Source organism: Plectropomus leopardus, chromosome 24, assembly GCF_008729295.1.
Source record: "Plectropomus leopardus isolate mb chromosome 24, YSFRI_Pleo_2.0, whole genome shotgun sequence".
Classification (NCBI taxonomy): domain Eukaryota; kingdom Metazoa; phylum Chordata; class Actinopteri; order Perciformes; family Serranidae; genus Plectropomus; species Plectropomus leopardus.
In genome coordinates, this window is record NC_056486.1 from 3,620,037 (window position 1) to 3,737,699 (window position 117,663).

Here is a 117,663-nt window from a genome sequence, read left to right on the forward strand (position 1 = left end):
TACTTGACATGAAGACACAATTGCAAAACGTGTCATTTTGATGTAGATGTATTCATGCCAAGTTGAATTAATTCATAAAAACACTAACAAATTCATCGAAATCAGCACATTATGAGAAATTATCCGAAGAAAACAAAATCACCATATTTGCAGTGACAACTGATAATATGTCAAATTGTTTTACAACATCTGTTTCACAAGAGACCATTTTCCTTTATTCAGAGGCTTGTGTTATTGTCCCAAAATGCTGTACAGACAGTATGCGCAAAATGTCAGAAAAATTATATTTTCTCAATGGAGTTTAGTATTAAAAACCTCTACAAATTTCAGGCAAAAGTAACCCCTTCAAATACAGTGCAAGTGTGTTATATCCTTTATAAGTAGTATAATAATAAGTAATAATAAGTATTCATATATACATATACAACTTAAAATCATTCAGAAAAAAACTAAAAATCACCCATATCAACATTTAAGCATTTTTGTCCTATTATGAGCACTGAACATCACATTTTACACAGCATTAGGTCCAAATAAATTGTACATGGTGTAGAAAATTCCCAGTTACATAAACTGATAAGTCCCACCTCAGCTCTGCCAAAATACCTTATGAAACAGTATATCTGAGAGGAGCTGGCGACGGAGTATTTTCAGTAGGAGACGTGACAATGTGACATCATGCTGAGGGGAAATGAGCACGAGCACAGATATATTCCAGAAAAAAAAAAAAAATCTACCGGCTCTATCCCTGAGCTTCACTGACAAAAATGTCTTTAGGTGGTGAGGATTATGGATTAATCTATAATAACTAGTGAAGGAAAAGAGAAAGGAAGAAAAAAAAACAGTCTCCCGAGCCCTGAGTCTACCACAGAAATACTGCCTCATCATCTAATGTTCCCGCTAATATTCCCAAATTATATCGTTTAGACCTGTATCAGCGCCGGAGAATTAATCATCGTTTCTCTGACACTGCCCGTCCCCAGAGTTCATTAAATAAACTATATCTCCCCTTCTAATTTCTACAACTTTTTTTTTCTTTTTTGGTCCCCTTCACCCAAACCCCACCCCTCCGTTCCTTGATAATCTGTTTATCCGTAAGTGTCACATTACATTTGCAAAGCAGCTGGGGGGACCACTGCCATCTTGTATGGAGGGGCTTGAGTGTGATTACCCGGCCTCATATTTGGCGCGCACTCAGACTTGTCAAATCCTTTGATCTGAACTGTCTTCATAATCACTTCAAAAAGTCTTCCAGAGAGCGTGAGGGCTTTACAAATGGGCTTCCCACTATCACAGAGCTACACTCTTATTCTCACTCAGTGTGTGTATGTGTGTGTGCGTGTGTGCGTGTGTTTTCTGTCTCTATAGTTTCGACTTTTGAACATGTGTGTGATTGTCTCTTTTCAAGTCTTTTTTCTGTGTTCATGTTCTTCATTTCTCAGAGTGTCGCTGTGTATTTTTTTTACTTTTGCAGGTAAATGTGCAAAACATATGATCACCTACTATATTATTAATATTATGAAAGGGACATTGTGCAGCTTAATCGTTATGGACTGTTTGAGGCATTATACAAGCTCTTCATTCTTCATTTTTTTGGATAATTAAATAAAGAGTGTTAATGCATATGGCATATATTTTAGCATTACATTTTTTAAACATAAGTTTTAAATACACTGTGCAAACAAAAATGTTACTTTCATACTGTTAAGGCCAAAAAATGTGCCACCAGACTCCACTGACAAAAACAGTCATTTTACTTGCAGAATACTAGAGTTGCTTGTCTGCCACAGGTTAGTGTGTTAGATAAAGCAGAGCATATACAACAAATATAGCTTATAGTTACACTCATATTTATTTTTCTAAGTGGCCGAAAAATGTTTTGTCTACAGTAGAACATTATTTAGTTTCCATGCTAAAAGATTTGGTTAATCAAAGATGCAGGCAAAGCACCACAGTACATAAATTAAGCACAGCAGAAATGTCAGATAGGACCACTGTGTTGAGCTTTTAAATGTTACTGTTGTGGATGAAAATGGCATCAGAAATGAACAAGTTTGCTGAGTTTACTGATCTCTGCAGTTTGCATTAGTTGCCATTTGTTAGCACGATGTCACGGTGATTCAGTCTATAAAGTAGCCACAAATACTTATACATATATAATACATATGTATATAATAGCAAGAGGCCATTCTACATGAGTACTTTTTACTTTCAACTTCTGGTGTTCAAAGCGGCAAAAATACATTTAAAAAAACTCAACACCAATGTCTCTTTCCAGAAATTAAGACCAGGTTACTGAAGGTAATCCACAGAGCCTGTTGTGAGCAGTTTCGTTTTAAAACTATTTTCTACTGAAGAAGCGTGCATCGACTGCTATCTCACCTGGCACCCCTGAGCTCAGCTAAAGAGGAGGACCTCGTTAATGTTTGCATCTAACGCCGTCACGAGCGTCGAGTCCATGAGCAGATGCATGTTTCCTCCTGCCGAAACGGTATGTGGGTGTAGTTGGGTAGAAAGAAAATAGTTCCCACATGAAACTGCTCACAACAGAGTCTGTGGATTATCTTGAGTTACTGGGTTATTATTTCTGATAAGAGACATTGCTGTTGAGGTTTTCAAAATGTATTTTTTGGCGATTTGAGCACCACAAGCCGAGTGCCATTTAGCTCCATTATAATAGAGAGAAGGCAGACATCTCTACGACTGATATCTCCAACACTCAGCAACTCACACCAAAACTATCTAAAATGATAAATACACTACAGGTAAAAGAGAAAATATGTATTCTTGATTTTGGAGTTAACTGTCCCTTTAAATTATATTTTTTTGCTGATGATGCGCTTCTATTCTTTTACATAACTTTTCCTTGAAATTGAGTATTTTGTTGTTTGTCCTCTTTTTTACTCATGTGTGTATCATTTCAATTCAAATAAGATTTGCTGTTGAGACTCCTAACATGTAATGCAGTCAGCGCAGTGTGTTTAGTCACAAGCATACATTATAATGTACAGTATCCACTACATGATAAAGGGATCTGCCTCTCTCTCCGTCTCTCAGGGACATTTGTAGGTCTGGCCTTGTGGGTTGTGTGATGGATTTCATTATCTCAATAGCTGCATGTCTGTGTGTGTGTGTGTGTGTGTGTGTGTACAATTGGGTCCAGAGAAAAAGGCCTGAACTGAAACAGACAATAGTGGCCTTTCAGCATATTTTTCAATATCCTGCCGTGTTGTCTCTCGCTCTCTCAGACCTGAAGCCCCCCCCTCATCCTCTCTTCATGTAGTGGATGGATGGATGGATGGATGGATGGATGGATGGATGGATGGATGGATGGATGGAGGCGGAAGCAGCACCGGTGGCAGCGGCGGCAGCAGGGAGGTGAGGGGGTGTAAAAGAAGCGCCCCCCTCTCTCTCTTCGTTCTGTGCTTCAACAATAGCATTTGCATATTTTTATACTCTCTCTCCCTCTGTCTCTCTCTCTGTCTCTCTCTCAAAGAAAACAGCCTGAAGCGTGAATACTCCAGCAGCGGGCGTGCAGAGGAAAACGGAAGCTGGGGAGACGGCGTGTCCGCTTCTGCTGGGGGAGAGAGAGAGAGACGGTACACACACTCACACACACACACACACACACAGGCTCAGGCCCTTACCTCCAGAGGTTGTGCGTCAGGGGGAGGATGGGGGACAAGGAGGGGAGTCATGGGAGGACAAAAGTTTGGTGTGTGTGTGTGTGTGTGTGTGTGTGTGTGTGTGTGTGTGTGTGTGTGTGTGTGTGTGTGTGTGTGTGTGTTGCCAGGGGACTCTCCTGAAAGAGGAAGAGACAAAGAGAAAAAAACATTAGAATCAGATGCGTGCACTTAAAAACAAAACAGTCACACTAAATTAAATATTACGTTACGACAGAACAAAACCAGTGGAGGACAACAAGTACAAGTACATAAAAGTAATATTTTGAGGTACTTGTGCTTGATTTTAGTGTTTCCATCTCACGCTACGTTATATATCAGCACCACTTCAGTTCAAAGGCCAATGTTGTACTTGTTACTTCACTACATTTGATTGATAAAAGTTAAATGCTACTTGGACAATGATGCATCAGTTATGGTAACATCTATACATTTTCAGACAGCACATTACCTATAAAACATCATACAAAATATACATTATGTACTCTCAGACAGTTGTTTCTACTCAAAGGTTTCGATCAGTGATCACATGAATGGTTTGTCTTGCGGCATGTTTTAAGTGTTGCTTTAAAATGCTGAAACTCGTGACATCTCTGAAGTGTTTGGGAACTGAGCTCCATTTATTCAGCGCTCTGACGAAATACTGATTGTGTGAAAGTCTGTGTTTGTCTGCGTCGAGATCATTTGCTTTTCACGCTTTTAGAGCATTTTGCTACTGCTTCTTTAGTACCTGGGTTTTCAACAGGGGGCGCTCAGAGGTACCGTGAGGGGGCCCACAAATGAGTGCTTGATAAGGGTGTTGTAGGGTGATGAGGGGAGCCAACGCCTTTTTTTTCTTTTACCTCTTTAGTTATTTATTCAATTTACTTTTTCTGTCTTTTCTTTTCTCTCTCTTCTTTCTCAGTTGCAGACACACCTAAACACATATGCACAAGTAACCTCAATAACCAGCCATAGCAAAGTAAAATAACCACTTTGTCCTGCCCTTTTGCATTCACTTATAATAATTAAGATATGTCTGAAAACACACATTAAACATATTAATGGTGAAGATAAATTGTCCTTTTTATAAAAGCCATTTAATATACAGTACACAACATTAATGACAGGCTTAGTGTTACCCATAAATCCTTGAGTAATCATGTAAGCCAGGAAGGTGTGGCACCTTTTATTCACATATTGGCCAGTTAGCTGCATTATTATTCAAAGTAATCAGACGTTCTTGTGAGCCACAGTAGATGGTTTCATAACCTTTCAAGCAAGATACATACTGTCCACGTCATAAACCATAAGTAAAAAGTGCAAACGGGGACTGCTGCTGAGTTACCAGCTCCAGGTCAGTGCAAACAAGATGATTCCCTAAAATTATCCGAGAATTATCGCAAGTGCGATTCAATTTTATATCGTATATATAGTAGGGGACCCCTGTGCTCAGAGGGCCTCGGTCTGAAAAACTACCTCTGCTTTAGTGCTGACGTAATATTTTGAATGCATGACTTTTACTTGTAATGGAGCATTTTAATAGCGTGATATTATGAATGTAACACAAATACAGGGTCTGAATACTTCTGCTACGACTTTGTTTCTTCATAGTTTTGCTCCACCAGACTTTTGAAGTCTGAAATATTGTACTTTTGGCTCCTTATCTGCTGGCTCTAGTGACTAATTATTGACAGTAAATGTTTTCTGTTGGATCAATTGTGTGCCTTGGCATCCATTTTCCTTTTGTAGTAAATTCAACATGCTTTTGTATGTTGACGCACGTTGACCTCAGACAGAGTATCAGAGTATCCAGCTCTGCTCTGATTGTTTCATTCAGAGAGCAGATTGATTCTTAATCAGGCCGACTGCAAACACGGTGAGTGTGTTTGTGTCTGCTCTGCTGCTTAGTCGACGGTATCTGATGAAGATCATTTCTTTGATAGAAACTTTGCTCTGTTGCGTCTCATTTATTGGGCGCTATCGGCAGAGTGTGTAGCTCTGACTGTTCTTCTTGTAACTTTGCAACAGTATAAACAGTGACTTAAATCAGCTCTACATTGACCACTTTGACATGTAACAGTCTAATACTGTGTTTTCATCGCTGTCAAGTTAAAACCATGTTTCTCCACTTTTGCTGATTTTTAGTTTAGACCAGCAGCTGTAAAGCTTGCTCTGTCAGTTGGTTGGCCGGCCCACAAAAAAATTCTGCTACCCTTGTTCTGCCCTGGGAGGCTGAAATTTGGTGTAGAGTTAAACTGTGTGTGTGTGTGTGTGTGTGTGTGTGTGTGTGTGTGTGTGTGTGTGTGTGCTTGAACTTGCTACATAATGAGGATCAAGAATCATATTTTAGCAACAAAGTGAGGACATTTTGGCCGGTCCACTTCAAAGGCCTGCTCGAGGGTTGAGACTTGGTTTTAAGGTGCAGGTTAGAATTTAAGTTTGGCGTTTAGTTGTGATGGTTAAGGTTGGGGTACGGGGTTAGGGAATGGACTGAGGGTCCTCACAAAGATATTTAAGTACATGAATGTGTGTTTGTGTGAGTTTGCGTTCATGGCAATTTTGCGAAAAGGGGGAGTAAGAATGGGATCAGTCCATCGCAAAAAGACACAAATTCCTAATTGGATTCACAAACTTGTGCAATATTTGGTGAAAAGTGAAAAAAAAGAGCAACGCTTGGATGCATGCGCGCTTGTGGTTGCAGCTTCTGTGAATTAGTGCTTGTTGTAGATAAACGAATTGTAATAGTCTTAAGTCACCAAGCTAAAACAATTTTTCTTAGCTCATTGAAAGTTGTAATTTTACAGGTATAATAGTTTACAATATATAAAAATATCACTCCTCATGAGTGCATGTACTTGTATGTAAGATAATTTGAAATATAATTATATTAATTATATATATAATTAATGAGCTAAGAAAAATTGTTTTAGCTTGGTGACTTAAGACTATTACAATTCGTTTATCTACAACAAGCACTAATTCACAGAAGCTGCAACCATAAGCGCGCATGCATTATCCCCATTTTTTTTTTCCCAAAGAAATTTTTGCCAATTTTCTCAGGTTTCAGAGCTTAAGTGCTTGTGAAAGGCATCTAAATACATCACAACAAAACTGCTGTCGATCCAGGCGTTAAAGGGTTAATGCTCTATAGTGTGTTGATAATACTTCTCTACTTTTGTCCAAGTAAAATTCTGAATGCGGGACTTTTACCTGTATCTATTTTACTAAAGTGAAAGTACAAAACAAGATAAAAACATTCACTGAGACTTTAACTCATCATCTGTGACATTTTCATGAGCCTCAGTTTGTCCTGAAATATATTTGTGCAAATATTTGTTGCCGTCCACCGCCTGCCTGCCTGACTTCCTGCAGTCCGGCCTTATAGCAAGTTCATGAAAGCTTTCCCATTCGCCGCTCCGAACACTCTGTGTCTGGCAACTCTTTCCTGGGAACATGATGTGTTTTCAGTTTGTTTGGAGTAAGCAGAAGAAGAAGAACAGCACAGTTAGCATAAGCGGCGATGGCCCTGCTAACTGAGAAAACATACAGCTAAAGAGACTCAGAACGTCAACAACAGAGGATGTATGTAAAGGGACAAAACAGTGCCGCCTACACGGCCTGATGACAGGTGGTTTCTTGGAAAGTGCAGTGCAGGAATACAATAACAAAGCAGTGAGCCAGGAGGGATGTGATAAATGTTTACAATGAATAGATTATTATTTTTTCTAGTTTTCACCAGAGCTGCTTTGTTTTCAGAGCTTAAGAAATTATATTTTCCTGATTCGAATCTTGTTTTTTTGAAGCTTTCGTAGAGAAGTTTCTGTCGTTTTCAGTAAAATAAGAACTGAGCATAAGATTAAGTTATTACTGAGGCTGTTAAATACAAAAATCTGAGTGCACAAAGCCTCACAGAAGCAAAGAGTTACTCTCTAACCTTGAGATCAGCTATTTCTTCAAACATTTTGCGTATAAACAGACATTTAAACATCAGAATATGGATCACAGCTCTGACACAGACTCTTGTGGGTGCAGCTCTTTCAAACACGTACAGTCAGATTACTGGGAGAACAGAGCGGCGTTACGTAACAGCGTCATTCAGAGTTTTAGCTGCAGGAGAACACACAGGTTTGATAAATGTAGGCTAAACAGAGTGTCTGTGAAGACGTGCGTTACTTATTGTTGGGAGGATTTTGTGTTTGTGTGGACTGCTAATCCGAGAGGTCTACGACAAACACAAGCACGCACACCGGGGGAGGGTTGAATTTGAAGCACACAGTCGCCAACCAGAGGCGTAACCGCCGAGAATTGGCCATGCTTTGCTAAGCTTTCGTTTCACACCTACAATATGAAGGTTACAGTCCTGAGAACAAGACGCTGTGCAGAGGAGAGAACAGCGAGCTGCGTGTAATTTCATTTTACATGACACCCTGCATTATCTCAAGTTCAGCCATACAAAGGAGGCGTCCCTGTGGAAGACCTTGATTTGGAGGTTGTGGGGACATAATACACGCACTCTTTTCTCCTATTTTGACAATGAAGACGTCTACATGAATAGTGATACTGTTTTACGTCATCGATGTATTACAGAACAGACCAACAGGGCAAAGGGGTGCCTTGGCCCTCCCTTGCAAAATGTTACTCATATTAAGGATTACTCATTAGGAAGAGATTCAAAATGACTGCAAAGAGATGCAAAAACTGCAAAGAGAAACAAAATAGCTTTAAAGAGGGCAGAGCAACCTCAAAGAGAAACAAAATTATCCCCAAAAGACACAAAATTACCACAAAGAGACACAAAATTACCTCAAATAAACACAAATAACTACAGACAAAAAAGACACAAAATACCCAAAAGACACACAAAATAGCTACAAAAAGGGACAAAGCAATCACAAAAAGACACAAAATGACAAAAAAGACACAGAATCACGCCAGAGACACAAAATTACCTCAAAAGGACACAAAACCCTCAAACACAAAAAGACCACAAAAAAGATACCAAATTACATAGACACAGAATTTCCAAAATAAGTCATTAAATGATCTCAAAGATAAGCAACATTACCTCAGGACACAAGAAGACACTAAATTGCCCCAAAGAGACACAAAATGACCTAAAAAGACACTAAATTACCCCAAAGAGTCACAACATTACCTCAACGAAGCACAAAATGACCGCAAAGAGACACAAAATTACCTCAGACACAAATGACTCCAAAAGACACTAAATTGTCCCAAAGAAGCCGACAAAAATGACAAAAACATACCCCAAAAATACAGAATTACCCCCAGAAATGCACCAAATTAAAAAAGCCCACTGAATTACCCCAGAGAGTCACAACATTACTTCAAAGAGGCACAAAATGTCCTCAAAGAGACACAAAATTACCTGAAAGAGACACTAAATAACTACAAAAGGTGCTTATCAACCCCGAAGTGACATAAAACGACGACAAAGAGATGCCAAACAACAACACAAAATTAGGTCAAACAATTATAAAGTGGGTGTGTCTTCCTATTTAGGAAAGATGGGAGTCTTTCCCATATCTTTGCCCAGGGGCCCGTTGTCTGATAATCTATCCCTCTTCCAAAATATATTAATACCAGTATGCACTGTGCCAGATGTTGCTTTGAAAAGTAACAAAAATGTGATTTGTCCCAAACTGACGATACATGACACGTTGACTGCGACATCACCTTTCCAGCAGTGTGAGAAATACTCCAAAGTCATTTAACTCAAGAGAGAAAAAACCTGTTTGAATCCTCTGATGGACAGATTTAATGTGATCCTGCTCGGCTGAAAACAAAATCCTGCTTTTTGAAGAAAACGCTCGCCAAAAACAGGCAACAAATGGAGACACAGTCAGCATCACTTCCTGGAATGACGAACTGACAGTGCACGACCAAAAAGCCAAAAGCTGGGAGGGATATTTGACTTGACAGTCCATGCTGAGGCAATTTCCCAACACGGTTGAATAACAAAGTTCTATTGTGCTCGATTCTGTGCTGCATTGTTAAATTCCCCTCTCATCATTTATACAAGCTAAAGATTCCCCTTCAAAGTCAAAGAAAAACGCTCTGAAGCGAAAACAGAGGAAAGAGGTTAGTAGTATGACTGAGTCCCCCCTCCAGCCCTGTGTGACATACACTATTTCCTAGCCTGGCTTGCAGTCTGCACCGAGGCCTGCTGGTGAGTAATGTGTGGTGGGTGTGAGCTCAGAGGGTCGGCGGCCAGCATGCAATCCCCTCAAAGCCGCTTTTGTGATGCTGCTGGCTTGAGCGCTCACGCCAGGCCTGGACGGAGAAGGAGGGAGGAGATAGGAGGGGGGAGAAAGGGGCGAGCAGCAGCTCTGTGAAGCAGGGAAGAGAGAGTGGGCCTGTAAGTGTGGCCAATCATACTGCTGTAGAGGCTTTGCAGTTGTCACACATCCAGAAATCACGTCTGGTGTCTCTACTCGAGACTGTAAAGTTAAAGAGTTCAAAGGTCAGGAAGACTTTTATCGACTTCTGTGAGTGCAAAGGGAGTGCAATAGCATATATTATACTTTTGAAATGTAATTAATTCACAAATTAACCAGAAAGTCTGGTTGTATGTCTGCAGAAAGTCCTGCAAGAACTGAAGTTTGAGATAATATATCACAAGTATTTGTAGGTAATAACTTAGCAGGCTAATTTAGCAAAGTAGCGTTAGTGATAGCATGATATTGTTTTCCATAAAATAATGATAATAAAAACAGCAACTCTTATTTGTATAGAACTTTTTAAAACTAACACACTAAAACTGAGGGTGTAAATTTGTTTCAAATTGGGGGGAGCAGCACATACAAAAGAGGGGTTTGGGGTCCTCCGTGAGATCATTTTGAGCATCAAAAACTACATTTTTTGCATTCTGATGAGTGTTCAAAATGATAAATGTCTTTAATTTTGTCAAAAATAAAAGTTAAGTAGTTTCATCTTCTGTTATTCTTGTGATAAACATGCATCCCAGATTAATGTAAGCAGGTCCGTAGGTTGCATGTCAGCATTGTGGATAGGGCAGATATATAATGGTGGAGTCCACTAGAAAAATTTGAGCATCAAATACTTGATTTCCTGCATTCTGGTGATGTTTTTATGTCCAAATCTGTGCATTATCTATATCTATTAATGATGTTATTTGTGCTTTTTTGCATTAGTACTCGTAACAAAGTAGGCAGCAATCCAAGTAATACTTACAAAAAAGTTTCATATTGAAAAACTAATTCAATGTGTCAAAAGTCACATACTGTGCACCACATACTCAATATTTGTGTGATCATTCGGCATGCTCTCAGAAAAACAGAGCCGTTTTGCACCTCCTGGTTGGAGATGCAAAACCATGGTAATACGTGCCAACCTGAACTCTATTGGTAATTTTTAAATAGTTTTAAACAGAAAAAGCATCAAAATAGAGCTTGTTTATCAAAAAAGTGCCAGTGGAGGATTCCCTGCACCCCCCAACAGATGTCCTAGGTAAGCCCCTAATGTCTTAAAATCCTAGAAAGGTCTTAATAACCTAGAAATATTCTAAAATCCCAGAAATATCTTAAAATCTGAGTAATGTCCCAAATTCCTAGAAACGTCATAAAATCCAAGAAGCATCCTAAAATCCTTTAATCCTTAACATGTCAGAAAATCCAAGAATGTCCTAGAAATTTAACACACATGCCAAAATCTTAAATAAATAACCTAGAATTCTTGAAATGTCCAAAAATCTTTTAAAATGTCCTAAAATCCTAGAAAATTGTATGGGACTACTGCAACTGGTCCCTGGCCTCCTGTCATTGTGCAAAAGTGTCCCCCTGCTATGATGCTCTTTTAGCTCAAAAAGCAAATCCAAACGCATAAAAATGAAATACAAAATTAACCCACCCTCACTGATGGAAGCATAACGAGCTGTTCATAGCCACCATACAACTGCAACACGGCCCACAAAGGATGACTTGCATCACCTAAATGCCCTCTGTTGCAGTTCATAGCCGCATGTTTGTAGCTTCTAGTTTACCCATTCTGCGTGTGTGCGGGAGCAGTAAGCTCAGGGAGGGGAAGAGGGAGAGTCATTTGGAAGAAGATGTATGTAAACCCATTTCCAAACAAATGGGCCTGACTGCACGGCAACAGGGAGAGGTGCCATAAGCGTCCGGCGTGCATAATGCCCGCATGAATCAAGACTTCCCCTGCTGCCGAACGTGACCACACAAGCTTGCGTATGAATAGCACATGTCACCCGCGGCCGCATATCATCAACAACAGTCGCCGACCCCAACAGCAAGGCCCCATTCTGAAGTTGGGAGTCAGTGATCATTATTATGGACGCCTTGAAGCTGCAGCTAGCTCCCCACGTTCAGCCAGTCATACATGTTTACTCTGTGGGTGTGATGGAGATATAATACATGCAAAGCCTGCGTTGCCTAATGCAGGGGGCTCAAAGTGTGGCCTGGGTACACACGGCGGCCTTGTGGGGGCTTTATAGGGCCATGCATGTGCAAATTTTAGCTCTTTTTACAACTGCATGTATATTTGTGCAGTAAATATTTTCTAATGCATGTTGTGCAGTTCGAGTTTTGGATTTATTTTTCAAGCTGTTGCAAGCAGCCATTGATTTCCATTATTTTCTATATAATATGAAAGTCAATCACGATACCTTTGACACAAATATTCTGCAAATCGTTTTGATGTGTTTTAGGATGCTGGTAGCATGTACCCAACTTTCCCGGGCAGCCATTGTTATCCATTCATTTCTCTGCAGTCTGAAAATGGAGACTCTTCCAGCTTAGTTTATTTTTTTCTCATAGCGAACATTACTCTGCATAGATTTTTTATGTAGCAGATTGATATGAAAGTCTAATCTGCTCTTGTTTTAAGACTATGCTGATAGGTTTGGAAATCAGTTAAAATCAATGGCTGCTGCGACAGATGAAAAAAACTATAGTCAAATTTGTAGAATCCTGCAGCATGCTTAAAAATGGCAAGCAAAGCTCTAAAGTATACCAGATTTGCAGCAGTAATGTACGATGTACTTTTTCATATCGTATAGAAATGACTGGAAGCCAATGGTTCTCTGGGATTGTTTGAAAAATTATGTTCAAATTTATAAAATTTTGCAGCATGCTTTTTAAAATGACCAGCAAGGATTTAAAATGGTCAGAAAAGCTCTAAATTATTCTGGAATTGCAGTGATAATATACAAAGTGGTATTTCATATCACATAGAAATGACTGAAAAACCAATGGCTGCCTGGAATGGTTGGAGGAATACATCAGGACTCTAAAACACACCATGATAATTACCGCCGCAAACGTAATCTTTTAAGGGTATAATAGCAATGTAAACAGTCAGCCTACATCTGCACAGTAACACCATCTTATCACAAGCGCTGATTTCGGAGTTTACAGCACATGCTTTACTTCCCCCTCCATCCAACCTGCACTGGTCCCATTAGAGCTGTAGATTTTCTGCTCATTTGCTAAGCATCGTGGATCATCACACGGTGTGTGATGGCGAACAGTAGGCGCTGTCTGTCTCTGCATCACACCTGCATCTCGACACATGTATATAATGTACTGTACGAACGCACACACACACACAGGCTGGGTAAACTTGGCAGCTTTGTATACAGAAGTACTGCACTCACACATACACTATAGAGACCAAATGTGCAGCTCTACAAGAGGAATATTCCAATACAACGCTTGTGCACACACTTAGTCCATGTATGCATGCATGCAGGCAGGCTGTCTTTGCCCCGAGAGGCCTGGCTCTGAGTCAGGGCCCTGCTGGTGACTCCAGCTACCCTGCGTGCCCTTAGCATACATGACAGCAGCAGTATGTGTGTGCAAGCATGTCTTCAAACATACATTTGAGCCCCTGTGTGTGCTCAGGGTGGCAGGGTTGCCTCCAGTTGCAATGAGGCCATCATTTATCCCTGATTGGGACGAAGGCAGCCGCGTTGAATTGGCGCTACAATGCCCATAAAGACCGACATTTCCTCCCCATTTCCCTTATGAATATCAAAGCCACCGCCGCTGCAACACATAAGGAAAAATTACAGCCTATTATTTTATTTGCATTACCTGTAATAGGAAGCATATTGGATGCTGTATTTATTGCCTTATCAGCACCGGCTTGGCTGTAAGCATTTGTTGATTTATTAGCTGGCATTGGCCAAACATCACACGTAATTACTTAGCAAATAGCGTAAAGACGGTATCAGGATTTTTTTGTTGTTTTTACTACTTTGTGGGGTTTTGCGATGGATTGACCAGACTTAGTGGAGAGAGAGAGAGCCACTTTTGGTGTTAGAGGTTGACGCTTCTATTACACATGGGGGGTCTTAGAGGCTCGATTTTTTCTGCTGCTGCTGGCTGGGACCCAGACATGCCTACAGCCTGCACTGTAAAATCTGACAAGCTGATTTTACTTAAAAAGAAAATCCAGAAAACCGATTGCCTTGAAAAATGTGAGTTAATGTAACTTTTATTCTTACTTTATGCGTACATTTATTCAAATTGTTAAGTTTACTTTAAATTTAGTCATATTTGCTTAATTTTGTGAAGTTTTTGCAACTTAAAAATGACAGTTTTTAGCAACATTATTAAACTAATTTAACTGTGCTCTTTATTCCACTGGTTGTAAACTAGTGACTCATATTTGTGTTTTCTTAAACTTGTGAACAAATCAGAACCTGCAGATCTCATAACTTCATGGTTGGGACATTTTCTGTCATGATTAAGTTAAGTCAGACTAACTTGGTTTATTGAAGTTGCAACAACTTCACAAAATTAAGTAAATACGGCTACATTTTAAGTAATGTTAACTATAACAATAACAATTTGTTATAGTGTAAAGATAAATCAATATTGATAGTTCTTTTTACTCTCATTTTTCAAAGCAATCAGGTTCCAAAATGATTTTGAGTAAGATCAACTTGTCAGGTTTTACAGTGCGGACGGGGAATCAGAGAAAGGCTGTTTTTTGTTCAGATCCAGAGTCACTCCTATCGGGGATGTGGTTAGTGTTGTTTTTTTCTCTACCTGAGCGCCCGCTTCCATCCAATTATGTTGTTTGTCTTCTCAAAGGCCTCAATACCTCTAGCTTTGCTCCCCTTCGCTAACACACACTGTTCCACAAAGTTAGATAGAACTAGATCCATTAAGTTGGTGAAATGAGCAAAAAAAAAAAAGAGAGCGAGAGAGAGGGTTACCCTAGATGCGCCCGTTCTTCTGTTATCCAATTTTACTGGGATTTGGAGTGATTTGCGCCTGGCTCCCCGAGGGAAATAAATACTTTGATTAATGTAATCCTGGGCAGGGAGGTGCCACAAACCCCCCCGCTCTGTATCCTCAGGGAACGCCACTGTTTAACAAACAAAAACAAAAAGCAGCGACTATGGAGAGACATGCACAGTGGCTACAAACCAGGCTGCTGAGGACTTCTATAGATTTGATTTCCTGCGGATTTAGTTTATTTATTAATTACTCAGCTTAATAACACAATATCATTCTTGATTAGCATGTGTAATACAGTCTAATAGAATAGAAAAATACCAGCGTGTCCGTCCTCTGATTTGCATACACAATAACGGCGTGGTTTGTTTTGATGCTGCTGCTGGAGGTGGGGGTGTTCAGGCATGTGTGTCCATGCTGATGTGGTTTACATCTGTATGTGTGTGAGGAGGGATGAAGGTGGGGGTGGGGTGAAGCTGGAGACTGACAGACAAAGTCCCCCACCACCACCCCTTCCTCACCCCAAACACACACACACACACACACACACACACCTCTTTCCTCTCTCTCTCCTCCGCCACTCTGACTCAGAAAGCTGCACTTCATCTTATCTCTGCCGATCTGTCCCCCGTCACTCACCTCCTCACCAGCCGGCACTCGTGGCTTTTTTTTTTCTGTGTGCGTGTGCAGTACAAGCACCTGCATTTAGATCCGTCCATACAGATGAATCTTTTTTTTTTCCCCTATACATCTTTTTTTTTTCACCAAAAACTAAATCCACTGCAACTTTTGACCTTTATTCTAAAATTAATTCACGCCTCAAATTTATTTCTAAAGCCACAATGTGACTCGTTTTAGTCTGTTGCTCATTCTCTTTGCCCCCAAAACAAAAACTTCATTAATTTTGTCTAATTGAAATACTGTGCCTATGCTGGAAATTTTAATTTTATTGGTAGAGAGACAATTTTATTAATTTAATTTAATGCCAGAATGGGGGCTTAAGTTTTGTTTTGAGATTGGGGGGGAACACAGGGTGGTTTCTGGGGTTGCATCTAACACTTAAAACATGACAAACATGAAATGCACATGCTCTAAATGTTGAACGACACGTGTCACCGGCTCATGTCCCCTGTGCCACCCCCACCCCCCGAAATCTACACCTATGTGCCAAAACACACAGACACAACATATGTAATGGGTGTGTTTTGCCTTTTTTTGCATCAATTTATGATGGAAATGTCTTAATATCGTCAACATAAGAGGGCGGCATGTTTCATGTTTTTACTGAGGAGACAAATGCACGTGTTCTAAATATTGACGGGGCACGTGTCCCCTGTGTCCCCCCTGAAATGTACACCTATGTGCCAAATCACACATAATAGACACAACGTATGTAACAGGCATGTTTTACCTTTTTGCATCAATTTATGATGGAAGTTTCATAATATCAACAAAATAAACGTCTGCCAGTTGTTATTGTGAGGAAAAAATGCACGTTTTAAATATTGAGGGACACGTGTCCCCTATGTCCCGCTGAAATTTGTGCCAAAACACACATAAAGGACAAGTACTTTAAACTGCACACCAGACAAGTATTTCAAGCCCAAATTATGACATCCACATTGATTTCCAATCTCAAATCAATACTGTTCTGATCCGTGCCTCCGTGAGCCATGACTCCTGGTGAAATGAGCACCACTGGAGAGTCCTCTGATGACACTAAACATACAATCTTTACCTGCATGTTAGCCTATTTACAAGCAGTGTGCCCACAGTGTCGCGTGGCTAATGCAGGGCAATTACTAACTCCACGTGGAGGAATCAGAGGTGTATATAACTCTATACTGGCCTTTATTAATAGAATATTAATAAAAAGCCTTTGTCTCGTTTGAATGGCTTGAGAAGAAAAAAAAATCCCATTCATGTCTGAAATTGAAGGCATGTTTAATGCTTACACTGATATTCAGTGTAGCCCATTTAATTAACGGTATAGTAGCTACATTATCATTTAAGTGCTCCAAGTTGGATTCGGCTTTAAATCAACGTTTGGCCTGACGTGAGACACACTCAACGTATGTCGTCTCGGATTAGTGACTGGACCAAGGGGGAGAAAATAAATTATGTAGCCCATAGGCAACTTAAATAGGCCGTAATTAAAACGGCGGGAATTGCATCAATTTAATCTGAATATTGTAACCAGGAAAAGTGGAAGCTACAGGCACCCACAGCCGGGTTTACCCACCTTTGGAGGACTGACATAAATCTGCATGTCAGGTGTCATAAATTAATGGCGACTGTGGAATCAAAGTGATGAGCCTATGAGGATGTTTTACGACGGAGAGGGAGATTAATGTTGTGGGTGAATTGATTTTAGTGGTGTTTTTGTCCCGGACTGCATGTTTATATTACATTTTTTATTAAATCATATTTTCTAAAACTAGATCTGTGCACGATTTTGGAAGCATGCATGCAGCTTTTGCAAGTTAATGCACTGTAAAATCTGACAAGTTGATTTTAAATATAGGAAACCAATTGCCTTGAAAAATATAAGTATATATAGTTATTAATCTTCATGTATCTTTACTTTATAATTTTTAAGTTCAACAAAAAAGCAGTTATATTAACTTGATTTATGAAACTAGAAACTTAAAAAATGACAAGTTTAATCAAATCAATCTTTCTAAGTTTTAGCAACTTCAGTTCACCAAGATTACTGTACTATATATCTGTTTACTTAAAATGTAGTTACCAATACTTTATTTGTTGAGTTGTTGCAGATTAAACATGAAAAGCTCAATAACATCAATCTAAGTTTTAGCAACTTCAGTAAACCAAATTTAATGTGCTATATATCTGTTTACTTAACATTTAGAATTCTTTATTAGATTTTGTGTTAGTTGCTGTTGCAGCTGAAAAATGACAAGTTTAATTAGAACAATTTTAAAGTTTTAGCAAAGTCCAGGTTAACTGTGTTATATATCTGTATTCTGCTGGTTGCAGACTAGTCAGTCATATTTTAATCATAATGGTCTTTGTCATGATCAAGTGAAGTCCGACTAACTTGATTTACTGAAGTTGTAAACACTTAAAAAGCACAAGGCAATTCCTCTAGTCATTTTAAGTTGCAACAACTCCACAAAATTATATAAATACAGCTACATTTTGACTCAACTTAACAATTAGACAAAGTGAACATCAATTAAGATTAATGGTTCTATTTACTTTACTTTTTCAGTCGGTTTCCAAGATTATTTTATGTAAAATCAACCAGATTTTACAGTGTGCAACCATCTTGATGCATTAGACAATCTGCTCCTGCAGGAATAAATAAATGGCCTCCTGCTACCAATAATCATTGTACAGCATGACAGAATGGGTGCATAACGCAGAGTAATAACGCACAGTGCTGCTTTGATGCTTTGTTGCTGCTGCTGGTTGTGGTGGTGCTGCTGATGATGACGATGATGAAGAATAACAGTAACACACTAAATAGCCGGTCAAGCATGCGGAGAAATTGCAATGCACTAATTCCCGGGATGATTCATGAGTCCTGCCCAGCCCCTCGTTTGCTAATAATTCTTAAAGTCGCCGGTTCGTCATACGTTTTCCACACAGACCTGCTGGCTGAGACTTATGGCTTATAGGCGACTGCAGATGGCGACTGGCTTAAAACAGCGCGCGGGGCCTATCTAATCACAGACTATTTGCATATCAACTAGGGCTGTCACTGATAGCACGCTTGCACTGATCAATACGAGCAGTTTTCAGCTCTTGATGCTGATTCCTGCAGAAATATGTGAAAAATAACAACACGTGCGGGTCTTGCCTGCAATGAAATTGGGTGGGATATCTTTTAAAAATTGGATAATTAAATTAAGGTGATTTAATTGCCTCTGGGATTGAGGGATGAACCAGAATATAGTCGGAGCCCTCGTTTGTGTATGTTGCATTTGGCCTTTTTTTCCAGGAATATGCAAGATGCATCATATTTATTAAGCAGTGCATGTGCTGCCTCGGTGTGTGTGTGTGTGTGTGTGTGTGTGTGTGTGTGTGAGAGAGACATTGTTTCTCGACAGTGACCCTTTCAGTCATTTTCCTGCTGCAGCCCAGTGATATCTTAATTGCCAATCGTGTCATCCAACCATCAGTTCATGTCTGTTCTGGATGGCCATAAAATAACACAACCTATACACTGCAAAAAAATAATAATAATATAATTAAAAAATTTTTATATGTGTATTTAAAAGTGATATGCATTTGAATGAGTTTCATTCAGTATTTCAGCCTTAAAATGTCACTTTTAAATTGTAAAATAAAATGTGCACAGTGCAAAAATGCTATTTTCGCTTGGAAATGAAATTAAAATAAATTACCCAAAAATGTTATTGAATTAAAATAAAGATTTAATTCTGCAGTGGGAGCACGTGCAGTCAGCTCATCGTTTTTGAAAATGAATAGTTAAATATTATTAAAACGTTAATTTATTTAAAATGTGCCATAAATTGTGCATGTTTTGCAGTGTAAGCTATATGATGTTTGCATCATGCGTGAGCGCGACACCTGGTGGCAGTTATGATTTTTTTATTATCTATGAGCCAACAAGACTCCCAAAATCTGTCACCTCAACCCATGACTCGAGCAACAGCTGCCTGCAGGAGGGTCACGTAGGAGATAAATCCAGTTTGTCTTCTACATTAAAATCACAATAATTTGTGAGTTTATTCAAAGTAATGCGTTACATTACTTTTCCGTTACGCAGCACAAAATTATTGATTATGATGTGACTTTAAACATCGCGATAGCTTGGTTGCCTCAGCAATCAAGTCATGTTTTGGCTCAAAGATCCCAAAACTATCTGCTATGCTAAATACGATTTTCACACATTAAATGGCGATGAAAACAGACATAATGACAATTGTTGGATAATTTAACGTAAAGTTACAACTAGAATAATGAATTGTTGTTTCTTGGTGCTACAAATGGAGTAATTTCGTTACTGTAACGCGTTACCGCCCAGCACCGAAATGCTGCTGGCCTGGGACACCGAGTCCCTTTTCATCTCGACTCCAGTGCACAAACATACAGCTTAATGCGACTAGTGTTTCCCCCTTTTATTGGGCTCACCATGGCTACCAAGTGCTGGGCTCAGAAATGCACTCCCCATCAATGAAGGAGAAAAAGGAGTTAACCCGTGAGAAAAAAAAACCCGAAAAAGTGCACCGAACACCAAACGACTTCTTCTCCCCTCTGCACAAATTCGGGTTAATGTGTGATAGATCCTCAGTGCCGGACCGAAAGTTGTGACAGACACCGGAATGATTATCGTCTGCCACTAAATAATTACTTGTGAGCAGATCTCTTTTGCATCTGCGCTTCCTTTAAAAAAAAAAAAAAATCTGTCCTTTTAGTTTGAGTTTCCGTGACATTTTCTTTCTCCTCGAGCTGTTCCGAACCCCCCCACCCAAAAAAAACAGCAAATGAACAAAACCGGTCAGCATCCATTAACATCTCGGGCTATTTATAATCTGTGTCTGTCTTGATGGGAGCACATAAACTTTAAACAAACTTTGCAGCGGCCAGATCGATTTATATTAAACGATTTCGTATTGCACTTGCCTACGCGATCTCTCTGGAGGATTCAACCGAGGGGTCTCTCTCTCTTTCACTCCCTCTCTCTCTCCCTCTCTCTCTCTCTCTCTCCCTGCTTAAAATGTGATTGATTGCACTTTTCTCCGGTGGACATTCACTACAAAACAGCACAGCTTATCCATCTGCCCGCGATTTATAGAAAAAGCGAAAAAAGGGGGAGCCGGGGCGCTAAAGCAAACAACGGGCGCGCACGTATTGATTTTTTACGCATTCTAGGTAAAATACGAAAAAAAAGGACTCGCATTTGCTATTTTTTGAATATAAAAGACTGCGCAAGAGTGAAATAAAGCAGCGAGGAGACTATAAGGAAGCCACAGTGGAGCAATGCGCGATAAACTCCAACGTTCCTCATGCGTAAAAAAGAAATCCGCATAGATAATTGTTGACTTACCTTGTGTCCAAGCAAAGGGGAAATAGCTTCACATTGTTCACACGCAGCCTGTAAATGGTTATCTCCCTTTCCTACGACTCGGTGCGCCCTAAGATTTTCTTTCCTCTGCCTCAACTGAGCAGGAGCACTCCTCGGCTCCCGCTATTATTTTCACTAAAATATATGAAAATTTATGCAAATGAAAATCAGCACTAACTGTTCGTCTCTTGTTATACTTGGGGATGATTTTTTTTCCTCTCCCCCCTTTTCTTTCTTTTTTTTCCGCATACAAAATAAATGAACTCCCCCAGCAGGGAACTTGGGGACCTTTTATAATAAGCAAATAAATAATAAACATATATCAGAGAGGTTGTTTTTTTTTTTTTATCGCTGCGCGGTGATTTTCGGGAGCATTTCTGCAACGCTTTTGACTCCTCTTTTATATATATTACATTATTATTTTCATTTTAAGGGGTTATCTTGGAGCCCTCTTCTCTACACTTGGTGTCACGTTTCTGCTGGCCGCCTGAGACGCCCTTTCAAAGCGTGCAGTGTGGATTGAACAGCAGTAATTTAGACAGAAATCCTCACTGTATATTAATGAATAGAGGGCCCCATGGTTCTGGCCCCTAGCCTGCCTATTCAATGTAAACAAATCCACGAGGCTCCCTCGGTTTTGAGCCCAGTCCAAATTAAATCTACTGGGATGAGAAGGAGGAGGAGGGGGGTGCTGGCATGGCTGCACAAGTCTTCCTCTGCCTTATATTTGCCCTTAAATCCCTTTTGCAATAAAATCCATGCGTCATGTTTGATTTGGGGAGCTTATGAGGTGGCATTTGGGGGGTTACACATGACACAGAGGTCTAACCTTTATACAAAATACAGTTAATCCTGTTAGAGAATCACCTGCCACAGGCCTGGTCAGGTGGACTCAACAGGCAACCAGTGGGAGCCATATCTGGCACTTACTGCCAAACATGGTCCAAAGGCGCACAAACAAAGGCCCCATTCATATCTGGGGTCATCTTAAAGGATGCATTTTAAGGGATATCTTTGGATATTTTTCCTATCCTTAAGGAGACGTTTCCAGCACACGCACAAATCCCCCAAGGACTGCTCAATTTGCCCTTGTTTTGGTTGCCACTTTCTCTTTCTCTGTGCTTCACTGAGGTTGCCTGTGCGCGACGTTTCTGCATGGAAGCATCCCCGCAACCTTTGTGCGTTAACTCCTGAGGAGCCGGGGCTGCACTGGCTCATGGCTGCAGTGACTCTATTGCACTGTGTTATGTTTTGGTTGTGTGTGTCACTGTGTTGTTTTTTTTTTTACTTTTTATCTGCCTATAAACAATTAACCTGAGATAGTAAATTACAGTGTATAGCAAGATAAGAATGTACCATATAGTGAGCCATTTTTTTAAATTCTAAGGCTCTCCTGTATTTTTCCTGGGTGGCCCAGAGGGAATTAAACCCCTAACCGTGGTAGTATGGATGCATTATTCTGTTACACAATCAGGTCAGGCTACCAGATAATTATAATTGTTACTAATAGATCTTGAAATGTCAGCTGCAGATTTGAACAGCCTTGTACTCACAGGTGTAGATTTCAGGAGGGGACACAGGTGAAGCCCCCCTGAATATTTAGAACATAAAGTGGCAAAGGACTTTTATGTTTAAAGTTTAAGACATTTACACCATACATCAATGCAGAAAAGCCACAAATTGATGCTAAAAATGCCAGAATTCAGGGAATTTAGTGTTTGATGCTTAAAATTAAAAGATAAAACTACTTAAATGCAAATATATAAAAGGTATTCGAAACTTTCTGGTGGACCTCACAGTTTCATACATGACCCCCCCCCCCCAAAGTTTAAATGTATCCTACACCCCCACTTGTATTATTCCTGGATGCAGTGTTTGTTACGAGAATGCATTATATAAAAGGCACAAAATGGTGACTAATAAAATCAGCAGATCTCAGGAAATTTAGTGTTTGATGCTCAAACACTGAATTTGAATCTGCCATTTTCTATGTGTCCCCTTAAATGTTCAAACAAAACCTACATCCATATGCGGTATTAGTCCTGGATGTGTGTTTGTTGCAAGGATAACAGTATAAATCAATGCAATTATGCAAAGGCACAAATTTGTGCATTAAACTTCCAAAGATGCAGGAAATTATGTATGATAAGCTTGAAAATGTTATGGCGGACTCCGCCACTTCACATATTTCCCCCCAGTATTGAAATTAAACTTGCGCCCCTGCTTGTTAGTTAGAAGAATAAAAGGCACACATTTGTGTATAAATCTGGGCAGAATGCACAAAAGTATGTGTAGTACTGCGTTAAAAATCACCAAAATGCAGGAAATTATGTGTTTGATGCTCGACATTTTCTGGCGGACCACACCAATTCATATTTTTGTCCCCTAATGTTGATGCGTGACCTATGGTCCTGCTTGCATGCATTTTTATTATAAGAATAACAGCAGGTCAAACAACCTAAATATAATCACTAAATAGAGTTTATCCATGTATTTGAGCTGACACATCTTTTTAACATGTTTTTATAATAAAATATATGCTCATGAATAAATAAAAGGGAAAGCATATAGTGAAGCTTTTCAAAATAAAAGATCACGATTTGATGCTCACAACCTAGAGGTCACAGTTTATCGCCCCACTGTTTGTGTACTAATACCTCAGTACTATTTACTACCAAGTTGTGTGCCCCGTTTTTGTTTGGACTGCAATTAAAAATCAACCAATCGGAACAGCCGGAAGGAGGGCTCGTGCGCCCTGGAGCAAGGGCTGGCGAGGGCTGCCAATCACACGACGGGTAGCCAATGAGCGGGGACGCACGGGGTAAACATCCGTGCGTCGTCGGACTGGGAGGGGGGCGGGACTCGACTTGCCTGTCAGGGGGAGAGAGAGAGCGAGAGAGAGAGAAAGAGAGATATAGAGAGAGAGGTGGAGAGAGAGAACAAGCGAATGAGAGAAGAGGCTCGCGAGCAGCGCCGTACACTGTTATACTGGATTGTACTTCATCGGGAGTTTGCGGTTTGGCAGGTTTATATACATCAAAACAGAACAAAGAGATAGGCTCTACAGTGCTATAAAAGAAGAGAGAGAAAAGAATAAAGCGAAGGAGAAATCTCGGCGACTGAATTACAAAAGAACTGAGGACACTCTGCTAATGTTTTTCTCATCCAAAGGGGACATAAACTGGGACTTTGTACATTGTGGAGAATTTGCAAGGCTTTTTGTCTTTTGCGAGCATCAAAAGTTTGTATGGGACAACGCTTTTTTGCAAATATTTGAATTTTAATGCTCGCAATTTCAGTGCAAAACTTTCTGCACATGGTTTCAAAGGGCTTTTGAAAATTCTGGATTTTTTTTTTATTCGCCGATAGAATGTTGTAAATACATGCGGATTTTATTCAGTTTTTTTGCCAGCGTGTTTCCAGGCTTTTTTGCGTTTTTACGCATGGTATCGCCAAAAACCTACTCGTACTTTTAAAGTTTGAATAATTCATGAGATACAATTTGCCTGCTCGAAAGAAGTGACTGTAAAAAAGGGAGGGGGGTTATCCACAAACATATTCATAAGGGTTGACGGAATGGCCACCGCGGCTTCCAATCCTTATCTGCCCAGCAATAGCATCTTATCGTCCGGCTCAATCGTGCACTCTGACTCCGGAGGTGGTGGCATGCAGCCGGGCAGTGCTGCGGTTACCTCCGGGTCTGGGGTCTACAGGGGGGACCCCTCAGTCAAGATGGTACAGAGTGACTTTATGCAAGGCGCGATGGCAGCGAGCAACGGGGGACACATGCTGAGCCATGCCCACCAGTGGGTGACATCCCTCCCGCACGCCGCAGCGGCCGCAGCTGCAGCCGCGGTCGCTGCAGCTGAAGCCGGATCGCCGTGGTCGTCGAGCCCGGTCGGGATGACGGGCAGCCCGCAGCAGCAGGATGTGAAAAACTCCGGCAGAGACGATCTGCACACGGGCACCGCGCTGCACCACAGGCCCCCTCACTTAGCGCCACATCAGACTCACGCCGGGGCTTGGGGGAGTACGACTGCGGCGCACATTAACTCCATATCTGGGGGGCAGCAGCAGCAGCAGTCGCTCATCTACTCCCAACCGGGGGGGTTCACTGTGAACGGGATGCTGAGCCCCGGCAGCCAGAGCTTGGTGCACCCGGGTTTGGTGCGAGGGGACACCCCAGATCTGGACCACGGCAGCCACCACCACCACCATCACCACCAGCACCCGCATCACCAGCACCACGGCGGCGTTAACAGCCACGACCCGCACTCGGATGACGACACGCCGACCTCGGACGACCTGGAGCAGTTCGCCAAGCAGTTCAAGCAGCGGAGGATCAAGCTTGGTTTTACGCAGGCGGACGTCGGCTTGGCTTTGGGCACCCTGTACGGGAACGTTTTCTCTCAGACCACCATCTGCAGATTCGAGGCTCTGCAGCTCAGCTTCAAGAACATGTGCAAGCTCAAGCCTTTGTTAAACAAGTGGCTCGAGGAGGCCGACTCGTCCACCGGCAGCCCTACCAGCATCGACAAGATCGCGGCGCAGGGTAGGAAGCGAAAGAAGCGCACGTCCATCGAAGTGAGCGTCAAGGGGGCTTTGGAGAGCCACTTCCTAAAATGCCCCAAACCCTCGGCGCAGGAGATCAGCAGCCTGGCGGACAACTTGCAGCTGGAGAAAGAGGTGGTTAGAGTGTGGTTTTGCAATAGGAGACAGAAGGAAAAACGGATGACGCCCCCAGGAGTGGCACAGACGCCGGAGGATGTGTACTCTCAGGTCGGCAATGTGAGTGCAGAAACACCGCCCCCCTCCATGGACTGCAAAAGAATGTTCAGTGAAACATAGAAACAGCACAGAATATTTTATATGAAATTGATAAAAAAAAAAAAACTATCGCCCAAGATAGAATTTTTTGATACTGTGATTGTGAGGGAATATGAATGAGACTGCAAATGTGTTATCTATTTTTCATCAGAAAAAAACAAAAATCCCCTTTTTCTTCCCAATTTTCCCCACTTCAAAAAAACGCACCTTCTTCCAGGCCCTGAAATGTCTAAAAGGTTCCTTCTGCTTTTTTCTTTCAGGGGCATTTTTTAGTAGATTACTTAAAAGATGCAAGTGAAGCGAGCGACCAGAGGGTGACAACTACAAGTTCATTCCACCAGGTAATTTTGGCGCATTAAGAAGAGGAAGTATTGTTTTTATTTCTCTTTCCCCTCCTTACTCCAAAAAATATCCCCCCTCATTATCCTGTGTTTGATTGAAGAAACAAAGGAGCAGGCATTTTGTATATTTAGAGGACTGAACCGCCTTCCCTCTATAACAATAACAAGAAAAAGGGGGGGAAACTGCAACAATATGAACAAGAGTGACATCCACGAAGCTTCCATCATGATTTACAGCTTTTGATTTCTGACATGGACTGCATGGAGGATAAGGGATTTTTTTTTATTGAGGCCCAGAAGGACTGTCCCCGCCTGATCTCACCATTTTTGGGTTTTTTATTATTATTTAAAGGACACCGTGAGTGGATTTTCCCTCTTTCTTTCCCCCCAAAAAGACATTTGAAAAAGACTTCAAACTGCACTTATTTGAGGAAAAAAAATCTGTTGCCAAGTGTGACTGAGTGGGTGCTGTGGATATTATTGCTGCCCTTTCTAAGCAGTATTCTTTGGTAGGTTTTAATAAACAAAACTCTGTAAAGCCGGCAATATAGATCACTAGATCAGATACTGATCTGAGTTATTTACTTTATATTTTTCATCAGAATGACTTGTTTTAATATTTTATTCGGAATACATATGAATTATTCCAAACGGTAATTTATTTCCCCTCCTTCCAGGAACTTGTGTAAAATGCTTTCCCCTTTTTTCTTAATTTCCTCTTATATTTTTTTTTCTTGTTGCCCTTATTTGTTTTTAATTTTTTTTGTATTATCGTTTTTAAAGGAGCACAAATCATCATAAGCTGACCGTTGTTAGGTAATAAGGGTATATTTTGATGTGATAATTTGATTGTAATTTAATTTCCAGTAGTGGTTCCGTACGAGCTGATTGAGACACAATAAATTTGTTAGAATGAAATGCAATCATGTTGTGTTTTGAGATTCATATTCTTACCGTATTTGGGGCTTTTATTTTAAAAGGGGTGTTATCGTTTGCATGCAGAATGAAGAAAATGGTGCGTGCTTATAATTACCTCTATTAAAATAATGCACAACAAGGAAAGAATCTATGTATAAAAATTACGTTTTGTATTTACTAGAATATTAAAAAATTCGCATTATTGTGGCATTTACGGTATTAAAATCGTATGAATTATTCCCTGAGCTTAAATAAATGTCCACCAGCGCTCTTATCTCCATCCCATAACTGTGTATTACCATTTAAATGAAACATCGCGGTCAGTTGAAGGCCCTGCACAATGCCTCGTCTGTTTGTTTACATCTGCTGCCTCTTGAGGCCTTGGGCAAAACGCACGAGCCCTAACCCCAGCCCGCAAAACATGCATGCACCAGTTTCTGTGTGCGTAAAAATATTCGAGAGAAATTAAAACGGCTAACGTGGGTTGAGCCTGACTGCATGTTATGTAATATTTAGCTTACAGATCCTGCATCTCTTAATACTGATAATTAATAGATTCGTGCGCTCGTCAGTGCAACAAAAGCTGCAAAATAATTGATTTGCACTCGAAATTGAATTTGCAGCTGCAAGATTACGCACGCAAAGCTCCAATGCGATGCGATGCTCCCTAAAAACACTCCAGGTAGAGAGCTCCATAACTCGGTGAGCTGACATGTTGTGTTAGGATGCGGGGCACTGGGTCAGAGAGCTTATTGATTCTGTCTGTCCAGAGCTGAGCAGCCCCACAGGCTCAGCCTCCAACTGCAGTTTACTGAGGATGAAACGGTGAAGTGCTGTTTGACATGTCGGAGTGGTGCAGATTAATATCTGGGTTGTTGTTTCAGGACTTTTGACAGGCTTAGTGCCGGGTAGTTTGCAGGACAGGTGGGGGGGAATAATATTCCCTCTAACGCGCTTGTGCAGTTTGTTATTTTTTTCCATATAATAACTCTAAATGATAGTCAATACTTTTACTTTATTTTTTTAACAGGACTATTTTTCGTCACGGCTGCAAGAGGCAAATGTCTTCAAACTTTATTTTTTTCTTTTTTTTCTCGCTCGCCTATTCAGCAAAACTCACAAAACGTGTCCTCTCGCTGCAGGATTTGAATTTCGCGGATGATTTCCCATACTAGTTGCTTAGCAACTGAATTCAATGATATAGAGAAGTGGGCATCATTTTTCTTTGTCTCCATTAGTAAAAGTGGCAGCAAAAGACACGCTATGTGTGCAGTGCAAAACTTTATATTTTAGGATATAGATGCAAATGTGTTGATGGCTTGACAGAACGTTTTAGACTAAAGAGAAAAAATTATTATGAAGCTGTTTAAAAATTTTAAAAAGCGGGAGGTTGGACTGTTTTTGGATATACACTGTTTATTGATGACCCCCTCCCTGCAGTGCTCTAAAACTTTGTATTTTAGAATTTAGACGCAAATGTGCTGATGGCATTTGAAAGAACGTTTTAGACTAAGAAGAAAAATAATTTGGAAGCTATTAAAAAATTAAAAAATAAAAGCATAAGGTTGGACTGTTTATGGAAATCCACTGTGTGTGGATTACCCCCTCCCTGCAGACCTCCAAAACTTTATATTTTAGATTATAGATGCAAATGTGTTGATGGCATTGAGGGGGCGTTTTAGTCTAAAAAGAAAATCAATTATGAGGCTGTTTAAAACAACATAAGGTTAGACTGTTTGTTTGTGGGTGCTTACAATTGTGGATAACCCCCCTCCCTGCAGCGCTCCAAAACTTTATGTTTGGAACTGAAATACAAATGTGTTAATAGTGTTTGAAAAGGCGTTTTAGTCGAAAAACAAAATTAATGATGAAGCTTTTTGATCTTTTTTTTTTTTTTTTTTTAAAAAAAAAGCCTAATGTTGGACTGTTTGTGGATATGCACTTTTTGTTAATAGTGTCCCTCCCTGCAGTGCTCCAAAAGTTCATATTTTAGTATTTAGGCACAAATATGTTAATGGTGTCTGCAGTAATGTTTTCGTCAAAAGATAAATAAATAAATAAATAAATAAATAAATCTTATGAAAGTATTTTAATCAACCTCAGGCTAGACTGTGGGTATCCACTGTTTGTTGGTATCCAGTGTGGATAAACCCCTCCCTGCAGTGCTCCAAAATGTCATATTTTAGAATTTAGACACAAATATGTTTAAGGCGTTTAAAGGATGTAGTAGTCTGAAAAGAAAATTATTTATGAGGCCAGTTAAAGGAAATAAGCTTGGACTGTTTGTGGATTTTTACTGTGGATTACCCCCTCCCTACAATGCTGCAAAACTGTATATTTTAGAATATAGACGCTACTGTGTTGATGGCGTTTTAAAGGACGTTTACGCCTAAATAGAATTTTAATAGACTTTTTTAATCGGAAATAAGCTTGGATTGTTTTTTATATCCAGTGTTTACGGATACCCCCCCCCCATGTTGTACTCAGAAACTTTATATTTTAGAATTTTGACACAAACGTGTTTATGTTGCTTGCAGGGGACGTTTTCGTCCAAAATAATAATAATTATGGGTTGGATTGTTTGTGGATAACCACATTTTGTGGATTCCCCCTTTCTTCAGTGCTCCAAAACTTCATATTTTAAATAATTGTATTTAAATGTGTTGATGGTGTTTGCAAGGACGTTTCTGCCTGTAATGCTATTTGGGGTGTTCATTATATTATGCTACAATAATTAGCACATTTGCTTTTTAAAAATAAAAGCATGTGTGCAGTGAGGCTCCACTTTGGCCTCACCTTTGCTCATTAACATGCACTTCCTGTACTCCTCTGCATAAAATCCAATGCAAAGTCACATGACGTGCTGAGATAAGCCCCAACGCGCAAGAGAGGAAGAGGTTCTTCGCTGCTCTCTTAAGTTGCCCCAAAAATCCCATGCAGCGAACCTTTGCGTTTTTACGCACAAAATACCTCTCAGAGCAGCCAGCTCTTGTGCACGGCTTTTGCAGAAATATCACAATCTAGTGAGAGATTTTTTTTAGGCGACACAAAAAGAGTTTCAAATCTCATAATGGGTTTTGGTGCGCCTATTCTCCAACAGCTTTGCCTTTTTCATGGGTCTTCAAAACCATGTTGGCAGCAGTATGGGTGTGCGTGCGTGTGTGCGCGCGCCGTGCGTTCAGGCCCTAGGAGAACTCCGCTTTCCCCCCTTGCTATTGATTTAGGACGCCAGTGGCCCAACAGGCTCGTCGCGCCCATTCGCGCTAATTAAAGCTGCTCGTTGTCACACCACTCTGCTCTTTAAAACAAGACTTGAGCAGGATAGAGAGGGGATTTGTCCCTTAAAAGGCAAACTTTTAATGCACAATAATTATTAATAATATTTCACGTGTGGCTGTGAGCAGCCAGTGCCCTTCAATCACTCACTGACATGTTAAACATCTAATAATCTCTAGCCTATATATCGACATAAACAAATAATAGCGTAATAAAAAAATACACGTCTGTTTTGTTGTAAATGAATATAGATTTAGGCCTAAATTAAACGTAAAAAATATTGAACTTTTATACTTTGTTTTATCATTTTACTCTTGTAAACATCATAATAAGTCTCATTATAAGGCTACAACTTCAGAGTTGTGTTTGCACATTTAACACACACTTTACATCACTTTTAATTCTATGTACACACAAGGGCGTTAGTATTGTTTCAACATTTAGGGGACACACACACATGAAACGGGTTGGTTTTGGGACCTTTTGCCAGAAATTTTTAAGCATCAAGCACTCAATTTCCTGTATTTTGGTGATGCACAAATTTGTGCATTTTCTGCACCAGTTTACGTTTTAAAAAAAATTTAATCGAAACAAAAGTCCTCTTTAAATTTTGTGTTTTTATTTTGGGGAAAAATGTTTTTAATATAAAGGGGGAGGTGTCCCCTGCGTCCCCCTTGAAATGTACGCCTGTGTACACGCGTTTAATTATACTTATTATCTTTGGTATATCGCTTTTTATACGCTGCTTGAATCCAGGCTGTTTATTCTCTTATATAATAGATGCTTCTGCTTCACAACACACTCAGCTTTTACTTGCAGTCGTAATGTACTTCCACTATAAAAATCTAAATGCATAGGTCGGTGTCTAACCTGGTGCAAATGTGCACGCACACAATGCTTTCCCCCCTCTCTCATACTGTATTTACTCCACGTGTCGAGCCCATGAATATGGATTATTCTGAGCTGCTCTCCGCAGGGAGCCTTCCTCTTCCACGTCCACATGGATTTATCTCTGCTGCAGAAAAGACGCGCAGGAAAAATATCCCTCTGTCTGCTTGTGACTGCTGACTTTTGATCATTATTATTACTGTTGTTTTTTGCAGTAAGTACGGTGGCTTTATTTCTTTGATGCGCCCCCTTGTTTGTGGTGTCGTCATGCGGGGTGACTGCAGACGCCTGCAAAAAATATTATTATTATTATTATTATTATTATTATTATTATTATTATTATTATTATTATTAAAACCATAAACTGCAGGAAAAAAACACGTTTTTAGATTGTATTTAATTTATTTAGATTTAATTAAAATAATTTATTGCTGTCAGCAAATTCACTTGTGACACCTTGGAGTCAATGTATGAATACATATAAATACATTTTAAAAAACTACATGCAATTTTTAATTTATTATGACTATTATTATTATTATTATTCAAGTTTTATATACATTAAAAATACGTCATGGCAATGCATTTACCATACACATTTTCTCTCTTTCGACATTAAAATACCAAATAACAAATAAAAAATAAAATATAAAAATAAATGAAAATAAAAAAGTAAAACGCAGTATCATAATAGGCCTACATGTAAATACAGCTTATCAGGTCGTTTTTGTGGCAGCAGCAGCAGAAAGAAGAGCAGAGGAGAGAAAGAAGAGGAGGACGTTTTAAAATATGACGTGACTCTCGGGGGTTCCTCTCTATAAATTGTGAAGGTCATGGTTTTGTGAGCAGGCAGGATGGATAGGTAGAGGAGGGAGGGGGTGGTGAAACGGAGTGTTAGGCAGCTCAGCCACACAGAGGTAATGTGCTTTAGCATCTCATCTGCCTGTCTGCATTTCAAACGCACATAAAGCTGCTGGAGTTTTTTTTTTCTTTTCTTCTTCCCCTCTTTTCTCTATTATTTTGTTTTTAAAAATGCGGATTTCACGCGTTTAATTCAACAACTTGACGGATTCTGGTAGATCGCATTTCAGCATGTTTTTTAACCGGCAGTCTTTTATAAATCATTAATTTGTTTTATTTAGATATTTAAAGTAAAGTGAGAATAAACCTTACTGCAAAACGCCTTTAAAATGCGCATGTGCGCAGGCACAAAAAGACGCAGAAACACAAAATATTACGATATGTTCGTGTTGTTCTCATAATGTTCTAGTTTTAATCTATTTCCAAAAGGTGTTATGTTCTACTTTTTAATGAGGTTTCGCCTGTTTATGCCTGTAATAATCCTATCATATTAACATTATTCTTCTAATTTATCCATTATATTCCATGCGTTTCTGTAAACTTGAAATTACTTAAACCATAAACTACAGCATATTAATAATAATATTCCTATAATATTACTTTTTGGAACTTTCTAAGTTTATTTTGTCTTAATACCGTCTTATCCCCACTCTCTATATATTATTTACCATGGAATTAATTACTATTGATTTTTAAATTTTTTTTCAAGCACACTTTTGTATTATAAGTTGTCCTTTCTGAGGGAAGTTATTTCTGCGGCCAAAAAACTTCCCTGAAAAGCGTCGTCCTGCACGGATAAATAAAAAATTGAATAAAATAAATCCTATTTGTCAGTGTGAGGGGTTCAGCAGCTTGTGTGCGCCTCTGCTTGGTCACTTATTTGTCTCAGTCGTGTTTGAATTTATCTTTTAGGGAAGATTTGGAGGAAAAGTTGCAGCAGGAGATGAAAAACATTCATGCATCGCTACAGAGCATGCATATTCAGTGTGATCGATATTTTCATCATTTACTTTTTGCAAAAAAACTTCTCTTTGACCTCAATGAGCAGGAAATAGTTTGTTTGTTGCAGTGCGTGACAAAAGCAGCATAAATTATTTAATTAGAAAAACATTTAAAAACGTTTTATTTACACTTTATTCACCATCAAAAACCGAAATATTAAAACATTAATCCCTTCACTATTTTATAAATAGTATTTGCACAATCAAACACTGCTAAAATCCAAATCTATTCACTGTGCTTCTTGTTGAATCGCTCAGGAGTGACTCTGTCCTCTGCAGTTTCTCTGACCTTACAGCGCCACCCAGTGGCCGTTTGTGCCAAAGCCTCAATTCAAACGCCGCTGTCATTATCTGCAGCAGAATCAACAGCTTTAATCAAAGGTGATTAATAAAGATGACATTTAATGTAGTTTGGATTGTGAAGAGTGAGATTGTGCACAAGTTTGAGCCCATTTTACAGTTATTTAAGGCTTTTTTGTAAGCGCTTGTGTGCAGAGAAGTACAGGAAGTCTGAACAAAATTCTGTCCTGTATGCAATTAGTAAAGTCTGTTTATCATTTATTATTATTTAAAAGTGCATTTTTACATTGTTTGCATACAGTTCCGTCTTTAGTGGGATGAATAGCACCTTTATGTAATTGTATTCCACTTGTTGCTCAGTTTCTTATGTGTGTGCACTCTTTTCAGCTTTGTGACAATTTCCAATCATCAATTTTTCCCCTCAGCCTATTTCTGTCTTGGATTTTGCACCAGAATTCATAAAATATGCATTTGGCAAAAGTGTTAACAGTGTATTGTGGTTACCAATGAGTTTTTTTTAATGGGTTCTTCATCCAAAGAAGTGGGAGAAAACTTTCAACCCACTTAATCCAGCCACATATGTGAAAAATTCCAAATCTCCAAATTTGGTAATACGTAGTTTTCACTGGACAGCGAGGAAATGCTGCTATGTCTGTGAAAATCATTTTGTCCTCTAACCCAGGGAAACTCAACTAACTTTAGCTGGGGGGCACTTGTGCAAAATGACAGGAGGCCAGGGGCCACATAATTGAACATACATTGATAACATTTATATATTATTATATAACTGAAGAATTGCCTTCTTGTTTTCAACCTTTCTATGTTTGCTGTTCTATCGCATCTTGAACAAGTGGCAAATCCTGTCGCCCAGCAGGACAGGTGTGCATAGGACAGGGGTGTTTCTAGGATTTGAGAACATTTGGGGCTTCTCACAGGATCCCCTGACACCCCGGCACTTTTTTTTCAATAAACAAGCTCTATTTTGATTTATTAAATGTACTCTGGCACCTTATTTACATTCAAAGTGCAAAAAAATCTCTGTGTGAATTGGTTTATTTTCATTGCAAATTAGACGGTGTTTGTCTGGTCACCTAACATCCTGCCGCAAATGATATTTGGCTGTAACTCGAGTGTCACTACTCGAGTCTTTGGCTCAGACTAAGTTTTAAGGATAACTCTGGCGGCGACTTGCTGACTTTTGCTGCTGTGATATAAGACAGACAAATCAGATTTTTGTGCTCAAATCACATGCATCATAGGAACTTTATGACAGGAAAAATATTAAACTTTTCTGTCTATCTGTGTTGTAGAAAACCACACATTTGAAGACAAACAGGTGTTTTCCTTATTTACTGTCCTGGTTTGTTGCTGTAAGTGAGGTCAAATCTCAGCAAGGTGTTCTTGTTCATGTTGGTATAGATAGAAAGTTTATTATTTCCCTTCAAGTAGGAAATTATTTTTTACACTAGGGGCACAAATAGGTAACAGATACAGAGTTGTGCAAAAATTAGCCAATAAGGATTAAAACTGGCATTCTACACACGACAGATTGGATTTCTTGTAAAGTCAAGAGGCACTTACTTATTTACTTTTTATTCTTTTTTTTTAATTTAGTTTATTTCCCTTTTCCTTATTTTTGTATGTGCAGTGACCAGAGGATGGTTGCATTAAAAGATGGTGTCTTTTAAGTTCTAATCCCATGTGAGTGTGCAAAGGCTTGACACCAAAATAAATTAAGATAAAATGAAAATATATGCGCTTTGGGGAGCCTCCATATCCCATAGCATGAAAGTAGCACTTTTAAAGATATTTGCACCATGAATTGATGCAGGAAAGTCACAAATTGGTGCATAAACATTTACCAGAATGCAGAAAATTAAGGGTTTGATGCTCAGAAGTTTTTGGCGGTGGACCACCAAACCCCTCGAGTCCCCACCAAAACATACAGCCTTGCCTCCATTACATTAGTTTTTCTGCACAAAGTCAGTGTGGCTGCACAGTAAAAAACATGCAACTCAAAATCCACTTTATAAGCTAAATAAATTTAGGACTAACATGGTTTTCCAAGGCGGCAGCATGCTAAGGGGCTTGCCTAATTTTCCAAAGTCACAAATCTCATCCACACTATTTCTGAAGTCGTGCTTCCACCTTAATTGGTTTCCTGCAGAACTCTGTTGTGCAGCCTGTTTTATTCAGCCTCTCTCTCTCACTGTATCTTGTTTCAGCCAGTCAATCTGCCGGGTTGAACACGTGCTCCACCCGTGCTGATGATCCCCCATAAAAGACAGCCCGACCCTGCTTTATTGGTTGCCATGGGAACCAGGAAGCTAGTTAGTGATCTTTCACATCTTCCCCTGTTGTTAATGTGTGTGACATGTAGAGACGGCTTTTCAGTCAGAGCACACGTGTTTGGAAGAGCATTGTAGCAAAGACGTGATAATATTTGAGGATTATTGGGTGTAAAGGCGACTTTGTTGATGCTGATGGTATTCAGAATCACCCCGAGGCTGGTATTGTGAGTGAGTGTGTTGTGCAAATCTTTCATCAGGGACGCTCAACTTGCTTTGCGTGGGGGCCACTTTTGCAAAGTGACACGAGGGCAGGGGGCAGCAGCAGCCCCATACATGTTTCTCAGATTTTTGGACATTTCTTGGATTAATGGACAGTTTGAGGATTTTAGGACGTTTCTAGGATTTTAGGATATATCTCAGATTTCAGAACTTTTCATGGATTTTAGGACATTTCTAAGATTTTAGGACATTTCTTAGATTTGAGGACATTTCTAGGATTTTAAAGACAATTAGGGGCTTGGCTCAAACATAAGAAAACGGTTGTGAGTCAGATTTGGCCAGTGGGCCATAAGTTGAGTATCACTGTCTTACATGCTGTAGAAGAAGAAATGATATCATACAGTGAAATAAAATTCTTCAAAGAAAAGCAAAAATATGTCAAAAGAGGCATCATATTCTTAAACTTCTATCTGAGTAGTTGGTTCACTTGTAGATTGAACATCTACGTCTGTCTTCAAGCTGGCATTTTTAGATATATTTCATAATGAAAACTTTCTGAAAAAGATGCATTCAGTGGACAAACACCCCCTTTCTCAGGACCTTGTGACTTGTGTCCATAAAGTTATCTTTGAACAAATTGCCTTGTGATGTAACACTTCTTGGTCGCTACCCATAATTCCCCTCCACCGAGAACTGAACCCAGCCTCACCCCGCACACAGCCGAGCCTGAGTCTTACAGCGAGAGGCTTCCAAAGTCTCGTGTCAAAAAGCTGGTCAGCATTTCAAAGGACTCCCGAATATTCGTGGAGACTGACGCCCACAGCCGCCGACGGGCCGCTGCCAACAATCGCTGTTTATGTTGGCTTCGAGAAGGATCATACAGAGAGAGGAATTCAGAAGTTGCCAAGTAATGACTCTGTAACCTCGAAAAGTAGAAAAGAAGAAGCAATTCTCCGAAGAAGTGCCAGGACTTTTCTGCTTACGAGCACAAGCATCACATGGAGGAGGACTTCTGTCTGAAACAGAGATGCATTTTGAGGCTGACAGGATTTTGAGAGTTATGCTTTTGAGGACATTTTCGGTCTCATTTTGATGTAACTGAGAACAATAACACCAGAATCTATTTTGGCTTTCTGGAAAAGTCCATACATCACATTCATGTGCAGTGGTGGAAGAAGTATTCAGATCCTTTACATAAGTAAAAGTACAGCTTGTGAAAATAATCTGTTACAAGTAAAAGTCATTGAAAATGTTACTTAAGTAAAAGTGTAATCAGAGAAATGTACTTCTAAAAAATAAAATAACATCACACAATGCAGAAAAATCTTCCAAAAGATCAAAAAAGAACACACACCGCCAAAAAATTAGCTATTAAAAAAAAATTCCCCCAAAAAAAAACCCCCCCCCAAAAAAACTCAATATTGTTTCAAGGAAGAATAACAAAAAAAATTCATAAAAATCTAAATTCGAAACAACATTGAAAATAATACCCCCAAAACTCAAACGTATTTCAAAAATATAGAAAAAGACTTAAATGTTCATCAGAATGGTTGGCAATTCATTTTCTGTGATTCAGCTGATTGATTAATCAACTTACAGTTGCATTTGTACTTGTACAAACTGTTAAGTAGTTCAGTTTATAACAGATATCATATTGTATAAACCTTTCTTATGTTTTGAGCCAAAAATCTTAATCTGTAAACTAACTAAAGCTGTCAGATAAATGTAGTGAAGTCAAAAGTACAATACTTTCCTCTGATATACTGTGGAGTCAAAGTATAAAATGGCATGAAAATACAATACTCAAGTAAAGTACAAGTACCTAGATTTCATACTTAGGTGTAGTACTTGAGTAAATGTACTTAGGTATGTTCCACCACTGTTCATGTGTGAGCGCTGGTGATTTTATGTGTCTGTGTGAGCGTCCCGGGTGGTGACGGATCTCAGCAGCAGACGGATCGATGGCCGGGGACACATTCAGGGGTCGGCCGGTCCTCAGGGGTCCGCCGGTGACATCTCCTGCTGCAGCTCGCCGTCCGGCCAGCAGCTCGGGTCAGCTATCCCAGCAGGGCCGTTCGCTCTGGCAGCAGTTACCAAGGTGACAGCATGTCAGCACAGCCCTGCAGCGCCGCTGAGGGCGAGGGGGGGAGGCAGAGGGGGGCGAGCTGGGAGCCCGATGCATCACCAGCTCTGATGGGTTTGTCAATACTGCTTAGATCCAGGGGGAGCCGGCCCGGCGTGACACACACTGCTGGGCCCCTCCAGAGAGCTAGCGCACACACATACCTGCAAACACACACAAGAAATATATGAAAAAAACATTTGCTTTCAGTCATAAAGAGACACATCCACACAAACAAATACACTGTTTTTTTGTCATGTAGGTGGACATTTTTGTGATGTTTTGTCCCTAAATGTGCAATTAGTCCCCAATATGTGACCTTGTGAGAACAGATTTTAGTCCCTATAGATAATACAAGTACCCCTGCAAAAGGCATACTGCACAATACATGCACATAAACATTCGCAGAGGCATACTGGATGAGGAACATATAAATTTCAGCTTAAAAACAATCTCCACATACCTGCACGTGCATACCCAGGGCGCAAGATATGCGCAAATATTACATGCATTCACTAAAACATTTATTGGTTGACCTTATGGGGACCTTTTGTCCACAAATAGACAGTCAGTGTCCGCAATGTAGTGTGTTGACAATTGTCCCCACAAAGTCATCTATAGGTACACACGCAAACACACATTAGCATGCACATAAAAATTCCCATAGGTGTCCTGCATGTGCATATTTAGTTGTGGTTTTCTTTGCACATTGAGATTTGAGCAAAAGAAACATGAAAAACAAGTCCCTCATTAGCATGAACACACACACACACACACACAGAGCCATACACATCTGACAGACTGATTGTTTGAGGAGACTGCATGGATGCGTGGATTAAGCTGTTGGTGCAGGAGTCGAGAGCGAGCCGGCAGATAAAAAATGACTGTGGCGTGTGCTGCAGGACCGGAGAGGAAAAGAAAGGGAAAAAGAGCGAGGTGAAGGGAGAGAGAGCACGCTCGGGCCGTCTGACTCTGTATCTCATTAACCAAAGCGAGAGGAGGATTGGAAAAGCAACATCAGCCGCGTTTGGCTCAGAGGGGCTGGCAGTGTAACCATTTCTAGGCCGTGGATTTAATAGATTACTAATGATCGGCCACAGGTATTTCCAAGTTAGACATTAGTCGCGGATGCCCAAAATGAGATCATTTGCTAATCCGTACATTTTCACCTCTGTGATTCTTAAAAACCTGCTTTGATATGTGAATAAGAGCACTGTATACATGTTTTTAGAGTTCACATGGTTTAATCTCGTGCTGCTATCTTGGCATGGTGCAGTGTAAGTACAGGAGTTGAAGGTGTGAGGATATACAGAGAGCTCATGATTCCTTTTAGGCTCTATATCCAATCTGACCAATCCTCTTAGCGAGAGAGTTGAGCTCTGCCTCCCCAGAGAAGTCTCTTTTTCATTCAACCTATTATGTCAATGTTTAATGCCTAAGGAGGGAGAAGAGAGAGGTAAAAACAGAGCTTGTTTGCAGCTAATGCTAGGCTGTCACTTTCTCTCATGGTTGTTTTGAAACTACAACAACGTCTGCATCTGCTGCAATCTCCTCTGATTTAAACAATTTCACTTGTGGCAACGGATGGATTACTGAAGTGGTCCACCGGGTACAGGCCCAGGGGCCCAAAGCGTCAGGGGCCTTGCTTTGCCTTCACCTGCAAAATGTCACTCAAATTAACACATACCGACCAGGAAGAGGCACAAAAAGACGTCAAACAGATGCAAAACCAAAAAGAGACACAGAGTAATTGCAATAGCGACGAAACGACCACAACGAAACACAAAATAACTATAAAAAAGGGGCAAAACAACTAAAAATAGACAAAAAATGACTACAAATAGACACAAAATAACTAAAAAAAAGGGTAAAACATCCAAAAACAGACTTAGAATGACTACACAGACACACAAAACAACCAAAAAGATGCAAAATTGCTTCAAAGAAACCCAGCATAAATACCAATATTACTAAATAGAGACTCAAAACAACTGGAAAAAGCCCAAATCACCTAAAAGAGTCAGAATGCAACCATAAAGACACACAGAAGACAAAGAGACACAAAGTATAAACAGAGACACAAAATGACTAAAAAGAGACACTTAACAACCCAAAAGGCACAAAATGAAGTCAAAGACACCAAAAAACACAAGAAGGGGTAAAAAAAAACCCCCAAAACAATAAAGTGGAATAAAATGACTAGAATAAAGATACAAAATGGCCACAGAGGACATAAAATTACCCAAAAGAGACACAAAATGACTAAAATGAGAAACTAAATGCCCCTTGTGTGAATCTCAGACACACGAAATGACCAAAAAAGACAAAAAAATATCTCAAAGAGATACAAAATAACTTAAAAGAGACACTAAACAATTAAATAAAGACAACAAATGCCATTAAAGAGACACAAAATAACTACAAAAAGCAGCACAACAACCAAAAAGACACACAAAACAAATAAAAGAGACACGAAATGAGAAAAACACCACATTCATCTCATTTACCAAAAGAGACAAAAAAACAAATGACAACATAACTACACAAACAAATCACCACAAAATGTGTGTGTGTGTGTGTGTGAGTTTTCAGTCCTATGACGGAGAGGTGGTGGGGCCTTTTACATGTCTCTGCCTGGGGACTCATTGTCTCACAATCCGCCCGTGCACTAGACGCGTAAATGCTCGTCTCTGCAGCAGCAGAACACGACTCTTACACATTAGCAAACACAGAGGTTGCTTGCACTCAAACACGGGCGCCATCCGAATGGCTTCCGCTGCCGTTTAAAAGCTTTGCTCGCTGAAATAAAAGTAATTAATTGGTGTTATACACCAAGGACATAATTATCTTTTCCAGTAACTGGCACATATTTAATTACCAGTAATTGTTCCCCGAGCCTTGTTCAAAAGTGTTGCGCGCCAGACAGTTCTGATATATTATACACTAATCCTGCACTTGATACTCAGTCAATTAGGAAATGTGTGTCAAAGAGCAATCATGTAAACAGCACAGTGGTGCACACACACATCCTTCTGAGACATGACGCTGATGTGGGCCTTTGTCAGTGTCCACACACACACACACACACACACACACACACACACACACACACACGTGTCTCGCTGCTCTGCACTTCCTCCTCAGGGTACAAATCCCTACCTATCCCATTCCTTCCCAAGGTGTTAATGCCTGCCAGATTGGAGGAAAGTAATTTGAGATCATTTCGCAACAAAAGGCCGCAGATACTGATTAACACGGGGGGCTACTTTCTAGCCAAGTGGCGCGGTCCCATTTAAAGAGCGTCAGGAGCTAAATTTACTCCCCTGTGCCTTGGGGTGTGTGGGGCCAGAAGCTGCAGTGGGGCCCTTGAACATGAGAACAGGGTTTAATAAGTAAACAGAAGAGGCAGAGAACAGTGCTTCTGATCAGGGCTTATTTGCCCAGCCGAGCCCCTGGTACGCGCTACTAGCTGATTAGCCCTGCCGATTGTACCTTGTAATTGCAGTGCCTTGACCCCCTCTAGGCAAATATTAGATTTTAGTGGTTTAACCTTTCCAGTCGTCAGAGCGGGGTAAATTGCCCAGCCAGATGTTAAGGAGCCCAGCGGTAGTCTGCAGCCCTTCTGATCAGCGGGGGAAGGAAAAGAAAAAAAAGCTTGCAGATTGAACCTTTTCTTTTTAATATTGTCTCAATTTCCGCCGGCCTTTCAAGCTGATTTCTCGCAGTGGTTTCCTTCCCAGAGAAATACTCCACTCCTCATCCCCTCCTCTGATGTCAGGTTACAAGCGAGACATATTTAAAATCAGTCCAGTCACAGTCATTAGTGGGGGACAAATGATCAATGAAAAGATCAATGGTAGATATTAACCAAGCAACTAGTCCCTCAGTTCAATCACTCCAGCAATTTGTCACCTGGAGAGGTGCAGCACATCCACTTTCTCGTAATGGTACTGGAGTAAATGCTACTTATTTACATGTAAAGAATCTGACCCACTAAAATGCACCCAATGTTATGCAGAAAAAATAGAAGAAAATGTTGCAACTGTTCTGTTCTGTTTAAGACTATTAAATTTCAAGAAAAGTCATTTGCAACCAACTGGCTAATATAAGTATTATTATAGATGACTTTCCTTGTTTAAATTACTACATTCAGGCAAAGTTTTTTGCAACCGACTGCCAACACTTGTGTGGTTAGATTGTGAACACACCCATTTTCTCCAAATTATCATGGAGAAAATGCCACTTATTTACAATCACAGAATCCACAAAAAGTTGTGTCGTTCTTCAAAACAACAGAATGTAATGATTTGCAAGTGCTTTTGGACCTAAATTTAACTGGATGCAGTCCAAAGACAAGATATTTAATGTTAAAACTCATGAACTTTGTTGTTTTTTTCTAAATATATTCTCATTTTGTATTTGATGCCTGCAACAGGTTCCAAAAACATTGGGGCAGGGACATGTTTACCACTATAATACATCACCTTTTCTCTTAGAAACACTCAGTAAGCATTTGGGAACTAACAACGCTAATTGCTGAAGTTTTCAGCAATGAAATTCTTGTTCATTCTTGCTTGATATGCGACTTTGGTTGCTCTACAGTCCAGGGTCTCCGTTGCTTCCTCTTGATGGCAGCATTTGTTGCTCCAAAACTGGTATATACCTTTAAGCATTCATGGTCCCTTCACAGATGTGCCAGTAACCCATGATGCCATGGGCACTAACATACCCCCCTACCATCACAGATGCTGGTTTTTGAGCTTTGAGCTGCTAACAATCTGAATGTACCTTTTTTCCTCTTTAGCCCGGAAGACACGACATCCCTGATTTCCAAAAACAATTTGAAACATGGACTAGTCAGACCACAGCACACTTTCCCACTTTTGTCTGTCCATCGCAGATGAGCTCGGGCCTTGAGAAGTTGAGGACAGTTGTGGATGTTGTTAATATCTGGCTTTCACTTTGCACAGTAGTCTGTATTTGCATTTGTAGATGCAGTGATGATGCAGTGCAGCCTGAGGGTTCAAAGGTCATGGGAATCCAATATTAGTTTTCAGCTTTGTTCCTTTCTGTTCAGAGATTACTCCAGATTCGCTGAATCTTTTCATGGTATTATGGATTGTAGATGCTCAAATCTCAATTTTTTTTTTTTTGGAATTATGCTTTGAAAAACATTTTTCTTAAACTATTGGACTATTCGCCCACCCAGTTTTTCACAAAGTGACCATCCTTCCTCATAAACAACTGAGCCTTTCAGGGATTCTCCTGTCATACAGACACAATAATGATATTGAACCTGTTACCAATCAATCTCTTAACCCATGAAATGTTCCAAATAGGTGTTTTTAAACATTTAATAACTTTCTCAATCTTTTGTTGCCCCTGTCCCAATGTTTTTGCAGACATACAATTCAGAATAAGTGTATATTTTACAAAAAAACAAAACAAAGTAGGCTACTTTGTACTGTATTCAATAGAATATACGTCAGATTTGAAATTTGAAAATCATTGCATTCTGTTTTTATTTATGTTTTACACAACGTCCCAACTGTTTGGGAATTAGGATGTAGAAGATATTGCCAGTACACCCAATATTTATGCAGTTTGTCACTGTGCAAAAATAGAAGAAAATAGCAACTGTCTCTGTTATTATTAGACTCATTTCCTCATCTAAATTATTACATTTTAAGCAAAGTTGTTTGCTTGCCAGGACTTGTGAGGTTAGATTTTCAATGCTCCCACTTTCTCCACAAGCCAGTGAACTTTATTTTTTCCTTTAGTCGTCCAGCACAGAGGGAAGATTCCCTTCGAAGTACACTGCAGAGGATAGAGAACAACAAATTGCAGACAAAGCAGCAGGGTGTAGATGTCGTCAAAACCGCCTCGCATTCCAGCTCCAAGCCCGATGTGAGGTCAAACGAGCAGCAATTATGCAATCCCATTCCTCGTATAAAAAGCATTATTTTCCGCCAAATCCCCCCTCTGTAATAAGGCAGTGATTGATGTGCGACTGCATGCGAGAGCTCGCTCGAAGCGTCAGTCCAGATGAAAATGGAAACAATATGAAAACGCTCTCTGAAGGATGGAATTTCCCTGACTTTTTAGATCCAGACCGGCATTTAAAAAATTCACCCAGATATGTAAATCTGCCTCCACCGCAAGACGAACAGCTGTGCCTGGTTTCTGTCGTTCATTGCAAACCTGGAGGTGTCGGAGCAGCCAAAACAGAACTTGGAGGAGGTCATAGACACAGCAGGGCATACTAACATAACCTTCAGTCCTGTTTTACAGTAAAGTTTACAGCTAGGATACTCAGCTTGCTTTGCTTGGGGGCCACTTTAGGAAAATTACAGGAGGCCAAGGGTCAGTCACAGCTGCTCAATACTTGTGCTCGGATTTTAGGATATTTCTAGGATTTTAGGACAATTCTATAATTTTAACACTTTTCTAGGACTTTAGGATGTTTCTCAAATTAGGATATTTTTCTGATTTAAGGCTGTTTCTAGGATTTTAGCACTTTTCTAGGATTTTTGGACATTCCTCATATTTTAGGATGTGTCCTGGACTTTTGGACTTTTCTTATTTTTGAGATGTTTCTATTATTTTAGGACTTTACTACAATTTTAAGACATCGCTAAGATTTTATGACATTTCTAGGATTTAAGAACATTGCTTTTAGTATTTTAGCACATTAGGATTTTTGAACATACAGCACGTTTCTGGGATTTTAGGACATTTTTCAGATTTTAGGACATTTCTCCCACTTTTGAACATTTAAAGGATTTCAGAACATTTCTAAGATTTTCAGACTTTTTTCTTTAAGGATTTCACCTTTTTTTTTATTGCGAATTAGAAAATGGTAGGGGGCCACCTGGCACCCTATCGGGGGCCAAATTTTGCCCACTGGTTTATCGTCTTATGTGTGGTATAACCTCAGACTACAGTGACATGTAGTATATGTGCCTGTTCCCATGGTGTGCGTTCATGTTTTCACACATGCTCGTTTGAGTCTTTGGGCCTTTAGGGAACCCCCGCCGCCTCTGCAAACTGAGACCATTATGGGAAACACTTTCGGACAGCACAGGACGAGACGAGGATGGTGGAGGGGCGGCGGAAGTTTTTCTTGGGTCATTCCCAGCCGTTTCCAGAGATCTCAGGTTTCTCCCCGTCCAGTGTCGGATCCTGATCCTCTTCCTCCCCGACAGGCCGGGGCAGGGCTGGCAGCTGCGTCTCCAGGCCCCGGCTCACCCCGTGTGTAATAGTTTCCTTCCTCCCCGAGCCTCTCACCTGAAAAAAGAGTCACATGGAAGAAGGGGAGGCAAATAGTCATCTTTTCATCCCAGAGATGGACCGAAGTAACCCTTTCAGCTGGAGAGGAAACCCAATACTGCCTCCAGCTCGCTGTCTGAGAGGACAGAAAGGAGAGGGCAAGGGGAGAAGGGGGGCAAGCAAAGTGGTTCCATGTGAGGGATGGAAGTGGAGTCTGGGAAAGACAGGGATCAACACCCTGAATACCCCTCCCTTTTACTCCCCCTCCTTCCCTACTCAAAAACCACCTTACTGAGTCCCATCACTCTGATCACCAGCATCGCTCCGAAGACGTCTGTTTTATTCTGGTTAATGCTTTCCAGAACTATTCTGTAGACGTTTCTTGTCACTCCATTTTGTTCCATTCATATGCTTGAGAAGTATAAACCTATTAAGTCCCTTCAGTTTCATTTCTTCTGCACGGTTTGACTCGACTTAACTCCGTTTTGGTACCAGGTGGTAGCCTTTCTCTGTTTCGTTTTCCGATGCAGATAGCACCCCTTCAGTGTGGACGAGATTCTTAGCTGATTGTCGTAACAGTGCAGCGTGAAAATGCTGTGACATCATCTTCATTACGTGACACGCACTAAACCCTTTCATCAGCAACCAAACAGAAGAATTTGCTCTTCGTCAACTGTATAGTTTAGATTTGCAGCCTTCCTTTTTTGAAAGCTTGGTCGAGCACTCTTGGAACTCATCGACTATCAGTCTGATGATGATAAGCCTCTGGGCCAATATTTCGGGCAAATCCAGTGTAGCCATTGGATATCCAAGCCAAGACCTTTTTCATGCACCAATCATCTCAACTAATCTCCATAAACAGATATCGGCACGAGAATGCAGAGAAATTTAAGCTAATTTGTCATCAGATGACAGTTGACAGGTTCTGAGATTGCATTTTGTCTAATGCATCCTGCCTCTACACACAGACTGTTTACTTGGAGTTCAAATGTGATTGTTAAATACAATTCAGAGCACAAACAGACTACAAATGGCAACCAGAGCACTAACAAAATCTTGTCCTGTTGTCTCCAGATTTTGCATAAATACGAGATTATCAGTCGTGCAAATAAAAAAATTGTGGTCGTTATTGGTAGCCATTTAAAAATGGGAGATTTGTGCAGGATGTCCCATGTTGCATACAATGATGGTCCTCTCTGACCAACTGGTGGTCTGCAATAAAGTGTTTTAACTCCACCTTCCAGTTTCAATTCAGCTCTCTTGTAACCTCGATCAAAGTGGTTAATAAAAAAGTTACCAGGTCCTGTACACAACTTTAGCTAATGGAAAACCAAAAAAGAGCAGTCAAGTTGAGTAGAGCCATGCCGCACCATGCAGTGAAGATGCAGCATCACATCTCAAGGAAACAGCCATCTAGCACTGCTTTGAATCAGAATTTACCCAAAGTTCAGCCACCTTTATATTTAAATTTAACACTTCTTAAATCTCAACTTTTCTTTTAAATATCTACAATTCCTGGAGAAATGCACAAATCTGCTGAAGAAGATTGTGCAAGATTATCAAGAGCTCCAGAAAAACGACTAAACCCTTGTTTTGTCAGCCACTTTGCAGGTATAAGAGTGACAGCTGTCAAAAGCCAACATGGTCAACACAAGAAAAATGGGCAAACACAGCTACTTAACTGGACCTTGTGGTGAGAACGTGTGTCTATTTATATTTTATTTTTGATTTATTTTGACCGAAATGTGTTTTATTTTCATTTGCACTGTTTTGTTAAATTCTGTGTTTTGTCTGCTTTGTGTCATTCTATTTTATTTTATTCCACCATGTTCTATTCACGTTTGTTCTTTGGTGATCTATGCGGTTTTCTTTTATACTTTGCACCTTGCTTCCTTTCCCAATTCTATTAAATTTTCACACATCCTGTTCTATTCTGCTTTATTTTTTCCTTTCCTTGTTTTCCCTCTGCACATAAGAGATTATGTGATCTTTCTTTAGTATCGTCTTTGTGTAGCCTACTGTTTCTGTTATGCTTTCTGTTCTATTTTCCTCTAATGCTGTGCTCCTATTTATGCTATTTAAGATTGTGCAATTGTATTAGCTTCAGTCACAGTCATCTCTGCTCTAATCTACCTGACTGGTGTCTGTTTTAGTATGAAACCCTCTCAGACTGCCTCCTCCTGAACCTGCTGGTGCAACAGAAGCAGCAGCAGCAGCTCCAGTCTGTTCAGGTAGCTCTCTCCCCTGTGGAGCCGCTCTGAGGAGGAGGCCTAATATCTGCAGACATCTATGGCCACCGCCCAATCTGTTGCACGCTCCGTTCATTTCACGCACTGCCAGAAGTGCTTTGTAATTATCCTGATATTGATGAAGGCTGATTCCAGCAGGTAATCGCTGGCAGTTCAGCTGTTTTTACGCATCTCAGCAAAATGTCTCTATCCATTACCAGTGGCAAATTAATTTCCACTCAATGACCATACTTGTTGATAATCTACGAATTGGCGTGTGTGCTTCAGTGTGTGTACGTGTGTGTGTGTGTGTGTGTGTGTGTGTGAAGGGGGAATGAGTAATCCCTGACAGAGCTGTGAACCATGACATATACTGCAACTTGGTTTACCTCACACAAAGATAACTGTGGGTGTTAGCTTGACATTACACAGTGGAGCGTAACACACTGCTGCAAGTGCTTCAGTATTACTGTATATGCATGTTCTGTTTTTACAGTAATAGTAGCAGTGGCAGCACTCAAAATTACAGAAACGGTAACGGGAATAACAAGGGGAATGGGACTATGAATGGAAAAAGGAATAGAAATCAGAATAGAGGTGGTATAGGCAAAAAAAGGAAAAACAAATTGGAAAGGGATATGATTTGGCAAAGGAGCAGGAAAAGAAATGGGAATAGTCATGGAGATAGAAATTGGAATAGAATGACTATATGTGACTTAAAAAAGGAATAGAAATAGTAGTGCAAATGAGAGAGGGAATGGGATAGGAAAGGTAATAAAAATTTGAATGGGGATATGAATTGTCCTAAAATGGGAGAAATTGTTGTACTGTTCTAAGATGTTGAATAGGAGAAACAGTAGAAATGAGAATAGTAATGGGGACGATTTGAAATATAAAGATTGGACATAAGATAAGAATAGAGACGGAAATAAGAAGAGGAATAGGACTAAGAATGGAAATTGAAATTGTAGTAGGAAGTAGCATTGGAGAAAAGAAACAGGAATAGTAATAGGGAAACATATGGGAATGTAAAGGGGAAAAGAAAGGGAATGGGGCTAGGAATAAAAAATAGAAATCAGAATAGAGATGGGAACAGGAATAGGGAAAGAAACAGAAATAGAAACTGTTATAGCATAGGAGTGGCAAATGTAACAGTAACAGTTGGGTAACATGCACATCATTCACACATTTTATGAAATCTGAGAAATGTACATCCAGAATGACATGAAATTAGTTTTGAATTTGCACTTTTCACAAACTTATGAAGGCACAAACGTTATAAACTATTCAGTGGATGTTGTGTTTTACAGTATTGCAGCAGTGGCATTTGCAGAATGGGTGGCACCAGTAGAAAATTGACCTGCAGAGGGAATGGATCCCCTAAAACTGACCGAGGTAGGGCTGCACTTAATCACTGACTGAGCTGAGCCACACAGGAACAAAACTATTACCTTTGGGAAATTCAGCAGAGAAATGGTGTAACACATGCATCACAGACTAAATACGTTACAAATAAATTAAAAGCCCATTTTCTCTTATGTTGATGCATCGTTAGACCTTCGTTTTCAGGATACTTATCAATGAAAATATGATTATTAATCTTTAAATTATGACTTCTCGTCTTTCTTTTTGCAGATTGATGCCTGCACATCTGTTTATGCTGCGTACTGCAAGATCAACATGTGCCCTCCGAAGATATGCAGCTAAGTATACTTAAGATGTGTGATTCATGGCATAAATGACCACTTATGATTAAATACACCATTCCTACATCCCGCTGTGATGCATTGTGGAGTATTGGAGATCCCTTCCACCACGGCACTAAGGGTAAATAAATACGCTTTAAAAGAGTAAATGAGCTTGAGCAAAGTGGCCCTTTGAGTCCCCATGTTTGTGGAGCAGCCATAATGGATTCTTTAGAGCCGTGAACGGTTTATAGGCATGACAGCCATGTTTCGGCACGATGGGCTTATCCCTACGCAAGGCGCTAAGGATATTAGGGAATCAGCGTAAAGCAGCATGGAAATGATGACTGGAGCAAAGCCTCAGCTCGCTGGTATTATAAGCCCTCAATTCTCCTGCACTCCATCCTTGGGAGAGAGGGGGAAGGAGCGGACTTGGCTCAGCTCCACGGTGTGATATCCTCCATTATTTCGTACTCCATCTCTGTTTTGGGCATACAATTAAAAGGATGTCAGTCAATCTGGGGACGGGGCAAATTGAGAGGAGGTCAGTGTCGCCTATTGTGGTGTTTCCTTTTCAAGATTCGTGTTGTCCATATGGGGATCTGTTGGAACAGTTGGATGAGAGCCAGCGCTCCTAATGCCTGGCACTGAGCTACAATTGAAGCATTAATGGCACATGCTGAACATAAAAACAAACGCCCATAAGGTTTCCTAAGTGAAATCCTTTTACTTTCACGTCATAACACAGTGCAAAGTCATTATTTTCACAACAAATGTCAATGCTTGGTTCTCATTAAAGGGTTAGTTCAAATTTATAAAGTGGGGTTGTGTGGGGTACTTATCCATAGACGGTACATTACATACAGTAGATGTCAGTCAGCACACCTTCAGTTTGGAGAAGCAGGTGTGAGTCTGACACAGAGCCAAAAAATGTACTGCTGTGGATGGGGGCGAGCAGCAGATTTTAGCCACCTAAAAAATTGGTTTGATTTCTTTTAAAAACATGGGTGGAATAGGTAATAAGCAAACTGAAAAGATGTCACACAAATTGCAAGAAATTAGCTGAAAATTATTTTTCTACAAAAGCTAGGGAAAAATTTACAGAGAATTATAATAACTGTATATTTAAAATTAGTTATTTTCAGGTCATTTTCATGTTGTTGTGGTTGTTGTTTTTGTTTTAACTGTTTAACTGTTTTTGTGGTTGTTAGTTTGGGGGTTTTTGTGCTAATTGTATTTTTTTTACTCATTTCTAGCTAAGTGTTTTTTTCTTAATTTGCTCATGGCCTGCTTCCCATGTTTTTTAAAGAAAATGCAGTCATTATATTGCTCTCTTTAAAGCCAGACTTTGTGAAAATAGTGATTTAACATCACTGAACACAGGAGCTGCTGGTCCACTGCTGCATTGATGACTTAATTTGTTTGTGTTATTGTGTGACTTTGGCATTTAAAAGCATTTCTTCGTATCCAGCAAAGTCACACAAGCACACAAAAATAATTAAAGCATTGGCAGACCAGCAGCTGCTGGGCTCAGCGAGTCTACGACGAAAGCAAAAATCTGAAAACTGAAGTCGTTAACAGCTTTCAAGTCATCCCGGTGTTTGCTGCCATGTGCTTTTGTTGCCGAAACATAACCACATGCAGCATAATCCCACTGTGTGTCTTTTTTCTTTTACATCACAGTAGCGCCATCCCAGATCATCAACAGCAGATGCAGAAGGATGCCTAGAGTGTAACACGTAGACGCAGAAGTCCACAGAAAGCGGCGATATGTCTGAACTATTTCTTTAACAAGATGTATCCTTTCATTAACTTGAAAAATGACCAAATTGCACTCATCACAGTGTCAGGTTGTGAGTTCCAGGGTTTACCCGAGTCTGCAGTGAGCTCACCAAACGAATATCTCCACCCAGTCCACCCACGGTGGCTCGGCTGTCAGAGACGGGCCACAGCAGAAGGATGATTAATGTCCCACCTCTCACCCCCCACTGTAAATTAGAGACCATGGGTCGAAACTATTTTTCTTGGTGAGCACCACGCTTGTGGCTAAAAAACGGGGCAAACACTGTTTATCATCTGCCTGACGACAACCCTCCTCGGGGCAAATTAACCACGCGGCCATATCGACTGGCACGGGCCGGGAGTCAGTGCCCCTTCACTTTGATTAATCTCCCCGTGTTCCTGTTCCAACTCTATCAAAGTAATCTAAGTGAAGACACACTGCATTGATCTGTAAACACAGCATAGGTGCTGTGCCGAAAACGCACACACACACACACACACACACACACACACACACTGAGGGAGAAAGAAGTCACAATTACTGGAGCTTCTCCTCCAGTTATAATTAACCAAATGGAGTCCTATTTGCATGTGTTGTAATTGGCAAACATATCTTTTTAATTGGAGATGATGAACTAAAACTCAAAATGACTAATCTGAGATACAGCGGCAGCTTTTAACTTGAAATTCAGTTTATAACTGAAAACTTTACAACCCTAACCTCACAATAACTCAGTTTCATAGAGACCAAAGATACATTTGCAAGAAAGAGGGTGGTTTTTTGGCATTGTTTGTACTAAATGATTCAAACATGATTAAAAAGTCATATAGTTTGTACAGATCCCATTCAAAATTACATTAATTCTGCAGGCATGTTGTTCTATTTAACTCACTTGAATAACTTTTCTCATACCTTAAAAAGTGCAGAGCACATAAACATATCTTAAGACACAGGACAAAATAACACTGGTGTTTTAAAAAAAAAAAATCTAGAGGGAGAAAATGAAACATGAACATTAAAATTAAATATTTTCCTATTTCATGCAAGCAGCATTAACTCAGAGGTCAGAAAAAAACAAAATGTACTGAGGCCCTGGGAGGCAAGTGTGAAAAAAATGGTGATCTATTTTCTAAATGTGATCTTAATTGTAAATTAATTGTAATTGTATTTTTTTCTCCTGTGTTTATGACTTACGGCCAGGTGAAAAAAAGGGTTTTGTCAGGATGATTTTTCTAATTTCCTTTTTTTTTTTTTTTACATCTATGAAAATATGCTAAAAGAAAGGTTTTGCAATGTAAAAAAGTAGTTTTCCATCAAGTATTGTTGTTGTTGTAATACCTAATTTGGCCACAAGAGGCAGAAATGCAATATTTTGTGATAGCACAATATGTACCTACGGCTGCTGCTGGCAATTTGGGTGCTCTAAGAGTAATGACCCCCAACTCAAGACAATATTTGGTTAATTGCATTTATCATTATTATTATTAGTAGTAGTAGTAGTAGTTGTTGTTGTACTAAATTTATATTCAAATTAAATTGCCATATCGTAGTTTTACATATAACAGACACTTGACATGCAGACAGAGACTAAACCTGAGCACTCTCCTGTGTGTATGTGTGTGTGTGTGTGTGTGTGTGTGTGTGTGTGAGAGAGAGAGAGAGAGAAAGAGACAGCAGAGGGTAAGAGAAGGTGGAATGTGGAGTATTGCATGCAATGCTTTCGTAAGTTATTAATAACTTACCACCAAACCCCCGTCCCTGTACCGAATGACGCAGAGGAGAGACAGACATAACACGTCACTGTGGTTCAGCCTTTCTTGCTTTCTGTGGTTGTAATATAACTTTTGACCTGTATTCTATTTTTGTCCTCGTAGCAATCCACAGAATGACGACAGAGAAGTGAAATTTTAGTCAGCAAGCGAGAGAGAGATAGAGACAGGAGGGACAATGTATAACTATAATTCAGCTTTTAGTCCTATTAAGAGCATGAGATAATGATGCATTTCAACCTCTGGTGGCTAAATGGGTATTACAACAACAAACACTTAAAAAAAACAGTACAAACAAAACTTTTTTTTCAAGTAGGCAACTTTTTTAACCTGGTCATAAGTCCAAAAATTTAAATCCGACTTAGAAAATGCACCAGAATTGTATTTCTCACTGGCCTCTCTGGGCTTCTGCAATAATGGCATGAAGGAACAAATACACATGCTCTTCAAGGAATCCACACAAAATGTTGGGTTAATCCATCTCTGCGCTGCCCAGCACTGACTGCACCACATATGCAAAAAAATAATCTGTTTTATGTGTAGCCTTGCCATCGTGTTTGGCAGACGGTGACTGAGCATTTTTTGTTGTGTTATTTCTGATAACTCATGTGGAGCCGCTGCTTTAAATCCTGTGGCGTGACATTTACAGTACCCCTCTTATTGTCAGTGACTCTGCATGCAAGACAGATGGTGCTCACATGCAGTTCGCATTAAATCGGACAGGGCATCAGAGCCTTACAAGTGTAATATTGTTGGGTCTTTTAGGTCAAAGTGGTTCCAGATAGTTCTGTGATTGTGAGAAATTGCTTGTATCCAAAAAATGGCCTCTGATGTAGTGATTATGTGGTGTTGAAGTCTGAAACTTTGGGAGAAATAAGGATCTTTTTTCTGCAAATTTCTGATGGTAACATAGTGAAACTGACAGGTGAATTTAGTTATTTTTTAACCTGTTCACCAGTCAACTTACGGCCAGATGAGGCCCCAACTGTTTTCAAATTCAAAGTAAGAATAAAGTTATTGACACTGGGAATTGATTTGTTTTCTTGGTATACATAAGGTGCCAGAGTGCATAAAATAGTATCAAAATAGAACTTCTTTATTTAAAAAAAGTGCCATTGGAGGATCCCCTGCATCCCCAGAGATCATAGCTAAGACCATGATGTCCTAAAATCCTAGAAACATCCCAAATCTGACAAATGTCCTTAATATCCTTAAAAAAACAAAATTCTAGATATGTCCAAAATCCAAGAAATATGCTTAAGTCCTCAAACATCCTAAAATCCAAGAAATGTCTCAAAATCCAAGAAAGGTCTTAAACGTCTTAAAGTCTGAGAAATATCCTAAGATCTTAGAAATGTCTTAAAACTCCACAAATGTCCTAAAATCCCGGAAACATGTATGGGGCTGCTGCGACTGGCCCCTTGCCTTCTGTTGTTTTTCAATAGTGGCCCCCAAGCAAAGCAAGTTGAGTGTCCCTGCTCTACACAAGCAAGTCTGAAGTATTTCTGTATTTAAGATTCGGGCGATGGCTGTTGTTAATTTATAACCTAAAAAAAAAAGGCCATGAGGAACAGTTTTCGTGTGCAGGATCACTGCAGATTTAGCTTTTAGCTTCGTCATGTGGCCAGCATGTTTTAAATTTCCACAATGATGCTGAACAACACATGATTTCAATGAGCTGTGACATTGTGAGTTGATGTGGACTGATGGCTGCGAGAAAAAAAAGACGCTGTGTAATCGAAGCAGTCGCTACACTCAATTGTTTTAAAATGTTGTGTCCTTGTTGGAATTTACACTTTTTTATTTGACTCATTTGTCATTTCAGGCAGATTATGCAACGTTGCGGTTTGCTGGCGTGTGGTTTGGATTATCCAGTTCATTCTCTTCTTTTTCTTTCTTTCCTTTTTTTCCCTGTTTGTGTGCTTTGATCATTCTTTTTTGGCCATAATAATTATTTTTTTACACTCTGAAAACATACATTTCTACATCCCCTTTCCATTTTTTGGTATTTTTTTAAGTGTAATATTTTACTACAGTTTTTATTAGTGACTTTGATGAATTTTTACTGTCTATATGCATGATAAATTTTATTTTAAACATAGGCTACTGTTATGATACGAGGATCTTTGCCATATAGTGACATACAGGAAGTGGCTGTGTAAAATGCAGTTGTTTATGATGGCTCAGGGTTTGGCATTTTCTTTACTCATCAATTCAATGCAACTCAACTTTATTTTTATAGTACCATTCATACAAACATGCAACTCAAAGTGCTTCACATAGCAAAAGTAAAAGAACACAGGCACATTTTGAAGGATAACATAAACAATAAAGTTTTGCAATACGAGTAAATTACAATGATAAAACAATAAATACGTTTAAAAATAATTTAAAAAAAAACAGACAACTAAAGGTCTATAAAATTAAATTAAATTAAAGAGAAATAAACAGATGGGATAAAATAAGAAAAAGAAACAATGATTAAAACATTAAATGAAGACTTAAATGTTTCTCAAAATTTTAAAGTTAATGAACAAACATTTATATTTGTGCTGCCTTTCCAGGGAATAGGCTAAATGAATAAATAAAGCTGCAAAAACATTTTATTTTAGTGTAATTTTATTTAAATCTCTGACATAAAGGGCTAATGACATTTCGGATAAAATGATTAAAAAGAAGAAATTAGGTTATAATTGTTGATTTGTATTCTGTGTCACGTGTCTGTGACGTGTATCAACATCCGCCGTGACGTCACCGCTGCCAGCCATCATGGCGGCGTCCTGTGTGCGAACCGTGGGATCGATTTTCGTAAAATGTGGGAATTGCAGCTCGAGAATAAACACAGTCACGTCGCAGTTAAGCCGACAGGTGAAGTGCGATTTTGTCTTTAATAAACTAACAATCAGTATTTTTTAAACAAACTCGAACGGATGAAAGTGATCTAGTTTTCACGCACAGCGACGTCCTTGAGTTAGCATCCTGTAGCAGCTTCTGTTAGCCGAAACCTCCTTACCGGATATATGAAATTAAACTTAACCAACGTTGCGTTTATTTTTATCGTGATTTGATCGAGTTTGAGATATTCACTTTAACTAAATGAGTCGTTAGCTAGAGTTCGGCTGTGTGCACTTTAAGATATTGAGCATATTTTTTGTTACATATCTCATAATAGCATCACCCTGTCTCCTTAGGTCCTGAGCAGGCAGATATGTGTGAGCTCTGTCCTGAACAGAAAGAACCTGGCGGCTGCAGGTCCGGAAAAGTTCACTATGGAGTTTATCGAGAAGCAGGTGGAGGAGTTTAACATCGGGAAAAGACACCTGGCAAACATGATGGGAGAAGACCCCGAAAACTTCACCCAGGAGGACATAGATGTGAGTTTAAATGTCTTTCATTGAGCTGTTCTGTCTTCAGTTTGAGTGAGTGCTCATGAAACGTTTCTGAAGTCAACAGAAGACCTAAAAAGGCAAGTTTGATGTGAAAGTGGTGACGTTTGTGAAACATTGATATTTGGGTCAGGATGCATGTTTTGGGTGAGGGTATTTTGCAGAGGGCAGCATACCAACAGTACATCTGCGAAGGGTATTTGAGAGCATTTAAATATAATTAATAACTATATTGTGAAAAGCAAGACTCGTTTTGGGGAATAGACGGAGAAGCATGTGGTTTATTTTCATATATGTCAGGCAAATATGAATAACTCTACTGAAATTGTAGGATTTGTTCTGCATTCATAGTGCCGTCCTTCATTTTCATGTACTGGCTGCACGAAAAAAAATCTGAGATGTATTAGTTCAAACAGCCTCAGATCATTTAATCATCCGTCAGTCAATTCCAACTTCTCTGACTAATATTTTAATGTAGTAAAGTCCTCATTGATTCTAAGTGTTAAAATTCGCTAATTGAATATGATTTTAATAGCACACACAGGATCAAATTTTTCTCACTTTCCAGAATTACCAGCCCTACCTTTAAAGACAAAATCTAAACACATAAAAAACATAGTGCAAAACAAAATTCAGTTTCATAGATAAAATCACCAAAATGCAGTTCTGAAAAGATGAGACTTTTAAAGTGATTTAACAGATGAGACAGGTTTGCAGTCAGTCACTTCATGCAGGTTTCTCCAAAATCCAGCAGCTCTGACTGCAAACACATTTTAGACTAAATCCAGACTTTGGAAAAGCAAAGCACCTGAGGCATTAGGGTGCAGTATGGGATAAAGGGTAATAAGAGGTGTGATAAACACCTTGATGTGAGGCCTTCGCACAACAGGTAGCCGAATAACAGTCAAAATCCTGGCAGATTGAGATGAGCTGGAGGCAGGAGAAGGATTGTTTTATTACTGATGCCATTTAAAAAAGAGCCTGTAACAAACCTACGTAACCACTGCTCTCTGAAATCTATTAAAACACACCGTTGAGCTTCACTGTTAACCTTGAACGCAGACCCTGCCAGGCCTGCTACTGGAAATGCTCACCAAAAGTGTATCAATCCACCACTGAAAACAGTCCCACACAAACTGTTTACACCCCTTTGAGTCATATTTGCTAAAAGCTACAGTGACCGGCCGATTTAGGAAATTCCTGAGTCTTTTAATGCCATCTGTCTGTCCGTCATTAATGCAAAATCTCCCGCGGGCGTCGTGTCGATGGAGTTTCCTCAGACTCGGCTCAGACATCCATCCGCACTCAAGAATGAACTAATTAAAGTTTGCTGGTTGAAGGTCGAAGTCAATTCTAGTTTTAAAAGTGAAATTAAATATTTGTGGATTTGTGGACTGTTTTAAAAATGAACATGAACCAATTGGGATTCGTTGACAATAAGAAATGTTCCAGTTTTCTGGTCATATTATGTTACTGTGAGAGATTTGCTCACGTTATCGCTGCATTAGAAATCTGACAGAGGCCGTCTATGAAACATGGATAGAAAATGATATTATTTACTTTCCTTATTGCACATTAGAGGACTTTGTTCCACATTCAGTCTCAGACAAACATGATTATTCAACATTTATCCTCCTCTGGCGAGTTTAAAAGCCACACGCAGTTTAAGCATTTCAAACACCGATTGGGTCGCATGTTTCAGGCTTTTAAAGCTCTTATGGTCTCTTCACATCATCATCATCATCATCATCATCATCATGATTAACATCGCTGCTCCACCAGCGGCAGCCAGGTGGGGCCACCTCTGGCTAATCCGCTGCATCAGGGATATTAGCAACGCCCGCAAACACACACACCCACATGCTTATTCCACATTTTGGCAATACATTAGCTCTCACTGCTCCGACCATTTAGCTTGATTTCCCGCTCCCCCTTTCGCGGTCCCCAGTGTCCCTCACGAATAATGAAGAGAGCTGTTGGCGCCGGGCTGTGAAAGCCAAAGCGACGGCGAGCAGCCCGAACTTAGATGTGTGGAGGGAAAGGGGAAAATTTGGGAGGACTGGAGAGGTGCGGAGAGAGGCACCTGATAAATCCCACCGCCCTGGTTTGGAGTCCAGACTCCTCAGGTGTGACGGTGATAAAGACTCGGGAAAAATCAGGAGGATTTTTACAGGCAGGGGGAGAAATTACCGCTGATCACAGACTCCTAAAGGCCCGGAAACATTTGTTACGACTGATAAATATTTTAATTTTTTTTTTGTAACTATACCGGGCTGTCAGTTCTAATTTCCCTTTAAGCTTTTAAAATATTTCTCAAAAAATTCCTTTTTTTTAAGGGACTAATAATACCCGACTATTAGTTTGAGCCGAGGTTGTTGTTGATGTGACAAAACAAGACTTTTTAAGACTTTTGCTGAAGATTGTGATGATATTTTGTAAAGTAAGTGAGCAGATTTCTTCATATTTGGCACAAAAGTCCGCTTGGACTCAGTGATGGACTGAGAAGGTTTTGGTGGTCGAAGGTCAAACTCACTGTGACCTTTTTTGTCTGATTTATTTTGGATGCTTCAGCTGAAAAATGCTTTGAGGGAATTTCTTCAAATATGGCACAAACTTGTCGTTTTTTGCCCTTAACTCTAGAATTCATGCACCAATTATGACAAAATTTTACTCAAATGTCTGACACGATGAAGTGATGAAGTGATGACATTTTATACCCAAAAGGTCAAAGGTCAGCTCCACTGAGACATCATATTGCTCTGCAAAAACAAAAGAAAGGGAGACTTTGTTTCGGATACTGAATTGGTGAAACTGAGCTGTTTTAAAGAGCTCCTGTGCCGCCGGGTTAAAGACGTGTGTGAAGCATCATGATTTTGGGCGACTGTCATGGCTGCGTGTGAGTCTGGACAGACATGGATGTGCACTCTCGCTGCAGCTTCGTTAATTCTAGTTTTCCGTGTCTGCTGGCTTTTTGAAGCTTTGAATCCGACCTCATTTCCTCACGAGAGCCAGTTTTGATTTTTGTCACCGGGCTCGTTTAAAATTTATCACGATTGATTTCACCGTGTCGATGAAATTTGTAAAATTGGACGCCCTCCTGCGACGTGACGCTGCTTGACGGTTGGACTCTTTCTTCCTCTGTCACTCCGTCTTCGCCCCTCGGGGATCTCTGCCATACCGCGCTGAGGCTCAGGGGACACGCAGGTGTGTCTTCATCTGTTCCCTGCCTGTCTTTCCCCTTTTCCTCTTTTCTTCTTACCCTTTAACTTCTCTTCCTGTCTCTCACACCTTCACACACACACACACACACTTCTCTCGACCAGCCTTTTTCTTCCTGCTTTCCGTCGTTTTGACAACCTTAAAGGCAGCAACCTGCTCCCTCCGCGCTGCACCTGCTGCCTCACTAATTGAACCGACAGAGAGGAGGGAAGAGAGGAAGAGGAGAGATGGTGGGATGGAGGAAGAGAGAGATGAACAGACTGTCTTGATGAGTGTGGCGGGGCCAACACACTTTCTGTCTCTTCTCTCACACACACATTTACAGTGCCATCTGTAGCCCTGCTAATAACACGGACACACACACACACACACACACACACACACACACACACACACACGGAGAAGACGATGAACTTGGAGTGAACTGTTGGACGTCCACAGTGTCCTCTGCTCACTGTCAGCCCGGCCAGAAACTTGTGCCTTTTTCTGCTTGTTTTCTCCTCTAACTCGAACACACACACACACACACACACACACACACACACACACACACACACACACGCACACACTCATCACGCTCGCCTTTCCTTGAACCCGCAAGCAGCTTGCGCCTCTTCTTCTGTCACTTTCACTGTCGTCCGTTGGTGTGACCTCCGTTGTTCGGACATGTCAGCGTTGTCATGATGTGCCACTTCTCTCAAACTGCCATTTTTCTTCCTGTTATTAATTAATTTATTTATTTTTTGTCTTTTCTCATCAACAGAGGAGTATCGCCTACCTCTTCCCCTCCAGTCTGTTTGAGAAGAAAGCCCGGCCCCTCATGAAGGTACGTCCGTGTGGGTTAGACTCGTACAAACCTAATTTTTCAGTCACGTTTATGGCTGTACATTTTTAGTTTTTATGAGATATTTCACTTTTTATCGTTTGGTGTAACTGCCGTGACATTTGGTGAGTTTCTTCCCTGTCGCTTTTCATTTTCACTCACTTCTATAATAAAACAAGAAAATGATATCGAACAGCACGCTGATAAAATGGTTAAATAATGAGAAAAACATTATATTACACACATTAGTATTTATCGACTTTTCTCTTTTTGTTGCCTTTTTCTCGTGTGAACCGACTACTTTTACCAGATTATCGGCCGATATTTGGCATTTTGCTGATTATCTGTTTGACCAATATATTTTAATGATTACCGATAAAATGAATTAATTAAAAAGTGCAAGAAAATGTCAGCATAGGCGGGACTTTTATTTGTAAAACCACAGGGAGCTATTTTTATTTCATTTTTCAATTGACTTAATAAAAAAAAGTTCCTTGAAAATTGCTCTGTATGATAAAAGTCTCAGTTTTGATTAAACATTTGCTTAACGCATTTAAACAAAGTTTTGCATCAGAGTTTGTTATATCCCAAATTCTAAATATTAATAGAAAGATTTTCATTTTAATGGTGAAAGCATATCGGTTCCAAAAATCAGTTATCGGTCTCATTAACTACTAATATTTGGTATCGGCCCTGAAAAAACAATACTGGTCCACCCCGAGTGAAAATCCTGCTATCAGGTAAAAATCACACCTTGATTGACGTTAAATCCACATTTATAGTACACCGTATCCAACAATGAGGTGGTAATGCTTCATTTAAATACTTTTAAATACATTGTCTGCATATGAGCCCCTCTCTCTAAAATGCTAGATATCTTAAATATTGGAAAGCATTTTTTCCTCCTCGTATTCTCTGAGTTGAAAGATGTCTGTGGCCTCGCAGGCAGCAAGTTGACAATTAGTGGTTTAAAAGAAGAGCTTGAAAAAGTAGCTTGATAAGTTCAATTACAGCCTAAATTTATAATTTTATTTACTCTGCAAATATAAAAATTACAATAAATTAAAGCCCGTAAATGCTGGGCGTTAAATAGGTCACAGATTGTTAAATATTGGGAGCTGCTGACCTGAGAAATGAGCCTGTAAGTGATTTCAGTCACATAAGTTTCACTCTTTACTCGTTCACTGTTTAACGGGAGATGATGGTTTTGATTTCATGATCAAACAAAGAGAGTGATTTTTTTTTTCTCTGATTTCACCTAAAATTTGTTTCATCTGCAGCATCCAGAGGAAGTATTTCCACGGCAGAGAGGTGTGTAATCTGTGAGCGTCGTGATGTTTTTTAATTGTTATTATTATAAATATTTCAATGCTCCTGAGTAATAAGTGATTGCGTGTCCCGTCCTCACAGCGGTCCAGTGGGGAGCGGACGGGCGGCCGTTCCACTTCCTGTTCTACACGGGCAAACAGTCCTTCTACTCCATGATGTTTGTAAGTACTGCAGACCTGAAGGAAGCAGCACTGTCAGGTTTTAATGTCAGTGAGGTGGAGGTAAATCTTCATCCTCCTCCTCCTCCTCCCTTCCTCTCCTCCTCCTGCCCCCTCGGGTCATATCCTATTCAGACAGAGTGAGTTGAGAGAAGGCTGCCGCGTCCCTGAGGGGCGCCAACGTCAGATCCTCTTCTTCACACGGAGAGCTGCGGCTGAATAGAGTCGGGGTGAAAGAGAGGTGGGAGATTAGAGGGAGGGAGGCGTCAAAGGTAGTCCGGTTTAAAGGGGGATTCACTGAGGAGTACCTGCGTCTACGTGCGCTCCAGAGACGGGAACAGTGAGCTGAAAATGTAAATTTAATAATAAGGCATGACCAATAATTTTAGACCAATTTAAGAAGACCTCAAACCTCGCTAAACTACCTGCATTGCTTGATATAATTGCTAGAATTTTTTTATTTTATTTTAATTTTTTTTTAAATCTCTACTTTTGCCTGACTCATACTGAAATTTTTAGGATGATACTTATATTTAAGAAATTAAAAATCCAGTAAGAAACTGTGCACTGATAGTAAACTAATATAAACATATAACACAAATAAATCTTGAATTTTTCTTTTGCTTTCAAGGTGCTAATAAAGCAAGATATTTTATGGTTGAGGCCCAAATGCACTGAGAGCGTTTTTGATTTTTGAGCGTGAAATCAGGACCCGGCGACTGAAGTCAGTGGCCCCTTTTTTGACACAAAATTTGCGCTTTAGGGTCACTAGAAAGTCCCTTCTTTTTAACTAAACACGGGCAGCATCATGCGTGTGCCTGATGATGCATGTGTGATTTTAGACAGCATGCCGGCATCATGGAAGCAAAAGAAGCGTTTAATACAACACTGCAGCCTCTAGTGTGACATTAAACATACGTCGGCAGTGCCTTCTAAAAAAAAACAAAAAAAGAAAAAACGGCAAAACATGGCAATAATCAGTTACAGTCTTTATATGGCAGCTGATCTCGTCTCAAGTTTCGATGACCGTTGAAAACCAAACGAGTATGTTTTTCGCCTCGCCGTATTTACAATTTTGCAGCACGATGTGTTTTTCCAAATTCCTCTTGCATTTGTGCTGCTTGCGATCTGGCACCTCGTTACGACCGTTTATAAATTCCCAACCTCACCTGAGTGATGCGTCCATAAATGTCCCGAACACAACAAAATAAAAAGTCAAGAAAATACAGGCAGAGTCTCTGAAGATTAATAATCCCACCGCACACTTCTCGAGGGTCATATGAGATGATTGGGAGAGATTATTTTATATGAGTCTAAATATTGTGTTTTTATTTAGCAAAATCTTGTTTATTATATCTTTAAAACAAAAAGAACCAACAGGGGGCACCAAAATTGGCTTTTTACTATGATGATGATGATGAGAAGGACATTTAAGTAAACATGTAAATGATAAATAAGGAAACATAAGAAATAAAAAATAAATTAAAGCTCCCATATAGATACAAAATAAGCCTGTTTTTATGTACTGACAGAGACGGGTTCAAAATCGCGTTTGAGGTGTGGCACGTCTGGCTTGTCAGGCTTTGTCCCGCCACAGGGAGCGACTCCTCCGTGGGGATTTGGGGAGGAGGCGGGGTGGGGGCAGAGCAGGAGGAGGAGGAGGAGGAGGAGGAAAAGGAGGAGGAGGGAGGTGCAACACCATCCACCTCTGAGCAGACCTCCTCCTTTTTCTCCCTCTTCCTCCACCTTTTGTTGCTTTCACACACTCAACTCTTCCCTTCCTGTCTGCCGCTGACCTTGCTCAAAGACGTTTCGCAGATAAGAGGCGTGCGTCTGTATCGAAAACACACCCAGAGAGGTGTGATCTGTGAATATTGGGCCACAATTCACACACACACACACACACACACACACACACACACACACACACCGCATTGTGCCCTGCAGCCGCAATCTGCACCCCCTGCTGTTGGTTTAAATAGGTATGTCAGACATGTCTGAGGGCTCGTGCTGCCTGTCTGCATGATTGCAGGCTCAATCACTCCCTTTTACCCTTGTGTTTTTCGTCTCCTGTTCCTCCTTGTGTCCGTTTCACACACACACACACACACAAACACACATTAGGGGTGTTACCAGGAGGGGGCAGTGGCGTGTAAAGCAGCCTCGCCGCTCGGCTGCTCTCCTCTGGCTGTTGTTGGGCGCAGCCAGCGTGGCACATTAACCTGCTCACTGCTCCACTGAGCCCTTTATATCCGGCACCCCGGGGAGCCGGAAACACACCTTCATTTTAACCCCGTCTATATCTGCATAGAAAATAAATACAGGGTACGTACAGTCATGAAACCATGAAACCAAAAGTTTTTGAATTTGCAAATAGCAAGTTCCAGGCTTGGAAGAGTTTTGGAAAAGTAACTATACCCTGAAAATTTTGGAAAAGTCAAAAAATTGTTTAAAGATGAAAAAAATGCCCTTTTGTCCTTTAAAAATCACTTTTTTTTTTTTACAGAAAATAAAATTACCAATTGTTTATCTTTAGAAACTGTCAAAAATTCTATAGAAATAAAAAACATCAAAAAGTTTGAAAAAAATCACAGAAAAAAAACTGCCTTTTTTTAAGAAAAAAGAATGGCTGGATTTTTTCCTTTAAAAATGAACTTTTTTTTTTTATCTTAAAAAAAACGCAAAAAAATGACACTACGCCTCCCTTAAACCAAAATAAAACAACATATGTCCTTCCCCAGAGCTTAAAATGTTATTTTACATACATATTGCACCAGCCCCTTTTTTTGTCATAAATAAAAAACAGTCCCTAAGTTATATTTAAATATTCAGGTCTAATCCTGTTCTGAATCCGTTATTATTTAAAATAATATTTATTTTAAAAGCTACTGTAAAGTAATTAAAAAGAACTGATAAGTCGTGTCAGTGGCGGTTTCAGATTATGTGTGATCTTTATTTTTGCCTCAAAATCATGAACGCTGAAACACACAGTGCTCCGTCCTCTCGGAGCTGAAGCCTTGAGCTTGTTGTACATGTGAAGACGTCTCACTCACAGAAAGCCGTCCGTCTCCGTATCAACCTCGACTTAAACCTATCCAGATACCGACACCTCCATGTCAATTATTCCTCGCCATTGTGGCTCCCAGTGTTTGCAAACCCCCTCCTCTTCTTCTGCTTCTTTTTTCTGATTTTCTATTACACTTTTTTTTTTTTTTACATAGAAAAAATTGGTTTTGCTTGATGTTTGCTTTTTTTGTATGCCCCCCTCCTTCCTCCGTACCCGAGTGTCGCTGGTCGGAGTGGCAGCGGATTAGGCACACTCTATCAAGAAGGAATTAAACAAACATCTGGTGAATAATTGACGGGGAAATGAGTTCTCACCCCGGCACTGGGGGGGTTGAGGTAGGGGTGTCTGCCTCCGGGACGTGACCGGCATGCCCACCCCCCTCTCCCTCCGTCCGTCATCTGTCTCTCTGCGCCCATCGCCGTGACACGCTCCCCCTCGGGTTATTCCCAACGCGAGAGTGATCTAATGACGAGAGAGCCCCGAAACGCTGCTGTCATTTATTTCGTTTGGTGCTTTTGCTTCCAGCTTCGCTTCAGGCCAAATGCAGAAACAGGTGTTTGGGTCAATTTAGTCCAGAAACTGTGAAGTGTGAATGAATGAACTTTTTATTATTGTGTCACGGGTGCACAAGACGCCACAAATTCATAGAAGCCAGATCCGGATAATGCCCTGTATTCCAGCAACACTATAAAAGTGTAAAAATGAAATAAAATTCATTATTCGCCAGCTGTAGAATACAAAAAAAAAAAACAGATTATATAGTTCATCTTACCCTTTTCATGCTTCAAGGCCCAGACGCACCAAACTGACATCAAAGAACTCGTGGTGACAAAGACGACCGTTGCGTCGCTTCATGTTGCGTATGTCTCGGCCAAAATGTAGCACAATGAACACACCGCAGGAACTACAAACAATGATCAACTGGCAAATGCATTCATTATAAGAGGAAGTAACTCTCCATACAAGCAGCCGGCGGCAGTCTGTAACCATCAAAATTCAAAAACGCAAACCGGAAGACTGTCTTTTTGCTTATTTGCCAAATGCAAGGAACCTTATTTTAGCCATCTAACTAAAAACCCACTGACTTTGCAGCAAGGCGACTAAAAGTGCAAATATGCAAACTCATATCCCGGTTTTTGGAGTCACGGTGGGACCACGTTCATTTCAGTGACGTATGAAGCAAAAAAAAAAGTCTGACTCTTCAGACGTAGATTCACCTGGAGCTTCTGCACTCTGGGGCCCACAGAGCAAGCAGCGACTGACTTCCTGTTCAGCCTTCTGCTTTTCCAGACTTTCCAAATGTCATCGGACTGAATGGTTCAAATCCTGTCAAGTCATTTTGCGTTGGTCTAAAAAATGTATCCACTGCAGACGTCTCTTTCCACGTAAGGCCAGGTTTAGATGAGAGCTACTAAAAACAGAGGTGCGTTCTGTTGCGTTTAAAAAAAAAACATTCCTATAACATCGTGAGAATGACGCTTGTGTGCACAGATCTGCAAAAACAACCAGAAATGCTGTCTTATGCATGCCCGGCGGCGTCATTTTGTAATGACGCACCGTAGAAAAACACCACGTGCATGAATTCAGCCGTGACGTCATCATTCGTCGCGTTTTCAAAAGATTACACTCTGGAACCCGCTTTCAAAAGTTTACGTTGTCAGGCTCCCGAAACACTGATGTCTTGTGAACGAAAGGCCAAACTACAACGAAGTTGTAATTCCACGCATTTGACGACTTTGTCTTATCAGTTTCAAAGCCTGCCGTTGTTTCTGGCGGCTTTTAGAAAGGACCTGCTCCCCATGTGGAGTTAAGCGGCTCGTTCTAAGCTTATATATAATAAAAACATGAATTTTATATTCAGTGCCTGCTAATATATCCCCTTAAATCCCGCACACTGGTCCTGTTAAACATAATTTGTTTAGGCATATTCCAGTAGGTCTGATTTCTCGTTTGTTTAAATCGATCCAACAAACTGCCGTCGCTCTCAGCGCCTCATCCCGTCGTCCCAAATCTAACTGCGACGCGCCACAAAGAGCCACACTTGAGGGCTTTCCACCAGGCACGATGCCAATTTAGACAAGGCCATCGCCGGCCCCATGGATGGCTAACTCGCTCTGCATGGCGGCTCCTGCTGTGTGCAGAGAGGGAGCTTGAGGACAAGGAAAACTGTCCCGGTGTTTCACCCCCAATTCAGTTTTTCTACCAACCGGGAATCTGTAATGCGTCATCCTGAATGTATGTTTTTCCTGCATTTTTCAGGAATTGTACGGCAAAATCCAGAAAATATCCAGGTTCCAAGATCGTCTGAGAGTCAAGGGACTCTTTTCCCAGGACGTCAAGCCGATGTAAGTAGAGGACAGGTTGACATTTTTGACAGGTACAATGTTTTTATTCAGTATTTTCAGGATGTTTCAGTGACTCTTGAGCCAATTATGATGAAAGATCAATTATCAGGAGACATATAGACACAGTTTTAAGGTCTGATCCCAGTGAAACCTCTGTATCGACTGTAAACAGCTCTGACTCGTTCAGCATTGACATAATTGATTTTGGACTCTCCAGAAAGTGAAAATGTCTCCGTGTCTGTCTCCATCAGGTCTCTCAGCACAAGCAGGTGGCTCACAAAGGAGGAGCTGGAAACGCTGCTGGTCGAGACGATCTCCACTCACGATGTAAGAACTTTTCTATCATCCTCCTCTCCTCCGTCTCCTTGCTTTTTTTTTTAAATGATGATTTTCCACCGTACACTCAGGGTTCATACGGTCATAAAAAAAAAACATGGAAAAGTTGCTGAATTTGAAAATAACAATTTACAGGCCTTGAAAAGTTTTAGAAAACTAAATATACCCCTAAAAAATTTTGAAAAAATTAGTTTAGTTTTTTAGTTCTGTTGTCACAGTTATGGTGTTATTTTTGGTGATTTTAAAAAATAAATATATCACCAAACTTTCTAAGAAAAACCAATCGCCCATACATTTAAAGAAATTAAAAATAATAAATTTATAAATAAAAAAAACATACATACATAAATAAAAAAAAATATATAAACTAAAAATAAAATAATAATAATAAAGAAAAAAAATGTTAAAAACTTTTAAAGAGAAGAAAAATGCAAAAAATATTTTATATATATAAAATATAGTTTTAAAAAATTCAAATTACAAAAAATATTTTTTTTTTAAATCACCAAAAAGTGTTAAAGATATGAAAGTGTCCAAAAAAAATCACCCCAGAATTTTAAAGAAAACATGTTTTCTTCATAAATTGTCGAAAATTTTTAAAGCCAAAAAAAAAGGCCGTGTTCTTTTAAAGAAAACATGCCTGCTGGTTTGGGAAGAAAATAATCTGCATTTATAGATGCTGTAATATAGTTATGAAAAAGCACTGAGTGTTGATGGTCGTTTCACAGAATGTACGGCCTTTAAAATTTGCCTAAAGGTCACGCACGCCTGTATGTTGTTTCCTTCAGTACAATCGCTTCCTCCAGCTGATGGGGCGCCTGCTGTCCATGCCCTACGCCCATACAGAGGAGGCGTTTGTCATGGGTTACCGACGGGAACTGGAAGCCCAGACCACGAAGCAAATGGTGCCGACGCTGGAGCGAGATGACAGGGGCGTGGCCTTTAGCACTGCAGAAGGTAGATTAATTTAACACTGAATTTGGTAGCATTTTCTGGAGAGAAGAGCTGGATGCAAACACATTCTCCTTTTGTATTATTTCATTGCTTTGAGGTGCACATGAAACAAATCAGCTGTTACTTTGGGAGCTGCGGCCGTCATTTCTGGCAGTTATACTAACAGTTTTTCACCGTTTTATTCCTGAGGTCTGCAACGTGGCAACCTAAAACTACATGTTTTGAACAAACTGCATGTTAAAATCTGCTCTCAACATGGTGTCAAGCCAAAATAAATCAAGTCTAAAGAGCACAGAGTAAATCGAGGTTATTCTGTTTTTTAAGCTGCGACCTCCTGACCTCCTCAAACTTATCACTGCCAAACCCCACTGACAAAAATAGTGATTTTAGCTCACTGAACATTGGAGCTGCCGGTCTACTGCTGCCTCCATCAGTTACTTTGTTTGTGTTATTGTGTGATTTCTGTGAATCCAAACTAACTTTTTAAAATTTTTAAGTCACGCAGTAAACACAAACAAACTTACTGATCGAGGCAGCGGTAGACCAGCAGCTCCCGTAAAATGACTGTTTTTCTCAATGGAGTCTGGTGCATTTGAAGGGAGCAAAATAAATCATGTTGTTTAAGCGAAAATGCATGTTTGTGAAGTACAGAGCATATGACTGGATAAATGAGACCTGGATTGTATTGCACAAGTTGTGTGAGAATTTGTAAACATATTTTATATAATTTCTGTTTTTAAATGTGGACCCCATGAGTTCAATTTAATACAAATTTTCTCCGGTTTTGGGATTCTTCGTTCACCTTGAAGGCATCCAAGAAAAACAAGCTTTTCTTTACAAATTCAACATAAAACAGACTGAGAAACTACTATACAAATGATTATTTTTGTGGCAAAGTAAAAATAAAGGTGTTTTCCCCTCAGGTCGAAGGAAGTCGGCGAAGTCCTCTGTGGTTCTCCGAGACTGCGGCTCTGGCCGCGTCACCGTCAACAACAGGACTACCTGTACTACTTCCCCATACTACAAGACAGGTAAGAGAGCAGCGTGAACGAAAAAAAAACGTTTTTTTCCACATGGCAGGCTGCTTCATTCACAGATACCACTTTCCTTAAAATGCAAGACGTGATGTGTTTTACCCCCCTCACTCAAAAAAAAAAAATTAAAAAGCAGCTTTTTCACTCTTCACAGCATCGCCTCGTTTTTTTTTTTATCTCCTTGTAGTAAGTTAATTACACAGTTGAGTGATTGTGTGTCAGTGTGTGTGTGTGTGTCAGTGTGTGTGTGTGTGTGTGTGTGTGTGTGTGTGTGTGTGTGTGTGTGTGTGTGTGTGTGAATGTCCAGAGCTGGTGTTGTCATGCAGTGTGAGGACGGGCTGTAATTGGAGCAGAGAGGTGACAATTGACTTTGTCAGCAGCCATAGGCCATTCAGGCTGAGACGCCATCCAGAACACAGACACTTTCTTTTCTCACACACACACACGCACACACACACACACACACACACACACACACACACACACACAGCATTATCCTTTTCCTGCTGAGTCAGAAGTTACTCTGTAATATGTGGTGGGGAGATTGTAAAAGAAAGCTTTTCACAGTGCCGGATCCTCTCTGCTTGTCTGGAAAGTCACCCAACCGGACATTAAATTAGCTAAGCCTCCGCCGTTGATACCGCTATCTGTTAAATAGCACACACTCCCGCTCTGCCCATTCAACCGCCGTCATTCTCTTTTTTTTTATTATCTCCTGGTCATTTTCTTCTTCCCGCTTTTTACTCGGGCTCTCAGAGAGCAGCTGATGTTCCCGCTTCAGTTCATGGGCATGCTGGGACGCTTCGACCTGGAGTGCACTGTGAGCGGCAGCGGGCGGTCCGGCCAGGCGGGGGCGCTGCGGCTCGCCATCTCTCGCGCTCTGCTCAGCTTCCTGTCTGAGGGACAGATGGAGACCATGAGACAAGGTGGGTGGTCACTTTTTACAGCGTTTCACGTGTTTGCGCAGAAGTGACTCCTTTAACCCTTTCACACCTGGATCGGTTTTCTTGTGCTGCAGTGAGATGCCTAAAATTAGCATTTGATCCTCTCAGACCTAATAAAATTGTTTTGATTTTGTTCAAAAATATGAGAAATGATCAGTAACTTTGCAAGGCATGTCACGCAACCTGCAATAAGTTAGTAAAAAGTGACAAGATGGATATTATCAGAAAAAAAGGAAAAGATTTCCATATTTATATGATTCTTTTAATTATATATTTCAAATTATTTTACAGGGAAAAATTTTTTTTAGCACTTTCTTGAGGTCATTTTCAAATTTAATGTATTTATTGATTGATTTTTTTTCCCCGGGTAATTTTCTTGTGACTCCTGTCTAATTTCTTGCTGATTTTTTGGCTAATGTTTGCGACGCGTTTGTCGCATTCTTCCCATGTTTTTGCAGGTCTGAAAGGGTTAAAAGGTTGCTCACTTCCTAAAGATTATTTTAAATGTGTGCCTTTGTGCAAGTTAAATATATTTCTTTTTGAACTATTTCGCCAATTTGTTTTTTTTTTTTTTGTCTCTGTTTTGTTTTTTCATTTTTGCGTTTTGATTGTTTTTTTAATAGCGACTTTGTAAATTAAGTCCTACTTAAATTATTTTATTATAATTACAGATTTCCATGAATGAAGGCTTCATTGCAAGTATTCAGGGTTCCCATGGTCATGAAAACATGAAAAAAAATATTGGAATTTCACAATTAAAAATTTCCAGGCCTCGAAAAGTAATGAAAAAAGTCAAATCCTTGAACATACTGGAAAAAGTTGAAATTCTAACAAAAATCTTCCGTGGATTACCTTTAATGCATTAAAACAAATTCATCTTCTGTAGCTAGTGTCAGTGCAGCGCAGCTCTAATATTGATCTATGCGTGGTAATGTTTTATTTCTCTCCTCCTGTTTGCCTGCGAGCTGAAATTATGTGTGAAAAGAGTTTGAATTTGTTTGAAAAATGCCAGACAAGAAATTAATTTCTTTATTATTGGCCCTTGAAAAGTCATGAAAAAATCTTTTTATTTCCAGCTGGTCTGCTGACCCCCGACCCGAGAGTGAGGGAGAGGAAGAAGCCGGGTCAGGAGGGAGCGCGCAGAAAATTCACCTGGAAGAAACGCTGAGGAGGAGACTCACCTGAACTCCAACTCCAAACGTTCAGACTGACTTCTGGTGTTTTGTTTTTTGTTGAACCGACTCCTCGTCCTGTTTCCCGGAGCTCGTGTCATTGTGTCGTTTATTTAAGCTCTTGGTGCATCCTCACACACGCAGCCATGTTTCAAGATGCAGCTCAGACTGAAGAAGCTGTAGTGACACTTTTCAGCCACCAGATGGGAGTGTGTATCAAAGAATAAATGAGAGATGAATCTGTTTATCGATATATCAAACAATAAATACATTTTTTCATGTAAAAATGCACAGTCTCTTTGTATTATTTACCAGTATTTATTTCCTCACGATCACTCACAAATGTAACCATTTTAAATGTTTTCTTCACATTTTCTTGTCAGCATTTCAGTTTTAAATTTTTATTTCATTAATGAGTAAATTGTCTGTTAAATTTACCGTTAAAGTCCTGTCTTTTCGGTGCTAAACTTTCCTAACGTGTTGATAACACAAATTATATTTGATTATTTGATTCAGGGTGTTTGCATGCCCGTAAAGCTTGAAAGTTACTAAACTTTAATTCTGTAAATTTTAGGCCTTAAAAGCAATTAAACAGTCTTTACTGCCACAAACATTTTATTTCATTTCAAAAGGTCAAAATGAGTAAAGTGTGAATGTAAATGTTTCTGATGTGACCCCTGAACCTAAAGCTTTGTTTTTTTTTATACTTACCTGCAGGCAAATGTTGATAAACTTAACTCACTTTAATATATATTTTTTGAAACACTTAAATTGAACTGCCGTGATACGTTAACCTGACAACGAAAGCAACACACAAAATGTAAAAATAAAAATAAATAAATAAAAGTGGCTTTTTTAAAAATATTTTTTGCCATGTTTCCTTTTTCCTTTAGCCAGATTTCGGCCCTGCTTAGTTTGGACTCTGATATTGATCTAATGTTAACTTTAAATGCAAATGAAACACCAAAACCCATTTTAATGAAATGTTTCATGTTGTAAGATTTATGAGTAATTTTTTCTCTCTTTTTTCTTTTTTTTACGTAGAGTTTGTGTACTTGGTGACCACAGTAATAGTTGTGACAGGAGAGTCCCGTGGGATCTAAGATAAGAAGAAATCAAGGTACATTTTTGTTGACCTAAATATTTTTATATCATACTTTTTTACTACATTACTTTTTGTGTGTATTTGATGGTAATGCAAAAAAAATAAAAAATAGCAAGCCAACATATTAGTTTTTTTTAATGTAAAACTAATATAATTTCTATCAGTCATTTCCATCTCTTTGTTTATTTTTGTGATGAAAAAGACGTGATAATGCAAATAACAATCACATTGTTATTTTACTGAAACTATTGTATCAAAAAGATTCAATATTTGTTCAATTTTCTGAAAAATTCCAACCAAATCGGACTGTAGTTAAAAAATAACCCATATATACTAAACATTATATTACCTGTAATGTTTGAAGAAAAAATAAGTTTTGTCCAAAAATCAGTCTCACATTTGGGTAAAAATTATTTTTTGTAAATTTGGTTTAAAATCGTTGAATTTCAGTGGCGTCATGTTACAAAGCAATAAACCTTTACATATCCTTAATAAAAATCGTTTTCCTTCACTACTTTTCCCCAAAAAATTTTAGTCACGTACTTGGTACAAGATAGGAAAGAAAGGAAAGAAAGAAGGGAAGAGGGAGAGAACTTTACTACATCTACTATGACAAAATTACTCTCGATACTTCAGTACAGTAAATATCAGTTACTTTAAGACTTTTATATTACAGAATATATAGTAACATTATGATATTTGACTTTAACTTCTTCCAAAATCAAGTCTGGCTTTCAGGTACTCCATCTATCGCTGAAAATACATATAATAATGGAAATGACAATGCCAGTGTTTAATCACTAAAAATATTGTATCAATACATTTTTCTAAATATTCATTAGAATTTCTAAAAAAAAAATTAAAAAAATAAACAGTTAAAGAATGACCCGTATATTCTCAACTTACTCAAATTTACCTGTAATACTTGAATTAAAAACAAGATTATTTGTCCAGAAATTGTCGTAAATTTACTTTTATTTTATTTTTGTTTGAATAAGTCTTGAAAACCATTAAATTTCAGATACCTGTAGACACCCTGTAATGTCATGACCAGTTTCAGCCACTCGATGTCGCCAATTACGCATAAATGAGGAGCAGGTGCGCCTCTGCCGATCCCAGAATAATCAGAACAATTCAGTCATCAGCTGAATGAATATTGATTGATAAGTAAACGACAGTTGGTGCAGTGCATTTGTTCGAGATAAAAGCATATATTTTTAAATAATCTGTCTTAAAATGTAGGTTAAATGTTGGATTTTGGCTGATTATTTTTGTGCGACAGGTGCAGCGTGTACCTGGAGTCAGCTGTGTGGGTGCTGGAGGCGGAGGCTCGGTGTGTGTGTGTGTGTGTGTGTGTGTGTGTGTGTGTGTGCGTGTGTGCGTGCGTGCGTGCAGGAGGGGTGGAGTCATGCAGTCTCCCATTGGGTGAGCGTCCAGACAGGCTTACCCGCCGCCGGAATACGGGAAGCAGCGTGAGGGCTTCGGGTGAGCCGCAGCAGCTTGGCCCTACCTGTCCTCCATTTCTCAACCACGTTGGAGCCTCAGACAGCCTCGTTTTTACGTGTTCTGCTCCAATGGAGGCGGCGGTGCTGAACCACGCGATAATGACGGAGGTGGACTGCAACAGCAACACCCTGAACGCAGAGCTGGAGGTGAAGAAGCTGCAGGAGCTGGTCCGGAAGCTGGAGCGGCAGAACGAGCAGCTGCGCACCCGGGCGACGAGCTGCTCCGGCGGCCCGCTTGTGCTGCCTGTGTCCCCGGCGTGCGTGATCAGCGGCGCCGGCGGGTACTGCCTGCCCAGCCCGCTGCCCACCCTGCTCTGCCAGACGTCCTTGGGGTCATTGGAGGAGCCTTTCGACTATTTCCAGCCGCACTCCGGCGGGGGTGGAGCGGCTGCGGGGGAGGCGGAGGACGGTTCCGAGCCGTCGGTTCTGGATGAGCTGGAACTTTTGGATTTTGATTCTCTGTGCTGCTCGGACGACTCTGATGAAACATGGTAACTATTTTAATTTTCAACCATTTGTTGCTTTTGTGCAGAAGCTGTAAGTCATGACTCCTGCATGCACATTTAGATGCTTAATTCAGATTTCTTTTTCATTGTGTCTGGATGTGTCCAGCCTCCTGCAGGACAAAGACACACAGACACACACACCCACACACACACACACACACACTTTGGAAGTGAATTAGCAGAGATGAGATGCCACATGTTTTTAGGCCTGTCAGCAATGCTGCACCAAGCTGCCATTCTTCCTCTGTGCATGAGACACATCTAAAAATGCTATTTTGCTGCATGCTTTTGCCTTATTGCCTTGATCTACCTATCTCTAAGTTTAACCCCCAAAATGCCCCAAAACATCAATTTGAAAGAGGTAGTGTGGCTTCTTTCCTTAAATGTATTCCAAAAGCCTGCAGAAAAACTCTCTAAATTGTCATTTATTGCCTTCTTCCTCTTAAAAAGCGCAATGTTGTTGCTAAATAACCAAAATAAGGAACTGAAATGTTGCCAAATATGCTGCAACTTGCAGGCTGAAGTGACAATGTCATGCGAATAACAGGGAGATGCTTAGTGTGAATAGTATCAGTTTTCTCTGTATAATAGGACTACAGGTGTTTTCATTAGTCGTCTATTGATTCAGCTTTTCAGGCATTAAGGTTTCACTATAGGTCACAGTTCGGTATTCACGTTGCTAATTTTTTCGGTTAATGATGGGAAAACTCTAACGTATAGAGTCAGTGTTGATGTTGACAATGATAAACATTTGAAATAGAAAAGAGCACAGGTGGATTTTGATGCAATGGGCCCCTGGGCACAGCTATGCAAAGGGCCCCACCACCTGTACTACACAGGAGCAACACACAGCGCTGTGGTTTGTTGTGTCTCTTGATGATTGTGACATAATTTAGTCATCTTATGTCTCTTGTCAATTGTTGTCAAGTGGTTGTTTTGTGTCTTCATTTAGTTGTCTTGTGTCTCCTTGTAGTGGTTTTGTGAGTCTTTGTAGTCGTTTTGCGCATCTTTGTGGTTATTCATTGTCCCTTTGTGGTTGTTTTTGTCTCGTTTTAGTTTTTTTGTCTCTCCTTGGGTTGTTTTGTGTCTTCTTTGTTGCTACTTTTTGACATTTGACATTTTGCCCTGGGGCCCGTGACACTTTGGTCCTGTGTCTGTTCAGTCAGAATTTACTGATTAGTTTTGTAATTTTTTGTATATTATAAATATACAGGAAATAACATGAATGTTTATGTGCTGAGATTTACAGATTCAGAGTCCAGTTTCCCGTTTATTGTCTAAATATGTAGCAACAGTCCTGCAGTAAAGTCCTGCATTTATACAGTCACAATGTCATTCTGTTTTCGACGTTTTCAACTTCATGGTCATTTTGAACACTCTAGTTTGTCGTACTCTTAAAAATATATTGCATAACACTGAGAGGTGTTTCTAATATTTTGTCCACCCCATATATATCGGTGATGATAGACTACATGGTAGAACGAGAGGAGATCAAAGTTATCTTTGAGGAGTAAAGATGCGGCTGATTCTGCACTGCAGCACATTTGCATTCATCTTTTATTTGGCGTCTTCACGTCTCAGGCGTGTCCCCTCCTCGCGTCTAGGAATAGTCGCCGAGGTGTGTTTGTGTGTCCCCTTCAGGTCTCACCTGATGTCTGCGACAGTTTTAATCTATAATTCAGCTCCCTCCCTGCGTGTTGCCTGCAGAGCAAAATCGCGTAGGAGTTCAGGGCTGTCAGAATAATCAGATCCACTCTGTTTGAACGGCGTCGCTCCTCTTCCTCATACCTGAAAAGCTCAGCATCACCTCGAAGCCGGAGGAGAGATGTTGTGACTCAGGAGGAGATGAGTCGGTAGAAATAACATGTGCTGTATAATGCAAAACAAAAAATCACAGTGATACTGCATCGAAAAACTGCATAGAAATGGCACCTGTTACTTAGCGACGACTTTCCGTTTTTGGTAAGTTTCCTGTGATTGTGTGAAACAGAAGACTTTATGTTCAGTGATGCGTTATTTTAAACAATAAGATATTAAAGCTGAAATCTTTCAAATATTAGACACACTTGTTCAGTATCTCTTTGTAGTAGTTTTGTGTCTTTTGTTTTTTGTGTCTCGTGGGTTTTTTTTTTGCATCACTTTGTGTCTCATTTTGTGTGTGTGTCTCCTTATGGTTCTTTGTTGTCTTTATACTCATGATGTGTCTCTCTGGCGTCATTTTGTGTGTCCCTGTAGTTGTTTGGTGTCTCTTTGTGGCTATTTTGTGTCTACTTTTGGTTGTTTTGTGTCCTGTGTAGTTGTCTCATGTCTCCTTATGGCGGTTTTGTGTCTCTGTGTCGTCATTTTGTGTCTCCTTGATGATGTTTTGTTCTTTTTTTGGTTGTTTTGTGTCTCCTTGTGTTTTTTGTGTGTGTTATTGTAGTCATTTCATGTCACCTTGTGGATTTTGTGTAGTGTTTTTGTCTCCTTGTGATTGTTTTGTGGTTTTTTTTGACTGTCCCGTGGCAGTTTAGACATCTGTCTCCTGTGTCTCTTTCCAGGTTGTATGTGCCGTCCAAGTCCAGAGAGACAGACACCTCCGTCTCACCGCTGCAGTGGTGCCGGCAGGCTCTGGACTCTCCCAAATCAGAGGTGGAGGCCGCCAGGAGATCACTGTCCCTCCGACTGGAACAAGGTACAGACTGTTTGTGTGGAAAGAAAATGAGCGTGATTGTCCCCCGAGGGTGAGGCTGTGCTGAACTCAGAAGAGCCGACTGTGCAAGTGAAGAATCTGTCGTCAGAAAGTGTTAAATTACAAGTTACTGTGCATCGTCACGTCTGAGTCAAGCTAAAAGAGTGAAATCACACCTTTTGATTTGTTACCAAACGGCTCAGAGCGCTGCTGCAGCTGAAGCAGCGCTCTGAGCACAGATGCTTTTTCGATCTTTAGCTGAAGCGTTTCTGGACGGGTTCTGTCTCTTTTTAGGGAGCTTTCGAAAGTGCAAACAAAAACAAGTGATGCTTAGTTCCATTTTCTCCTGGTTGCACGTTTCTCACTGTGAGATGCCAAATACAGTCAGTGTGAAACAGCACTGAGCTCACTGAGGTTCGCTTCAGAGTGCTTAATAACTAACATTAGTGGAGAACTTTTTTTTGGTGTCAGCAGTTTGATTTAAAGAGCACAAATTTCCTTCTCGGTTTAGCAGCATCGGCAGATCATGAGCTTGTTGTCGTTTTGCTCTCTATGGTCGTTATTCATCTCTATTGTCGTGTTTGTCTCTGTGGTCATTATGTGCGTCTTTTAAGTTGTTTTTTGTCATTTTGAGTGTATTTGTAGTTGCCTTGTGTAGTTGTTTACGTCTCTTTATCGTGGTTATTTGTCCTTTTGGTCATTTTTTAGTGTCTTTACAGTCATTTTAGTCTTTTTGGTAGTTGCTATGCATCTCCTAAGCTATTTCGAGTGTCTTCGTATTTGTTTACGTCCTTTTGGTCGTCTTTTTATGTCCCTTTGTGGTAGTTCGCTCATTTTTGCAGTCATTTTGAGTCTATTGTCTCTGCAGTTGTTTTGCATCTCTTTCTCGTTGTTTTCTGTCTCTTAGTGGTAATTTTGAGTCCATCTGTTGTTGTTTATGTCTCTTTCTCATGATTTTGTATCATTTTGTGGTCGTTTTGCCCCTTTTTGTAGTCATTTTGTGTCTCTTTCCAGCTGTTTTGCATGTTTGTAGGTGTTTTTCATCTCTTGCTTGTAGTTTTTTTATCTTCGTCTTCATTTTGTATTTGCTTTGCTTTTAGTTATTTTGTGTCTCTTTGTGGTTGTTTTGCTTCTTTTTGTAGTTGTTATGGGTCTCTTTGTGTACCTTTGCAGCTGTTTTGCATCTCTTTATAGTCGTTTAGTGTCTCTTTGTGGCACCGTTGGCTGCTGAGCCTGTGCCTGATTGGTGGGTTTAGGAATCTGTCAACGTTTAGCACACGCTGATATCACCGTGGACCCGCCACGAGAATGCATCTGAATTGCATTCTCGAGAATCTTTTTGGCTTTAAGGAGTACAGTTAAATTTCTGTGTTTAAGTGTGTGTGTGTGTGTGTGTGTGTGTGTGTGTGTGTGTGTGGTGATTGGGTGGGGGGGGGGGGGGGGGAAGGAGTCCCTCGCTGTCTAGTGAACGATGCTGGAAACGTCTCCCTGGAGTTCAGCTGGAGTTCAGTCTCGGGGTGTTTCTAATTTCAGATTTGTCACTTTTCCTGCATTACAGAGTATTTCATGTTTGAAAATCTCTTTCACATTTTATCTTAATGATTTTAGGCCTCATCTAGTCTCTAGAAGTGGCTGTTTAAAGGTTGTTTTTCTGTAATTTCCCTTTTTTATTGCTGCTCTTCAGTCTTGTGTTTCTTCTTTTGTTTTCGTAAGAAGCCTGTTCCTCAGCGGCCGTGCTGAAGCCAGGGCTGAGACAGCAGATTAGTTTGCAGGATGCTTCTCTCCTTCAGGCTATTTTAAACTGATGTACACACAGCTTTAACACATTTCGCTCCCTGACTCACGCACAACACAAATCTTTGCCAGGAAGAACTGTTGAATTGTTTCCCGTCGAGACTTTATAGCTCGATGCCCTCGCTGACGTGAGTGGGAGGCCGTCTGGCGCCAAAGTCATCAATTAAGAGTTTCAGAGAGATGTGATCAAATAAAGTGAGACTGGAAGAAAATGAAAAGTGTCAAGATTGCTAGTGTTTATTTATATTTATATTTATTCATGTTGGTTGGCTTGTTGGTCCATGTTGAGCCTGTCTCAATGTTGTCAAACTTAGATTAGTCCTTTTTTTGGAGGTTTTTTTGCCATCATTTGAACACAGAAAAACAGTGTTGGAAGTAGTTTTTAGGTGTTCAACATGATAACAGGATGCAAAACGCCCATAAATGTCAGAGGCAGTGTCAGATACTTACTCGCCATTATCACAACATTGATTTCGGGGTCCAGTATACGCTGTGTGATTTTGGGCTGTCCCAGATGAAAGATGACCATCGTGACAGAGATGTGGCACAGTGAGAGAGGCTCAAGAATGGCAGTGCCTTCTTCTCGCTTCAGCTGTTTTCAGAAATTATTCTGTTAGTTTTTTCGACAGAATAACAAAATTGTCATGAGAGAGCAGATACAACTGGCAGCGTATTTATCCGCTCAGGTGCGTTTCAAGATTGGTCCAGGAGAGTCAGAGCGACTTTTTCAGCAGTTACAGTGGTTATACTGGAACACATACATACGCATACATATACGCGTAAGCATACACATATATGTAATTAATTAAAGCAATAAAAAAGAGTTCTCATTAAAGCCAGGAACTGAGGAAACTAAATAAATAAAATACTAGTAAAATAGTAGTTGATAAAATGGTAACTAAAAGGATAACAGGACAAAATAATAGATAAAAATGTTAAAAAATAATTCAGTAGTATAGCATATAGTAAAACAAACTAAAATGTGTACAGTAGTCAAAAGATTAATAGGTAAGGTTCAATTAAAAGCCAGACTAAAATGACTACATATAAATAAATAAATGCGCTCATATTCCCATGGATGTATGAAGAGAACCGGTTTGTTTGTCTCCATACTTTAGGGCTGCCACTTACAAACACTTATATTGTTATTAATACTTTAATCTGACCATTTTGATTTTTTCTTGAGTATTCAATAAAACTTTTGATGCAGAAACTTTCAGAAAATAGTCAAAAGTTTATTAAACTTGTGAAAAGTGGCCAATGTAAATGTAACTGTCCTCAGGTTAAAGTTAGATCACCTTCACTTCTCTGTCACTAATAGGACTCAGCAGGACACTGGACCTTACAGACGATAATCCGTCCGCGCCTTGTAGCATTAAGCAGATCAGGCCGCGGTCACCTGACCCGCATGTCTGACGTGATTAATTACATCATGCACCACTGAAGAAGAGGACAACATTTGAGCAGGAAGTACCCCTGCTGAGCTGTCATGGTTACATCAACAGTGATGTCGAGTCTGTCTCTTGGTGTGTGTTCATGGTTGTCATGGTTACTGCATGGAGCGACTTTTTAAAAATAGATTTTCACGTCTTGAGCTAATCGACAGCTGACCAGGAAAAAAAAGAGTTTGCTTTTTTTTTTTTTTAACAATCTGGATGTCGGTCTGTTAGAGAAGTCCTCGTTGAATATATGAGTTCCTTTTGTAGGTTGCAGTGTGTGTGTGTGTGTGTGTGTGTGTGTGTGCCACAGCTCCCACGGTCTCAGCTGAACAGGCAGCTTAGCACCCAGAGGCCTCTAATGAGAGGAGACTCACCTGCGTGGGCGCCTCTGTGCGAGGACGCTTTAGCACTCTGTGAAAATAAAACCATTATCTGGAGACTTTTCAAGGAAATGCAGTTTTTTCTTGGACTTCTCTTTTGTAGGCGACCTCTTTATAAAAGCTTCTACATTTACTGCTGTCACTGTGTCGTCTGGGGTCGTGAAAACGTGTATTACACACACTCGTATCACACTGCGCACCAAATGCACTTTTCAAAATATTTTATATGAAGTCTCGACAGATTTTCCATATCGTTTAAATTAGCTAAACATTCTGATATGATATTGTGAATTTGTAAAATCATAATAAGCTGTCTGTGCTCTAACACAGCAAAGTCTTTCTGGCGCTCCTCTCCCCAGCTCACACTACGTTTTTTTCCCTTAATATTCCTGCAACAAATCACTTCCCACGAAATAACTGAACAAGACGTCTCCTCGAGCGAGATTTGCTCACAATAACAAACTGCACAAATACTGGACCAAATTTTAAAATGCTTGTCCCTTAGTATAATTTTTTTCTGCAGCTTTAACAGCCTCTTTTCAGTTTCTCCCACAGAGTTCGGATGGGTTATTTCACACCAAACAGCCAAAACCATGCTTGTATGGACCTAATATTATACATAGTGGCATGCAAAACATTGCAGGGTGTCCACATACTTGTGGCCAGCTTTGACCTGGATATCTGGGTCTCAGTGTTGACCACAATCCTGCGAAGTTGCAGCCGCTGTGCAGCGTGTTGCATCAGAGGCGCTGCACTCCTGCGCATCAGAGTGAGCGTCGGGCGGAGGAATCCTCCCACCAGCTCGGCCCCTGTTGCCTGTCTCCGCCTCTGGTTCTGAGTACAGCGAGAAATGGAGAGCTGTTGCCATGGAAACGGTTTACATGAAAGCGAAGCGCCCCTTCCTTTTGTCCGTAGCTTCTTGTGGCTCATATTCACACTGAAAGGTAATAAAGAGAAATCCTCTGTCTGAATCTTTATCCCCAAGATATTCACATCAGCGCTGCTTCAGCCACAACTTTCTCCTCTACAGCTATGAATAGTAACCCAAGTGTGTGTGTATGTGTGTCTGTCTGTGCATCTCTGTGCGTCTCTGTGCGTCTCTGTGCGTCTCTGTGCATCTCTGTGTGTCTGGGCACCAGGTACAGCTGCAGTGTGTGGGCAGCTCTGTTGTGTTGAATGCAGCTTTGTCCCTTTGTGCTGAGCGCGTGTGGAGCTGTTGAATAGAGCCGTACGTGACAGTCACAGAGCGGTGAGGTAACGGCTGCACAGTGCCGGCTCTCTCTGCAGAGACGCCCGTTTGTTTTTGTATTTGCATTTTGGTTGTGTTTGTAAGAGCCAGTTTTGACTTTCAATCAGTCAAACCACAAGCGATTTACCAAAGATGCTAAAATTACTAGAATCTCAATCAAACAGAATAAACTGAATTGGTTTGTTTTATTATTTTTCTGTATTTAACCAGGTTTGAGATTAAAAATCTTTTTTCCAGAGAGACCTGGCCAAGACAAAACAATGCTTTTGTCTTATTGATTGCTATGTGATATACACTACTGATTTTCATGATACGTTTTGTTATTGATCTCCTCTTTACTTGTTTCTCCTCCCACTCCTCAGTCTCCAGGTGGCGCAGCTCCCTGTCCAGCCCCTCTCCCACCTCCTCCCCCGGCCCTCCTCTGAGTCGAGTGGCCGGTGTGTCACCTATAAGTGCTTCCCCTTCAGCCAAACCCTGCTCCCCGTCATCTGACAGACACGGTAACTCCAGACTACAACGTTGAACTTTTTATCTCGACAGCAGCTCTGAAAAACTCAAATCTCTCTCTCTACCCTCCCTCCTTTAGCTCCATCCCTGTCCTCCCCGCTCCACCCGGTCCTCCATCGGACGTTGAGTCCTGTAGGGAAGGATCTCTCCCCCCTAGCTGAGAGGACTCCCACGTTCCTCCCTGCGAGCCGCAGTAAGCCTAACCGCAGCTTCTTCCTCCCTGCTGCCTCGTACAGAACAGAACATCAAACTGAATACGTACAGTAATCAGAATAATAATATGCAGGTGCTCGGTATAGAACTGGGTCAACCACAAGCTCTTAAGATATCATGGAGGTTGAGGGAGTAAGAGAATATATTTCCGCTGCAGCTTTGAGCTACGGTTCAAAAATCAAACTGTGCTGCAGCCTTTTTGTGCATTATTCGTGATGGAAAGAAATAATGTTCCAGACTCGGCAGAGGGGGAAGCTGCAGGGAACGAGAGAGGCTCAGTGTTTGTGTAGGGACTGCCACAGGGGCGCACTGTGGCTTCTTACCCTAGGGCTCAATTCCATGACGATGATAGTTCAAACAGCATTAAAAAGCCATGGCCTGCTCTTTAGCTTTCTCTTATTAGATATGCTGTTCCAAATCTAAAACTCACTTTAATCTGTCTGCCCCATTTGTGTGTCACTGAAGTGATATAATGTTTTCAAGGCCATGGCCAGAAATATAAAAATACTGAGTCCAAATTTCAACAACAAAACTCTGTGCAAAAGGCAATAAGCTGCTTGGCAAGAGATGCCCTGCAAACTGCAAGAGAGGTGGCAAAAAAAAATACCTAAAAGTTATTTTTTAATTAAAAAAAAAAGAGTGAGAGAAAAATAGGGGCAAAAACACTATAATATTTATAATTTGTTTTTATTATTGAAAAGGTTGTTGTGCTAATTTTTTGGTCATTTTCTTGTATTTTATTCTTTGCCCCATTATTATTATTATTTATTTATTCTCTATGTTTTTATTGTATTTTTAATTGTAATTTTCAGGTTTCAGACTGTGTGTTTCAGGTACTGAAACTCTTAGATTGGTGGCTTTTCTTGATGCTGAAACAGTGTAGTTGATATCACTGGTGCTGGTCTCTGTTCCTGGTGTGGAAACATTTTGTGTGGTCGCTATCTTTGGTGCTGAAAAATTAATCTGGTAGCTGTTCTTAGTGTTAAAACAATTATTCTTGTTGCTATTCGTGGTATAACACTGAGTCTGAGAGCTGTCCTTGGTGCTAAGACACGTAGTCTTGTTGCTGTCCGTGGTGCTGAAACACTTGGTGTGGTCACTGTTCTCAGTGCTGGACCACCAAGTCTGGATTCTGTTCTTGGTGCTGAAACACTTAGACTGGTAGCTTCTCGATGCTGGAAGCAGTTAGTCTCGTCTCTGTTTTTGGTGCTGTTGCTTTAACGCGAACTGTGGTCAGTGTTGTAGGTGCTGAAATGTTAGATCTGGGTGCTGTTCTTGGTGCTGAAACACTGAGTCCGGTCCCTGTTCTCAGTGCTGGACCGTTTAGTCTGGACACTGTTGTTTGTGCTGAAACATGAACTGTGGTTGATGTTCTTGTTGCTGGAACATTTATTCTGGTCGCTGTTCTTGGTGCTGTGACACTTATTCTTGTTGCTGTCCATGGTGCTGTAAGACTTAATCTTGTGGCTGTTCTCGGAGCTGAAACACTTAGTCCAGTCAGTTTCCTTGGCGCTAAAACAGTCTGGTCACTGTTTTGGTGCTGAAACACAGTGTAGTCGATATTGCTGATGCTGGAGCCTTTTCTTGGTGTGGAAACATTTAGTCCGGTAGCTTTCCGTGGTGCTGAAACACTGTTCTCAGCGCCGTCTGCTGGCTGTTCTTGGTGCTGAAAAACTTGTTGCTGCTTTTAGTGCAAATTATCAAAGTTGTGAATAGCATCATGTGAAGCTCATTGCTCATCGTGTGCTGTCTTTATTTGTAAAATGGGCCACAGTTTTTTGAAAAATTGAAAAATTTCAAGAAGTTCAGGCGCAACATGTCTTTTGAGAAAGGAAGATAACGCTACTGAGAATAATCCAAAAACCTCACTGTAAACGGTTTCAATACATTCAAGAGGATTTCAGTATTTCAAGTGAACAGCCATTAGTGATAAGTGAGAAAATATGTAAAATGTGGGTAAAATATTCCAAAAAGGCAAATAAAAGTTTGCAGAAAACTTGTCCTCAGACGCCACATGAGAACAAAATGTGACCAAAGTAATTAGAATAACAACAGTGATGATGGGCCGGATTATTCGAGAGAGCAGGAATATCATTAACCGAGAAGAGGTTGGTGTAACCTCTCTGATAATATTTCTGCCTCACTGCTGCTTAACAGACTCTAGTTCTCTGAGCCTCCATCAGTTTGGATCCTTCATCTTTATGCAGAGGACACTCAGAAGACTCAAGGGCTTCTCTCATTACCGAGCTGAGCTCCAGTGACTGTCTCATTTGTTTAACTCTGTCAGAAATGAGCAGGAAAGTGAAGATGATGAGAACCAAGGTTTTATTTTTGTTTGAAGGCCGCAGCCTCCGGCGCTCCACCCTCAGCCCCCAGTCCTCCATGGACAGCGACCTCGGTGCTTCAGAGGTGGAGGATGACTCCATCACTCTGGGATACAAACTGCAGGACCTCACCGACGTCCAGGTTATGGCCCGACTGCAGGAGGAGAGTGAGTTATTGATTCAAACAGACACACAACACAAAGCTAGAATAATTGCTAAACCAAGCCATTGTTAATAGTTATTAGTTGCACGTGTATGACAATTGATACGATGGAAAAAGCTTTTAATGCAAGATGCAAAATATCATTATGACATAATACAAATTACATAATAAATAAAATAAAATGATGATACAATAAAATAAGAAAACAGACACTCAGAATAACAGTCTGACCCTGGCAGTGGAAAAAATAAACACTTCAAGTGAACGTGAATAGACAGCGTGACATAGTTGCTCAATACTGAACCAACTTCAAAAACTGTTCCCATTAGACACAAACATGGGAAGTTTTTCAAAGTGACCCTTTAAACTGTTTCAAGTCAATTGAGTCAATATAATTTAAAAAACATTTTGGGAAAAATGGATTGTATATTTTTTTTTGGTTTTTTTTTTGTCGTTTCTCTGTCGTTGTCTGCCGATTGACTTCTGCTGCTGTCCATCTGTCTCTGTTGTTCCCTCCTTTCTAATATTTTAACATATGACACCAGATCTCAGAGCCCATCGCTACTTCAGCTTCATTAACCCCAGGAGGTGATGATTGTGTCTGTGTGTGTTTGTCCTGGCCTTTGTGTGTGTGTCTGTGTCTGTGTCTGTGTGTGTGTGTGTGTGTGTGTGTGTCTGTCTTGCACGCTGGTCCTCATATTTTGCTCCCCCAGGTCTAAGACAGGACTACGCCAGCACGTCCTCCGTCCTGGCCAACCGCCGCAGCCAGAGCTTCACCTTCCAGCTCAGCCAGCTCAGCGCCGGCCCCGACCTGGAGGAGGAAGACGAGGAGGACGACGAAGACTACGGCCTCCTGCCCCCGCCGCAGCCGCGCCTCACCCGCCTGCCACACTCCCACACCTTCTCCAGCATCCGAGACTGGCGAAGAAGCACCACTTCCCTGTCCACCCCACCTTCCACCCCCTCCACCCCGCCTTACCCTTCCGCTGGCTTCGCCTTTCAACCGCAGCTCCAGGCCCAGCCGCAGGGACTTGGACTGGGCAGCCTCTGCGCAGCCGAGCAGCATGGCTTCAGACCAGGATCAGGTGAGAAATAACAAGCTGTTGATTATTTTATAGATAATCAATGACTTATTTGGTCTTTAAAATGTCAAAGAAATTTCCAAAAATATCAATCAGAGGTCAAGATGATGTTGTCAGTTGTCTATGTTTTTCCACAACTCAAAGATATTTAGTTTACTGTCACAAAGGAGGAAATTAAAAATCTTCACAGAAAATATTGACCTTTAAGGAGCTTGAAAAAATGGGGGAGCGGGGCTTAAATTTGTTCATCTATTATTACGTTAGTTGGGGATTAATTTTATAGTTGACATCTAGTCTAGCAATTGTTGCAGCTTTCTCGAAAAATAAAACAAAAATGTAGCTCTGGCATAAATATCCATAAACCGTGGCGCCTTTTCATAATGCAACTCAAAAAGAGTCCTCTAAGTGCCACTTTAATTTACATGTCAAAAAAATGAGGTAGAAATATGCGACATTAGACCATACTTACTTATCGAAATACACTGTCACCAGTACTAATAAGTTATCTCTTTGTTTACATGTTGTGTACGTGCAATATTTCTGTGTGTATTTGTATATATGTGTATTGTTTGAAACTTCATCGCGGGGTCCAGCTGAATATGAGAGTAAGTCAACATTATTTTCCACTAACTCCTAAATTAAAAGTAATGTGATAAACTAGTCTTCTCTCTCTAATCGTGTCCACGTCTCGGACTGACCTGCGCTGATGTCCTTTACACCTTAAGAATAACTTTGTCTAAGCCTCTTGTACAAGCACTCTTAAAGCCGTCAGACTGGCGTGCTTTTCCGTTTCGAGGCGGAGACGAGAGAGAGAGAGAGAGAGAGAATTTGATGGGATTAGGGTTAGGAGTGTATATCTGACTGAGGGGGCTGGAAAACTGTTCTCACAGCAGCTTTAAAAGGAACAAGCATGACTCAGCAGCTCACACAGTACACTGTAACGCATTTATTGATATGTTGACAACTTAAAGCTTTTATGCCAGTAAATATGTCTATTTTTACGTTAAAATTTGTCATAGTGCATCTCTTAACTTCATTTGTTTGTGTGTCTTTGTCAGATAAGCTGCGGAGGAGCATGCCTAACCTTGTCAGAACTCCCAGCATGCCCAGTGTGCCCATTCCAACCAACCCCAGTGCTTCCCCTTCTTTGCTTCGTAACAGCCAGAGTTTCGATTCATCCAGCGGGCTGGCTCGACTGCAGTCCTCCAGTAAGACACAGATTCTCTTGTTTTATTTTTGTTTATTTTGGGGCCACTTGTGGAATAAAGGTACACTCAACCCTTCCTTGGCCCTTTGTTGCAGGTCATCCACTCTCTCTTTCCCCTGTTCACACTTAAGCTGACCTATCCGAATGCAGGCGAAAAAGCCCCAAAAAATCTTTGAAACAAAAAGTTTACAGAGGCTTGCACAACTTGTGCAGTTTAGTCCAAGTCTCTTTTGTGCAGTATATGCTCTGTACTCCCCAAACAGATACAGTTTTACATAAAACTGATCTGAATCTGAAGCTTTATTATGCTCTCTTCAAAGCCAGAATCCACTGACAAAAGTCATTTTACCTCGTTGAGCGCTGGACTTGCTGGTCTACCGCTGCCTCAATCAGTTAGTTTGTTTGTGCTGTTTTGTGACTTTGGTGTTTAAAAGGTGAGTTTGGATTCATCAAAGTTGAACAACAACACAGACTAACTAAGTGATCGCAGCAGCAGTAGACCAACAACTTCTGTGTTCAAGAATCTAAAACGATCCTTTTCTTCAGTAGAGTTCAGTTCTCCATCAGAAAGGGCTGTTTGCAAAGTACTGTTGTTAAACGTGGACAACTGTGACTTCAAATTATCAAGTAGTTTCTCTGTTTTTTTTTGGATTCTTAATTCACTGCAGAGGCATAAGAGAAAAACTACGTTTTCTTAACAAATTCAAAGTAACAGAGAGTGAGTAATTTATATGCAAACCATCATTTGAGAAATTAAGAATTGAAAACGTTTTTTTATCATGAAATACATATGCAAATTGATCTAATGCAATCATTTGTCTGTTATCCACCTCCAGTCCCTTCCCCAGGCCAGCTACAAAACAGGGTCCAGAGCGTCGGGAACTTCTCCTCATTATCACGGCAGCCGATAAAGGCCACCGCCTACGTCAGTCCCACCATTAAGGGCTCGTCCTCCATGCCAACCTCCACCAGCCTCCAGGGTCTGAACGTCAGCAGCGGGATGAACACAGGGGGTGGCAGTGGCATCCCTCTGCTCAGTAAACCACCAGGTGGAGGGGGGACACCCACCTCTACGCCGAACACGCCCCGCAGCAGCCTGCCCCGTCCTGCTTCCTTTGTTGGCACTCCAAGCTCAACCCCCCGCAACAAGGTGGCCCAACCAGCTCGAAGGTAAAGTCTTTATTTATTTTATTTATGCTTGATGTTGATGTTGATGTGGCATGATGTTTTTTAGTTGCCCATCCCAATTTTATAAATGAGATATCTCGGGAAGGAAATATTTTCAATTTGTCAAAAACCTCCACAAGGACTCAACTATAAACTGTCATAGCTAAGTATGTTGTTGAAAAGAGCATAAAAAAGCAGTTTGATATTATATTATCCCAAATGGCATAAAAAAGTCAAAGTTTGACTGCTCCTAAAAATGGCTAAAAATGATAGAGAATAGTTCCTAGAGACGAGTAATAGTATACAAAGTGAAAATGAAGTCCAAAAAAAGGCCAAAAACCTGATAATTTAGCATGTCCCAAAAATGGCGAAAAAAAGGCAATAGTATAGTATGGCAAAAAAGTCAAAATTTGACCGCTCCTAAAAATGGCTGAAAACTACTTAGAATAGCTTGTAGAAGCGCGTTATAGTATACAAAGTGGAAATAAAGTCCAAAAAAGGCCAAAAACCTGATAATTTAGCATGTCCCAAAAATGGCGAAAAAAAGGCAATAGTATAGTATGGAAAAAAATTCAAAATTTGACCCCTCCTAAAAATGGCTGAAAACTACTTAGAATAGCTTGTAGAAGCGCGTTATAACATACAAAGTGAAAATAAAGTCCAAATAAGGCCAAAAACCTGCTAATGTAGCATGTCCCAAAAATGGGGAAAAAAAAGTCAATAGTATAGTATGGCGAAAAAAGTCAAAATTTGACCCCTCCTAAAAATGTCTGAAAACGACTTAGAATAGCTTGTAGAAGCGCGTTATAGCATACAAAGTGGAAATAAAGGTCAAAAAAGGCCAAAAACCTGCTAATTTAGCATGTCCCAAAAATGGGGAACAAAAGGCAATAGTATAGTATGGCGAAAAAAGTCAAAATTGGACCCCTCCTAAAAATGTCTGAAAACGACTTAGAATAGCTTGTAGAAGCGCGTTATAGCGTACAAAGTGGAAATAAAGGTCAAAAAAGGCCAAAAACCAGCTAATTTAGCATGTCCCAAAAATGGGGAAAAAAAGGCAATAGTATAGTATGGCGAAAAAAGTCAAAATTGGACCCGTCCTAAAAATGGCTGAAAACCACTTAGAATAGCTTGTAGAAGCGTCTTATAGCATACAAAGTGGAAATAAAGGTAAAAAAAAGGCCAAAAACCTGCTAATTTAGCATGTCCCAAAAATGGGGAAAAAAAGGCAATAGTATAGTATGGCGAAAAAAGTCAAAATTTGACCCCTCCTAAAAATTGCTAAAAACTACGTAGAATAGCTTGTAGAAGCGCGTTATAGCGTACAAAGTGGAAATAAAGGTCAAAAAAGGCCAAAAAAACAGCTAATTTAGCATGTCCCAAAAATGGCGGAAAAAAAGGCAATAGTATAGTATGGCGAAAAATTCAAAATTGGACCGCTCCTGAAAATGGCTAAAAATGATATAGAATAGCTTATAGAGATGCGTAATAGTATACAAAGTGGAAATAAAGGTGAAAAAAGGCCAAAAACCAGCTAATTTAGCATGTCCCAAAAATGGGGAAAAGGCAATAGTATAGTATGGCGAAAAAAGTCAAAATTGGACCCCTCCTAAAAATGTCTGAAAACGACTTAGAATAGCTTGTAGAAGCGCGTTATAGCATACGAAGTGGAAATAAAGGTCAAAAAAGGCCAAAAACCAGCTAATTTAGCATGTCCCAAAAATGGGGAAAAAAAGGCAATAGTATAGTATGGCGAAAAAAGTCAAAATTGGACCCCTCCTAAAAATGTCTGAAAACGACTTAGAATAGCTTGTAGAAGCGCGTTATAGCGTACAAAGTGGAAATAAAGGTCAAAAAAGGCCAAAAACCAGCTAATTTAGCATGTCCCAAAAATGGGGAAAAAAAGGCAATAGTATAGTATGGCGAAAAAAGTCAAAATTGGACCCCTCCTAAAAATGTCTGAAAACGACTTAGAATAGCTTGTAGAAGCGCGTTATAGCGTACAAAGTGGAAATAAAGGTCAAAAAAGGCCAAAAACCTGCTAATTTAGCATGTCCCAAAAATGGGGAAAAAAGGCAAATGTAGTATAGTATGGCGAAAAAAGTCAAAATTGGACCCCCTCCTAAAAATGTCTGAAAACGACTTAGAATAGCTTGTAGAAGCGCGTTTATAGCATACAAAGTGGAAAATAAGGTAAAAAAAGGCCAAAAACCTGCTAATTTAGCATGTCCCAAAAATGGGGAACAAAAGGCAATAGTATAGTATGGCGAAAAAAGTCAAAATTGGACCCCTCCTAAAAAAATGTCTTGAAAACGACTTAGAATAGCTTGTAGAAGCGCGTTATAGCGTACAAAGTGGAAATAAAGGTCAAAAAAGGCCAATAAAAAACCTGCTAATTTAGCATGTCCCAAAAATGGGGAACAAAAGGCAATAGTATAGTATGGCGAAAAAAGTCAAAATTGGACCCCTCCTAAAAATGTCTGAAAACGACTTAGAATAGTTTGTAGAGGCGAGTTATAGCGTACAAAGTGCAAATAATTGTCAAAAAAGCTTGATGAGTTGGATGTAATGTGTTTGAATCTTAGCTGGGAATTTTGTGTAAATGGTTGAGCCACTTTGTATGACAGTTCAGTATGTGTTCCTTGTGCATTTCTCACCTTAGTTAATGGTTGGGTGGTTCAACTTGTCATATATATTTATATATATAATATATATATATATATATATATATATATATATATGTGTGTGTATGTATATATGTATGTATGTATATATATATGTATATATGTATGTATATATATTGTGTGTGTGTGTTATATGTATGTATATATGTGTATATACATATATATATATGTATGTATGTGTATATATATATATATATATGTATATGTATTTGTATGTATGTATATGTGTGTTGTGTGTATATGTATATAGGTGTGTGTATGTATGTATATACACACATGTATGTATGTGTGTATATATATCTATGTATGTATATATATATATATGGTGTATGTGTATTTATATATGGTAATGTGTATGTTATAATGTATATGTGGCATATTTGTGCATATGTGTGTGTGTTATATATATATATATATACATATATATATATACATATATATACATATATATATATACATATATATATACATATATATATATATAAAGTATATACATATACATATATATATATTTATATATATATATATATATAAAAACATATATATATATACATATATATATACATATACATATATTTATATATATATATATATATATATATATATATATATATACATACATATGTGTGTAATAGTTGTAAAATGTTGTTTTGTCTTTGTGTGTTGGCAAGTTGTTCAATGTTGTAAGTGTTTTTTGCCACAAACAAATAAAGGTTTTTCCAAAGCAGGTACTTGTTGACTTGTGTTGTTGCTGAGTCGAGGATGTGTTCCTCCTGTGGTTTGTGTGCTGTGTAAAGATGGAGGGTTGCTGGTTGGGGTATAAGTGTGGCTGCGTGTTATAAGTGTGTGGTATAAGTGCGGTCGGGCGGCATAAGTGTGTCCACGTGCCACCGCTTTGTGGCTTTTGTGTCATTTTGTTTCCTTTTTTTTAATTTTTTTTATTGTTTTTTATTGTTATTGTATTTACTTATTTACTTGCTTACTTGCCTTTCTTGCCTACGCGCTACGCGCTACGCGCTACGCGCTACGCGCTACGCTACGCGCTACGCGCTACGCGCTACGCGCTACGCGCTACGCTACGCGCTACGCTACCGTCTCGACGTTATGCTCGGAAGCAAGACACGGACTCCCGTGTGCGGCGCCTGCGGGTGCTCCCGGCTGACTTGTTTTTCGTTCGCTGCTCACCCGCAGGCGCCGTCGTTCGATGTTTGGGCGCCGCCGCCCGCAGACTTCCTCTGCGCCCGGAGGCGCGACCGTCCCACGGTCTTCGGGCGCCGCCGCCCAACAGTCTTCTCTGCGCACCCGGAGGCGCGCAACCACCTAGCCTACCTAGGGCTCTAATAGCCACCTGACCTCCCCTAGCCCCCCACCCCCCCTACCCTCTACCCCCTATCCTCTACCTTCTACCCTCCTGACCACTTCCCCATTATGAGATGCATCTCTTCCCCTCCCCTTAACCCCTCAGCTATACGTTGCATCCGGGTCTGCCAGCGCTGGATTCGAACCTGTGATCTCAGGTTCGGCTGTCACACAGCTTATCCATCACGCCAACATAGCCTTCCGCACCCAGACTCTCATTCTCCTGACCACTTTTAACCCTCTCCTTTTGTAATGTCGCTTCAAAACTCGCAGGTCCCCACTAAAACTCAAACACAGAGCAAATGGGAAATTAAAAAACACTGTTACACACAAACCGGCCTCTCGAAAGGTAAAACTCCCATCGCTGCACATGTCTTTTAATGACTGATGACAGGATGAAAATGAAAATTCTATTTATTTTATTTGTACATTATGACATTAAAGTTCTGCAAAAACTTACATAAAGCACTTACAACTTTGTAAGGATCAAGACATCAGTGAGCAGCAAATGAAAAATGATAAATATAAAGCATACAAAATAAATAGTGATCCATTTCAACATTCTTTACAAAAAATGACAGTATTATGTCCGTTTGAGGCATCGGCCTCCTAACATACCATCGTTGGAGCGCTATCAGGCCCATGTGCTGCTGCAGGAGCAGGACTAGCCTGGCGCTTTCTTCACTATTCTGGCAAAGTGCAGGTTGGAGCTTTGTTTACATTCTGTTTTCCCTGGGCACTTCCCTTTACATTTGTTTTTTCTGGATACTTAAAGAAATGTTTTCGGACAGTTCTATGCAGCATAATGTAGCTTCTGTGCAAAGTGCAGAGTTGGAGTTTCCCCAGGCTCGCAGGGCAGTCAAGTTACCCTCTGCTGGTTTTGCATGTCCATTAATATGCTGGGATGGCTTCTGTTGTCTTCTACCTGAAGAAAGATAGCTTGCAAAGTTAGTCATGCCCAAGACAAAAGTTATTTTCATCTTTAAAATGTGTTTCTGTTCTGCAGTTCAAACTTGCCTGTTTAGCTGCCTCTTGCTTTCCAATCTGCTGCACCATTTTATAAAAGATGCCATCCAGATCTTGAAGCATCTAGAACCTGGAAACAAAACCACATTTGTTATAGAGCAGCTGTTTGTACTTTCAATTGGGTTTAAAAATGATGTATCATAATGATTAAAACCTCGAAAATGAACATACTGTAGCAGCAGCTTCAACATCTTAACTTCTACACCTTGTGCAGTAAAAATCTCAACTGAGTACATTTTTTTTCTAGAATCAGAGAGTGAAGGACTCACCAGTGTCCTGTCACTGTCTGTCATCGTGTTGAGACGATGAGCGATGCTTAGCACGGTGCACTCTCCAAAACTTGTCCTCTACGGTTTTCTGGACCACTTCATCTGTCCTGCAGACACACGGGACAAGAAGTCAAACTTTGACTTAAGGGATGACCTGATCAGAATTTGTTTGTCAATGGTTGACATTCCAGATCTCGAAAAAATACAACATCGCTTGATCGCATTGTTTTCAGTTTAACAGAATTTAATATGATCTCTCTGCATTCTCTTTCGCAGTTTACTGACGCCTCCAAAGAGCTTGTCCACCTCAGTGCCCTTCGTGACAGCACCTGGAAAGACGGCTGCTACTGATGACCGGGTTAACTGGTGCAGTGTAAACCCTGCTGGCTGGGGCAACTCGCTACACCTCCACATACGTTTTTTCATGGGGACATTTAAATGGGTGTGACCAAAAATTAACTTTAAATCCTGCATAGAATCCAAAAGGGCCACAGCTGAACTCACGTCATCCATTCAGTTTCTATGCAGAATTTATTAGGGAAAGGTGGGTCGGTCCGTGCCAAGGGGGGACTTGTTCCCTGTTGCTGTTGTGCAAATAAACACACTGGCTGTAGGGTACCAGTAATATTAACCTGCTAATGAGGGCTGCAGTTTTTTATGAGCCTCACAATACTGTATTTGTACCTTTATTTTCAATAAATTTTTAACTAATCAGGTGTTTCTCCTCTGGCAACAAGCGCCAACAATGCTGCTAAAACTTAATTGGTCCCTGTTTGTTTGGGCACATTTGGTCTAACTTTTACATTAAAGTATGTGTTTTGTGTACAAAGCTAACTATTGAGTGTGCTAATTATAAATATATATATATATATTGATGCAATATTAATGAATTTTAAAATGTGACCAAAATGACACTGTCTGAATGTGTTTACAAAATCTGTCTCACTATGGCATCACAAAACTGCATATTCACACTTTAAAATTCTTTAAAGCCCTCAGAGGGATCTGTTCTTGTTGCACTTTGTAAAAAACTCTTAACTCACTTATACTTTTACGTTCTGTTTTCCAATGTTTGCACTTCCCTTTACATTTGTTTTTTCTGGATACAGTTAAAGAAATGTTTTCGGGAGATTTCACACTTCTACACGGCATAATGTAGCTCTTTGTGTGTACTCTTTGACTTGTGTTTTTAAGTTAGCGTCACCATGGCACATTTAACAAATTCCCAAATCCTTTTGTTATTGTCATAGACTGAATGCGTGAAACATTTTAATAAAACACTGATTTAAAGATTGCTTTTTCTTCACGACTTTGTAAAATCTAAACTGGCAACTTTTAAATAACTTATAAAGTCAATTTAGTCACATGTAGTCTTTATTTTGAAGATATTAATCAATTTTCTTGAATTATAAACACAGGCCACTCCCACTCCTAAACTGTTCCTCCTGATCCACTGACTGGATTTAACATTTCCCTTACACACTGTCAAATGTTTAAAAAGGTCATGTAAAAAGTCCAAACTTTCAGTCCTAAAAACAGCTGAAAACTACTTAGAACTGCTTGTAGAGGTGCATTATTTTTAGGAAGGGTCCAATTTTGAATTTTTTGCCATACTATACTATTGCCTATTTTCGCCATTTTTGGGACATGCTAAATTAGCAGGTTTTTGGCCTTTTTTCACCTTTATTTCCACTTTGTACGCTATAACGCGCTTCTACAAGCTATTCTAAGTCGTTTTCAGACATTTTTAGGAGGGTCCAATTTTGACTTTTTTTCGCCATACTATACTATTGCCTTTTTTTCCCCATTTTTGGGACATGCTAAATTAGCTGGTTTTTGGCCTTTTTTTGACCTTTATTTCCACTTTTTACGCTATAACGCGCTTCTACAAGCTATTCTAAGTCGTTTTCAGACATTTTTAGGAGGGGTCCCCAATTTTGACTTTTTTCGCCATACTATACTATTGCCTTTTTTTCCCCATTTTTGGGACATGCTAAATTAGCTTTTTTTTTGGCCTTTTTTGACCTTTATTTCCACTTTGTACGCTATAACGCGCTTCTACAAGCTATTCTAAGTCGTTTTCAGACATTTTTAGGAGGGGTCCAATTTTGACTTTTTTTTCGCCATACTATACTATTGCCTTTTGTTCCCCATTTTTGGGACATGCTAAATTAGCAGGTTTTTGGCCTTTTTTGACCTTTATTTCCACTTTGTACGCTATAACGCGCTTCTACAAGCTATTCTAAGTCGTTTTCAGACATTTTTAGGAGGGGTCCAATTTTGACTTTTTTCGCCATACTATACTATTGCCTTTTGTTCCCCATTTTTGGGACATGCTAAATTAGCTGGTTTTTGGCCTTTTTTGACCTTTATTCCACTTTGTACGCTATAACGCGCTTCTACAAGCTATTCTAAGTCGTTTTCAGACATTTTTAGGAGGGGTCCAAATTTTTTACTTTTTTCGCCATACTATACTATTGCCTTTTTTTTCCATTTTTTTGGGACATGCTAAATTAGCAGGTTATTGGCCTTTTTTCACCTTTATTTCCACTTTGTACGCTATAACGCGCTTCTACAAGCTATTCTAAGTCGTTTTCAGACATTTTTAGGAGGGGTCCAATTTTGACTTATTTTTTTCGCCATACTATACTATTGCCTTTTGTTCCCCATTTTTGGGACATGCTAAATTAGCTGGTTTTTGGCCTTTTTTCACCTTTATTTCCACTTTGTACGCTATAACGCGCTTCTACAAGCTATTCTAAGTCGTTTTCAGACATTTTTAGGAGGGGTCCAATTTTGACTTTTTTCGCCATACTATACTATTGCCTTTTTTCCCCCATTTTTGGGACATGCTAAATTAGCAGGTTTTTTTGGCCTTTTTTCACCTTTATTTCCACTTTGTACGCTATAAACGCGCTTCTACAAGCTATTCTAAGTCGTTTTCAGACATTTTTAGGAGGGGTCCAATTTTGACTTTTTTCGCCATACTATACTATTGCCTTTTATTCCCCATTTTTGGGACATGCTACATTAGCAGGTTTTTGGCCTTTTTTCACCTTTATTTCCACTTTGTACGCTATAACGCGCTTCTACAAGCTATTCTAAGTCGTTTTCAGACATTCTTAGGAGGGGTCCAATTTTGACTTTTTTTCGCCATACTATACTATTGCCTTTTTTTCCCCCATTTTTGGGACATGCTAAATTAGCTGGTTTTTGGCCTTTTTTTCACCTTTATTTCCACTTTGTACGCTATAACGCGCTTCTACAAGCTATTCTAAGTCGTTTTCAGACATTTTTAGGAGGGGTCCAATTTTGACTTTTTTTCGCCATACTATACTATTGCCTTTTTATCGCCATTTTTGGGACATGCTAAAATTATCAGGTTTTTGGCCTTTTTTGACCTTTATTTTCACTTTGTATACTATTACGCATCTCTAAAAGCTATTCTATATCATTTTTAGCCATTTTCAGGAGCAGTCAAATTTTGAATTTTTTGCCATACTATACTATTACCTTTTTTTCGCCATTTTTGGGACATGCTAATTTATGAGAGTTTTTGGACTTTTTGTAACCTTTATTTTCACTTTGAATACTATTACGCATCTCTATAAGCTATTCTATATCATTTTTAGCCATTTTCAGGAGCTGTCAAATTTTGACTTTATTCGCCATACTATACTATTGCCTATTTTTTGCCATTTTGGGACATGCTAATTTATGAGAGTTTTGGACTTTTGTAACCTTTATTTTCACTTTGAATACTATTACGCATCTCTATAAGCTATTCTATATCATTTTTAGCCATTTTCAGGAGCTGTCAAATTTTGACTTTTTTCGCCATACTATACTATTGCCTATTTTTTGCCATTTTGGGACATGCTAACTTATGAGGTTTTTGGCCTTTTTTGACCTTTATTTACACTTTGTATGCTATAACGCGCTTCTACAAGCTATTCTAAGTCGTTTTCAGACATTTTTAGGAGGGGTCCAATTTTGACTTTTTTTCGCCATACTATACTATTGCCTTTTTTTCCCCATTTTTGGGACATGCTAAATTAGCAGGTTTTTGGCCTTTTTTGACCTTTATTTCCACTTTGTACGCTATAACGCGCTTCTACAAGCTATTCTAAGTCGTTTTCAGACATTTTTAGGAGGGGTCCAATTTTGACTTTTTTCGCCATACTATACTATTGCCTTTTTTTCCCCATTTTTGGGACATGCTAAATTAGCAGGTTTTTGGCCTTTTTTTCACCTTTATTTCCACTTTGTACGCTATAACGCGCTTCTACAAGCTATTCTAAGTCGTTTTCAGACATTTTTAGGAGGGGTCCAATTTTGACTTTTTTCGCCATACTATACTATTGCCTTTTTTCCCCATTTTTGGGACATGCTAAATTAGCAGGTTTTTGGCCTTTTTTCACCTTTATTTCCACTTTGTACGCTATAACGCGCTTCTACAAGCTATTCTAAGTCGTTTTCAGACATTTTTAGGAGGGGTCCAATTTTGACTTTTTTCGCCATACTATACTATTGCCTTTTGTTCCCCATTTTTGGGACATGCTAAATTAGCTGTTTTTTGGCCTTTTTTCACCTTTATTTCCACTTTGTACGCTATAACGCGCTTCTACAAGCTATTCTAAGTCGTTTTCAGACATTTTTAGGAGGGGTCCAATTTTGACTTTTTTCGCCATACTATACTATTGCCTTTTTTTCCCCATTTTTGGGACATGCTAAATTAGCAGGTTTTTGGCCTTTTTTGACCTTTATTTCCACTTGTACGCTATAACGCGCTTCTACAAGCTATTCTAAGTCGTTTTCAGACATTTTTAGGAGGGGTCCAATTTTGACTTTTTTCGCCATACTATACTATTGCCTTTTTATCGCCATTTTTGGGACATGCTAAATTATCAGGTTTTTGGCCTTTTTTGACCTTTATTTTCACTTTGTATACTATTACGCATCTCTATAAGCTATTCTATATCATTTTTAGCCATTTTTCAGGAGCAGTCAAATTTTGAATTTTTTGCCATACTATACTATTACCTTTTTTTCGCCATTTTTGGGACATGCTAATTTATGAGTTTTTGGACTTTTGTAACCTTTATTTTCACTTTGAATACTATTACGCATCTCTATAAGCTATTCTATATCATTTTTAGCCATTTTCAGGAGCTGTCAAATTTTGACTTTATTCGCCATACTATACTATTGCCTATTTTTTGCCATTTTGGGACATGCTAATTTATGAGAGTTTTGGACTTTTGTAACCTTTATTTTCACTTTGAATACTATTACGCATCTCTATAAGCTATTCTATATCATTTTTTAGCCATTTTCAGGAGCTGTCAAATTTTGACTTTTTTCGCCATACTATACTATTGCCTATTTTTTGCCATTTTGGGACATGCTAACTTATGAGGTTTTTGGCCTTTTTTGACCTTTATTTACACTTTGTATGCTATAACGCGCTTCTACAAGCTATTCTAAGTCGTTTTCAGACATTTTTAGGAGGGGTCCAATTTTGACTTTTTTCGCCATACTATACTATTGCCTTTTTTTTCCCCATTTTTGGGACATGCTAAATTAGCAGGTTTTTGGCCTTTTTTGACCTTTATTTCCACTTTGTACGCTATAACGCGCTTCTACAAGCTATTCTAAGTCGTTTTCAGACATTTTTAGGAGGGGTCCAATTTTGACTTTTTTCGCCATACTATACTATTGCCTTTTTTTCCCCATTTTTGGGACATGCTAAATTAGCAGGTTTTTTGGCCTTTTTTCACCTTTATTTCCACTTTGTACGCTATAACGCGCTTCTACAAGCTATTCTAAGTCGTTTTCAGACATTTTTAGGAGGGGTCCAATTTTGACTTTTTTTCGCCATACTATACTATTGCCTTTTGTTCCCCATTTTGGGACATGCTAAATTAGCAGTTTTTGGCCTTTTTTCACCTTTATTTCCACTTTGTACGCTATAACGCGCTTCTACAAGCTATTCTAAGTCGTTTTCAGACATTTTTAGGAGGGGTCCAATTTTGACTTTTTTCGCCATACTATACTATTGCCTTTTGTTCCCCATTTTTGGGACATGCTAAATTAGCTGGTTTTTGGCCTTTTTTCGCCATACTATACTATTGCCTTTTTTTCCCCATTTTTGGGACATGCTAAATTAGCAGGTTTTTGGCCTTTTTTCACCTTTATTTCCACTTTGTACGCTATAACGCGCTTCTACAAGCTATTCTAAGTCGTTTTTCAGACATTTTTAGGAGGGGTCCAATTTTGACTTTTTTCGCCATACTATACTATTGCCTTTTGTTCCCCATTTTGGGACATGCTAAATTAGCAGGTTTTTGGCCTTTTTTCACCTTTATTTCCACTTTGTACGCTATAACGCGCTTCTACAAGCTATTCTAAGTCGTTTTCAGACATTTTTAGGAGGGGTCCAATTTTGACTTTTTTCGCCATACTATACTATTGCCTTTTGTTCCCCATTTTTGGGACATGCTAAATTAGCTGGTTTTTGGCCTTTTTTCGCCATACTATACTATTGCCTTTTTTTCCCCATTTTTGGGACATGCTAAATTAGCTGGTTTTTGGCCTTTTTTCACCTTTATTTCCACTTTGTACGCTATAACGCGCTTCTACAAGCTATTCTAAGTCGTTTTCAGACATTTTTAGGAGGGGTCCAATTTTGACTTTTTTCGCCATACTATACTATTGCCTTTTTATCGCCATTTTTGGGACATGCTAAATTTATCAGGTTTTTGGCCTTTTTTGACCTTTATTTTCACTTTGTATACTATTACGCATCTCTATAAGCTATTCTATATCATTTTTAGCCATTTTCAGGAGCAGTCAAATTTTGAATTTTTTGCCATACTATACTATTACCTTTTTTTCGCCATTTTTTGGGACATGCTAATTTATGAGAGTTTTGGACTTTTGTAACCTTTATTTTCACTTTGAATACTATTACGCATCTCTATAAGCTATTCTATATCATTTTTAGCCATTTTCAGGAGCTGTCAAATTTTGACTTTTTTCGCCATACTATACTATTTGCCTATTTTTTGCCATTTTGGGACATGCTAATTTATGAGAGTTTTGGACTTTTGTAACCTTTATTTTCACTTTGAATACTATTACGCATCTCTATAAGCTATTCTATATCATTTTTAGCCATTTTCAGGAGCTGTCAAATTTTGACTTTTTTCGCCATACTATACTATTGCCTATTTTTTTTTGCCATTTTGGGACATGCTAACTTATGAGGTTTTTGGCCTTTTTTGACCTTTATTTACACTTTGTACGCTATAACGCGCTTCTACAAGCTATTCTAAGTCGTTTTCAGACATTTTTAGGAGGGGTCCAATTTTGACTTTTTTCGCCATACTATACTATTGCCTTTTTTTCCCCATTTTTGGGACATGCTAAATTAGCTGGTTTTTGGCCTTTTTTGACCTTTATTTCCACTTTGTACGCTATAACGCGCTTCAACAAGCTATTCTAAGTAGTTTTCAGACATTTTTAGGAGGGGTCCAATTTTGACTTTTTTCGCCATACTATACTATTGCCTTTTGTTCCCCATTTTTGGGACATGCTAAATTAGCTGGTTTTTTGGCCTTTTTTGACCTTTATTTCCACTTTGTACGCTATAACGCGCTTCTACAAGCTATTCTAAGACGTTTTCAGACATTTTTAGGAGGGGTCCAATTTTGAATTTTTTGCCATACTATACTATTGCCTTTTTTTCGCCATTTTTGGGACATGCTAAATTAGCAGGTTTTTGGCCTTTTTTCACCTTTATTTCCACTTTGTATGCTATAACGCGCTTCTACAAGCTATTCTAAGTCGTTTTCAGACATTTTTTAGGAGGGTCCAATTTTGACTTTTTTCGCCATACTATACTATTGCCTTTTTTTCCCCATTTTTGGGACATGCTAAATTAGCTGGTTTTTGGCCTTTTTTGACCTTTATTTCCACTTCGTATGCTATAACGCGCTTCTACAAGCTATTCTAAGTCGTTTTCAGACATTTTTAGGAGGGGTCCAATTTTGACTTTTTTCACCATACTATACTATTGCCTTTTTTTTCCCCATTTTTGGGACATGCTAAATTAGCTGGTTTTTGGCCTTTTTTCACCTTTATTTCCACTTTGTATACTATTACGCATCTCTATAAGCTATTCTATATCATTTTTAGCCATTTTCAGGAGCGGTCCAATTTTGAATTTTTCGCCATACTATACTATTGCCTTTTTTTCCGCCATTTTTGGGACATGCTAAATTAGCTGTTTTTTTGGCCTTTTTTGACCTTTATTTCCACTTTGTACGCTATAACGCGCTTCTACAAGCTATTCTACGTAGTTTTTAGCAATTTTTAGGAGGGGTCAAATTTTGACTTTTTTTCGCCATACTATACTATTGCCTTTTTTTCCCCATTTTTGGGACCTGCTAAATTAGCAGGTTTTTGGCCTTTTTTTTACCTTTATTTCCACTTTGTATGCTATAAGACGCTTCTACAAGCTATTCTAAGTGGTTTTCAGCCATTTTTAGGACGGGTCCAATTTTGACTTTTTTCGCCATACTATACTATTGCCTTTTGTTCCCCATTTTTGGGACATGCTAAATTATCAGGTTTTTGGCCTTTTTTGGACTTTATTTTCACTTTGTATACTATTACGCATCTCTATAAGCTATTCTATATCATTTTTAGCCATTTTCAGGAGCAGTCAAATTTTGAATTTTTTGCCATACTATACTATTGCCTTTTTTTTCCCCCATTTTTGGGTCATGCTAAATTATCAGGTTTTTGGCCTTTTTTGACCTTTATTTCTACTTTGTATGCTATAACGCGCTTCTACAAGCTATTCCAAGTGGTTTTGAGCCATTTTTAGGAGGGGTCAAATTTTGACTTTTTTCGCCATACTATAGTTTTTGTGAAGAATGAGGGAAACCAGAAACACGAACCGGGAGGCCAAACCATATCTGAATTTTGAGGTTGGCTGTAAGTTCTTTAACCCTTAAAACTTGAGTAAATTGGTCTAATTTCTTTCACAAACATGGGAAGAAGGCAAGGAGCAAAGAAATGACCCAGAAATCAGGATTAAATTAGGAAAAAGTTAAAAAAAAATAAAAAAATGACCTCAGAATTAGCAAAAAAAACAAAACTAACAAAACAACAGGGAAATTACCTGTAAAATATTTTTGAAAATATATCTATGACTTAAAATACTTTAAATTATATAATTAAGGTTATTAGAAATATAGTTCACACGCTTTTTTTAAAAAAATGCACTAATTTTCTTGCAATTTACTCATTGCCCTGGATGGTTTTGGGTGGAGGTTTTGGCAGGCTATGTATGAATTCAATAAAGGACAATTAAGTTACTACTTACTACTTTCAACAATCTGTATAGATTTGCCTCCATGACTTTAAAGATATAATTTCAATCATCTTTGTAAACAGAATATCTTTGGGAGCAATACGTGTGTTAAAGGTATACTGGTTGGGCTGAAATTAGTACAACATGTGCTTGAAAATAATTAAAAGAAAGATGATTTTATGTTCTCTTTAACATTGTCAAATTTTCTCCTTACTGCATATTACTTGCTATTGTTGTCATTTTGTGTATTATAAATTGCACAAAAATAAGCATTTCTTTTAATAAGCACAGCAGGTGTTGGCATGCCTCTCTTCACATGGGGGCAGTATTAGATCTTGCAAGATCAAAATGACTGATTTACATAAGCAGTGTATTTACATAAGAGAAGTTGCATAAATATTTAATGTAAAAATGACAGGAAGAGCATACGCTTTCATCACATTTCTGTTTGAGGGCCAAATATTTATTTTTTACTGTATATTTGTAAGTTAACTTGACAAATACTCACAGTAAATTGCTGTATTTTGCCTTATATTTTCCATATTGCCTGACCTAAATTCTGACAGTCTTGGCATGTGACTTGAATGGTGGATGTTTTTACATTTTTGTCAAATCAGTGGTGGTAAAGATAGGGAACCAGGGATCTTGGGTTGCTGACAGAGGACCACGCAGACCCCAATGATGTAACAGCATCTCCAGACTAACCACAGATGCTAGAGACAGTAAGACCTCTCACTCTGCAGCTTTTGCTGGCACAGACATGGTCTTCAGTCTTGCTTACATTATTGTTAAAATTGTAAAATGTTAATAAAAACATCTGCAATGATATAAAACAGATAAAAGCATCAAATTCTGTTGTTGCCTTGGTTGCTATTTTAACAAAAAAAGAAAATACCACAGGGCTGCAGAGGGGGGTTGTTGGAGTAAAATGTAAAAATGTCCACCATTAACAGGCCCAAACCAATTTTTTAATTCATATTTACAGCAAATGTAGGCTTTGGAGCAATGCTACAAGCAAACAGCACAAGTAAGGGTTAATGGGAAAACAAAAAACAAATGAGCAAAACGTGAATAATCATTACAAAGTTAACAGTTTAAAACTATATCCTGCAGTTAAAAACTACTTTGTTTTTCCTGTTATGCATGCAGAAGGGTGAAGTTTGGGGGGAGTTGTGCAAATGTTTATTTTTGGCCAACTTTTAAATGGGCTGTGCAGAATAATGTGATTTTTAACCCTTTGAAACCTCAGCAAATTAGCTTGACTTTTTTCAAAAAAAAAAACCATAAGAAGGCAATGAGCAATGAAAGAAGAAATTTAAGAACAAGCTAGACTTAAGATATTGTTACTCTAATTTTACAATTATTCTAATAACTGAATCTTTGGGTTCATCACTGGTGATCTTGGCAAGTTTTTTTAAAAAAATATACATCTTTTGAACTGGCTTTTGAGTTATTTGTAATAAATACAAAATACAACTCTTTACAGTCATATGTCCCTCCCTTGAGCCAAAATTTAAAAAAAAAAACATGTCTGTAATTCTTAAAATTATTTAATCCCTCCACCCTAAGAAATAACTGTCACACCCTAACTAAAATGTTTGGATGCTAAAATTACACACAAAATCCAATGACACAATGTACATTTTTTGCAAAATTCAACTGAGTGTGTCATCTTACCTTCGAAGACGATCTTCGGCCACACACCCAGTCTCAGCACCAGCGCATCCTTTCTCCACGGGGCTTTCCCCTCCTCTGTCCGCACCAGCATCACAAGAAACCATGAGACGGATGAGGCCTTCATGAGAAGAAGGACAAACACCACCACGGGACCTCGTTCTTCCCCTCCGGAGCTCGTCTCTCGCGGTTCGTTATGTCTGTGAGCCTGCTCCCCCTCTCGCCATGCCCGCCGCTGATCGCTCCCTGCCGCCGCCGCCGCTGCTGCTCCTCCTGCCGTCGCTGCTTCTGATCTGGTGCCTGGATGGGCCGGTGAGAGCAGCGGAGGAGGGCGGCGGCCTGCCCTCCTCCTCACCCGGGGACAATGGCCTCAGCGTCGCGGTCGGGGACCCGTCCGCCACCGAAGCGACCGCCTCCGGGCGACTCCTCAGCGCCTCGGCTCTGATGGAAGGTAAACAAAAACAAGCAGCAGCAGCTCTCCGTCAGGCGCTCATTGTTAGAGAAAATGGAAATGAGCTGCAACAGAAGACACAGTGTGACTCATAACTGGATCAGGTAGCAGCTCTGTGCATCCCGTAATTCGGCTGTTTGTTTGTGTGAAACTGAAGCCAATTACAACTGTAATACATTTAGGATATATTATATGATTGGCTTGTTTAGACACATCAAATTTAGGTTGGTGTGATTTTTAGGAGGCAAATGCTGTGAGCATGTCTATAAATACATTTGAAAATGAACAGAATGAAGCTTTTAATTCAATCAGACACTTTTCATTGACTTGAGTGTCAAAATAATAGAATTTAAAGTACTTTATGGTCTACTTTTGCACGCAAAAGACAGAAATGTGTCTTAAATTTCACACAATTGGCCTGCATGAAGGGGAGCACCAGGTACTCCCTGATGAGGACTGAAGCTGAAATGCTGTGTGCTGAGAGAGCACTCAGTGATTAGGCTATTTTAATGTGTAAAATTTTAGATATACCTGAAGATGTAAAGGACAAGCTGGTTAAATATAAGCCATTTTTGTGCAAAAATGTTTACCCATGGGTGGATTATGATAAAACAGGCCCCGCCACGTCTCTAATTTAGAAGGAAGACACACTGACTCTGAGGTGGTTTTCTGCATCTTTGCAGTTGTTATGCATCTTTTTGTGGATTTCTGTCTCTTTGTGGCAGGATTAAGACGTATAATGTGGAGGTTTGGAGGATTAGGGTTTTTATCTCTGGCCTCAGCAGGTGATGTATTAATGGGAAGCGTTATAATCCTGAACTGCTCTGCTGATACAGGACCTGAGCCTGTGCTCGCTGATGGCCCCTGTTTACAACTGCTGTGGGCACGGAAAACACCAAAGCACACTTGAGTGCTTTCTAGGAACTATTTCATGCCAAATTTGTACTGCACATGAGCAGTTATTAAGCTCGACTGAACTAAATAAAATGATATTGAATATACTTTCTTTTGAACATGAAAATAGGCTTCTGTGCATTTGAGAAATAAAAATGTAGAAGTACACTAAAATTAACTCTGCTAGCAAAATTCACCTTAAGATTAAAAACTCTAGTTTTCATCCTTTTTCAGTCCCCCAACAACAGCCAAACATTGAAAAATTAGTAACTTGCTAAATATCTTCTACGTGCTCCTGCAATACTGTCGTAAGGGAAGAATCGTTGAACGGGACTTGGTTTTGATGTATTTTTCATTCTCCCACAGACTCGGCTGTGCCTGCCTCATCACTTTTTCATGGTGAGAGAAAGGTTACTGAGTACTGCTGGGAGGAAGTGGTGGAGGCTGGTCTGCATACAGACAGAGCGCACGTGCACAGAAACACTGGGGCGGGCGATCAGTATTCAATCATTTAGGAAAGCACCAATAGCCAATCTGAAAATATTGTCACATATCAATATCAAGGTATTGAAAATCATTTATTAAATGCCACAAAGAGGCATTTTCAAAGTCTCAATCAAGATACTTTTATCTTTTATTTTCTCCCCAGAGCCTCAGTTTGCCCTAAAGGTCCTGGTGAGGGACCTGGTGACCCGTCAGCCGCTGCCGGGTGCTTCGGTGGATGTTTACGTAAATCACACCCTGAGGAGCTCGGCCCGAGCAGGCCAGAGAGGTGACGTTCTGCTCTGGGTCACATACAGCCCAGGCCTCAGTCTGACACTGCTGGGCAGCATGGAGGGCTACGTCCCCAGCCCGCTGCCCTGGAGCACCGCCAAGAGACCCAGTGAGTAACACTAACAACTAGTTTTTAACCCTTTCGCTGTCCCAGAATGACGGGCTGGCGCTGAGGGATGCGCCTATTAATCGGCCGAACATTGGTGTCAGCCGATATTTGCCCAAGGTAACATTCATTGATGGCAGCGGCCGATGTTTTCCTGGTTTGTCACATAAGTTGTAAACAAGCTAAATAGCAGGGCTTAGAAACTAAAGGCATCTGGTGGGAAAATAGAAAATGTTTTTGGGAAGGACAGAGATCTATTCAGGGGGAAATTAGGTAATAAACTCACTATCGACACATCAGTGTGACAATGCTACACTGGGAACGATAACATCCATGCTGACATTAGCAGGACGAGAGCTAAGTGTAAAAATTACAAGCTGCATCAGTGGTTTTAAAACAATACAGCACTAGAAGAAAGTTACCCCAAAAATGAATGAATATTGAGTGAATATTTTTTTTCTCTGAAAGATAATTTCAATATAAAATTAGAATAGTTATAAATAAAGTTTTCTGGATATTTGTCCAAATAATTTCTTTTTAAATTTTGCCCTTTTAAAAAAAACTCATTTTCATGTTATTTTCTTGTCACCTTTTCCTAATTTCTTGCAATTTGTGGGGCATTTTGCATGCCTTTCTCCCCATGATTTCAAAAGAAATCAAACCAATTTGCTCATCTAAATGCAGCACAAGAAAACTAATGACAATCCAGGTTTCAAAGGTTTATATGAATTCTGCCGAAATTCTGAACACCAAACTATGACCAGCTGCTGGGTCGAAGCTGACTTTGACCTCCCCGATAAGGGAGAAGAGTAAGAATAAACAAAATTAAGACATTTAGCTGATACTCAGTTAAAAAAAAACTGAACTCAAGGATGCATTTCTCTTACACAAACACCATTTTTGCTCTATAAATATTATGGTGCTTCACAATAGTCTTTATCGCCATAAGTGAGCACATATTTCCTGCCATGCCAGCCCCCGTACTCACACAGCTGAATTATTCATGCTCATTACAGATTAATCAAGTGTCTGCGACAACATACAACTTGTCACTGAGGTTTGTTCACGATGAGGCAATTTATGTTCCCGCTGCACAGTCAAGTGTAACCGAACGCCGTCTTTTTATTGATTGTCTGAACAGCAACACGCAGAGCGTTGGGGGGGAACATGTGCCTGCCTCAGCAAACTGTCTTTGTCCTGCGCTCAGTCGTGTGCGGAGGGGGGCGGGGGCTCTTTAGCCACAGCGGGCCTGGGTCTATTGTTTGTGCTCTCACTTCCTGTTACTGGACTGAGATGGAGCAGGTGTTGGGAGGGATGAAATCAAAGGGATGATGAAAGAGTGTCATCTGTCGAGAGCTGCTTTGCTCTGCAATATCAGAGGCGCCTCAGCCAGACATAAACAGCTTTTATGTCCAAAAAAACAAACCAAACCAAACAAAGGTTGACTTGTGTCTTTACTACTTAACCCCTGAAACCTGGACAGATGCCTTTCACAAATATTTAAACCTTTGAACTCTGAGCAAATTGGTACAATTTCTTTCAGTAACATGAGAAATAAGGCAGTGGGTAGTTTGGTAAGAAATGTTCCTCAAATTGCAAGAAATTGGTAGAAATAAAAAAAGATATATATATGTCAAGGAAACAATATCTGCATAACTATCACATTAACTTATTTTAAATTATTTTACAGAACTATTGTGGATTTTGAATTAATTTTCCCAGATTTTTTTCCTTTTATATCTTTTTTAAAGATGTTTTTAAAGGGAGTCAAGTGGTTTTGCTAAGGTTTTGAAAGGTTTTATTTTACACTAAATGTAAGTAGTAATTTTTCATCACATCAGTCGTTTCTCAAAGGATTATTGACAGATAATGTCTCTACCTTTGATATCCATTTTTCTTGGAAACAATTTGAAAACATTATACTTTTAAAAACTGGAAAACATGCTGAAACAATATTAATATTTGTGTTTTATGTTTTACCATTCCTGCTTGTGTCCTTGCAGTTTTCTCCGCCGTCACGTTGCTGCTGCTCCCTCACAGTCAGGGAAACATCTGGCTGTTTGAAGACTCTGTGGTCATCACCGCAAAGTTACCTGGTGAGTTTAGACAGTTTTTTTAGATGTCAGAAACTATTTGCCTTCATATTAGCAAGCAAATCAAAACTTTGATTTATAGAAAAACACACCTTTCACTCTTTCTTGGGTTGCATTTTACATTGCAGGGCTTCAAATGAAAAGATTTTCAGTGGTTAAAGTAGTAAAGTAAGACCGGCGGTATATAACAAAACAGCAGAGAGCTACATGAACATGGAATTTGTGTCCCCTCCACTGCCACCTACTGGCCACTGGTAGGACTACAACATGTCAAATAGCTCACTCCAGGGTCAAAAATCAGACCACTGAAGCTGGAGTCAGACCAGTACTCCGACATACTTGATGCTTTCAGCTCTTCTTTTTCATTTTTTCTCTCTCATCTCTTAAAGCCAATCTATATTTAATGCAATAAGTGGTCATCGTAGGGTTAGAGTTTACATTGTGTGTCAAGATCTAGTCTAATCACATGCCTCTTGTTTTTACAGACAGCTCATCCCAACCCAAGGTGAAGTTCCCCAAGAACCTCCTCACAATGTCTGATAATAGCAACGTCTCCTCTGTGACTGCGTTTCTGACTGTACCACAGTACCATCTAGCAAAAGACTGCGCCAACTGCACTCCAGGCATCATCAGCAAAAAATCATGTGAGTGTTCAATAATGTTAAAAGCAGCTTAATCTTAGTCTTACATGTTCGTTTTGGTTTGGTTATTACCCATCAGGGACTGTCTGGCACATTGTACGTGCTTTACATTCTTCATTTTTTGATATTTTTGGCTGTGTCCATGCATAAGGCATACATTTTGGCAAGGTTGTTTACTCTTGTTTAATCTTGGGATTTCCACCTGAGCTCCTACAATAAGTGTAAAATACACAGTGTAAACACAATTGTTTCATTCATAGTGTTAAGTGCAAAAAAACTCGCTACTGAAACCCATTCAAACTACAATTTTTGATCCCACTGCCATCCAAGCATAAAGAATATACACTGTATTATTTCTGATGATATCTTCACAAAACACATGTATGTCAATGTTTAAAGTTTTAAAATTTGACAGTTAAGGATTTACTTTACCACTTAAATGTGATAGATTGACTCCTCTGACTGGATTTCAGCAGCGTTCAGAAGCATCGAGCTGAAGGCGGTGGCAGCCGTTGACATCGTGCTGTACTCTGGTGGCGAGGAGCTCCAGGTTCGGGGACCCATTCAAATCAGCCTGCCCCTGGGACACAGCACGCACCTCAGGGCCTCTGACACGGTGCCAGCCTGGGCCTTTAACCTGAAGACCGGTAAGCATGCAAAATAAAGTTAAAACATTGTTACATAGATAAAGCATTTAGAATTTAGATTTGATGTGATATCGTAATGTACAATAACAACAGGTGCCTGGGAGAATCAGGGGCTGGGAATAGTGAAAACAGTTGGCAATGAGCTGGTTTGGACGTACACCGCCTCCCATCTGGGCTACTGGATTGCTGCCCCCCTTCCCTCATCAAACGGTAAATAACTCACTTTCATTAACTCAGCTTATAAAATGTGTTTTGGCAAATCATTTGCAAATATTTGTTCGTTTTTTTAACCATCTAGATTACTTGGGACATGGAGGCTCCATTGATTTCCTGTCATACCACACCTACCTATTGATGGGAATACTGGGAGCGACGCTGGCAATAGTGATTGGCTTTCTTTCCTTGCTACTGTGTCAATGCAGGTAAGAAAGCTGCTCAGAAATGCTATCAACTGCTTCAATTTACAGTATATACATTTTTCTTACATTACTTTCTATTAAGTAAGAATTCATTATTAATTGAAATTATTGACACATGAACAAAAACACAGCTTTGAGCTCTAAATAAACGGTGCAGAGGTTTGATCTTGAATAAGCTACACCAATCGTTACATGAATATTTAAAATCAGCAAAAATCCTTGATATTTGAGTTTTATCTTACAGAGAGGAGACTGAATATGCAGGAGTCTGTGCTAAGTCATGACCTTTTTTGCACTTTCTACTACATTAATGTCAAAAAATGACACAGATGGGTTTATGAAATTGGCTGAAAGTCCTGTGCTTCTCCTGCAGACGCTAAAGGGTGCCCACGGTGTCACTGTAATGACTCCAAGGAAAACTACCCTAGGGGTGTATTTTGGCGACATGCTAGTGAGACCAGGCTAAAATAGTTAAAAAAAAATAAATAAATAAAAAGAAGCCTTAAAATTAAAAACTTTAAGGTGCCCCTTTAGTTTGCCCTTACTGGGCCTGGCATGTTTGAAACGCTGCCCTCTGAAACAGACCTCCATTCTGACCCAACTCTGTTTCTTCAATATAGGAGGGGTTCTTATCGAGAGCCCAGGCGGAGGAGAGCGCGCTTTTCCAAACTCACAGTGGTGAAAAAAGACCAAACCACCTCCACCCACATGGAAGAAGGTCTGCTGTTCCGCTCTGGCGACAACAGCCTCGCTTCCTGCAGCGTCCAGTGTGAACCCTCGTCCACGCCGAGGCACAAAGCCAACTACAACATCTATGTGGAGGATCCAGGGAGTCGCCCGGCGGCTCCTCTTTATGAGAACATCGCTCTGGATCGGATCAAAAATTCCCAGCCGTCTCACTACATCAACAGTGAAGAGGTGGCTCGGCTTCGGGAGAAGTCGGAGCAGGCCAACATGAACACTGACAACTTCTTTCCTGATAAGTTGGTTCATATCTACAACCAGCCGGTGGCGATTATTCAGGCGCCAGAGCTTTTCAGTGCTCAGGAGCAGCATAAGTCTGCTACTTTCCCCCGCAATGGAGGTGAGTACGATGCTCACTCAGAGCCTGCCAGTAAAGACAGCTACACCCAGACCCTCCCCAAAGTCCCTCACCATCACCAAAGTGGCAGCAGCCCACAGCAGAGCAACCAAGACGAGCCCCAGCCTCTGGAGACGCCTCCTCCAGGTCAAGGCCCCAACGCCGTTGTGTGGGGACGCTACAGTAACCTCCTCGAATCCTCCGTCTCCGTACCTGGGACTCTAAATGAGGCAGCTGGTATGGAGGCCTTCAGCGGTGGTCATGGCGTACCCAGCGAGCTGCAGGGGATTTCAGAGCGCACCTTGCTGGAGCTGACCCGCGGCAAGTCTCACCCAAGAGCCTGGTTTGTCTCCTTAGACGGAAAGCCCGCTGCCCAGGTTCGCCACTCCATCATTGAGCTCCAGAGCCGCCACCGCCCACCGAGCAGCAATGACACCAGCCTGGACTCAGGGGTGGACATGAACGAGCCCCAGCAGAATATCCGCGAGACGGAGCGTGACAGGCCCTCAATCAGGGCCTCTTCGCTGCAGCACCACAGCCGCGGGGGTCGCTACGGCGAAGAGCAGGACCTGAGCAGCAGCGAGAGTGGCACAACGGCCACCTGCACGCCAGAGGACCCTTCCCTGAGGAACATTTTAGACGGGAGCAGCGGGGCTATCCCCAATATTCCCGAAGAGCGAGACGGGATGGATACATCCAGCGCTCAGGAGGACAGCGAGTCAAGAGGTACGCCGCCTCCACGGCGTCTGAGGAAGGTGAGAGAGAAAGGGAAGACGGAAAAGAGGAGCGCGAAGCATGTCCGTGAGGGGCGACCTCTGACCAAGCGGAGTTAGAGCATTGTAAAGCATTTCTGTTGTCTAATTTAAATGTCCAATCAACCATTTAACCCACATTTTGCTATGGCAGTGATACTCAACTTATGCCTGTGGGCTAAATCTGGTCCCAAAACAGGATGCCGGGCTCAAACATTTTCTAATTGATAATGAAAATAAAGATTTATAATGGGAATTGACTTCGTACTTTTAGAATACATAAAGTGCCATAGTGAATGAAACCGCATCAAAACAGAGCGTCTACATCAAAAAAAGTGCCGGTGGAGGACCCCAGCACCTCCCGACAGAGGTCCTTACTGAACCCCAAATGTCCTAAAATCCTAGAAATGTCCAGAAAACTAAAATTCTGAAAATCCCGGAAATGCCCAAAAATCCTAGAGGTACAACAACCTTGAAATCTTCTTAAATCCTAGAAGCTTTCTAAAATCCTAAAATTGTCCTGCAACCCTCACAATGTCAGAAAAGACTACAATTGTCCTGAAATCTGAGAAATGTCCTAAATCCTAGAGACATGTATGGGGCTGCTGTGACTGGCCCTGCCCCCTGTCAATTTGCAAAAGTGGCCCCAAAGCAGATTAAGTTGAGTATCCCTGTGCTGTGGTATCATTAGTGCTGAGTGATCCAAATTTGTTTTTACCACTTGTGCTCACGCCGGCATTGTTGTTGTTAAGTTTCGTGATTGTACAACTTTGCCAAAGAATGCTATGCTTAAAAAAACAAAGCAGGATCAGTGTCACGTTCAAGCACCATTTTCTCCATTTCTCTGAAGATCACCAGCGAGATTCTTCACAGCAAAATGTCCGTGTGAACACGAAATCCCACAGCCCCCAAGTACTGGCAAAATAGAGGGTGCCTTCTTACTGCCTGTCATCATTAATATGATCACATGAGGCACAGTATTTGTCTGTATTTACTTAAATCTGGTGAGTTTGCAGGATGGACACAGGTACAGGTCTATGTGTAGTGCACTTATCCTCACCGTAAATGCCTGCTGTAAATTAAATACGACGTAGAAGCTTTCCCTGTTTGCAGTGCTTCTTTTAAACATCCAGCCTCATTTTGGTAAAAAAGAGAGTCTGGGGTTCATGACAAATTCAAGTTTTTAACTCATGACGTTTTGTCGCGTTTGTTGATGACTAATCTAACTCCAGTGGATTTTGGAGTGATGTACATTGTAAAGTTAAGCTGCCATGTTGAAGTTACCGCACCTAATATTGGAGGTTTTAAACCGACGGTTGTTTTCGAATGCATGAAAATGAATGTCTACCTGTGTGTATGAAAATGTTTTTACTGTAGAGCAAACATTACTTCATCATAGCTGTTCGATTACTTATTGAATATTTTGTTTCATAGTCTAGTCTTGGAGAGAGACTCAGTGTTGTGCTGCCAACTGTAAGAAACTAAAACAACAATAGCCCTGGATTTGTACACTAATGCAAGAATCACACCAAATATCCGGAAGCTCAGTCAACAATTTTATCTGATTAAGTGACGGATGACGAAGCCTGCCTGTCTGAATCACATGGGTTAGTCGGAGGGTAGACGATAAAGTGAATAAGAGCAGGACATGAAAATCAGATGAAGCTGGCCAAGAATACTTGCAACAGTAATGGCAGACGGCATTACTGTTCAAAGTAAAAATATTTTCACTGTTTGCTCTCCTCTGTGACTGGAATTTACAGCTGAATGTTCACACAAGGAGAAAATATGGCCGTTAAATGAAAAGTTTGTTGACATGTTTTGTTTTTATGCGTTTGTTTTTCCCGTGCCGCCCAGCACGTTGTCCGCCTGCGTCTCCCGTCCGCCTGATTCCATGTGAACGCAGCATTAAAAAGCAGTAAATGCTGGTTGGTTTGAAGGATGCTGTTAAGATGCTCTGAGGAAACTATTTGATCTATATTTGCAATGTGAAGTTAAGGAGGCCAACACAGCTCAGCTCAGCTTTGCCCAACCAAGTAATGCATCATTTTCTTTTTAATAACATGCAGTATTATCACTTGTAATTATTTTATTTACATTAATTTGGTGCCTTGGAGTTTTGCTTTCACAGCCTGTATTATGAGATTGCTTAACACTCACAAAAACATAGGGCTGTACCAAATGATTTGAATCTTCCCTCTTAACGCTGACATTCAAATTCTGGATCAACATGCTATCAAATGTTGGTCTATTTATTTATTTATTTATTTATTTGCAAGTCCTTTCATTCTGCTGAAAACTGGTATTTCTGCACAGTTGCAGATTAAATTTTAAGTATTATTTATAAAATTAAATTGCAGTTGAGGCTGCATAGGATTGTTTCTGACTCACGTGATTCAAACATTTCCAATAACTTTACGCTGTTAGATCCAGAAGTCATAATTAATTGGAATTTCAAAAAAATTAATTATTGTTAACATTAACAACATGTTTTTATCGAATTAAATATTCTGCAATCCCTGTTTGTCGTTTAGGCTTTGAAAAAAGCACCTGTATTAACAGGGTGTTTTTGCAGCAAACCATAAATTACACAAAATAATTAAATAAAGGGAATATTATTGTTAAAAGACAAAAGAATTATTTAAATGGAGGATTTTGTTCAAGTTTTTTTTAGGGTGATGAGGTCATAAAATCTGATGTTCAAATAATAAAAACAAAACTTAGAAACTCAAAATCAGATACAGCCCTATAATAGATTTACTTCATCACTTTGATTTCTTTGTACCCAGAGCAACTTGGTGCAGTTTCTTTCATTAACATGGTGGCAAATTAACAACTTGGTTAAGAATGTCGCAATAAATCAGAAATTTTAGACATTTATTGGAAGGAAAACTCCTTCAGATGTATCATCTTGTTTTTGAGGGGGTCCTAATTAGCTGTTTTAGAAAATCAGATTCAAAAAGGTCTAGGTAGGAAAAAGAGAAATGCATTTCTAATTATCGTAATGACATTTAAAATTATGTCACAGAATTATTATACATTTTTAAGCACTTATTCCAAGTCATTTCCGTGTTTGTTTGTGATTGTTATTGTTTTATTTTTTTGTAATGTTCCAGTAATTTCCTTGTACATTTTACTAATTTCTTGCTAATTTTTGGGTCATTTCTTCATTCACTGGTTTTTGAAAGAAATCAAGGCATTTTGCTCCGGTTTCAAAGGGTTTAACTTAACTTAACTTAAGGGTTTTACATTATTTTTGTTAAATTTTTAAATTAAATATTGTACAGACATTTGAGGTGCCAAGATGAATCCCTCCAAATTTGGTTTGTGATTTATGTTCCAACACCATCACAAGGTCAACGTGTAGTTTTGTGTCGAACGTTTCAACAACTAACGGATGGATTCACTTAGATGAATTGTAATAACTTCACAGGTCAATACTTTGGTTTAACTTTTAGTTCAACTAATATTCAATAAATGTTCCTGGTACGTCTGTTTCTCACATTTTTGCATCCACTTATTGACACGCCGGCTTTTGTCTTGAAATTAAACACATTGCACTTTAATATGAGCTCGGCAAACAGCATCCCCACAAACCTATTCAATTTTGAATGTAAATACAAAAACAGCAATGAAAACAACACAATACTGACCATTTATAATAAAGTCTGTTGCAACACTGACCACAAATACCACAAAGCACTTTTATGAGCAATATTTACCATTAACTAAAATCAAAAATTGAACTTGGCAGCGACAATTTTGCCATATTTAGTCTTCCGTCATATTGTAAATTTTCCCTGATGAGTTGAAGTTGTATGTACAAAACCTGATTCTGTAGCTTCATTCATGTGTTTTTTGGTATGTAAATAGCAAAATGACATTTAATGTATCATGTAGCTGTGATTTCACTTATTTTGCCGTTTTCTGTTTGATTTAAAAGTCTGGGAGGTGCATTAGTGTGTTCAAGTGAATGGCTGAATGACTTCTGAACCAGTCATAGGAGATATGTTACAGTTTATTTTTAAGGTTTGTCTTTTACAAAGGGAGTGTGTGACAAGCCCAAGCTTTGTGATTTTAAATGTAGCAACAAGTTGAGCACTTAATCATTCAGTATGCTTACAGATGAAAATACTTTCAGCTTTAAAACACATCACAGCCCAGCTTACACAGCAACACGAGGAGTAGTTTGTGAACACTTTGTGCTGATTATTCTTGACAAAGAAATCAAACTTACTGCCACTCCTGTTTCAAACTGATCTCGCTGAATGTATTTGTATTGATTTTAATGTATTCTATAGCGTGCTCCTTTTGTGTCTAGCCATTGAATCTCATGAGCTTTTGTTTCTCGTTTGTTCCACCTCTTGTGTTTACCTCTGTAATAATGGTAGTGTTACTAGTCTTGCCTTTTTGTGCACTAAATTAATAAACTTTACTTGATACCAGTTACAGTATCTTTTGCCATTCTTTTTTTACAACTTCTTGAAATTTAATTTCAGCACAATTACCAAAAAAACCCCATTAATTCAGATATATTTCAAATTTACATATTTTTGATTTCTCTAACTGCATTAAAAGGTAATTGTGG

At 39.8% G+C, this 117,663-nt stretch overlaps 4 protein-coding genes across 5 annotated transcripts; all 4 read left to right on the forward strand.

Moving 5' to 3' along the window:
• The first annotated feature begins 23,948 nt into the window (after positions 1–23,948).
• On the forward strand, positions 23,949–26,514 carry LOC121962874 (POU domain, class 3, transcription factor 3-B). The gene is made up of 2 exons (XM_042513195.1): positions 23,949–25,754; positions 26,054–26,514. The coding sequence occupies exons 1-2, from the start codon at positions 24,543–24,545 to the stop codon at positions 26,150–26,152; spliced, it is 1,311 nt and encodes a 436-aa protein (XP_042369129.1). The 5' UTR covers positions 23,949–24,542; the 3' UTR covers positions 26,153–26,514.
• Positions 26,515–55,506: 28,992 nt separating this feature from the next.
• On the forward strand, positions 55,507–71,798 carry LOC121963011 (28S ribosomal protein S9, mitochondrial-like). The gene is given in 12 exon segments (XM_042513369.1): positions 55,507–55,612; positions 55,936–56,118; positions 60,113–60,175; positions 61,453–61,483; positions 61,583–61,662; positions 66,986–67,071; positions 67,323–67,398; positions 68,196–68,364; positions 69,285–69,353; positions 69,356–69,392; positions 70,152–70,321; positions 71,416–71,798. Coding segments are annotated over 12 exon segments (1,155 nt in total). The 5' UTR covers positions 55,507–55,513; the 3' UTR covers positions 71,508–71,798.
• Positions 71,799–74,066: 2,268 nt separating this feature from the next.
• Positions 74,067–94,598, forward strand: LOC121963000 (SLAIN motif-containing protein 1-like). The gene is given in 11 exon segments (XM_042513355.1): positions 74,067–74,612; positions 77,168–77,301; positions 82,523–82,660; positions 82,747–82,860; positions 85,222–85,371; positions 86,081–86,452; positions 87,043–87,054; positions 87,508–87,657; positions 88,493–88,826; positions 94,438–94,463; positions 94,466–94,598. Coding segments are annotated over 11 exon segments (1,899 nt in total). The 5' UTR covers positions 74,067–74,190; the 3' UTR covers positions 94,513–94,598.
• Positions 94,599–105,442: 10,844 nt separating this feature from the next.
• Positions 105,443–113,691, forward strand: LOC121962999 (protein FAM171B). Of its 2 annotated transcripts, none has more exons than XM_042513353.1 (8): positions 105,443–105,668; positions 107,212–107,445; positions 109,446–109,538; positions 110,021–110,179; positions 110,650–110,823; positions 110,917–111,033; positions 111,122–111,245; positions 111,863–113,691. In XM_042513353.1, the coding sequence occupies exons 1-8, from the start codon at positions 105,443–105,445 to the stop codon at positions 113,154–113,156; spliced, it is 2,421 nt and encodes an 806-aa protein (XP_042369287.1). In that variant the 3' UTR covers positions 113,157–113,691. The 2 variants fall into 2 exon arrangements, with proteins under 2 accessions (XP_042369287.1, XP_042369288.1); XM_042513354.1 differs by having other exon boundaries at positions 110,653–110,823.
• The last annotated feature ends 3,972 nt before the right edge of the window (positions 113,692–117,663 follow it).

Excerpts from the sequence above, each read along its gene's own strand:
- LOC121962874 (XM_042513195.1), top strand. The coding sequence starts at position 24,543 with ATGGCCACCGCGGCTTCCAATCCTTATCTGCCCAGCAATAGCATCTTA. Across the intron at positions 25,755-26,053 it reads TGTACTCTCAGGTCGGCAAT|GGGCATTTTTTAGTAGATTA; the intron begins GTGAGTGCAGAA and ends TTTTTCTTTCAG.
- LOC121962999 (XM_042513353.1), top strand. The coding sequence starts at position 105,443 with ATGCCCGCCGCTGATCGCTCCCTGCCGCCGCCGCCGCTGCTGCTCCTC. Across the intron at positions 105,669-107,211 it reads CGCCTCGGCTCTGATGGAAG|AGCCTCAGTTTGCCCTAAAG; the intron begins GTAAACAAAAAC and ends TTTTCTCCCCAG. Across the intron at positions 111,034-111,121 it reads CCCCCTTCCCTCATCAAACG|ATTACTTGGGACATGGAGGC; the intron begins GTAAATAACTCA and ends TTAACCATCTAG.